The sequence below is a fragment of the Malaya genurostris genome, chromosome 2 (assembly GCF_030247185.1).
Source record: "Malaya genurostris strain Urasoe2022 chromosome 2, Malgen_1.1, whole genome shotgun sequence".
NCBI lineage: Eukaryota > Metazoa > Arthropoda > Insecta > Diptera > Culicidae > Malaya > Malaya genurostris.
In genome coordinates this window covers 128179865-128303274 of record NC_080571.1, presented here as the reverse complement: position 1 = coordinate 128303274, position 123410 = coordinate 128179865, and the positions used below count along the sequence as shown (strand labels likewise).

The 123410-nt window shown below is 37.4% G+C and overlaps 3 protein-coding genes across 5 annotated transcripts; 2 read left to right on the top strand and 1 right to left on the bottom strand.

The window, feature by feature from the left end:
* Nucleotides 1–8791: 8791 nt before the first annotated feature.
* LOC131428821 (uncharacterized) lies at nt 8792–11197 on the bottom strand. The gene has a single exon (XM_058592862.1). It carries the CDS (start codon nt 11195–11197, stop codon nt 8792–8794), a length of 2406 nt encoding a protein of 801 aa, XP_058448845.1.
* Nucleotides 11198–36458: 25261 nt separating this feature from the next.
* On the top strand, nt 36459–37685 carry LOC131427923 (uncharacterized). Its single transcript, XM_058591506.1, has 3 exons — nt 36459–36603; nt 36675–37029; nt 37083–37685. The coding sequence occupies exons 2-3, from the start codon at nt 36715–36717 to the stop codon at nt 37641–37643; spliced, it is 876 nt and encodes a 291-aa protein (XP_058447489.1). The 5' UTR covers nt 36459–36603; nt 36675–36714; the 3' UTR covers nt 37644–37685.
* Nucleotides 37686–46127: 8442 nt separating this feature from the next.
* Nucleotides 46128–119403, top strand: LOC131427921 (ATP-dependent DNA helicase 2 subunit 1). Of its 3 annotated transcripts, none has more exons than XR_009229324.1 (10): nt 46128–46424; nt 46483–46684; nt 46737–46966; nt 47027–47211; nt 61299–61439; nt 61500–61775; nt 77070–77164; nt 77223–77497; nt 115910–116041; nt 119029–119121. XR_009229324.1 is itself a non-coding variant. In XM_058591505.1 (10 exons), coding segments are annotated over exons 1-10 (1641 nt in total). In that variant the 5' UTR covers nt 46128–46226; the 3' UTR covers nt 119031–119154. The 3 variants fall into 3 exon arrangements, 2 of the variants coding, with proteins under 2 accessions (XP_058447488.1, XP_058447487.1); XM_058591505.1 differs by lacking the exon at nt 115910–116041 and adding an exon at nt 116434–116470 and having other exon boundaries at nt 119029–119154; XM_058591504.1 differs by lacking the exon at nt 115910–116041 and adding an exon at nt 119222–119403 and having other exon boundaries at nt 46130–46424; nt 119029–119154.
* The last annotated feature ends 4007 nt before the right edge of the window (nt 119404–123410 follow it).

The window sequence follows — 123410 nt, the reverse complement described above, 5'->3', positions numbered from 1 at the left end:
ATCTTTACTCAAAAGTAGGTAAATATAACTTTACTCACTATAGAGTAGTTCCACCGACGACACGACTAGGCACTCCGAAGAAAAATCAGTATTAAAAGTGTCCGTTAACAATTCACCTTCAGTTACCATAAATTGAGCCACCCCTTGGTAATGATAAAAATAATCTTCTGGAGCAACACTGCCATGGTTGCTACGAGCTTGTTACCAAGGCGCTTCAAAAGTTCAAATAAACATAAACAAGTATCGAGAAGAAATGTTCAATTTTCTTCTTTAACATAAATCATTCAAATTCAACTGACTGTTTCCTCGATTGCGGAAGATGGTTCAAATTCGGTAGGGATCGTCATCCAGCCGGATACATCAACAAATTAGCAGTTTCGATCCTATCGAAGACTACCCGAATAAATCGGAACCATACCTTTAAGTCTACAGGAATGGTATTTCGAGGATAAAACATTGTTCCGTTTCCTTTTCTCTTATGGTTTAGAAAACGATAAATCGACGTTTCGGATAATCTTATTTACTTTTTCCCTTGTGGTCACGCCCGATCTTACAATATACCGAATATGCTGTTAAGTAACGTTACCATACAAAAATGCCAATTTTCTCGAACAATTTTCAGGAAAAACGATAAAAGAAATGGTTTGTTTATAATCCATTTTAGTATAACTCCCGCTCAGTGAAACATTCCCCACAGTTTCAATACCACAGTATATATACAAGTTTGCATACACTCTGATTTACAATTACCACTCGAACCGTTTGAAGTATTGTTCTGTTATAGTTTTGCAGCAAAATACTGTTTAAAAATATTTGAGCGTGCTCATCCAACTGTTTTATCGACAGTGTCAAAAGGAATAGAAAAAAAACATTATAAATGTTTTGCGTTGCTCTCGTTTCATTCGTTCAACGTTGATTTCAAGTCTATCGATGAATGTAAATCTAATGGATTTGATTCTATCCTAGAGAAGACCTGCCGCTCTATCCAATTGAGCTACAGCTGTATTCGAATTAGTCATGCATTTTTCCTCATAATATATTCCACATTTGTGCCACTTTGCAGAAATTACAAACTTTAGAAGTTTATTCTAACGGTTTGTAGCAAGTAAAAAATTATCTTCGAGTATGATGTACAGTTGAGACAAAATAATATATTTTATATATTTGACGAACTAATAATTATTAAACCGAAGGTGTAGCTGTAATCCTAAAATCTGAATTGGTCAGATCAATATACAAATGAAGCAATGAGTGTAATATTTACATTTACAAACGTCTATTTATGATAGGTCACCATGTATTACTGTTATATTTGGTATAAAAAGAAATTGATGTTATGTTCCATAGAAGATAGAGCTACTCTAAATGTGGTTTAGAATAATCCAGTTGGACTGACGCGTAATAAAACTTTTGAATTCGCTTATTTATTAGAGCCGGTGGTTGGAGCATTTTTAAAAAAGCCATATAAAACTATACTACAACGATAATAGCTATAGTGAATTCTTTATCATTATTTTAATCACCTGCCATTTTTGTTATTACAGCATATTATAAAATAACCATATATTATATTGTAACAACAAACCATATCAGCTGTGTACAATAATTTGTAGTTGAACAAAACCCGTGTTTATCGTTGAATCAAACACATACAATAACAAATGAGGTTACCACAACAGAAAACATTTTTATATAATTTGAACTATACCAGTTGCTATTTTTATTTATACGGGTATTGCATCAGTAATATTCCATTGACGGATCTTTTGGGAACAAGCCTTCCATCCATTGGATTGATAACATGCTATGTAAATAATTTTTTTTAGCAGTGACCGACAATTTAACACTATCTCTCAGATTTCCAAGCCACGATCCAAGTTTCCTTACGAAAAGAGGTCAATTGTATGGTGTATTTGCATACTGTTCTAAAAGAAGAAATCAGAATCCGGTACTTAAATTACCCGTAGGTAATCAATGTGATAGAAACAGGTGGGGCAGAGCATGAGGTATGCTGCTGTGGGTGACCGAAAAAACAAAAAACAATCTAGTCGTCGAAAGGAATGACGTCATACATAAAAAACAGATTTGTGCTTGACGAATATAGTACAATATATTGCGTGAGTTCGTGGCTTTCCCGTACAGGAATCTGATGAAATACAATTAATACAAAATAAATACAACTTGCATTTCCTTATGAGGTCCTACTATATCATCGTTCCTTCTGTCTCGCTCAATCGTTCCGTTTACCGACATTTCGTCAAAGCCCAACACGACAACTTTTTCACGACTACTCATATTCAGCCCAGCTATCTTAAGCACCTTAAAAACATCGTATAAAATTCCCTTAAGCATTTCAAAACGGGATGACCATTCGCATAAGCTACGTAAACTTGGTAGTGGTGTTTTCATTTCTGATCGAACTATGGTATAGGCTAGCTTACTGTAATATCTAGAAAATTGAAAATGGCATTCAGGTATTTTTTTTATGTCATTTCTATGAGATTGTATATAATATTGTGTTGCCTAAATGCCATTGCTTTTGCAATATCTTCAGTTGTCCAGCAAACTTTTTTCTTCTTCCTCAAGATCAGATCTACTTGATTATCTGAGAATATTCGTAGCAGAGCTGAACGAATCCGGTTGTTGACATATGCTTCAAGCTCATTGCACGTTTTTCTTAAAAAACTTATTTTGTGGGTCATTTCTTCCATTTTTTTTTCTCTTGCTTTTCAGCTACTCCTAACTGTTTTTGCAGATATGAAATTTTAACATCTTTTTGGCGAAGCTAGAGAAAATTACATTATTAACATTTTTTTCATCATAAATTATTTTTCAAAATTACTTTTTGCTTCAAAGTTCGTACAATACGCTTCTGAACATTGATTTCCTCTCTTAGCTCTCCTAATTTTTGTTGTTTCAAGGAAAGCTTCTCTAGTTTTTCAGTTGAATCAGTAGCACATTGATTTGCAACCTTCTGAACAGAATCAAAAACATCTGCTTGAAGTAATGAAAACGTAACGTTTCCCTCACCTCTCAGATCGATAGCTTCGCATAGGATATTCAATCCATTTATCTCGTTTACAGAAATCGTTTCAGATTTTTCATCCTTGCCTTGAGATATGCTGCTAGTCGTATACCCAGCACTCTGTAGAGATACAAGATCAGTTTGTTCACTGTATTCTTGAATTCATTGGGATACAAGTTCCGATCGTTGGAATCGCTGAAAAATCATTAAACATTATGTTTTGTTCAGTATAAGTGCGTAAAACAAAAATCAATTTCATTTACCAGTTGATTTCAGCTTTTTTCGAGCTCCTTCCATGAATATATTTTCATAATCAAAACGGGTGAAATGCCTGGAGCAAATAAATAAATTCTTGTCTTTCTTGATTCCGCTGAATAGCAACCATTTCTTCCTAATCTCCTTTTTTGCTGGCAATTGGTGGAAACTAACTGGTAAATTATTTTTTCGTGCTTCATAAAAGCTTAAACCACAGCCTTTAACAGCACAAGACGGCATTTTTTATAATTTTCCTGACGAACAACAAACGGTATGACGTATCGAATCAGAGTCTACTTTGATTTCTCGAATTCGTTGAGTGTTAGATTCGTTTTACAAATACTAAAGGGTCGTCATCTCCCCACCTTTTTCTATCACATTGGTAGGTAATAGCATCAAACATCAACATTATTCAAACGTATATGTTGTGACGGCCGAGAAGAAAGTGCTCACAACAGCTAATTTGGTTTTAATACTCTTTATTTAACACGTTTGATTAATTTCTTCCGCGCCTTGTGCGCGTGGTTTGATAGCAACATTTCAAGAATATCTTACAGTATGGTGGACACATTTCAAGTATATAAGGCAAGTAATAGTATGATGATATATGTAAAGGTAGCAAGGTTATATAATATTAGGCAGGATGTAACACCTCTCCCCTTCGTAAAAAGAAATTCTACATCGCACGAAAAAAAAATTACAAATTCAATCTCTGGGGAGGTTTAATTATACGACCGGAACGTCGAGGTAACGGCAACTTCTCTATCGCTGTAGATCGTCTGATCCCCGTAGTGGAAGAACGCTCCGGACATGGAGCATCTAAGTTCGTCTCTGCAGTATCATCGCAAGCAACCACCGGTGTCGTACCAGTAGTCTCGTTTGAGCACGCAGTCGCCGGAGCAACCGCAGCAGTTGGATCGTAGCGTTCATTGAACTCCTCCGCATCTGGAGTGTCCACCGAATCTCCTTGTAGATTAGCGCCCACACCTACTATGTGATCAATGTGACGCTCCCAGATTCGCCCATCATCCAAACGAACTGCATATCGGAGCTTCCCGACTTTTTCAGCAATCTTACCAAATTTCCACTTGCTATTTGATAAGAAATCACGTACACGAACTATCACCGTCGCAGAACTGACGCACAGCAATGTCAACCTTCCTTGAAGTTCCGTCCTTCGGTAGTAATACCAAATACAGATTATAATACGGAGTACTCCGACAAATTTTCAAGGACACATTTTGCATCGTGCGGTACATTGTCATGATACACTGTCAGAGTGACAATGTACTTTAACGAATTTCCTATAAAACTAGCAACACTGTAGGGTAGAAACAAGTTCACTATGGTTACTGTTTATTATAGTGAAAAATATGTAAACACAAGCGAAGTCAGAAGCAGAGATGTCCATCTCTTCTGTGTGACGAAGAGCAAGAAAAATTTCTCCCCTCGCACTGACAAATTCAACGAGAGCTCTTCTCTTTCACATATATACACCACTGTTGTATAAAGTGTGCATGCATCATGAGTGCGTTTGTTTATATCCTTTCACCTCCTCCACTGAATCGCACCAAAGTGCTAGAGCAGAGCTAATAAATTATCTGAGGTGGATGCAGATACTTTCACAGAGGTGTACACGCCGGTGAGCACTCTGGTGTATGGTTTGCGTAGAAGAAGCGTGGGCACGCAAAATCAGCAAAATAAAACAATTTATCGTTAAATTTTCGGTTTTCTTTGCAAATTTTTCATAGCAAGGCCAGATCTACTCTCTATTAATTGAAGTTCACAGAAGTGTTCGCTCACCATCACCTTAATAATTCAAAAAGTAAGCTCGAAATTCTTCATAGATCAGTAATACCGAAAACTCTATTTCCGATTATCTTGGAAGCTATATATATATATATATATATATATATATATATATATATATATATATATATATATATATATATATATATATATATATATATATATATATATATATATATATATATATATATATATATATATATATATATATATATATATATATATATATATATATATATATATATATATATATATATATATATATATATGTAGGGTCTCAAGCTCAACCCTACTGATATTCTGCGGTTGCCCTGAAAGGCTATGTATATTATTTGCCCTGAAAGGCCACTCTTGCCCTGAAAGGCAATCTGAATTTTTCTCAAAATTGATGTACACTTAAGTCCAATCCTTAATTCATTTATTCTTTGAACCTTACATTAATTTTAATTTAATTCACACGCGGTTATAAATAGGTCTGCACTCTGCGATATCTAAACTCACTCTGCTCTCTCATCGGCGTCACTCTTGGCGTCATCACTTTTGCGCGCTCTTTTGTAGTGAATTTGGCGCGATCTCGTTGTCACTGGAAAACGTCACCACCTTAGTTGCCAGAATATTTGCGAATCACAGCAACCCAATTTCCTGTGATGGTGAAAAGTTTTCAATTTTCAACTGAAGCTGTCGTGAGCGGGCGAACATTCTCCCCGCCGGAAGAGGTTTCTTCATTCTCACGATTTTGAAGATCCGTTGATTCCTCTGCGTTGTCCTCAATCGGAAGCGGACAAACCTTGGAGATGGGACGACGGAAAAGTCCTTTTGAAGTCTGAATGTCCATCACTCTAACCTTTCCTTCTCTTCCTGGGTAAGTTTTCACTATCCTGCCGATCGGCCAAGATTGCGTTGGCTGGTTATCTTCTCTTAAGATGACCATCATTCCTTCACGTAGATTCGGCTGGTTGTATTTCCATTTTTGTCGCACTTGCAGCTGATGCAAATACTCTGAAGACCATCTTCTCCAGAAATGCTGTTGAAGTGATTGTATGTACTTCCATCGTGTCAATCGATTGATCTTAACGTCTTCGTATGTTGGTTCTGGTATAGCGGTTAATTCACGTGTGATGAGGAAGTGTCCCGGAGTAATCACTGGAGGATCACTCGGATCGCTGGATTGACCAAATAGTGGGCGAGAATTGAGTATCGCTTCAATTTGAGCCAATACTGTGGCAAATTCTTCGAAATTCAAAGACGTTGTTCTTAATGTTTTTTTTTTCAGATGCGACTTCACACACTTCACATTGGATTCCCAAAGGCCTCCGAAGTTTGGCGCGTGAGGCGGAATAAAATTCCATTCGATTTCTCGTGGCTGACAAAATCCGTTGATGAGCCCTTTGGTTTGCTGATCTCTAAAAAGCTTGAACAATTCATGAAGCTCGTTGTTGGCCCCTACAAAGTTCAAACCATTGTCAGAAGATATTTGCTCGGGAACACCTCGGCGGCTTACAAATCTCTGCAGTGCTGCGATGAATGCTGAAGCTGACAAATCAGATACCAACTCCAAATGAATGGCCTTGGTCGTCATACAAATGAAGACCGATATGTAAGCCTTAACTAACACTGGTTTACGGATTCCATGCTTCACATAAACGGGTCCTGCAAAATCGACTCCAGTTCGAATAAATGGAGCAGCTGGTATGACACGATTCGCGGGAAGGTTTCCCATCAATTGTTCAACTCCTCGAGGTTTGGCTCGGAAGCACCGCATGCAACTCCTGACGATATGTCGTGCAATGGAACGTAGATTGGACATCCAATAACGCTGTAAGAAAGCTGCTATTAAACCTGAAGGTCCAATATGAAGATTCTCCTCATGGATTGCTCGCAGCAAAAGTTTTACGACTTTATTTTTCCCTGGTAAGAGCAACTGATGTTTTGCGGGATACGGTAGCAATGAATTTTGAATTCTGCCACCTACTCTCAGCAGTCCATTCACGTAGATAGGATTTACGTTTGCGATTGTTTTACGCGGTTGTCCCGATCGAATTTTATAAATTTCATCTGCGAACTCACGCTGTTGGATAACACGTACGATGGTGTCCATTGAAGCTCTCATCTCTGCAACACTGATGTCAAGATTTCCCAATCGATCGGCCTTGTTCTTCAGTCTAGCATTGTGGATGAATCGAAGAACATATCCCATTACGCGTTGTAACTTGCGGAATGAACTGAATTTAGTGAATACTGGAAGCATCTCAATCACGGCTGGTACTGCAGCTGCAGTTGAGACTATTCGAAGTTCTGGAATCTCAGCGTCGGTTAACGGGTCTGCTTGATCTGGTTCATAATCACATTTTTTTAAGAAAGCTGGACCGTGCCACCACTTATCGTTCACCTGTAATGCACCAGGAAGTTGTCCTCTGGAAATTATATCTGCTGGATTATTTGAAGTATGCACGTAGCTCCAGGTAGCATTCCACTGACTACAAGATTCATTTATCTCGACTACACGGTTACTCACAAAGACTGGAAGTAGACTGGGCGGTTTTTGAATCCACGCCAATGTAATTTGGCTATCACTCCACAACTTAACCTTCCCGAAATTAAACTTCAAAGCTTGAAGTACCTTCACGATAAGACGTGTTAACAATAAAGCTGCACATAATTCCTTTTTTGGGATCGTTAAAGCTCGAAGCGGCGCAACCTTGGATTTACTGCATAATAGATGATTACTTACGTTTTTACCAAACTGGATACACCTCAAGTACACACACGCTCCATATGCTAATTCTGACGCGTCTGCAAATCCATGCAATTCAACAAGAGACGAATTTGGGAGCATGGTGTATCGAGGAATTCGCATCTTAGGAATATCAGATAACGAGTCTCTAAATATAATCCAAGCATTAATTAACGGCTCCGGCAGTTGGTCATCCCAACCAAGTTTGATAGCCCACATCTTTTGCATAAGTAACTTTGCTATCACTATGACTGGCGATAACAGACCCAATGGATCGAACAACCTAGCAATCTGAGATAGAACATACCTTTTTGTCAATATTTCTGGATTAATCGAATCTGATGTGGGTACAGTAAATAAAAATTCATCAGACGTAGGGTTCCATAAAAGTCCTAGTGTTTTGATGATATCATTGGCACTGATACTCTCGATTTCTATTAATTTCTCTCTCTCATTTTCAGGAACATTCTCAATGACTTCTAACGAATTCGATGACCATTTGTGGATGGAAAAACCTCCACTACTCAAAAGCTCCTTCAACTGCATTTGCTTACAGATAACTTCTGCCTTGGTGTCGGCTCCTGACAAGACGTCATCCACGTAGAAGTCGTTTTCCACAATATCTGCTGCATCTGGATATCGATCTCGTTCATCGATGGCTAACTGCTTCAATGCTCTTGTTGCTAAGTATGGGGCTGATGCGGTACCGTACGTTACCGTCGTCAGTTCCAAAGTTTTCAGTGGCTCCGTTGGACTACTCCTCCAAAACACTCGTTGATATCTGGTGTCTTCGTCGCGTACTCGAACCTGCCGATACATCTTGATGATGTCGGCTGTAAAAACAAACTGATGACTACGAAACCTTAATATGATACTAAACAGATCACTCTGCACCACTGCACCGACTTGCAGAACATCGTTAAGAGATTTTCCAGATGATGATTTTGCGGAAGCGTCGAAAACTACCCTTAGTTTGGTCTCAAAACTGCATGATGTGGCAGGTAGTATGTCTGCAAATCATTTGAATATTTTGACTCGTCAATCTCTTTGCAGTGTCCCAGTCTCTGATATTCCTCCATAAACTCAACGTATTGCTTGCGTAGGTCTTGACATCTATTTAGCCGTTTCTCTAACATAAAAAATCGTTTGATCGCCATACCTCTCGAATTCCCCAACTCATTTATATTTTCCTTGAATGGGAGTGAAACTACGTACCGTCCGTTGACATCTCGTCGGTGGGTCATCTGGAAATGATCCTCACAAAACTGCTCTGCTTTAGTGGCAGAGGACTCGCCAGTAATCTCTTCTATCTCCCAAAAACGTCTAACTAAAGCATCAAGAGATGATACAACTGCTGCATTAGAATGCACTACTGCTGTTTCCGAATATTTATCCCTTTCGAGATATTCACCGGTCACGATCCACCCAAGCTTCGAGTTGTGAAGCTCTGGTAACTCGTCTGCAAGCTTCAACATTCCTGGTAGAAGAAGCTGCCAAAACATTCCGCAACCAATTAGTAGATCAACTTCGTTCGTACGATGAAATTCTGGATCCGCAAGCTCGAAATTCGGTGGTATTCCCCAAGATGATATGTTAATGTTGGTTAATGGAAGCGGACTTGTCACTTTCGGGAGCACTAGACAGTTGATTTTTGTATGGAATTCAGACACTCTTGACTTGAATTCAACGGTCATTCGCTTGTTTGCTGTAGACCGTTGTCCATTGATTCCGGTTACTGTGACAAAGCTAGGCTTCGTTGGAAGATCTAATAACTTTGCCATTCGCTGTGACACCATGTGTGACATCGATCCGGGATCGATGAACGCTCGACATGGATGTACCCTTTGATGTTTATCGACCACAAGCACTACTGAAGTCATCAACAGGACTTGACTCGCACTCTGTGGCATGCTGGAGGAGCACACAGTGGATTCTCTCGGGTTGGAACTACCTGTTGCAGTCGTTTCTTTTGATGACTGCATCTCCTTTGCTTTTCTATCCAAAGAAACTTCTGGGTGCGATAGGCTTCCCGTCAGATTTTGATTTGCTTTATCATCAGGATGAAGCAATGTATTGTGTCTTGATTTGCAGATCATGCAGCTCTTCTTTGATTTGCATTCTGTTAGCCGATGGCCCTTGCGAAGGCAGTTGAAGCAGACCCTCAACTCCTTTACCTTTGCTAAGCGTTCGTCTATTGTTAAAGCACGAAACTCTTCACATCTGAATGTCGGATGTGTTTTGTTGCACAGATGACACGAATATCCTTCTGTTTCTGGTTGCGTGGCGGCCGCATGTACCTTTGCCAAGTTTTTATCGAAAGAACCCTTGCTATTGCTTGACTGTTTGACGCTTTTTTGTTGCGATAATCCTGCTGTTTCGGACGAAACACACCGTTCGAGAATCTGACATCGCTTTTTCAGAAACTCGACTGTTCCCTTGTACGTAGGGAGCTCACCATACTCCAATGTAGCCTCCCATTGTTTTTTCGTCTCAGTATCCAATGCATCAGACAACAGATTGACAATCATTAGCTCTGAAATTCCCTCTACCTTTTGCTCCATGAAATCTAGATTGTCAACATGACGACAGCACTCTTCTATTAAGTCACGTAGTTGAATGTGGGACTCTTTATTCATTTTCTTCAGCTTGAAGAGCCCACGAATGTGAGTATCGATAATACTCCGCTTGTTCTCGAACCGATCCTCGAGTAACTTCCACGCTCGTTGGTAGTTGTTATCATTTATCGTCTTGACGTCGATTACCCCTGCTGCTGACCCTACAAGCGACTTCTCCAAATGATACAATTTCATAGCATCAGAATCATTGGAGTGCTTCATGAGGTCAGTAAACATGGACTTGAACTTGGGCCAGTTTTCATAACGTCCGTCAAAGACTGGGAGGGGCGCTTTTAGAGACTGCTGCTGGATAATGACTCTCTCTGACCCACGATTAAGCAAAGGAATTGAGTCAGGGGCTGTAGGGATAGTCTTCAAAGTTTGTATACTAACTAACGTCTCGGTATAGAGATCTTCAAACTCCTGGTATTTAATTTCATGAGCTTTCCTACCTCTTCTGTCGACGTAGTCCAAAATCTCGTTGTGATACCTTGAATACTCGTCATAATACGTGAGCAGATTCCGTTCCATCACTTGCAGTCGTGGTAGCGTCAACTGGCTCCTATCCACACGGAGGGAGCTGCGAACGCGGGTCAATTTCGCCTTCACTTGTCCTCGCTTGTAAATTAGCAAACTTAGCGGATTGCTTTCAGCATCTTCATCATCACTGTCTATTTCTGTTTGAAGGTGTTCATCTTCTTCTTTATTCTTTTTGCAGTCTTCTAGCACCTGCACTAGCGGTGTGCGCACGAGCGCCATTTTGTTTTTTCATACGAGTTTTTACACTACACTTATTTGTTAGTTCTTTTTTGTTTTACACTCGCGATTCCGAAAGTTCCGAATTTACCCGGCACTATCCGGCTCGAAGGACCAAATGTAGGGTCTCAAGCTCAACCCTACTGATATTCTGCGGTTGCCCTGAAAGGCTATGTATATTATTTGCCCTGAAAGGCCACTCTTGCCCTGAAAGGCAATCTGAATTTTTCTCAAAATTGATGTACACTTAAGTCCAATCCTTAATTCATTTATTCTTTGAACCTTACATTAATTTTAATTTAATTCACACGCGGTTATAAATAGGTCTGCACTCTGCGATATCTAAACTCACTCTGCTCTCTCATCGGCGTCACTCTTGGCGTCATCACTTTTGTGCGCTCTTTTGTAGTGAATTTGGCGCGATCTCGTTGTCACTGGAAAACGTCACCACCTTAGTTGCCAGAATATTTGCGAATCACAGCAACCCAATTTCCTGTGATGGTGAAAAGTTTTCAATTTTCAACTGAAGCTGTCGTGAGCGGGCGAACAATATATATATATATATATATATATATATATATATATATATATATATATATATATATATATATATATATATATATATATATATATATATATATATATATATATATATATATATATATATATATATATATATATATATATATATATATATATATATATATATATATATATATATATATATATATATATACATATATATATATATATATATATATATATATATATATATATATATATATATATATATATATATATATATATATATATGTTCTTATGATGGAATTTGAGCTGGTCCATGAAAATACAAAGAGCCCACTCCCCTAATAGAACAGCATCTATAAATTGTGTATACTGAAATACATAATACTAAATTTAAGCAGAATTAGCAGAATATGAATATCATTACCATTCCAAGCTCTTCTTGGGAACATAATTTTTGCTCTAAGAAGCGTGCCATTTCATACATTTGTTCGTCAGTCATAATCATGACCACATCTGACCAGAGCACAAATTTCTCGTTTTGTAATTTGGCACATTGCCTTTCGTTAAATTTTTTATACTTGTTGAAAATGTTCTTCAGCTCTGTTTCGTATCTATAATACTTTTGCAAATTTTATTTTATTGGTATATGCTTCAAATCTCTATAACGGTATGTACGATCAGGATAATACAATGTGGTTTAATCACATTAGATTACTTTAAAACAATTTGCGTATCGTCAGGTTTTGTAATATCTGCACGTTAACGGGAACTAGTTTATTTCCCGATACGTTCATTCTTCTGGCCTCGGTTTATTAGCCGGCGATATTTAGACTGATTGTTGCAGTTTAATACAACAACGATAAACAAACAACCCTCTCAGCAGGCCGTTCAATTTTGTTGATTTTTGAGCGCTTGTTGAACGACATATTGCACGAAATATTCGTTCAACTTGCTGGAACGGTTTGTTGTTGTTTTTTCTCTTGCAAAAATAGTGTGAAAATTAAGTGTTACCTTTACATAGAAAGAAAATTTGTTGTTATTCTACGTGAAGTAGAAGTATTGTGGAGGTATGTATTGTTAGTTTAAACAAATAAGTGGAGAAAACTTCAGAAATTCTGCAGTAAAACTAGTCCAACGGGGCTCCAACTCCTCATGTTAAAAATGGCTCAACAATGGACCTCTGTCTGCCGGGTTTGTTGAACGAAAAAAATGGCATTCGGTTCAACGGTCTGTTTCAAAATCGGCAAACGAAGGACCCGTGTTGGCCTCCCGTTGAACGATTGGTTGGACTTTCATTGGACCAATGATCCAACGTATTGGACCAATGAAGGACCACCGTTGAACGTTTTTTTCTAAGTGGGAAGTTTGTTTTGCACCGTAGCAACTAGCATAAAGCATTGCCAGAAACGATCTCCTTTCACATTTTCACACTATCGCAACGAAAGGGAGATCCCAAGTAACAATTCGAATGCCTAATGGTTTTGATGGTAATTTATAGGAGTTTTGTAATTGATTTTTCAATCACTACCTGTTTTATGACGACTATAATAAATGTCTCTTTTGACAAGTAATATCATAGTTTTGAAAGCTTCTATAAAACTTTTTACCCAGACTAACAACTGGACTAAAAATAAAACAATGTGTACTAGAATAAAACCAAGCAAACACTTTTAATGTTACTTTCAAACATTTTCTTTAAAACATTTTGTCAGTTAAATTTTTTCATAAATCTAGTTTTGCGTGTGTGCGTGTTCATTGGATGACAGTTTCACTCAGAGCAAATTTTAGGGTTCTAAAGTACATTTATGACACATTTCTTGTGGGCTGTGTGATTTATTGCTTCTTGGTTTAAGCGTAATTTGCATTAAAGAAAATTTCATGGCCGCCATTATGATCACAGACTAACAGACAGGACACTCAAATTAGATTCTTCAATCATTTTAACGGTCATTTCGAATATTCCTTTATTTGGGACAGTACTCACATGTGTCATGATGGCGCCACGTTACCCTATCAAAAACATCCTGTCTGTCATCTAGACTGTGTTTATTTTTTTTCATTTACCAACAGAGTTGCCATTCATACAGAATTACCTGTAATGTATTGATTTGTATACGTCCATGCGAATTTCTTGCAGGATACAGATTTAATACATATTGCCAAAACTATATACAGAATTGTGCCTATTTCTCATCCTCCAACGCAAGACAAAATCGAACCCGTTTTTTTACAATATTTACTTGCTTCTGGTCTGCCGCCATTTCTGGTGAAAACTACCAACACAGTAAAAAATAGTCTAGATGAACAACGTTGAGTCAAATAAATGATTACCTTTCAACATCGCGAATAAGTTAAATATATTATCAACGTAATCCAATAATTTATTGTGACGATTCATTTTCAAATATTTTGATGAAATCAGGCATCCCTGCAAGCAGCTGATCGGTGTTGACAAACGAGGGGAAACCAACTAGTAAAAAAACTTTTACATAACACAAGGGGTGTGCAGATAGTAAATAGTTCGCGCAGTACAATATAGGTGGAGCTAGTGCATCACGAAAAATTATTTTTTATAAGAATTTACTCATACTGTCATGTCTGTTAGTCTGTGTTATGATGTCCTACCCGTAGCATTTATTGACATCAAATATACTTCGAAATGCAAAAACGAAAAAAAATGATGCTCTCTAATGATTCATTTTCAGAACGTATACACAAGTTATAATGCCACGAAATAGTTTTAAACAAAAATAACGAAGAATCACAAAAAATAATTTTCACAAATCATGAAGATTTTCGCAAAAACTGCATTTATTTCAAGGCGATTAGTTATAATTCTTATTTTTATCCAAACATTCACGATAAAAATAAAAGCGCATGAAGTTTTCACGTTCGGAAAAAACCTCAAACTTGTAAATAAAATCTAATATATTCTTACTGGTTGCATTCAAAGCAGACATGACACACACATAGCCATGAAAAATATTATCAAAACGACAATTTAGTCATAGCGGAATTCATTCCTTCCGAATAATTTAAATGTTGATCGTAAAGCTGGTTTCAAAATTTTCTTGAATTTGGAGTTTTAACGCAGGTTTATGCTAATTCTTCACTTTGCTTTATAAACCTTATGAAGAATGGTCCACTTGGCAGAAACATGCTCTTATACCCAGTAAATCCGAACATCGGACGCATCGTGCACGAAAGCTTTTGATTGCGTTTCGAGCTTACATAGTGCATCGGTAGAACAAAAGAATGAAGATATACCAAAGCAGAGAGCGGATGTCTGATACTCGGGGGATGGAATATATCGGGGTTGGATTTCAAACCCGGAATTTAGGGCCAGAGTTTTTCTGGGCCTAACAGGCAAATTACCTTAAGGTTAAAGCCTCTATGATCGATACAAATGTTTAACAATCTTTCTCACCCTATCGGGAAGACGTCGGCTCGAAAATGCCTTGTTTGATATTCCTTCGCTCTGTTTCTCTAGCGATGCATAATGTAAACATAAAGCTTTTTTTATATCGACGCGGTTGATGCAAATGGTGCAGAATTGTCCGATGACGGGCCGATTGAAGCGCTACGATCGGCCCTATATCGTGCTCAATCGGTCCGATAATCGGACCGATGATCGGACTTATGCGGGTCTACAAATTTCACTGGGTAGAGGTTTTCAGTAGGCTTTCGTTGAGTTTAAAGTTTGAATGCAAGATTTATTATGTAGCATTGAAGACAGCTACAAGTATTTATTAATATTAAAATTGTTACTTGGGATATTTGCTAGGCTTACTTGTTCATGCTGTGAACCAAACATTGGCGATTCGTTTATATGGGACTTAGGGGTATTATTATTTGTATCCGGTAATAAGTCGAGTCTCGATCGAATCTGTCGACCGAACACGAGCATTGACGGTGATTTTCCCGTTGTTGGATGAATCATTTTTCGGTATGTAAGAAGAATGTTACACAATTCCAAGTTTAGTTGAGACCTAGAGCACTTTAATGTCTTCAACACTCGCAACGAAAGGGAGATATTTGCTACACTGATAAAAATTTGCACGATCAATTCATATGTAAACACCACTTCAATTTAATATGCTTTTTCATTTCAATACATAACCAAGGCGATTTGTTTCAAGATTGAATGTGCAAATTCACTAAGATGGGAGATTAGATTATTTTTCATTTAGCTTTGATGTGTTTTTCCTTTGGATGTGATGTGTTTTGCTATTGAATCGAACTACATGTGTTAAACACTTCATTTTCTAGTGGGAATGAGTACAGTACAAATGTATGTGCAAAACACTTGAATCGGTCAACTCTGTTTCAATTGAAATCTGTGTGGAAAACTATGTGACATTCACATGAAATGCATATAGAATCTAGAAGTAACGATATATCTGATCGTTTTTAAGTGCATTTCATATAAACGTAGCATGATTTCCACTAAATATCAACAGTTTTTACACTCATTTTGTGAGTTAAGTGTTTATTTTTATGAATTTCATGTGTTCTACAAGCAGTGATAGATCGAATGCTTTGCACGTGATACCAGCGTGCAAATTATTTTCAGTGTAGGCTTACTTGTTCATGCTGTGAACCAAACATTGGCGATTCGTTTATATGGGACTTAGGGGTATTATTATTTGTATTCGGTAATAAGTCGAGTCTCGATCGAATCTGTCGACCGAACACGAGCATTGACGGTGATTTTCCCGTTGTTGGATGAATCATTTTTCGGTATGTAAGAAGAATGTTACACAATTCCAAGTTTAGTTGAGACCTAGAGCACTTTAATGTCTTCAACTTCTGCTTGATGGTTTGAACGTAACGCTCGGCTTGGCCGTTCGTGGCCGGATGGTATGGTGCACCCATTTTGTGAACTATACCATTCATCTTGAGGAATCGCTGAAAAACCTCCGACGTAAATTGGGCACCATGGTAGCTCACCAGCACTGACGGAATACCGAATTTACTGAAGATCTCGCGACACATATTGACGGTGTTTTCAGCTGTAATGGATCTGCACGTTTGGACTTCCGGCCACTTACTGAACGCGTCGACGTAAATAAATAAATAAGAATCCATGAACGGACCAGCAAAGTCGATATGAACTCTTTGAAACGGTTTACTATGTGTTTCCCAGCAATGCAAGTTCATTTTAGCAGGTTCAGGACGTACCGACTGACAGTCGGTGCAGTTTGCAACAATTTCCTCTATATCTCGGGCTAACCCCGGCCACCAGCAGTATCCTCGTGCTAGTGACTTAGTACGGGTTGCCCCGAAACGAGTAGAATGTAATTCTTCCAGAACACGTTTCCGAAGACTAGCAGGCACGTACACTCGAATTCCCCGTATCAAGCATCCTTTTTGCAGGGAGAACTCGTTCTGCTCTAATCCAAAACGATCCTTGGATTCCACCAGTTGGCCGTGTTTGATTCCTTGAATCAATTTTCGAACTAGTTGGTCCTCAACAGTGGCTTGATCCAACTCAGCAGCAGTTAAGGGTAAGGTCTCAATTTGGCTCAACTCAATCGCATCTGATTCTTCAATCTTGACATGGCATCGGCATTCGCATGATTGGTTGACTTACGAAATCGAATTTCGTAATCAAAACTTTGCAAGTACGTAGCATAATGTTGCATTCTTAGTGCAGACATGACCGGCAATCCTTTATGCTCTCCGAAGATTTTTGAAGTCGCTTGATTATCGGTAAGCAATGTAAACTTCCGTCCGTAAATGTATTGGAAGAATTTCTTCACCCCGAAGATAACAGCATACGCCTCTTTGTCCACTTGCATGTAGTTCTGTTGTACACGATTAAGAGTCTGTGACGCAAATTGAATTGGTCGTTCCGAACCATCAGGATACACATGATTTAGTACAGCTCCTACTCCGTAGGGCGAAGCATCCGTGGCGAGCAACAGTGGTAACTCAGGTGTGTAATGAACAAGGCAACTGTCAGATCGCATCTGATCTTTCACCTTCTTGAAGGAATCTTCGCATTGTTTCGTCCACTTGAAGGGCACATCGTTTTTAAGCAGATTATTCAGCGGATATAGAACCGTACTCATAATTCACAAATCCCACGAACGATCGAACTTCATCTCTGTTCTTCGGTCTGGGCATCTGTTGAATCGCCTCCACCTTTTTCCGTATTTTGTGGATACCGTCTTTATCGATCAAGCAAACAACTCATCCGCAGTAGGTAAGGGATGTTTGTCTATTACAAGGTTTGGGTTAACGGTTTGTTTATAGTCGCCACAAATTCTCACTCTATTGTGCAACTTTTTCACCGGAACGATAGGTGTCCCAATTACTAGAATTGACTTTAGTTAGCACACCTTCGGCAATCAGTTTGTCTAATTCATCCTCAACTGATTTAATCACATTGAACGGTATCTTCCGTGCCTTAAGAAACACTGGTCGAGCGTTTTTCTTCAAGGGTAGGTTAGCTTGAATATTTGAAATCTTCCCTATAGAGGCATCAAATACTTCCGGGTACTTGTCCAGTAACACCTTCAAAGCAGCATCGCGACACGGAGGGACAGTAGCAGCAATCGTATCAATCACGTTCGAGTTCTGGAAAACTTTGTTCCAGTCCTCCGGCATCTCTTTCAGCCATTCCCAGCCGAGCAAGGGAAGCTTTTCAGAATGCACAACATACAATGGCAAATTCATTGTTTTTCCTCCGTAATTAATACTCGCGTCGAAAATACCGAGTACATTAATACTGGTATTGCAATAGCTAACTAAATTCGTATCAAATTTACGCAACCGCACTCTTGGAAACAATCTTTTCAGATTTTCCGAATTGATAATAGCAACCGGCGAACCCGTATCAACTTCGAATCGAATATTCTTTCCGTTCACCGATACGTCCAGTAAAAACTTTTTGAAACGCGACTACGAATCGACCGTACAACTTCCCGAGTTTTTTTTTCTCCCGGAACTTTGGCTTTCGCCGCAGTTGTCAACATAGTTCGTTTATTTGACTTATTCGTCGAATTCGAATTAGTTTTCACAGTGGCGCACTTCTTTAAACAAACTTTCGCGAGATGTCCTTTAATTTTGCAATAGGAACACACAGTTTGTTTGTGTTTACACGTATTCGCGAGGTGAGATTTATCCCCACAACGAAAACAATTCGCAGCAATCGGGCATTGCTTACCCGCATTTTCATTCGTCCAGTCCAGTGAAGGGTCCAGTCGGTCTTATTGAACAGATAGCCAACGTGAATGGTCGTTAGTCAACCGACCTGGTGTCTTCAACATAAAAGTTCAAATAAGTCTTATATAAAAGTTCAAATAAGTATAAAAAGCAAGACAGTTTGGAATCACCTGAAAGTGAAAACCTCAGTTCTAGTGAATTGATAGACGAAAGTCAGGACCCATTATAATACTATTAAATTATCGGCTTGGTACGCACTACCGCGGTTCACTTCAACCTTCGAGCACAGACTAACAGACATGACAGTATGAGTAAATTCTAATAAAAATTATTTTTCGTGATGCACCAGTTCCACCTATATTGTACTGCGCGAACTATTTACTATCTGTACACCCCTTGTGTTATGTAAAAGTTTTTTTACTAGTTGGTTTCCCCTCGTTTGTCAACACCGATCAGCTGCTTGCAGGGATGCCTGATTTCATCAAAATATTTGAAAATGAATCGTCACAATGTTTTATTGGATTACGTTGATAATATATTTAACTTTTTCTTGATGTTGGAGGGTAACCATTTATTCGACTCAAATTTGTTCATCTAGACTATTTTTTATTGTGTTGGTAGTTTTCACCCGAAATTAAGTGGCGGCAGACCAGAAGCAAGTAAATATTGTAACAAAACGGGTTCGATTTTTTATTGAGTTGCAGGATGAGAAGTAGGCGCAATTATGTATATAGTTTAGGCAATATCAAAGATAAACTCAAGATAGAGTAGTCTGCGATTTCTTAGGTATCATTTGAATAGGACCCCTCGATGAGCTCGGTTCACTGTCAATTTGAGTATTTTGAAGCAAAACAACAAGTGTCTGATCACTAGATGCGTCGTAACTATGACAATGATTGTTTATGTTTGGAAAAATATCAAGTTACAGTATGAACGATATTGAGAAATTTCGCTTTATATCAGTGATTCTTAGAATAAGAAAGTGAAAACTACTTAGAACCATTGTCTAGAATTTATTTAGTTTGTTATAGCCTCATCCCATGAAGCATCAGTTGTGGCAAGAAATCATTATATGCTGAATGTAAACATATGTGTGCTTCCTTTCTAACTTGTATTGTTTCCATGGCATTTTGTCGGAACTAGTCGACGCTTGTTAACGGAGGGTCAATAAAATTACATTATTACTGAACCAACTGGTTCACGATTACTGACCCAACATTTTTCAATGAAACGTATGGAACATTGTAAGCTTCAGTTTATCTTTGGCAATATGTATTAAATCTGTATCCTGCATGAAATTCGCATGGACGTATACAAATCAATACATTACAGGTAATTCTGTATGAATGGCAACTCTGTTGGTAAATGAAAAAAATAAAGACAGTCTAGATGACAGACATGATGTTTTTGATAGGGTAACTTGGCGCCATCATGACACATGTGAGTACTGTCCCAAATAATGGAATATTCGAAATGACTGTTAAAATGATTGAAGAATCAAATTTGAGTGTCCTGTCTGTTAGTCTGTGCTTCGAGGTCGTATGCGTTCACTGGGGAAGCTACGACGGGTTACAGATTATTCCCAAGCCCGATATCCCCACATCTGAACACCCTGCTAAAGCGGTCCACTGAAGCTGTCCGTCTACCATCTTTGAGGTCGTACGCGCTCGAGAGAGAGACTACGTCAAGCTGGACAATAAAGTAACATCGCATTCGAGATCCCGGAAAGCATAGTAGCAAAGCAGCAGAGCAGAAGGTCGGCCGAGCACGAGCACAACCAGGATACATCATCAAGCACACACACACCCACACACCTTAGTGAGTAGAATATATGTTTAAAAAAAACAAGATACGTGAGTGTTTAAACTAAATATATCCGAACTCTTGATTTCTAAGTAGACTCGGAGCCGAGCTCTTGATTTCTAAGTAGACCTTGAGAGCCTTCGAGTTTCTCCAGATCGAGCTGGTGCAAGAAAAGAGACCGTGAGAGTCCACCCCAGACGGTCCCCGTGGCTTGACCAGGGACTAGGGGTAAACTTTACTCTGGCCGTCTGCCACAGTAACATCCTCCAACGTCGAAACAATTTGCTGGTACGTTTTCGCTCTTGGGGATTCCGGAGCAACCTTGTCGCAAATGACATCGTAAATATCGGACCCCATTTGATGTAGCAGAAAGTTTTTTCTCATTTGCTCTTCCGCAATTCCGTAGATGTGGAAAGCGGGTTCGAGCCGCTCCACCCACCGCATCCACTTCAACTTGCGTTTGTCGAATGGATCAATAGCAAAAGATGGTGGTGGAACTACCGCAACTGTACCAGCATTTCGACTGCTGCCCTCGCCAAGAGCTTGATCCGAAACCTGCATCCTCGTCGCCAGAACTATTGTGACGGCCGAGAAGAAAGTGCTCACAACAGCTAATTTGATTTTAATACTCTGTATTTAACACATTTGATTAATTTCTTCCACGCCTTGTGCGCGTGGTTTGATAACAACATTTCAAGAATATCTTACAGTATGGTGGACACATTTCAAGTATACAAGGCAAGTAATAGCAAATACAAATTATAATACGGAGTACTCCGACAAATTTTCAAGGACACATTTTGCATCGTGCGGTACATTGTCATGATACACTGTCAGAGTGACAATGTACTTTAACGAATTTCCTATAAAACTAGCAACACTGTAGGGTAAGAACAAGTTCACTACACTGAGCTAAATTTTCTTTTTCACATTATATGATATTCTAATGATTTTGCACTATTAGCATTTCCAATAATAGTTACAAGATGTGTTCAACATCATGTCAAATATATGAGATAATCTTATGAAACATGAAACTCTTCTTAACGTTATTTTTACAGGATTTCCATATAACGAATGAAATTTCCAGTCTGAGTCAAATTGATTGGCGCGTCTTATAACCATTACTAGATATCCGCATAACATACATTGGAACAATTTATGAAGCGCATATAATATTCACTTCGATTTTATTTAGATAGGTTCATATATACCATATGACTAGTTTTAAAAAAATTTATATATATATATATATATATATATATATATATATATATATATATATATATATATATATATATATATATATATATATATATAACTTTCAATAGAGCTCATACGAATAGCAGATAATCGCCAACTACTACTTTTCTTTGAGGATTCAAGCTTTACTAGTATTCCGTTCGGTAAGGGAGCACCTCATGATATTTGCGAAAAAGAAGTGAGATCCCGAGACTGAAAATAAAAATGAATCTTACTAGACAGATAGAGTAATGAAATGTACCGGATATATATTTCATGGTCCGTTAACGCATATCCTTGAACGAAGTTGGTTGAGCTGTCTTGTCAGCGATTTAAAATTACATTGAGATGCGGAACTTCCTGAAAAAAAAATGGTATGGAGCAGTTGATGAATATCGGAGACACAACCACAGACTAACAGACATGACAGTATGAGTAAATTCTTATAAAAATTATTTTTCGTGATGCACTAGTTCCACCTATATTGTACTGCGCGAACTATTTACTATCGGTACACCCCTTGTGTTATGTAAAAGTTAATTTACTAGTTGGTTGTCCCTCGTTTGTCAACACCGATCAGCTGCTTGCAGGGATGCCTGATTTCATCATAATATTTGGAAATGTATCGTCACAGTAAATTATTATATTACGTTAATAATATATTAAACTTTTTAGCGATGTTGGAAGGTAACCATTTATTTTTCTCAACATTGTTCATCTAGACTATTTTTTATTGTGTTGGTAATTTTCACCCGAAATTAAGTGGCGGCAGATCAGAAGCAAGTAAATATTGCCACTAGACGGGTTCGATTTTGTATTGCGTTGAAGGATGAGAGGTAGGCACAATTTTGTATATAGTTTTGGCAATATGTATTAAATCTGTATCCTGTAAGGTTAATGCGTTTTTAATTAACTAAAACCAGTTTAGTTCAAGTTACAAACGTTTATTGCGTCTTTACTGTTCGCTGCTCACTTTAACAATGCCTGCAACTGAGTACCTATTATCTCATAAGGAGTTCATACCAGTGTTGCCTACTATGCTAAAATGTCTACTCTTTACACGCATTCGTTTTATAGAAGCAAAGAAATTTATATATAACTTATACTAATCAAACTCATACCTGGCAGGTGGTCGGACAACACGCCCACTTCGAGTTGTATAAGGAACATAGGTATCATTATTACTTGGTAGGCTACTACGGCTATCATTAAGATCAGTCACTTCAGGCATTACAATTTGTTCCGGTCCAGTACTATCTTGTTTGGCATCAAAATAAATAGATGAATTCGGAGATCCCGAATCCGACCCACCTACTTCAGTGGGTTCCGTTTTGTTTACATGAATAGGTTGATTTGGAAGTGATATATTAGTTGTAAGTTTTTTTGGTTTGGTGAAGTAGTTTTCTAGTTGATTCTCATATAAATTTTCACTTGTATCAAACCCACTGTTTTGACTTTTTGATATAAATCGTCTATTCCTACGGAAATGATTACCTAAATGATCTTTTATTATATATGATCTACCATTCACATTTCTAACAACAAGCCCGTAGTGCCATTCTTTATTATTTTTCTTAAATATAACTCTTTCTCCTGTATTCAAAACTGGCCGGTTTTTTGTAGATCGGTCATAGTATTGTTTCTGAATAAACCGTTTGTTATAAATTTTTTGTTTGACTTCCATTTCGCTCAAGTTATTACGCTTTAGGAGCTTGCCTACAATGGGAAGGCGTACTTTTAGTTGACGACCGAAAAACAATTGTGACCAGGGTTGCCACATTTAAATCTGCATTTTTCAGAAGAAAAATCTGTAAATCTGTATCGGGAGCTCAAAAACCTGCATTGAAAATCTGTATATAGAAGTGATAAGAAATCGAAACACAACGGAATGAAAAAGTCTTTAGAACCCAAATTTGAAGAAACCAAAACTTTTCTTAATCTGAATTTTATGATTTTGTAATTGAAAAAACGCTGGAAATTGTTTTTTTGCGTTGGAGCCTCTCGAAATAATGATTTGACGAAAAACTTTCGAAATCCAATCTGAAAGTGAAACTTAATCTGATTGATCAATTGGCAATCTTTACGTTATGGCCGAGGCCATCATCTTTTCATCTTATCGGAAGCAATTTTTGAAAGCATAAGCAATTACGCTACACTAGTTGTAAATAAAAGTAAGCAATAACAAATTTTTATTAGCAGATAGAACATCTGTGTTTACTGTCTTTACTCTTTTATATTTAGTTTTATCCTCTTCTTAGAATTAACACACAATCAGGATAATGTTTTCACTTTGAAAAAATAATCAATACCATTATTTAATATATTTTAACTTGATCTTTATTCAATTTTTAATCCACGCTATCAAAAATCTGTACAAATCTGTATTTTTTGCCAAAAATCTGCAAATCTGCATATACAGAATCTTGGTCACAAATTTATCTGAAAAATCTGTAAAATGCAGATTAATCTGTATATGTGGCAACCATGATTGTGACGGTGTTAAGCCCATGCTGCACACTGGAGTTGTGTTGTATTCCAAAATACGATATTGGAAGGAATCACGTTGGCCTAGTTCATAACATCGCTTGAGGAGATTTTTAGCAATAGAAACACCCTTTTCAGCGAGACCATTACTTTGTGGATATCTTGGACTTGAGAAAACGAATTCCACATTACATTCATTGGCATATGCATCAAACGCGGAAGAATTGAAGGGAACGTTATCACATCTTATTTTGGTTGGATAGCCATACCGACAGAATATACGATCAAGAGTCTCAATCACGTATCGAGCCGTTTTTTCTCGCAAAGGTTCTGAAACGATGAAGCTCGAATATGAATCAATTAGTGCCAAATAGTCTTGGCCCCCATACTCATACAAGTCAATACCAACGATATCAAATGGGTATTCTGGCATATGGTCCTGTACTAGAGGTTCTTTCTGAGCATTTCGAGTGAATTTTTCACAAATATCGCATTTTTTAACTAATTCAGTGATGTCGCTCGTCATACCTGGCCAAAAGAACTGTGAACGTGAACGGGCTAATGTTTTTTCTATGCCGAAATGTGGACCATGTAACCACTTAGCAATTTGGGATTGCAATTTAGTTGGTATTACTAGACGATGATCTTTAAAAAGTAAACCCTGTTCATAATGTAAATTATCTCGATGTTTGTAAAATAATTGACTAAGGTCATCTAATTGATTGTATTGTGGCCATCCTTGTTCGACGAATTTAATTATCTTTTGGTAAGACTTGTCGTTTTCAAGGGCATCTCTATACAATCGATGATTATCAGGAGATAAACATACGCGTTCTGAAATATAATGAATAATGCCCGATAACTCAGCACTAAAATCAGCATCATCTTGTGAGGCGGCCCGCGATAAACAATCCGCGATCAACAGCTCCTTACCAGGTGTGTATTTAATTACCATACCGGGATATTTTAATAAATGTAGAAACATTCGCTGTAAACGTGGGGTTACGTCATCGATATCTTTTTTTATTAAAGATTCTAAAGGTTTGTGATCGGACTGTACCACAAAATCTCGACCGTAAAGAAAATGGTGAAACTTTTCACAAGCAAATACAATGGCTAAAAGTTCTTTTTCAATCTGCGCCCATTTTTGCTCACTTTTCGACAAGGTACGAGACGCATAAGCAACCGGCAAGCCTTTCTGTATTATCACACTACCCAATCCATCTTTCGAGCTATCAGTCTGAATGGTAATTGAGGTATCGGGATCGAAAATGGCTAGGATTGGAGTTTTTGTTATAGATGCCAAGATATCATTGTATTCCTTTTCATGTGCTTCATTCCAATTCCATTGAACATTATTGCGGGTTAACTCCCGTAGTGCTGCAGTTCGCTGAGATAAATTCGGTATGAATTTACACAGGTATTTAAAGAGGCCCAGCAACCTCAACACTGCTGATTTATCGCATGGTTTTGGCATATCAGTGATGGCTTGTATGTATGAGTTATTAGGCTTGATGCATCCTTCTGTTATCATGTGTCCCATGAATTTAATCATCTTTGTACGATATTGAATTTTGGCAGGGTTAAATTTAATGTTATTTTTCCGCGCGCGTTCAAGAACGGTTGCCAAAATTTGATCGTGTTCTTTGAAATCTTTTCCTGAGATTGACAAATCATCAAAATAAATTTCGACCCCTGGAATATCACCAAATAATTGAACCATTCGTTTTTGAAACATTTCAGGTGCACTACAAATACCAAATGGTACACGATTCCATCGGAAGCGACCAAAGGGAGACATAAAAGTTGTTAGATCAGAGCTGGTCCTATCAAGTTCCATTTGCCAGAATCCATTTCTAAGGTCTAACACAGTGAATACACGTTTACCACCTAAACGACTGAGTATGTCTTCAGGTTTTGGAATCAAATAATGTTCTCGTTTGATGCAATCATTGAGTGGCTTAGGATCAAGACATATACGCAGTGTGCCATCCGGTTTTTCAACGATTTGCATATTATTGACCCAGTCGGTGGGATAATCGACCGGACTGATTATATTTTGTTCCACCATTGCAGAAAGTTCAACCTTCAAGCGATCATGAAGACTAAAGGGAATACGCTTTTTATAGTGCAGTTTTGGCACTGAATCCTTTTTTAGAACGATTGTGCAAGTACCAGGAAACTTGCCGAGGCCATCAAAAACATCTTTATTTTGATCCATAAACAACACCTGATCAGCTGGAAAAGAGGATTCAGCTTGTATTGAATTTAATCGTTTAATTAGACCAAACGCAATGCAAGAGCTTAACCCGATCAACGGCTCAAACGAGTTGTCAACAACTAAAAATGTGGCTATGTAAGCTGTGTTTTTTTCTTTATCAAAACATGAAAGTCGTACCTGCCCATGAATTTTAATTTTATTAGAACTGTAATCAATAACATTAAGGGAGCTTGATGGAATGATAGGAATATTCAGTCGATTAACATATTTTAACGGAATGCAATTAACATCGGCACCAGTATCCAATTTAAAATCAACCGGGCAGTTTTGAATGAGGTATTGTTTTGTCCACTTGGCGCGTGTTGTCTCATCTTGAATTTTCGAGTTTATTCTATAATGTACGTTTGAACTATCAATGAATTTAATGCTATCCCTATCTACTAATTTACCTGCATCTGCCCAATTTATGCTGTGTATTGCAGTTTTTGAAGATTTCTTGTCATGTCTTGTATTTCCTCCTGTGATGTGATTGGCGATGATTTGATTATTTTTTCCGCTGGCTCGATTTTGATCACCAACGTTTGATGATCTGCAATACTTTTTGAAGTGTCCCCGTCTTCCACACGCATCACATGTTATGTTGTTTGCTGGACAGTACCGCTGGTGTCGTCCATTGTAAGGTTGACCACAATTGTAGCACATTACTACTCGCTTAACTACCGAAATTCCATCTTCATCCTTCAACACTTTCTCGGCGACTGTGTGCACTTCTGCATGTGTGACTTTTCCATCCAGTAACTGTTTATTTTCAGCCGCTGTCTCGTAAATTTTACACGTTTCCACGATTTTCATAAGGGGTTCATCCTTTCCATCCAGAAGCTTGAGCTGGAGTTTCTTGTCCTGAACGCCAATAACAATGCGGTCTCGCAACATACGGTCAGCATACGATGAATGACATGTCAAACAATTGAACTCACAATAAGCAAGCTGCGTACGGAGAGCTGTTTCGAAATCCGCGAATGATTGTTTTTCTTTTTGCACTATCATATTGAACTTAAAAGCCTCCATGGCCACGTTTTTGCGTGGCAAACAATATGTATCGAAAGCTTCAATAACTTGTGCGAGAGTACGCAACTGTTGAACCGGCCCCAAAACAATTTGCTCAAGTACTGCTTCTTCTGCTTCGTCGCCTTCCGCGACATCTGCGTCCTCGTCTCTCACATTGGGAACTCCAAACATGGTATCCACGTCACCATTATTCGGGAAGAGAGTGTTGTAAATCTCAACACCACGATCACCAATGAGCCATAAAAATGTCGCCATTTTGTTTTGCTCTGACTCCGCAGCTTTATTGCTCGCAATCATATATATATGAAATTGCTGCTTCCATTTTGGCCATTCTTTTGCCAAATTCGAACAATCCAATGGTTGGGGTAAACGATGCTCCAGAATATTTGCCATTTTAATACGATTCCAATCGACGAACTTTTCTCTTTTTTTTTTTTTTTGAACAATTCAATAGACGCTTTCGTTTTTAGCGACGCAAAGGGGGATTATCTCCGATTGTTTCGTTGTCACGCTAACTGCGACGATTTTCAGAAATTGGATAAATCACAACGTACAGCTTTAACTTCTGACACCATGTAAGGTTAATGCGTTTTTAATTAACTAAAACCAGTTTAGTTCAAGTTACAAACGTTTATTGCGTCTTTACTGTTCGCTGCTCACTTTAACAATGCCTGCAACTGAGTACCTATTATCTCATAAGGAGTTCATACCAGTGTTGCCTACTATGCTAAAATGTCTACTCTTTACATATCCTGCATGAAATTCGCATACAAATGCAAATACATATCAATACATTACAGGTAATTCTGTATAAATGGCAACTCTGTTGGTAAATGAAAAAAATAAACACAGTCTAGATGACAGACAGGATGTTTTTGATAGGGTAACGTGGCGCCATCATGACACATGTGAGTACTGTCCCAAATAAAGGAATATTCGAAATGACAGTTAAAATGATTGAAGAATCTAATTTGAGTGTCCTGTCTGTTAGTCTGTGACACAACTATTTCTTCAGCTTCAAGCAGTACGATTCACGACTTCCATCGGATTTCCATATAAATTATATGGGATATTTTTATAACTTTCATTATGATAACGTCCATTTAGATTTGACGTACACATTAAATAAAGATTATAAGTTTCCATATGATTTCTATGAATTATATTCTGCATATGATTCATATGACAAATCTAATGAATATAAATAAGATTTTCATTTCAGTGTAACCTCCCATATGGTAGCTGTTACCATCTTATTTTTCTGAGTGTAGGCAGGATGTAACTGTTGATGGAGCAGCCCCTTGAACTCACCGTCTCTATTAACCTTGTGAGCCCCTACTTTAATGTAACACCACTGTCGAGTATGTTGCTGTATACAACGCTTCCGTTCCCTAGTTAATAATAATTTCCTTTCTTACGAAATACATGCGTTCGTTTTGTTCTACAAGTTTCGTCGGGTTTTTCGTTGTTGGGCATCCGAAATACCACTTTAGGTTATGGGCCCAGGATTCGTTCTATCGGTTCCGTCGCGTAAATAAGTAAAAGTGTAAACGATGGAGGAGGAAAAACAAGATCGAGTTTTTCTACCGGTATTCGATGGCTCTAACTTTTCCGCATGGAAGTTCAGAATGCTCGTTCTTTTAGAAGAGCATGAACTAGTGGATTGTGTTCAGCGCTACGCTGCTGATATCGACGAGCTAAGAGATCATCCAGATGATAACCAGGAAACGAAAAATAGAAAAACTAGAGAACGCGAGATAAGAGCTAAAAAGGATCGTAAATGCAAATCTCTTTTAATTAGCAGAATTCATGATTCGCATTTGGAATACGTACGGGATAAACAGCACCCGAAGGATGTATGGGATGCATTACATCGGATTTTTGAAAGGCATAGCATAGCGACTAGAATGCATCTAAAGCGACAGATGCTTACTCTCCGTTATGATACAGGTAGCTTGCAGCAACATTTTCTTCTATTTGACAAACTAGTTCGGGAGTACCGAGGAACCGGCGCAGTGCTAGATGAACTTGACGTTGTGTGTCATCTTCTTTTGACTCTCGGTTCGTCTTATTCGGCGGTCGTTACTGCACTCGAAACTATGCAGGAGGAGGTCCTTACGCTAGAATTCGTTAAGTGTCGACTTTTGGATGAAGAGACGAAGAGAAAAGGCACTGAAGTATACTCAGACACTCATGAACAGGCAGCTTTTTCTGGCATGAAGCAGCATCATAAACGTAGGAAAATGAAATGTTTCGGATGCAAACAGGAGGGCCATAAGCTGGCAGAATGTCCTGTGCAGAAAAAGGGAAACGAGAAGAAGAAGGATGTAAACAAATCAAAGGCCAATGTAGCAGAACATGATGAATTATGTTTTGCTGGATTCAGCAGGGGCACTGTTCGTTCTGGTGCTACGAACAAAGTAAATTGGTACATCGACTCTGGATGCTCCGACCATTTAGTCAATGACAAATCGTTGTTCGTTGATTTGGAAGATCTCAAGCAACCAGTGGAGATCGCGATTGCTAAAGACGGTGAAACGATCGTAGCAAAACAAGCAGGAACGGTAAAAGTGATTTCTGTTGTAAACAAAAGAGAAATAAAGTGCTCAGTTAAGAATGTCCTGTACGTACCAGAGCTTCGATGTAACCTATTTTCGGTGATGAGATGTGATGAAGCTGGTATGAAAATAGTATTTGAAAAGGATTCTGTTGGCATATTTCATGATTCGAAGTTGATTGCCACGGGTGCTCGCGTCGGGAAGTTATATCGTTTAAATATGTTCGTTGACCGTGAAAATATCGATAATTCATTGTTATCATTCGGGCGTGTGCCGGAAAATCTTAAACTGTGGCATCGGCGTTTCGGCCACTTGAATGCACGAAGTTTGGAAAAGTTAATAAATGATGGCATGTGTGTTGGTTTTAAGCCTGAAGGTGAAACATCGAATAAAAATGTAATTGTTTGCGAACCGTGTGTATTAGCAAAACAGACTCGAAAGCCGTTTCGAATGCTTAATAATCCGAGATCGTCGCGTGTTTTAGAACTCGTACATTCCGATGTTTGCGGGCCGATTAAACCGCTTGGAATTGATAGTATGAGATATTTTGTCACCTTCATTGACGATTGGAGCCACTTTGTGATAGTGTTTTTGATTAAATCGAAGGATGAAGTGCTCGATTGCTTCAAACGATATGCTGCGTTGGTATCGGCTAAATTTGGGCAAAAGATTTCGCGTTTGCGGTGCGATAACGGTGGTGAATATAAAAACCGTTCGTTTCAACAATTTTGTAATCAAATCGGTGTTCAGATCGAGTGGACAGTAGCACACACTCCGGAACAGAATGGTGTATCCGAGCGAATGAACCGCTCTCTCGTTGAACGAGCACGAGCGATGTTGGAGGACTCTGGTATAAACAAGTGTTTTTGGACCTGTGCGGTGCAGACTGCGGCTTATCTGTTGAATCGTAGTCCCTCTAGCGCTATTATGTCTGATATGACTCCGTATCAGCTGTGGGAAGGATGTACATGTACCAAAAGAGCAACGCAGCAAATTAGAATCCAAATCGTGGAAAGGTTTATTCTTGGGCTACGCTAATAATGGCTATCGAGTGTGGCACCCAGCGAAGAGGCAAATATTACACGTCCGTGATGTTGATTTTGTTGAATCTGAGTACGGTGAAAGTTTTCTGAAATATAATGATGACAGAGCTTCTGACGTGATTTCGATTGTCGAAAGAGATAATGAAAAATCGGAGTCTATCAAAGAAGAAATGGATAATGAAAATATTTTGGAAGAATCCTTGAGAACGGGGACAAGCGATGAAAATACGAATAATTCATTTGAACCACGTATTACAGGCAGACCAGTGCGCGAACGGAACCCTCCCGTATGGCAAACAGATTATGAAATGGAGTATGCTGCATATGCGTTGAATGCAATGTAATATGTCGAAGATTTGCCGAGAACTTTAGCTGAAGCAAAAACACGTAAGGATTGGCCGAAATGGGAAGCAGCTGTTAATGAAGAGATTGCAGCCTTGAAGAGAAACAGGACGTGGACTGTTACAGAGCTGCCAAAAGATCGAAAGCCGATTACAAGTAAGTGGGTTTTTAAAATAAAACATGGCATGAATGGAGAGCCGGATCGCTATAGAGCTCGCTTAGTGGCGAGAGGTTTCAGCCAAAAGTTTGGTTTCGACTATAGCGAAACTTACTCTCCTGTTGCTAAGCTCGACACGTTACGTACGGTTTTAGCAGTTGCTTGTCGGAATAAATTGGTGGTGCATCAAATGGATGTCCGTGCTGCCTTTTTGAATGGGACACTTACAGAAGAAATTTTTATGGTACCGCCGGAAGGATTTGTTGTCGAGAATAATCAAGTATGTCGGTTGGAAAAATCTTTATACGGGCTTAAACAAGCTTCTCGTGCGTGGAACAGTCGATTTCATAGTTTTATGAAAGACTGTTTAGGCTTTTTGCAGAGCGCCAATGATCGATGTCTTTATGTTCGTGGATCTGGAGAGACTCGAGTGATTATAGTTCTTTACGTAGACGACATCGTGATTGTCGGAGCGACACTGAAAGTTGTGCAACTTGTAAAGAGTTGTTTATCTAATGAATTCGAGATGGCAGATATGGGAGAAATTAAACATTTCCTTGGAATGCGCGTGGAATACAATCGTGTTGGTGGTGTGATGAAGATAAATCAGCGCCATTATCTGGAGAACGTTCTGAAGCGATTTAAAATGGAAGATTGCAAACCTTGTTCAACGCCTATTGAAAACCGATTAAAGTTAAAAGTAAACGACCATAATCGTACCACGCAGCCATTTAAGGAACTCGTTGGTTGTTTGTCATATGCATCATTAACTACTAGACCGGACTTAGCAGCTTCAGTTAATTTCTTCAGTCAGTTTCAGAGTTGCCCCAGTGATGAACATTGGACTCATCTAAAAAGGATACTACGGTATATAAAAGGATCGTTGGACTTCGGTCTTGTTTTCCGGGCGAATGAATCGGCACCGTTGTTGGAAGTCTTTTCGGATGCTGACTGGGCAAACGATTCATCTGATAGACGTTCTATCAGTGGAGGTATTTTTAAAGTTTTTGGATGTACAGTTGGCTGGATCACCAGGAAACAACAGACAGTTGCTCTTTCGTCAACAGAGGCAGAGATATCAGCACTTTGTACTGTGGTTTGCCATGAAATATGGCTAAATCGTTTGTTGCTTGATTTGGGATATAACAGTAAGCAACCGATCTCCGTTTATGAATATAATCAATCTGCAATGCGAATCGCCGAGGAGTCTCGAGATTTTGGACGTGTTAAACATGTTGATGTGAAGTTTCATTTTCTGCGAGATTTAATCAAATGTGGCAGCATTGTACTCAAATTTCTTCCGTCGACCGATCAGACTGCGGATATGATGACCAAAGGGTTACCAGTTGCAGCATTTCGACGACACTGCACCGGGATCGGACTGGTGAATTGCAGTGGCTGAGCAGGAGTGTTGATGGAGCAGCCCCTTGAACTCACCGTCTCTATTAACCTTGTGAGCCCCTACTTTAATGTAACACCACTGTCGAGTATGTTGCTGTATACAACGCTTCCGTTTCCTAGTTAATAATAATTTCCTTTCTTACGAAATACATGCGTTCGTTTTGTTCTACAAGTTTCGTCGGGTTTTTCGTTGTTGGGCATCCGAAATACCACTTTAGTAACAGTATAATTTCTTTTTAAAACTTTCTAGTCAACTTCTGATAAAATCTCGAATTTTAAAGTAATCCAAATTATGTGCTTTGCGTAATTTCTTTTAGCAAAATAAGCTTTAAAGCATATCAGTTCGAAATGGATATCCGCATAATACCGATTTTTCATCTGAGACTGAAATACGAGAACTTTTCTCTTGTTAACATGATATTACATTTTAATAATATTGGATGAAAGAGATTAATGATAAAAGTTAAGAAATTGAATTAAAATATTATTATTACTGGTAGTATTATAAATGTTTCATACAAAATTGTTCATGATAAAACCAACAAATATGTGCAGTAATTGAGATATGGACACAAACTTCTTAACAATAAATTTTCTGGGAGGGTTCTTTGATAAACGGGAGATGATTACCAGACATACAATAAAGACCTGTCAATTATTTTTCACGCAATATGGAATTTTTAAATACATACATTTACTCCGACTCTGCATTTCGATCGAATGTGAGGTTCAATTCATATATTTCAATCGAGTGTTATTTTTATATGAAAAACTCGAACTCGATCGAAAGTCTAAATGAAAATTTCTGATTCGATCGAATTACAGATTCGCTGTGAATGTATGTATTAAAAGAATTCCAAATTACAATAAAAATGATGTGCAGATCGATATTTACACAATCTTCAAATTCTATCCGTTGTCATATCGGTGGTTTTTTCTCACAAATTGTATTCAACAAATTTAGACGAAATTTATTTGTTTTTATTACCGAAACCGGTAGCCACGATGAAGGTAACTGTTATTCGAAAACAACAATTGTTTAGTCTTGGTGGCCAGTTACATATATTATTCGAACGATTTCATTTTGACATTACGAGTTACTGAGGGGTAGTTAAATTTGTGATATATACAGTTTTAATATACGACCCAGTAAATTCGCCCGTCGTGCAAATCGGGAGGGCGAGTTGCATTTGCGTTTCGAAAAGTTTGACGTTTATATTGTGCCTCATTAGAGCAAAAGAGAAAGGGTAATTTGTTTTTGCGTTGCTCTATATTCGAAATTTTGTTTCTCTTTCGCGCTTGACAAAATTTTTCATATCATCTGTTATTTTCATCATTACCATACCAGCGCCTAGGAAGCATTCGCTTTTATTGATTGTGAAGAAGTAAAAAAATATGCAGTTTTTTGTGTGACGATTCTGCTGCCTGCTGCATCCGATTGACTCATTTGAGACTCGTCGTTACTATTAGGTATATATGGATATCGTTTGTAGATTTATAATTGGTTAATTTAAAAAAAATGCTCAAACGTGTATACTCATTCCAACACATGAAATAATTTCATTATTATGTACATTTCCCTCATTACGGTTTTGAGGAATCTGATCCAGGGCTACCATATTCACAGATTTTTCTCCAAAACCACAGATCTTTTCATCTATTTTGCACACAGATTCTGTGACACAGATTGTTAAATATTCACTGGTTTATAGAAATATTTCATTAAAATTCATGATTTTTTAAATATTTTTCACAGATTTTTATCTAAAATATGCATCACAGATGATAAACAGAATTTTTATGCTGAATCACAGATTCTAATTTGGCCGCTCTGATCCCCAGTTAACTTGTCTGGAATTTGATTTGGAATTCATTATGAATTCCAAATCAGGTACAAGTCGGAAACGCCACATCGCCACAACGAGCTAGTTCCGAAGTTGTTCCCAGAAAATTGGACGCCACCAAAGGGAATGCTCGATAAATCACAAGCAACGAGAAAAATGAATCAATCTCTCTACGCTAACGAAAATTGAGCGTAGTGAAACCGATATACAATTCCTTCCACAGTTGATGAGTGAATTAAATCCGAATATTATAATAGTGGACTCGTCTTGGGTAAGAAAACGTCTAGTGAATTGATTACTACATGAGAGCGTTGTTTTAAAAATAAATTTTTTATTTACAACCGTTTTGACGTCGCATCGATGCCATCTAGCCAAACGATTGGTTTCAAACTTTTATATCCGTTCATCCACTTGCAAAACCTGGCAGTCACCGGAGGAATGCTTGTCATTTCCATTTTCATGTCTGATTATTAGTATCATCGGAATCAGCATTGACCAAAAATATTTAACAATTAGAAATATTATTAAAATATTTAATTAAAATGTCTCATGGAAAGATTATTAAAAAGTAGCTAAATGGTATCAAAACATATTTTAATTAACTTTATTCTAAATGTAAAAGAAAAATCAAAAGCAATAAAAAGAAAAGCCGAAATAAGGAGCACGACGATTGGCCGAAGCTCAATAGTGCTTAATCGGTCTTACGTCAGCCCAATGCGTAGATGCGTTTCGCTTGTTCGAAGGTTAACGCGGTTGATGCAAATGGTGCAAAATTGTCCGATGACGACCCGATAGAAGCGCACCGATCGGACCCATATCGTGCACAATCGGTCCGATAATCAGGCCAATGATCGGACCGACGCGGGTCGACAAAATTCACTGGGTATGTCGTGTCGTTGGTTCCCCTTCCCAGTGAAATTTGTAGACCCGCATAAGTCCGATCATCGGTCCGATTATCGGACCGATTGAGCACGATATAGGGCCGATCGTAGCGCTTCAATCGGCCCGTCATCGGACAATTCTGCACCATTTACATCAACCGCGTCGACATAAAAAAAGCTTTATGTTTACATTATGCATCGCTAGAGAAACAGAGCGAAGGAATATCAAACAAGGCATTTTCGAGCCGACATCTTCCCGATAGGGTGAGAAAGATTGTTAAACATTTGTATCGATCATAGAGGCTTTAACCTTTCGGTCATTCGCCTCTTAGGGCCAGAAAAACTCTGACCCTATGTTCGAGGTTGGAAATCCAACCCCGATATATCTCATCACCTGAGTAATCAGACATCCGCTCTCTGCTTTGGTATATCTTCACTCTGTTGTTCTACCGATACACTATGCAAGCTCGAAACGCAATCAACAGCTTTCTTGCACGATGCGTCCGATGTTCGGATTTACTGGGTTTTAGCAAAAGTGAGTGAAACTCTACTCACTTTTGAGTAACATTGAGCGAGCGTGTATATGAATTTTTATTTCAGTGTAAAACAATGTAATTCTCCCGTGTATGTATTGTTCTTCAGTTTGACTTTCATTTCTAATAAAACGGTAATTATATAGTTTATATTGAATGTATTAAGAATCTATGTACAAATGCTCAAAACTTTGATCATATTTAGCTCATGTTTGTAATGTGAAAGTTATTATATTATTAACATCATGGAATCCAGCACGGAGACGTTGAACGATAGCATGGTAGATGTAATAGAACGTGCTGAAGCTTTCTTATCCGCCTTTTCAAACATTCTGACTCAAAGTGAAAGATCACAAAATAATTCAACACATGATTTATTTGAGTCCTCTGTGGAGGGTGAATCATTCATTGCAGCTGCCAATACGTCTGATACGAACTCTAGCTCTCTTTCTAATGATATAAGTCTAAGCAGCGAACGATTAATTTCCGAGCAACCTGGAACTAATGATCTGGCTATATATGTATCAAATCCAAATACTGCTCTTTCAGAAGAAATCGAAGTAATTATATATTGTTACAAAAAACGCAAATCTTGAATTCAACTATTTTTTAGGTTCTGAGTGATATCTCTGAAAATTCAGATGGAACCATCTCGTATGAAATAGAGTTACCAGAAGCTCGTTTTATATCATCACAAATAAGTTTAGAAACCGACGATTGTATTATTGTACCGCAAGAGATTCCTACTATTGACTTGTGTACATCTTCCTATGGGATGGATGTAGATGTTTTTTCGAGACGAAATCGGAGAAGATTGGGCTCTTCAGTTCCTGTTGTTGAATCAATCACACTAGATGATACAGTTATTGACACACAAGTTCCACTAGGAGCAGCTGGCTCTAACCTGTTTTCAAATGGTAATGAAATTGCTACAAAACAGATTTCTTCAGAAATTGACTTAAATTCGACACGTTCGTCGGATGCTGGATTGCCGTGCGCTGTCAATTGCCCGATATGCTTCGATCCAATATATAAGAAAGGTGCTTCATCAACAATTTGCGGCCATTTGTTTTGTCATACCTGTATTAATCACGAAATCAAGCTACGCAAAATGTGTCCCCTTTGCAAACGTAAATTAATGCGGTCTCAAGTCCATCGTATATACTTCAATTGATCATTAGATTTGTGATATTTTAAATATAGGTTTTATAAAATATGTGACTGTTATTACTTTGAGCACGATTTTTTTTAATTTTAAGCAACATGAACGTTTAGCAAGAGTATTATCATAAATAAGATAAACCTAGATTCCCCAGTGTAATAGTACTGTAGATGAGCAACCTGTGACACCAAAAGCGCCGTCTGGTGTAGAATGGGTACGTAAATGCTCCTAAAGTGCATGTTCAAAGTTGCCTGTGCATTTAACACAACCACAGTAGCATAAATCAAATAAACATAGATTTCCCATTCTACGGAGACACTAACAGCCCTTCTAGTGATAAACGGTTGTACTTTTTTCCATTAGCTACTGTCATAAATCAAATAAACATAGATTTCCCAGTGTAATAGTAATGTAGGTGAGCAACCTGTGATACCAAGAGCGGAGAATGGGTGCGTAAATGCTCCTGAAATTCATGCAAAATGTTGCCTGCGCATTTAACTTAACCACAGTAGCTAATGGAAAAAAGTACACCCGTTTCTCACTAGAGGTGCTGTTAGTGTCACCGTACAATGGGAAATCTATGTTTATTTGATTTATGCTACTGTGGTTGTGTTAAATGCGCAGGCAACTATGTACATGCACTTTAGGAGCATTTACGCACCCATTTTACACCAGACGGTGCTCTTGGTGTCACGGGTTGCTCAACCACATTACTATTACCATAAATCAAATAAACATAGATTTCCGACTGTACGGTGACACTAACAGTACCTCTAGTGAGAAACGGGTGAACTTTTTTCCATTAGCTACTGTGGTTTTGTTAAATGCGCAGGCAACTTTATGCATGCATTTTAGGAGCATTTACGCACCCATTCTCCACCAGACGGTGCTTTTGCTGTCACGGGTTGCTCAACTACATTAGTATTGCATTGGGAAATCTATGTTTATTTGATTTATGCTATTACACTGGGGAATCTAGGTTTATTTTATTCATGACAGTAGCGAATGGAGAAAAGTACAACCGTTTCTCACTAGAAGCGCTGTTACTGTCATTGTACAATGTTAAATCTATGTTTATTTGATTTATGGTATTACACACTTGAAAAATTTCGCAGTATTCGATAATTTTTTACCGAATTTTCAACAGCTGAACGTTCGGTAATCAGTTCGGTAATTGAATTGATTACCGATCGTTCGGTAATTGCGGAACTGTCACATAACTACCGTAAACTGTAAACCAAATGGATCTAACAGATTGTTCGGTAATTTTTGTTTGTTTGTTTGCCTTTTGTTAAAATTCTGGATTTTCGGATTTCAAAAAACAACACATATTCACAAAAACAATGAATGAAGAAAATGGTTTTATTCCACGAGAAATTTAAAAAGTGTCAGATGTTCCGACTGACCGGAATTATGAGCGACTTCCAAAACACTGCACAACCCGTCGAGTCCAACAAAAATTACCCTTGAACGATTTGTTTTGGCAGCAAGTGGACAAGTGAAACAAAATTATTTTCTGCCTATAAGTAAACAAAAAGCTGTTAGTGGTTCTATTGTCTTAAAAACATTTATCACCTGTACCTCAATCCATTCGATGAACCCTTCAACATTTTTTTGCCACTCACTGAATATTTTAATAACTGTTTGACAGTTAGTTTCACACTTATTTTCGGATTTTCAGTTCGGTAATATTTTTACTGAAAAATTCGTTATTTTTATCAAAATTACCGATTAGTCTGCTGTTCTTATAAAAATTTACGTATTCAGCATATTTTGTTACCGAGATTCAGCTCTTCAAAAACATGTACTGAAAATTTGGCAATTATCTACCGAACTGTCTAAACTTTGAAATTTTTCGGTAAATTTGATATAAATAGTGCTGATCGATCAGTAATTTATCGTTTTTAGCGAATTGTTCGGTAAAGAGTACCGAATCAATTTGTAAAACGCAAGTACATAGCACGCCATATTGGTTTTAGTATACTGTGTTCGAAGTGAGTTAAAATGAAATAATGAAATATATATAAATCCAATCTTTGGATGTATCGTTATTCGAACTATTCAGTAAGTAATATGATTTACCTTCTAACATTTCAGTTTTACAATAAATGGATGCAATCAGTTGTTTTTTTCTGTCGAAAGGCAGTTTCCGGTTATGTAGAAGACCTTGGACGCCATGTCTCTTTACATATCCGAAATCGCGATTTTCTTCCTGACGCTGTACATTACGACTGTAAATTTTCGAAATGTAATATGCGTTATAGTCGCTTCTGGTCTTTAAAAAGACATATTTTGGATGAACATCCCCGAGAACCGCAATTTCTCGTGAATTCTCCGTCATTTCAATCTGCATTTGAATATGCGGAACTAGCGGATAATGAGTCAGTAGATTCAATTGATGAAGACACTAAACATACCGAAACGGATGAAATTAAAAATTCTCGTGGCGCTAAAAGAACAAAGGATGCAGATACAGAAAAATTAAACCCGTTAAACGGTATAATTCAGTGGTTAAAGGTAAATAACTGTAGTTTTTGTTTTTTAAATTCCGTCTTGTCGTAATACCATCACAAAGAACGAATATAATATTAGTATTAATTAATTACTCTGTTATATCTGTGAATTTATATGTGTTATTCCAGGTTGAAGTATTCAACTGTAAAAGCCATCCTGCAGATAAACTGTTTCATTTGTTCATTATAAACACTTTATATGGTATTGGAACTCTTACTACAACGGGTGAAAACTTGTCGCCGAAGCTATGAAATGAAAGAAAATTAATGTTTTTCAAATCAAAAATAAAACGGACGTAGAGCAATCAGTTGTTCAAGATAATGTTTTCCGAAATTTCAAATGAAATAATTTAATAATTAACTTTCTGCTGCACTGAACTGTAAAAATTACTGATTCAATCAGTTTGTTTAACCGCTGGTTCGGTAACTTTTCAACGTAAAACAAATGCTGACTAAACAGCAATATTTACTGAATCCTCATCAACATGTGCTGACCAGTACAGTTAAAAATGACAATTCGAACAAATTTCAGTTTTACTGAACGTTCGTCAATTAATAAATTACTGAACAGATTACGGTACGTTCAGCTGTGTAAAAGTCGGTATAATATTGCTGAAGTCGGTAAAGAAAACTAAGTGTGTTCATGACAATTAGTTTTCACATAAGTTCGGTTATTGGAATATAACTTTACCAAACGGACAGTATGATTTTTACCGTATTCGGCCACTGTTCAGGTTTACCGTATCAATTGTATATCTAATAACGAATTCTGTAATGAAAATTAACGTTAAACTGATCGTTCGGTGAAAATTTGCATAAATGTTGTAAAATAAAACCCATGTACCGAAACATCGGTTATTTCTATAGATTACCGAAAGCTCTCGTCAAAAATATTACCGAACAAAGGAATTAAATCTTATTGTGTATGCTTGTCATTTTTTCGCGGATATACACAGATAAGAGTGGGCTAATAATATTGTTCAATTTCATATTTTCATTAATTCATCATACAGAATAGTTTACCCACGTGAATTTCTCATGTGGTGCGCGATTGCTTAGTCGATACCTTTCATCATAAATCAAATAAACATTGATTTCCCATTGTACGGTGACACTAACAGCACCCGACGACAGCACCTCTAGTGAGAAACGGGTGTACTTTTTTCCATTAGCTACTGTGGTTGTGTTAAATGCGCAGGCAACTTTTTGCATGCATTTTAGGAGCATTTACGCACCCATTCTCCACCAGACGGCGCTTTTGTTGTCACGGGTTCAGGAATCAGAACAAATTGGCTCAAATGGCACGTTCCCCTTGATATTTGGAGATTTGTGCCTTATTATATTGTCAAGGGTTGCTCAACTACATTACTATTACACTGGGAAATCTATGTTTATTTGATTTATGCTTTCATGCAGCCCACCTGGTTTCGATTCCCAATCACGCAACAAAGGTCAGAAAGTTTTTCTGACCCGAAGAGGCGAATACCCTTGAAGTTAAAGCCTCTATAATCGAAACAAAAAAAAATCTATCGTTTCATGATTGAAATTGTTCGATATTCAAAGTTGTATTAACCAAAAATTGTTAGACACTCGTGGTGATGGGTAATACGGCTCATTTCAATGAGTGGCTCTGAAACGATCGCTCTTTCGTAACGGCTGGTTCAATGGAACGGCTTATTGGCTCTTTCTCTATAAACGTCAATGCGGAGAAGCGATTCGAGAGAGTGCCCGCTTGTGAGGAATTCTGGCAACCGTCAGAAGACTGGCTGCATTCCGGCTGCTGTCAAATTGTTCAGGCGAAATTGCGTCATTATCTCGCCGTATGTGTTATGTTTATTTCTCTCTTGCTTCTTTTTTCTTTTTTTTTATTCGACTTCATTTGATGTTTGTCAATCCCGCATGTTCATACAAAAAACGAATCTTGAGACGAGTTAAATGAGATTGAAATATGTGTATGTTTAATAGTGAGAAAGCACTGTTATTGGTAATAACATTTTCCATAATTAGTATGTATGAAGGGCAATAATTTGTTGCCTTTCATGTGTACTTTTTAATGAAAAAATGAAACCAGGACGCTAAAAATGTAGAACCGATTCAAAACAGTTCTGCCAATCTTGTATGGCAAAAATCTGATAGAAACAGAACCGTTAATAACAGCTAGGCGAAATTCTCTGCCGGAAACGGTTGTTGCATTGTTGCCAGACTTTTGCCGGAATTCTGGCAGAATTCCGGCAAAAATGGCTGGCAGACATAGTCAACCGTCTGGGGGGAAATCTGCCCGCCGAGTACAAGTGGGTGCCACGGAAATACAGGTGGTATGGGGGATCCAACCGACGACACGACCAGGCACTCCGAAGAAAAACTGACAAGGAAATTGTCCGTTAACGATTCACCGCCAGTTACCGCAAATATAGCGACCCCTTGATAATAATGAAAATAACCTTCTCGAGCAACACTGTTTAAGTTTTCCAGGATCTAGTTACCAAGGATCCCCAGAGTAAATAAACAAACAATTTCTAAACGCAAAAGATACGAGAAAGCATTTTCACAGATTTTGTTAAAATATAATAGAAAATATCTGCGTGTATTTCAAGAATAGAATCAGTGACTTCTACATGAAAATTTAATGAAGGGTAACTTTCCATTGTATGCAATTCAAATGCTAACCAGTCAACATGTTCTAGTTTCAGGCGTCTCAAAGACGGGAGTTGCAAATGGTTTTGTAAGAAACACAATTCATGGCCAAGCAATAAAAACCAATATGTTTACATATTTTTCACTATAATATGTTTACATATTTTTCACTATAATTAACAGTGGCCCTTATTCTGCGAGTCGAGTGAGGTGAGATAAGTCGAGTCACCCGAGTCACGCGATTCTGACAGTCGAATGAAGTGACAAAAGTCACCAGAATGAGCTTCGATGAACTCTCACCGTATTCTTGCAGTCGAATCTGGGTGACAAGAGTCACTACGCAGTGAGTTTCAAAGTCGGTACCGGTAAAGCAAGTGACAGGAGGAATATTAATCGAAAAATCTTAGATATTTTCAAACCTATTGAATTTTTTTAACATGGTTTGATGTTGTTATTAAACAACAAAATTAATTGTACCAATTATGTTGTTACTTTTCAGATTTCCTATGAAAAATTCAATTTTCATACATTTGGATAAATGTATACTTCCAGAGAATTAGAAGAGAGATTGAGCTGTAAAATTATTGGATAAAACTTTATGAGCACGATGGACTAGGCTCATAATACTTTGGGATGAAAGGACTAATACTCACGAAATGCGCGAAAGCACAGATTATTGTAAAAAAAAACAACACCCACATAATGTGGTGTAATGATGCTGCTCATATAACTTTTTCATAAATGTTACTAAGGAAAAAAAAGCTTTGAATTTTGAACAAGGAAAGTTGTTAAAGCATATAGCACAACCTATATAATTTATAAAATGCTTTAATGCAGAAGTTTGTCTTTTCTTGTTTTTGCATTTTGCTCTACATGGCGAAATACATTTTAAACACACTTGCCCTGTTGTTCTGGAACCCGAAGTGACATAAAAAAAAAAGTCAACGGCAGACCATAAAACCTTTTATAATGGTCTAAATTTGCAAAAATGTACTCAGCTGTTTCTTAGGAAGTGTTTTCAGTTCAAAATTCAATGACAAAATATTCCATGCTGAATATTAATCATTATGTATTTATTTTTCATCCAGACTGTTGATTTAGTCTAATGCACTATTTCGATTAAACCCAACTAAAAGTTATTTAGCAGGAATTTGATTTTGTAGAAGTAGTGCAGGAGTTGGTTTCTCTCGAGTAGCCTGCAGACAAAGTGCTAGTTTGTTTGCAGTATTTTCTGAGATCGCCAAATCGCCATCGCTAATTCTGTGCTCCTGCTACTGTATATAATATTTAAGTGTAACTTTACATGTTTATGTGGCCCAAAAGTCATTCGAAACTCTCAGAAACATTTGACCGTTTAAAGCCAATCAGCTAAGTCAGTCGAAAACTGAATATTCAATCTTCAGCACAGTGGCTTGGTATGAATTATTTTGTGAGAGGAAGGATGTTCAGATAACGAGATAGAAAATTATACTCGGGGCATATGTGCCTCATGAAGACTCGAATACCAGCACACTGTACCATAATCAAACCAACACTTTAATTGGACTCGTCCTTGCCTAAACCGCAACCATTATTAACTACTCGATATTGTTGAGAGATTAGCTGGGAAGAATACAATTAGGAATCCTGTACCTTCCTTTCAACTTGAACAATAATGTTACAACGGGTCTTTGTCCACTGGTAAGCATTTTATTCGAATGAGTGACAGTGGTCTGGACTGCAATGTAGGTAAACTTAATACCTAATTTAAATCAAATAAACAAATCTTACAGTTGATATTTCGCTCCTCAGAAGCGTACTTTGCAAATAAGACCGATCGTTGCAAACGATTCAGAAATATATTAAGGTCAGTAACTTGTAGCGATTTCCAGGATTATCGACATTAATTATTCATACCAACTAACGGCAACTCATAATAACTAACGGCAACGGAACTCGTCATTCGAAAAAAAAACAAACCGGAATCCGAAAACAAATTCAACACTAAAGATTTATATCGAGAAAATTTAAATCTCACAACCGGCAACATTTCCAAAATTAACCTCACAACCGGCAACATTTCCCACTCGTTTTGACGTTTGGGAAAATGAATCGTTCGTCACTTGAGGTTCACCATAGAATGAACCTGTCACGTCACCCGAGTCGACTCCTAGAATAGGGTGACTACAGTCATGTGACAGTGAGGTGAGATTTGTCGAGTCACGTCACTCGACTCGCAGAATTAGGTTTTGCACGAACATGACATAACCTCACAAAAATGAACAAAATGAATTAATTTTGACAGCTATCAGTGGTTTGTTTACAGTGGATAAGTTCATCGTTTTATTTCGAATTTTGCACGCTGCCTTACATGAAACGAAGGATCATCAAATTTAGCGATATGGATGCAGTTGAAAGCAAGTAAAATCACAAACTATCCGCATACGCACACGGATTGTCCCCCGCTGACAGAGCGAACGGAAACCTGCACTCAGTCTGAGGGCTTCAATCCACTTCTCTCTCCTTTTTTCATTTAACCTATTCATAAAGAAATTTCAGCTTGGTAGTGGAAACGCAAACAGAGCAATTTTTTTAGTCCCTTTTGCCGAGGAACACGATTTCAACAAACACTTTTTGATCATTTCCGAACATTGAATCTTCATCTGAAAATCAAAACAAACCACTGATAGCTGTCAAAAGGTGAACTTGATTCATCGGCAGTTCATTGGTAGTTCATTCGAGTGGTCATCGTGCAAAACCTAATAAGGGCCAGTAACTATAGTGAATTTGTTCTTACTCTTCAGTGTTGCTAGTTTTATAAGAAAATCCTTTAAGGTACATTGTCACTCTGACAGTGTATCATGACAATGTACCGCACGATGCAAAATGTGTCCTTGAAAATTTGCCGGAGTACTCCGTATTATAATTTGTATTTGATAACGCTATCTCGTGGTGACCACGCTGATTGGATTGTTCAATAGAAAACTCGTCATTACTGGATCATACACGTTCATTAAAATGATATTATTTTTTAGTAATGACACTTTTAATGATCGTGTAAGGTCGGCTAATGATTTCGATAGTCCCACGACAAAAGGGCCTAACTGCAAATGAGAGCCTCTCTTTGTTTACTTTCGCTTTTGATTATTACGGAGCCATTATTGCAAATTCTCTAAAGTTTATAATATAAATCGAAAAATTTTAGTTTTACCTTGAAAGTTTTGCGAAGAGTAAAGCGTCAAATATAAAATCAGTTTGGTAAATCGCGAAAGAAAAAGTGAACAAAGAGAAACTGTCATTTGCAGTTAGGCCCTTTTGTCGTGGGACGGTCGATTTGTTCGAGAAATGTGAGAACTGGATATCTTGTTAATATGATGTCTTTGGTTTAATTCTGTAACTTAACTGTTGTTCATGCTAGTTTCAGTCCACGATTCGTTTAATGTTTTAATAACTAAATTTGCATTACAAAATGTATTGGAATCCCGATTATTTGGATGATGAAGACCAAGAAGTGTCTTTTGGAGGCAGAGAAGGAATCTTGGCACTGATCGACTGTGCCGGTTATATGTTTTGCGAAAATTCAGCTGGAATTAGTCCTTTCAAGGAATCGTTGGAATTAGTTGAAGCTATGATGAGAAACAAAATCGTTAGTAGCGAGAAGGATTTGGTACGCTTTTTTTCATTAGTATTCTGTGTCTATTAATAATCACAATTAATTTATCTAGATGGGAATCGTGTTTTACAATACAAAACATAGTCCGCTTCCACCTAGCGATACAAACTTCGAAACTGGACTTGTTGTGCCGAAGCAAACCGCTGTTTTTATGCCGCTTTCTGTTCTATCAGCTAACTCTATTCGAATGGTTTCAAATTTACGAGAATCAGATGATTGTTTTGATTTCAATTGTAAATTTGGACATTCGCAGGGTAAACTCATTAATAGTATTAGTGTTTTTACGTGTAACATTCTAATCCTTAGACAGCAATCTGGCAGATGTATTATGGATTTGCTCTAGAATGTTTACCAGATGCGGCTACAAACTAGAACAAGCAAGCGTCGTACTATTCACAACTAACGACGAACCACATCCCGCTGGAAGCTACGAATATCAGCAAAGTTTTGTCAAAGCGAAGGATTTGCAACAACTTGACGTTAATGTAATTCTAGTTCCGTTGTCTGACAGATTCGATGGGACTAAGTTTTATCAAGTAGGTAAAATAAAATTAAAACATACAATTTTTGAAAAGTGCTGTTTTTTATGAATTTAGGAATTCCTTTGCACAATTGGAAATGAAAATCTCGATAATTTTAAATTTCCGCAATATCAACAGTCCCGCGAACGCTTATTAACGAGAATTTTTCGAAGAGATTTCAAGAAAAAATCACTTTCACATTTGAATTTTTTTCTTGCCGAGGACGTTGCAATAGGAGTGAATATTTATTCTCTTACAAGGTTTGTTATTTTTTAACTAGAAATTTGTATTCATAATATGTTTCAAAACTTGGTGTTTGTTGCTAGACAATGGTCGTTCGACATGGTTGTAATTGTACAACACATTTCTGTAACAATCATAAGACATTCTATCTTTTTTGTGGGTTTATCGGTCGGGTAGCTGAATAGCTCAAATTCTAAACTGGGCCCATTTATGGATCCTGGATATACAATTTCAATTCCTCGCCGGATGAACTAGTCTATGTTGACCAACTGAACACTTACATTGGCCAGGAATACATATATACACATCCATACATTTACTTGTTCATGCACAGAAGTATCTACATCCATCCTAGGGGGGTCTATGGGTTCGAAACCACAATTTGCTATAGAATGAGTTAGATTACACTAAGCGCATAATAATAAGTGGCAATTACATCAATGTTCAAGATGATTACCATAATGGATTGAGACTGGCATTTCATATTTCATTTTCTGTAAAGAATTGGTGAGATCAATACCAAATTAAAATTAAGGCGTCGTCTCTTCAAGCAACCAAAAGTTCCACAGTATCTGAAAAATATCCACCTCACAAGAGCTCTAAAGTACGCGTGGCACTTTTTGGCAATTTGAACGTACAGAAAAGATTGTTAGGAAACTTCCTCGCTGCTTAAAAGCTGTACAAGGAACTTCTTCAAAGTTTGTTCTGTTGCGTCGGGCGAACATTCAAGTATGAGTATTTTTTTAAAAACGGACTGTTCAGAATACTTTGTATGCTGCTTAAGTCAAATCTTTTTTTACGAACTTTTTGTTACTTTGGTTAAATACAAATTGTAATATATCCTACCGAATGAACAACTCTAGAAGAGAAATTCTGCAGCATTGTGTTAAGTTTATCAATACAAAATTCTGGTTAGTGAGCTTTTTTATCGATTATCAGAAGCAAGGATCACATCTAGAACAGAAAACGTGACACCTTATATCCATTATGTCGAAGACATTAGAGAGAGATCTCCGTTCAGTGCATTGATTCAAAGGATGAGAGTCGGTGAGTCTGTTCATTTGCTCTATTTTTACTCAGCAGAGGTTTTTCACATTTTCACATTGCTTTGTGTTGACGTTTCTTTTGGCATTAAAAATGCTTCAATCTTCACTATACGGGGCCGGGGGTCAATTAAAAATTTCATAAATGGCCGCGTAGCCTTTTTGCGTCATAATTTTGAACGTTAATTTTTCAGTCATTTGTTGATGGATTGATATAATTTCAGTTTCAGTATTTCAATAGTATACTATTGAAAAAATGGTTAGAATTGACCTATGTTTTCATCCACCAATCCCAGCTGACCAAATTGACGTCATTTTCTTGATCGGCATAGGAGGCTTTGCGTCATGCATAAAAAATCTATAAATGCAAATCATTTCTTGATTTCAGTTGATGCTTGACTGTGAATGAAACAAGTAGCTCGTCCAGTGAGGTGATGACTAGATTGTATATGCGTTCGCTCGTTGGATTGTCGCTTTTGCTAAATCTTAACTGTAAAATTTAATTCAAAAATAACCGCATAACCTTTTTCTGTCATAATTTTGAACGCCTAGTACTCAGTCAGAATATTGGATTGAATTGACCTATGTTTTCATGAGCCAATGACAGTCTCAGTGAATGATGTCAAACTCTCGTCCGATTTGCGCAGTATGAACTATAGCACAAAAGGGAATCTATAAATATATGCCCGAATAAATTTCTGCTTAAGTTTACCCATGGCTTATCTTGATTCTCCGGTAACTAGCTGGCCAACTTAGAATTATCGGCGATAGATTTTTCGAACCTAATTTGAAGCGCTTGTATCTCTGTGATGACTTGATTCGAAAAAGTTTAAAAATGTTTTAATTTGTCAACGGGTAGTTTGCATACTGAAATCTCCATTTACATACGAACAACACGGTGGCGCGCAAATAAATTCAGTATAAAGTTGTGTTATGATGATAATCATAGATAATTCTTTTTCATTGAATGTGGTAAAATACAAAAAAAACTATCTCTCAGCATAATCCCTCAGACCCTATTATTTAACCAAACAAAGTTCGTGTAACCTAATTGAATAGTTAGAAATTGATTTAGTCGTATAAAGCATAATATTTCTAATCCTGCTTCCAGCAATCTTATTGAAGGGATCCAGACTAAGTGTAACAAAAAAATTGCAATACAAATCGTTATGCAGTATCGATTTGAAAAGCTGTTGTCCCACCATGAATAAAACGCTTCAAAAGATTCGGAGCTTAGTAGAAATAAGTTGCACAGACTCACATATATAGAGATATCAGATGCAATAAAATACAGTATTAGAGATAAACTCAAGACAAGCTGATCTGCGATTTTACATGTATCATTGAAATCCTCACTAAACTCGGGTTACCGCCAGTTTCAGTTAAATTATTTACATCAAAACAAAAAGTGTCTTGACACTACATGCGTTACAATGATATATTCGTTCATGTATTAATAAAATCAAGTTACAATATGAACAAAATTAAGGAATTTAATTGCGTATGCATTGGTTCCTTAATATGCAAAAGTGAAAATCAATTAAAGTAACAAAATATGTTCTGCGGAATGTGTCACATATTTTCTTCCTTGTATTGCTGCCATTCTATTTTCAGACACTTTCCGCAGATTATCGACGCTTTTTAACGAAGGATCATTAAAATTACACTATTACTGAGTTTATTGGTTGACGGTTATTCAAATTTTTCACATTCACATTTTTGGGTCAAAATATTTAAAATCTTCTCTAATCGCTGTTTATGAAATGATTGAGTTTGTACGTTCTCTGTCTTAAAAATTATTATGATATAAAATCGTTTCATTTGTCCAGATTTATATCGAGATTGTTCGTATCCAAAATCGTTCTTTTAAGTAACTTTGAAATCATCATAATTGACTTTCATTTAAGGGATATTTTCCAAAAAAAAATTAATTTGTAGTAGTCTTTTGTATTGAACTTTAAATAATGATGCAAAACAGATAAATCTGGCCGCACTGAACCTACCGACGTAACACCATTACGCTATTCTGAGATTCTAGTTCCGGTCGAGAGAGTGTGTGGGAGAGCTTGGAAACAAGCACTAAGAAGACAGACCGGCATTCTATTGTTAACCGGCAACGCGTACAGGAGAATAAAAACACGCTCGAATAATAAAAAACGTTTTAAATCAGAAAACAGCGTCGTGTTTAATTCGTTTTATAAAATGTAAATATTTATTGAAGGCATCAAAATAGAGTAGAATCAATTGTTCTGAAAGAATCTAATTGTCATTTTGATCATTCGCCAAAAATGTAAACACTAAAAGTAGAGCAAGTTTGTAATTTGTGACTTTTAGTGCATCCACCATCATCTTTATTTTTGTATTTATTATGGATACCTAAGAATTATTTCATTTTTAATGTAATCGTGATCGGTCGTGTCTTGCATACAACCCTCTAATTTTTTTTAACTAAAGCGAATGTGTGTCGAATTCCATTGATTGTTGGTTAATTATTCAGAAAAATATTGGAGAGAAACGTTAACTATTCGTTGAACAATTCTGCTCTGCGAAAACATGATTTCGAACAAATACTTTTTGGGCGAGATGAAGTTCGACGGGTCAGCTAGTATCTTATAAACCTGCTATTATTTCGATTCATAGATTGACTTTGTTAACGCCCTTGGAAATGACGCGGCAGAGGTGATTTGGGTAAAAACCAGAGATGCCAGGTAAAAATTTTAAATATCTTCAGACAGAGTTGCAAATGTCTTTATTTCTCTATAAAGTATGATAAGTTAAACTGACTTGGCGACCAAAAAAAAACGGTCGCGGCAATTTCAAAAGTATGTGAATTTTGGCGAAAGTCTGCGATAAAGTAGATTTTCAAAAGTCTACACAACAAAAAAATATCTAAAACGTGTCCGATTTTGCCCCGGTCTCCTCTATATTATAAAAACACCCCCCGAATTTATTTCTGGGTACGCGCCTGACTAGAATGAACCAGTTCAACAAACATAATTTTCCATAAAATTTTGGGAATGCTCATTAACAGTAATTTCTAAGGCAACTATGCTTATTTCAAGCTTTGTTAGTCTGAAAAAAGAGTTTTAAGAATAACGAGTTTATTAAAAAATAATCGAAGTATATGAACGGCTGAAAGCAAAAGTCGGATAAGTGCAACTTAGTTTGGAAAACCCGTTTAAGTATTTTTGAATGCAAAAACCGGATAAAAACATTGAGCGCAAAAGTCGGACACGGACTTTGAAATGCAAAAGCCGTTTAAAAACATTTTTATTGCAAGAACCGGACAAAAATACTTTGAATGCAAAAACCGGACAAAAACTTAACCGGTTCTTCCAAAACAAATGTATTTATCCGGTTTTTGCATTCAAAGTTATTTTCGGCCAACTGTCGCTGCGGGATAAAGCATGGGTCGATAGTTTGCTACGGGTGGCGTGATATGGAAGGACATTTTCATTGAGTCTCGTCTTGTTCCGCAGGGAAAATCGAATGTGATTTGATAATTATGTCAACTCTACTTTATAAATTTTAATGGAAACTCTTTGCAATAAGTTATTAGAGATGAATCATTAATGTATAAAACTCTTGGTACGAAGATGAAACATGAAATATAGTTTGGTAAACTTAGTTCGTATCTGTTTTCATCACGACGGAACTGTATTTTCCATAATGGATGGAGCTAATATACTTTATTAATGACTCGTAGCTACGATGCATTCATGTTCACTAAATTTATAATGTTTTCGCCAATTAACAAACAATCATGTATTAGCCAATTAACAAACAATCATGTATTATTACTGAAAAAAATGAGAACATAATTGTGTTTCTTTTGATAAGGTCAATACTCCTGCTAATCTTCTGTGCAGTCAAGTATGCATATTAGTGGTTTCAATTTGAGGAACATCATAGTTGTATTAGTTATATTGTGAATATTACAACAGATTTGAAATTTTTATTCAAACGATATTAGAGTGAAATGTTCAACATCTTCTATTCATTCAATTCATTCAAACCATCAGTTGGAGTAGGATTCATTATCTCTGCACAAAAAAAGAAACTTATACGATATGTAAGTCAATAGTAATATGAAATGGACATCAATTTGATTGACAAACATAATCGATATAAAACTAAATACGAATGCATTGATTTTAAATGAATGAAACTTTGTTTTTCAATTAACACTCAGGTTTGCTTCTTGGGTAAAAAGAAAAATAAAACCTGTTTTAATCCACCTAGTGGTGTAATGATGCCTTTCTCATGTACATATAATATTGTGGTATTTTATTTGTATTTCCGGAACCGGATACCGGGAACCAGGATAGCCGGAATCGGTTTGTTTAGTTGCCTACTGATAATGACTATCGATTTGTGTAGTTTTGAGACCAGTTTAGGACATTTTTTACGTTTTTTGTTTCGCCGGTTTAAGTGACGGTGTACAATATTGAACACACTTTAATTCAGGAATTCCTTGAATCTAAGTTTGTGGAAATCGGTCAAACCATCGCTGAGGAAAGTGAGTGAGATTCATTTTGGTATATATGACCACTATTTCCGGAACTTCCGGAACCGGATACCGGGAACCAGGATAGCCGGAGTCGGTTTGTTTAGTTGCCTACTGATAATGACTATCGATGTGTGTAGTTTTGAGATCAGTTTAGGAAATTTTTTACGTATTTTGTTTCGCCGGTTTAAGGGACGGTGTACAATATTGAACACACTTTACCCTATAACTCCGGAACCGGAAGTTAGATCCGGATGAAATTCAGGAATTCCGTATGGGACCGGAAGACCTTTCATTTGAATCTAAGTTTGCGGAAATCGGTCAAACCATCGCTGAGAAAAGTGAGTGAGATCCATTTCGGTATATATGACCACTATTTCCGGAACTTCCGGAACCGGATACCGGGAACCAGGATAGTCGGAATCGGTTTGTTTAGTTGCCTATTGATAATGACTATCGATTTGTGTAGTTTTGAGACCAGTTTAGGAAATTTTTTACGTTTTTTGTTTCGCCGGTTTAAGGGACGGTGTACACTATTGAACACACTTTACCCTATAACTCCGGAACCGGAAGTCGGATCCGGATGAAATTCAGGAATTCCGTATGGGACCACGAGACCTTTCATTTGAATCTAAGTTTGTCAAAATCGGTTCAGCCATCTCCGAGAAAACCTAGTGAGATTATTTGACACATACACACACATACATACACACAGACATTGCTCAGCTCGACGAACTGAGTCGAATGGTATATGACACTTGGCCCTCCGGGCCAATTTTCACTAGTCGGTTTTTCAAGTGATTGCATAACCTTTCTATATGAGAAAGGCAAAAAAGTGTAAAGTAATTTTGAATTTAATATCCTTTTTTGTGCATGAAAATAGGCGTAATTATACAAAATATGTATATTTATGTGTGCATGGCATTAACTCAGAGGATAGAGTAAAAATCGGAAGGATTGATTCGAATATTATCTTTACTAAAACACATGTATTTCGAATATATTTTTTTTGTTTGTCTCAAATTCTGTAAAATTATTATCCTTGGCCCATTATCCTTGTAAAATTTGCATTATTAGCTCGTAATATTCAGTTAAAAACGGAGGGAGAGCTTGAACTTCATTAGATTAATCCGAACACAAAAACTGCTTTTCGAAAAGTACATTCAATTGTTAAATTTAATAAATTTGGAAAGAAATGCGAACACAAGCTGGAATCATATTCATTCATGTGAGGAAGCGAAAAGATTTTTTTTAATATTATTTTATAGGGCCATTTGCATTCTTGCAAATACAGGGTGGGCCATTTAAAGTGGAAGCATCGGGCAACCCGGTACGACGCTTCCAACGCAATATGTCATCAGTCGAAGTGACAATTCTGTCGATCTGACGGCTGATGACCTACCGCGTTGGTAGAGTCATTCCAAGATAATTTTACCATTGAGCAATACACATCAAAAGAACGCGCTGAAATTGGTCAGCTTTGCATGCAAAACGAGACCAACTTTTGGAAAAATCATCATGTCAGAGGCACATTTCACTTTTAATATATGCTTTAATAAGCAAAATTGTCGGTTCTATGCAACTGAGAACCCTGAATTAATTGAGGAACAGTCTCTATACGATCAAAACGTTACAGTTTGGTGTGATATTTTTTTTATAGACGCTGATAGAGCAACGTAAAATGTCAATGGTGATCGTTATTGTGCCATGATAAATGATTTTGTGATACCCACTGTTCGTCAAAATGGTTTGAATGGCTACTGGTTTCAACAGGATGGTGCAACATGCCATACAGTTTGACTAACAATCGATTGTTAGTTATGAACATTGTTTCCCGTACGAGTCATATCGCAAAACGATGATTTTGACTGGCCTCGATTTGAAGCCACAAGACTTTTTTGTGGGGTCTTTTTGAAATCCAAGGTATACGCTGATAAGTCATGAAGCATAGCAAAACTCAAAGTCGACATACGACGTGAAATCGCCGCCATATCGACCGATACATTGGTAAAAACGATGGAAAACGCCGAAAAAAAGGGTACATTTTGTACTCAAGAAATTGAGGCTTGAGAATTTAGCAATACTGCTGTTCTAGCAACGCGAAAACTCGTTGCGAATGATCCTATTTCCATTCAATCCCTTTGAGCCAGTGGCTCGAACAAAGACAGCAAATCTTTCTTTAAGCAATGATTTTGGTATATGAGAAGAGTACTGGAGCTAAGTTGAACAGGGGTACCGTTACCCTATATTGACCTTATTATTCGAAACAGAAAACACAAACACTCGATTCACAATCAAAGGATTGCATGTTATAAATACATTAAATGAATAAAAAAGCCGACATGAATATAGCATTGTTATCATATATCTATGAAAAGGTTTAAAATATGTTGAACATTTCACTCTAATATCGTTTGAATAAAAATTTCAAATCTGTTGTAATATTCACAATAGAACTAATACAACTATGATGTTCCTCAAATTGAAACCACTAATATGCATACTTGACTGCACAGAAGATTAACAGGAGTATTACCCTATCAAAAGAAACACAACTATGTTCTCATTTTTTTTTTCAGTAATCCCTAATACATGTTTGTTTGTTAATTGGCGAAAACATTATAAATTTAGTGAACATGAATGCATCGTAGCTACGAGTCATTAATAAAGTATATTAGCTCCATCCATTATGGAAAATACAGTTCCGTCGTGATGAAAACAGATACGAACTAAGTTTACCAAACTATATTTCATGTTTCATCTTCGTACCAAGAGTTTTATACATTAATGATTCATCTCTAATAACTTATTGCAAAGAGTTTCCATTAAAATTTATAAAGTAGAGTTGACATAATTATCAAATCACATTCGATTTTCCCTGCGGAACAAGACGAGACTCAATGAAAATATCCTTCCATATCACGCCACCCGTAGCAAACTATCGACCCATGCTTTATCCCGCAGCGACAGTTGGCCGAAAATAACTTTGAATGCAAAAACCGGATAAATACATTTGTTTTGGAAGAACCGGTTAAGTTTTAATCCGGTTTTTGCATTCAAAGTATTTTTGTCCGGTTCTTGCAATAAAAATGTTTTTAAACGGCTTTTGCATTTCAAAGTCCGTGTCCGACTTTTGCGCTCAATGTTTTTATCCGGTTTTTGCATTCAAAAATACTTAAACGGGTTTTCCAAACTAAGTTGCACTTATCCGACTTTTGCTTTCAGCCGTTCATATAACGGAAATGAAAATGAAATGATGAAATCGTTTAGCTACATTTATTTAAATTCAAACATAGCTTTATTCAATTGGGTATTTTTTCGCATATAGTATATAGTAACAAGCTAACCTTTCGTCGTTACTTCGATCTATTGTACGTGTACTAACAAAAGATTGTTTGGATACATTGTTTAATTTACTTATCGTCTTACTTTGAATCTTCTAGTGATAAAAGGTAGTGAATAGCACAATGTAATTTTATATAAGTATCTTATTTAATACTAACACAATATTCTGTTCGTCATAGATGATTCAGGTCGAGATGGCCGAAGGCCGCGAGTGCACCGGTGACCCGCCGTCGGAAGCGCAGGGCACTGCGGGGGAGCAGCGCCCCCGCAGAAAGAACTCTGTCTAGTTGCGGGCGTTTGCCCGGATTACCCAAAGCTAGGGGCTATCCCTCAGTTAAGTCATCATCACAACACAGCGAACAGCAGGTCATTGAAAACGATGAGGCGTAGCCGCATTAGACCTTTCAAAATCGCAGTAAATTAGAACAAATTCTATTTAGTGGCATGTTGATCTGTTATGCCAAATGATCATTATGCCATATAACCATTATGCCAAACGGTATTATACCAATAATATTCTAGCGACAAATCATTCGGATGTATGGTTTTCTTGGTACATTCTGGGAATTATTACTGGATTTTTTTACTTTCTAGAGTTTGTAATTTTGGAGATTAATACCGCAATGAATATGTGCGGAAAAAGCTTCGTTTTTTTATGTTCTGGAGAATGGTTTCCTGGGAAATGATATAGAATCATAATAACATAGTAATGATTAAGTTCACGTTTCGTCTTCGACTCATCAGTGCGTCAGCAGATTATGCTGACGCAAACCCCCGGATCAACATAATCCGCTGAGCAGACGTAAAGTTAATGCTATTTGCAAGACACTTTTTGTCGTGAATACGACTTACTTTACTATGGGATGCCTTTTCAAAATTAGCCATGTGGAAGAATGGGCAGAACTTAATCGTGAATATCTCGACTTGTATTAACGGTAGTAACATAATTCTTTCACCATTTCATCAAAAATATGATCAGGAATTGAGGATAATATTTTGAACAGTGTGAGATAACCACAAACAACTCAAAAATTAAGTTTTTTCAAACTTTGAAAACAACGCGGAAAACTCTTTACTTTTGTTTGGCTTTTTCGCGCAAGGACGACGATTTTGAGGTAGTCAGGCACATATCTTCAACTGACTGCGTATAAAAGGGGAACCGTGGTCAAAAATCGATCATTTCTTCTTGTGCGTTGGACGGAAGCAGACGTCGTGGGACCAGCAGCTTCGAAGAGTGCACCTTCTGCGTGGTTAAAAACCTCAAACGCTCAGGTCGCAACTCTCATTTGGACTTCAGCTGTCAGGTGGAGCAGTCGTCAATGAAAGCAGACCTTTTGCGTGGTATAAAGCCTCAAACGCTTAGGTTGTGCTTTCATTTGGACTTCAATCGTCAGGTGGAACAGTCGTCAATGAAAGCAGACCTTTTGCGTGGTACCAAACTTCAAACGCTCAGGTCGTTCTCTCATTTGGACTTCAGCCGTCAGGTGGAGCAGTCGTCAACGAAAGCAAACCTTTTGCGTTGTACAAAACCTCAAACGCTCAGGTCGCAGAGCCAGTTTCCCATCGAAGAAGATCGATTACATCATCCTGTTGGTGGTCGTTTGCATGCAACGGGAAATGGACAACAATGTGGAACATTATGCAAAATCAGCCTTTCTAATGGCTTTAAATGTTACCTAAAGAACTATAAAGATTGCTTCTTTGTAAATCAAAAATTAAAATCAGCAGTGCAGTGCTAATCTAAGATAATATGATCAGTTTTTTTGCAATTTTCACAGTTCTAAATTCGCAACAGTGTTCAAAATCGTTTATATCCAATCAGTGTTTAATATCTTAGAAAATTATACAATTTGGCCCTTCACGCACGCCTTCATAAGAGGTTCTTTCCAAAACCATGTAACTAATCTGTACTGTAGTTTGGGTATATCGTTTCAAATTCTAGTAGTGTAAAAGGGCAAAACTTGCACAATTAACACAATCGATCAACTAATTGATATTCCAAAGTATAAAGAAAGAGTGCAAGTTTTATTCGTATTCACGATATCCAGTTATGTCTCTGACATTACACACCTGTACTTTTTTTGTACACAAGAAGTGTAACGTCTAAACTGACGTCTCGAACGAAACAAGTTTCGGCTTACTGGCCGTACAGATTGTGATAATTTGAAGGGGAAAAAGCTTGCTTTTACCCCCAAATTTATGCTAGGTGCACATAACCATTTTAAATTAAGTTTACGTTTCGTCTTCGACTCATCAGTGCGTCAGCAGATTATGCTGACGCAAACCCCCGGATCAACATAATCCGCTGAGCAAACGTAAAGTTAATGCTATTTGCAAGACACTTTTTTTGTACACAAGAAGTGTAACGTCTAAACTGACGTCTCGAACGAAACAAGTTTCGGCTTACTGGCCGTACAGATTGTGATAATTTGAAGGGGAAAAAGCTTGCTTTTACCCCCAAATTTATGCTAGGTGCACATAACCATTTTAAATTAAGTTTACGTTTCGTCTTCGACTCATCAGTGCGTCAGCAGATTATGCTGACGCAAATCCCCGGATCAACATAATCCGCTGAGCAGACGTAAAGTTAATGCTATTTGCAAGACACTTTTATTGTACACAAGAAGTGTAACGTCTAAACTGACGTCTCGAACGAAACAAGTTTCGGCTTACTGGCCGTACAGATTGTGATAATTTGATGCACCTAGCATGAATTTGGGGGTAAAAGCAAGCTTTTTCCCCTTCAAATTATCACAATCTGTACGGCCAGTAAGCCGAAACTTGTTTCGTTCGAGACGTCAGTTTAGACGTTACACTTCTTGTGTACAAAAAAAGGTTCTTGCAAATAGCATTAACTTTACGTCTGCTCAGCGGATTATGTTGATCCGGGGGTTTGCGTCAGCATAATCTGCTGACGCACTGATGAGTCGAAGACGAAACGTAAACTTAATTTGAAATGGTTATGTGCACCTAGCATGAATTTGGGGGTAAAAGCAAGCTTTTTCCCCTTCAAATTATCACAATCTGTACGGCCAGTAAGCCGAAACTTATTTCGTTCGAGACGTCAGTTTAGACGTTACACTTCTTGTGTACAAAAAAAGTGTCTTGCAAATAGCATTAACTTTACGTCTGCTCAGCGGATTATGTTGATCCGGGGGTTTGCGTCAGCATAATCTGCTGACGCACTGATGAGTCGAAGACGAAACCTAAACTTAATTTAAAATGGTTATGTGCACCTAGCATAAATTTGGGGGTAAAAGCAAGCTTTTTCCCCTTCAAATTATCACAATCTGTACGGCCAGTAAGCCGAAACTTGTTTCGTTCGAGACGTCAGTTTAGACGTTACACTTCTTGTGTACAAAAAAGTGTCTTGCAAATAGCATTAACTTTACGTCTGCTCAGCGGATTATGTTGATCCGGGGGTTTGCGTCAGCATAATCTGCTGACGCACTGATGAGTCGAAGACGAAACGTAAACTTAATTTAAAATAGTTATGTGCACCTAGCATAAATTTGGGGGTAAAAGCAAGCTTTTTCCCCTTCAAATTATCACAATCTGTACGGCCAGTAAGCCGAAACTTGTTTCGTTCGAGACGTCAGTTTAGACGTTACACTTCTTGTATACAAAAAAAGTGTCTTGCAAATAGCATTAACTTTACGTCTGCTCAGCGGATTATGTTGATCCGGGGGTTTGCGTCAGCATAATCTGCTGACGCACTGAAGAGTCGAAGACGAAACGTAAACTTAATTTAAAATGGTTATGTGCACCTAGCATAAATTTGGGGGTAAAAGCAAGCTTTTTCCCCTTCAAATTATCACAATCTGTACGGCCAGTAAGCCGAAACTTGTTTCGTTCGAGACGTCAGTTTAGACGTTACACTTCTTGTGTACAAAAAAAGGTTCTTGCAAATAGCATTAACTTTACGTCTGCTCAGCGGATTATGTTGATCCGGGGGTTTGCGTCAGCATAATCTGCTGACGCACTGATGAGTCGAAGACGAAACGTAAACTTAATTTGAAATGGTTATGTGCACCTAGCATAAATTTGGGGGTAAAAGCAAGCTTTTTCCCCTTCAAATTATCACAATCTGTACGGCCAGTAAGCCGAAACTTGTTTCGTTCGAGACGTCAGTTTAGACGTTACACTTCTTGTGTACAAAAAAAGTGTCTTGCAAATAGCATTAACTTTACGTCTGCTCAGCGGGTTATGTTGATCCGGGGGTTTGCGTCAGCATAATCTGCTGACGCACTGATGAGTCGAAGACGAAACCTAAACTTAATTTAAAATGGTTATGTGCACCTAGCATAAATTTGGGGGTAAAAGCAAGCTTTTTCCCCTTCAAATTATCACAATCTGTACGGCCAGTAAGCCGAAACTTGTTTCGTTCGAGACGTCAGTTTAGACGTTACACTTCTTGTGTACAAAAAAAGTGTCTTGCAAATAGCATTAACTTTACGTCTGCTCAGCGGATTATGTTGATCCGGGGGTTTGCGTCAGCATAATCTGCTGACGCACTGATGAGTCGAAGACGAAACGTAAACTTAATTTAAAATAGTTATGTGCACCTAGCATAAATTTGGGGGTAAAAGCAAGCTTTTTCCCCTTCAAATTATCACAATCTGTACAGCCAGTAAGCCGAAACTTGTTTCGTTCGAGACGTCAGTTTAGACGTTACACTTCTTGTATACAAAAAAAGTGTCTTGCAAATAGCATTAACTTTACGTCTGCTCAGCGGATTATGTTGATCCGGGGGTTTGCGTCAGCATAATCTGCTGACGCACTGATGAGTCGAAGACGAAACGTAAACTTAATTTAAAATGGTTATGTGCACCTAGCATAAATTTGGGGGTAAAAGCAAGCTTTTTCCCCTTCAAATTATCACAATCTGTACGGCCAGTAAGCCGAAACTTGTTTCGTTCGAGACGTCAGTTTAGACGTTACACTTCTTGTGTACAAAAAAAGTGTCTTGCAAATAGCATTAACTTTACGTCTGCTCAGCGGATTATGTTGATCCGGGGGTTTGCGTCAGCATAATCTGCTGACGCACTGATGAGTCGAAGACGAAACGTAAACTTAATTTAAAATGGTTATGTGCACCTAGCATAAATTTGGGGGTAAAAGCAAGCTTTTTCCCCTTCAAATTATCATAGTAATGATTCCAAATGCGTTTCAAAATATATGGTTGAATTCTATTTTTCTTTTTTTGCAGAAAGCAACATTTACCCAAAAAAGTCACGCTTTTGAGAGATTCAAATGATGTTGTTATATCCAAACGATCGTATCAAGTTGTATCAGTGGAAGAGAACAGTGAGAATACTATTTGTACACCTTTACTACCAGGCGACCAGAGGTTATACCTTATATTTTTATCATTGAAAACTAGGTACCACCAATTGAGTATTTGTTATAGAAAAGTTCAAACAATAGGAGGCGAAAAAATAACGTTTACCGTTAACGAGATTGCAAATATGAAACAATTGATACAACCTGGTTTACAATTGTTAGGCTTCAAACCACTTTCGAAATTATGTCTCGCTAATCATATACGAAGTTCTCTATTTTTGTATCCGGATGAAAACGGTGTTTCTGGTTCAACTCTGCTTTTTCGAGCACTTTATGAAAAGTGTATAGAAAAACAAAAGGCTATTTATTGCATTCTGACCATGAGACGAAAACAACCCTCAAAGTAAGTATAGTACCTTTTTTCAAAATAAGCACTATTTTTTTCTTCGTGATACGTTTATTTTTTCGATCTATGCATTAGTTTTTCTTCGCCGTAGTATCCATTCTACATGGAAATTTCATCCTAATAATAATGTCTATAGTCAAAATAAATTATATTTTGTAATACATATTTCATCACGTTATTTTAGAACAACATTCTAATATTTCAGTACTTTTTTGATTCCAACAGTAAAACGATATGTATGCCAAAAAGAACTCGATGCGTTGCGAAGCGACTAGTGACTGATCGCATCGCACTAACTCTGACATAGGGCAACTGCTCCCTTAATCATCTCAGCTCCACCATGTGTCTTATATAGTAAAACCATCAAATAGAGTGAGGGGAGCGGGTAATTTTGTTTACATCACATAATAAATTAGAAAATTATCTATTTATTTTTATGTCTCTTGGATAATTGATGTGGCGCAGCCACATAACCGAAGCTAAGATGGCTCTGCGGCACTAAGCCGCCGAGGCGAAGCCAGCTCTTGCATACAAATCACTATATGAAGACTATTGAAGAATTCGGCGAAGTGATCCTTTCGGCGAAACGGCATTCAACGAAATGACATTCTGTGAAATGACCCTTTCGGCGAAATGGATTTCGACAAAACGGCTTTTGGTGAAATGACCCTGATCTTAGAGTGAGATACGCCATCTCTGTTCAATACATTGATTAAAAAAATTAAAATGAAAATAGGTGCAATCGCATCGAAATTTCGTGTCATTTATTCATTCAGTAATATTGCTTCTTAGGACTGAAGCATATATACAGCGACCAATTACAACGCAGTCCGTTACTTGTAGACTGAGTAATAAGCAAAATAGTATGCTGACTAGACTGATGAGATGACTAGTGGCACAATTTTGCTACATGTTATTTTTCTTCAGAATTTAAATGAACCGAGCTCTGTCGCGCGATTTCACTCGTTCTCGTCCCGTGTAGCATTCACTCTGTCTATGCCAACATGTTTCCGTCTTTGTTTCACCAATACTTTTACATTTACTTTCCCTGACTTTTATCCACGGTCACCTTAAAAGCATTATATATTGCCCTTGTTTGTTCTGTACTTCAGAATCAATCTGGGTGCACGCTCAGCCGACGACAGATTCCCAGCCCCTGATCTGTCGAAGATAAGTGAGGAGATCGGCAAGCTGAGGAACAACAAAGCAGCGGGCAATGACCAGTTGCCAGGCGAGCTGCTCAAACATGGAGGAGAGGCACTGGCTGGACCGGTGCATTAGATGATTTCTAGGATTTGGGAGGAGGAGATTCTACCGCAGGAATGGATGGATGGAATGGAATGTCCCGTCTACAAAAAGGACGATAAGCTAGACTGTTGCAATTACCGCCCAATCACATTGCTGAACGCCGGCTACAAGGTACTCTCCCAAATCCTTTGCTGTCGTCTATCACCAATAGCTACGTAAAGGTGATGGACTTTCTTGTATCTTGTTCAATATTGCCCTGGAAGGTGTGATTCGAAGAGGATCGACACGAGTGGCACGATCTTCCGAAAGTCCGTAAAACTTTTTGGCTTCGCTGACGATATTGATATTGTGACAAGTAACCTTGAGAAGATGACGGAAACCTACATCGGACTGAAAGCTGAAGCTAGGCGTATCGGACTGGCCATAAATGCGTCGAAAACCAAATACAAGAGAGGAAGATGCTCTAGAGAAGAAACACTACGCCTCCCACCACGAATATTGATAGACGGTGACGATATCGAGGTGGTTGACGAGTTCGTGTATTTAGGCTAACTGGTGACCGCCGATAATGACACCAGCAGAGAAATTCATAGACGTATTTTGGCAGGGAATCGTGCGTACTTTGGACTCAGCAAAACCCTCCGATCGAGAAAAGTACGCCACCGCACAAAATTGACCATCTACAAAACGTTCATTAGACCGGTTGCTCTCTATGGCCACGAGACCTGGACTATTCTGGCAGAGGACCAACGCGCCCTCAGTGTTTTCGAAAGAAAGGTACTGAGAACCATCTATGTCCTCTGGCGGAGTGCAGATGGAAGACGGAACGTGGAGACGGCGTATGAATTACGAATTGCAACAGCTGCTAGGAGAACCACCTATCGTACGGACAGCTAAAATCGGACGCCTACGGTGGGCTGGGCATGTCATAAGGATGTCGGACGACAGCCCAGTGAAAATGGTTATTGAATCTAATCCGACTGGTACAAGAAGAAGAGGAGCGCAGCGAGCAAGGTGGATCGATCAAGTGGATCTCAGAAGCATCCTTGAGACGTGCGACGAGCAGCCATGGACCGAGTTATGTGGAGACGTATGCTTGATACAGCAAAGGACACCCCAGGCCTATAGCTGTTAGGTAAGCTAAATTATGCACGCGCGCTCTTCAAATGCGCTGAGACAAATTTATTCTCATTCTCGTAAGCCAACCACGCGCATGCGCTCTTTGTTTTGCGCTGAGACAAATTTATTCTTGTTTTTTTAATAACTTTTTATTGGAATATGAGTTTAAATTAAATTATTGAGATTTAATTTGGGTGTTCAGCCACAAGTGGAGCCCTATTATATACATGATTTGGTTATTACCATGAAGACATCATTTGCTTCCGCAATTCTGTGATTTTGTGTAGGGAAAATTGTGAACCTACTTGTATTGTGTAATGGGGAAAAGGAACTTATATACCAACTTACTAACTAATACAGAGAGCGAATCACTTCAATTGAAGATTGCATCGATTTTTATCGGAATTTGCTTATAATATTATATGACATTACATCTAATGGTTCTATATTTGTGAGTCTGTGTAACTCATTTGTGCTAAACCGGGAAGGACGCTTAAAAATCATTTTCAGAATTTTGTTCTGAATCCTTTGAAGCGTTTTCTTTCTGGTGGAACAACAACTTGACCAAATTGGTACTGCATAATGCTGGTCTGAAAATTTGTTTATGAATTAATATTTTTTTAGACAGAGCTTACACTTTATGTTTATAAGAGGATTACAACATTTAATATATTTATTACACTTTGCCTGGATCCCTTCAATGTGATCCTTGAAAGTGAGTTTTTTTGTCATACATTAAACCTAAGTATTTAGCTTGATCAGACCATGTCAATTCCAAGCCATTCAATTTGAGAATGTGATTATTGTTTGGTTTAAGAAAAGAAGCTCTTGGCTTATGAGGAAAGATAATTAATTGCGTTTTTGCTGCATTTGGTTTAATTTTCCATTTTGACAGATAATCACTGAAAATATTTAAGCTTCTTTGTAGGCGACTGCAGATCACTCTTAGATTTCTACCTGTGACTAACAGACTTGTGTCGTCACAGAATAGCGATTTCTGACAACCAACGGGTAGATTTGGAAGATCAAAAGTGAAAATATTATACAAGATTGGAGCTACGCTCGAACCCTGCGGAACACCGGCTCGTACGAGTAGCAATTCAGATTTACAATTCTGATAGCTAACCTGAAGAGTGCGATCAGTTAAATAATTTTGAATCATTTTGATCAAATAAATAGGAAACTGGAAATCAGACATTTTTGCTATTAAGCCTTTGTGCCAAACCCTGTCGAATGCTTTTTCTATGTCTAAAAGAGCACCTCCAGTGGATAACCCAGAAGATTTATTTGCTTTCATCATGTTCGTTACTCTTACAAGTTGATGAGTAGTTGAATGTTCATGACGAAATCCAAACTGCCCTGGTAAAAAAATTGAATTCTCATATATATGAGACATCATTCTCAACAAGATAATTTTTTCAAAAAGTTTACTGATAGAAGAAAGTAAGCTAATTGGTCGATAACTTGATGTTTCTGCTGGGTTTTTATCAAGTTTGAGGAGAGGAATTACTTTAGCGTTTTTCCATCTTTTTGGGAAGTAAGCTAATGAAAAACACTTATTGAAAATTTTAACCAAGAGTCTCAAGGCAACATCGGGAAGATTTTTAATAAGAATATTAAAAATTCCATCATTACCAGGAGCTTTCATGTTTCCTAATGATTGACGTAATTTCATCAAAATTCGTCTCAATAATGTCATCTTGTAATAACACTTCAGTTGAAATATGATCATATTTCAGTGAGACTTCATTTTCAATAGGACTCACAACGTTCAAATTAAAATTGTGGACACTCTCGAACTGCTGAGCAAGTTTTTGAGCTTTTTCGCCATTTGTAAGAAGTATTTGTTTTCCTTCCTTGAGAGCAGGAATTAGTTTCTGAGGTTTCTTAAGAACCATAGAAAGTTTCCAGAAAGGTTTAGAATATGGTTTAATTTGTTCAACTTCTTTAGCGAAATTTTCATTTCGCAAAAGAGTAACTCTATGTTTAATTTCTTTTTGTAAATCCTTAACTATGTTTTTCATAGCAGGATCACGAGAACGTTGATATTGTCGTCGACGAACTTTCTTCAACCGAATGAGCAGTTGAAGATTGTCATCGATGATAGGAGAGTTTAATTTAGTTTGAGCTTTGGTAACTAAAAGATTTCTAGCTTATTATCGATTGCTGTGTCGATATCCGCAGAATTTTCTAAAATTGTTTCATGATCCACATGATTTTCAATGTGAGATCTGTATTCCAACCAATTAGCTCTATGATAGTTGAATATAGAACTAATAGGATTAATTATAGCTTCGTTGGAAAGTCTGAATGTTACAGGAAGATGATCTGAGTCAAAGTTAGCATGTGTAATCGGTTCACTACAAATGTGACTTTGATCCGTTAGAATCAGATCAATTGTAGACGGGTTTTTCACGAAGAAGAAACAAGTAGGATTACTGGGATGAAGAACTGTGAAGTAACCAGCTGAGAGTTGATTATGAAGTATTTTACCATTATTGTTATTTTGCCTACAATTCCACTGGACATGCTTAGCATTTAAGTCCCCTATTACGAAAAATTTCGGTCGATATCTTGTGGGTTTTTGCATAGCGCCTTTAAAGAAATTTTATTGTTGGCCGGTGCATTGGAATGGCAAATATGCCTCAGCGATGAAATAAATTCCATGAATGGTTTCAACTTCGATTCCCAAGCTTTCAATAACTTCAGTATTCGATGTTTAATTTGCCGTTGGACAAAAATGGCAACTCCACCACCCATTCCAGTGAACCTGTCAAATCGATGAACCACATAATGTGGATTGCTTTTCGATTTGACATTTGGTTTAAGAAAAGTTTCTGTCACAATGGCAATATGAATTTTGTGAACTTTGAGAAAATTATAAAATTAATCTTCTTTCGATTTTAAAGATCGAGCATTCCAATTTAAAATATTCAAATTAATATTTAACATCACTGTTAAATTTTAAATTCATTATAATATTATTTGCAAATTGCCATCCGATTTGAAATGCTTCAAAAAGTTATGAAGTCGAATTCATTCGGATGATCATTTGAAAAAGTTGATCTTGTAGGTAGATCATTTTATTTTCAGTTATATCGCCTAAATCGATTTCATTTAAAGAAGCGAATGGCATTGAAGGAATATTGCTAGGTAGACTGCCATTAGAAGAAGATGATTTGGCCGATTAACCTATTAATAAATAGTTTTCGTTAGAAGATGAACTGCAAGGCGTTCCTGTGTTTTGATTATTTACATTAGAAGAATTAAGTGGAAGATTTCTACCTGTTACACTAGCGTAACTGACATTAGAAGTAGATGATGACGAGGTCGATCTACCTGTCAATAAATTGTTTTCGTTAGAAGACGATTTGGAAGGCGTACCTGTTGTTTGTTTTAAATTCGAAGAAAAAAGCCTTGGTATTACATTCCTATAGTGGAATTTGACCTTCTGTTTCAACAGACTTCGCAGCCGATTCAGAGTGTACAGAACCATTGCATGGCTGGTGATACGATTCTACTGACACTACGAATCCTTCCAGGTCGGAGCTCGAACATACGACAACTGGTTTGTAAGACCGGTGTCTTATGCACTGAACCGCCAACCCGGGACGAAATTCGAAGAAATAAGTGCCTTAAAAGAATTAGGCGTGCAATTTGTAACGGTTTTTTGATTTTCAGGTATGTTCTTCAAATATAAGGTCGTTGATTTGACTTGTTGTCTAAACGAACGAGCGTTCAAAAATTTTTCCCTGACAGGACATTTCAAATAATTGGATTTATGATTTCCATCGCAATTTGAACATGAAAATTTATCAGTGGTTTCATTCATTGGACAAACGTCTTTCGAATGCGATTTACCACAATTCAAGCACCGTATATCCATATGACAATGGACACGATGGCAACGACGACATTGCGTTAAGTTTGCAATACGATTATGCCGTTTATAATGTTCCTAATGAATTTTAATGTGGGAAATGAAACGTACTTTATCTAAAGTTTTCAAATTGTTTACGTCACTTCGATTGAAGTGTATTATGTAAAGTTCATGGGAATTTCCAGAGCGTGGTTTAGAAGTACCATTCGCTCTTTTTTTCATAAGTATTACTTGGGAAGGGGCAAAACCAAGCAATTCTTTTAGTTCATTTTTACTTTCATCAGTACTTTGATCATTTGATAAGCCTTTCAAAACAGGGTCTGTCTGATTTTATATCATATGAATAAAATTTATGAAGTTTCTCGGACAAATATCGGATAAGACGTTCATAATCTTCCAATCCATCAACCAAGACTCGACATTCTCCTCTTCGTCCGATTTGAAATGAGACTTTTACTTCCGGGAGAAAAGTAGAAAACTCAGTACGGAATGCTTTGAAGTCGGAAATCATCACCTTCACTGGTGGCATAGATTGTTGTTTCTTCCCAGAACGACAAGCGTCCATTTAGGGAATTTTTGAAGAATTTTCTTCTATGTCGCTACAATCGGATTCAGGAAGAATCTCGTAAATATTGTTAGACGGCATAGAATCAACGGAAAGGAAATCCGTCCGTTGTCTTTTATTTTTACATTCAGATTCTAGAAGATCGTGAATGTTATTAGAAAAATGTTGAATAACGGATTGTGATTTATTCCGTATTGAATTATTTTTAGCCTTAGGCTTGTTGCCTTTCCGGCTGGACGCAGGCATTTTTGAAATGAATGAAATTTGAAATGAAATTAACTAGGCTAAACTAGTCTTCGATTAGACTCCTAGTTTGGAAAAGTCTTGATAAAGACTGATTTTGTGGTAGTCTTAATAAAGATTGATTAGTTCGAAAACTAGTTCTTTGAATAGCTAGCCTTAAAAAAGGCTGAATAATTTCTTAATCTTGAAAAAGACTGATTATATTAGAATATCACTCTTAGTATAGCCTTGATAAAGGCTGACTAATTGTTAGTCTTTAAAAAGACTGTTAGTGATTCAGGTAGCGTTGAAAAAAACTGAAGCCTCGAATCAATGAAACTCTAGGTAGCCAGAAAAAAAAAGCTATACGCGTGCGGTGCGAACGACTGTTCAACACCGACTGATTTATTTTGAATTCGTGACATGTGACATAGGAGCGATGGGGGGTCTTTGTTGCAGTGACAATTTGTGACAAAGGAAGGGTGGGGAGTCAAAAATGCGTGACGTCTTTTATGGACAGCCCCTCAGTTATCTTTGAACATCTTTTAGAGTTTGTTAAAAACAAGTTTTTAATGACTGGCGCATTCAGGTAGCGTTTTCTGAACCGAAGTTATGAGCAAAACTAGTTCAAAAACAGGTTATTTTTTAACTGCTATATCTAACATTGAGGCAAACGAAAAAAAGTACGGGTGTGTAATGTCAGAGACATAACTGGATGTCGTGAATGCGACTAAAACTGACGATTTCTTTATACTTCCGAATATAAATTACAGAATTTTGATGTCAATTATTTAATTTTATATTTGAATATTACAGTGAAAGAAACTATCAAAGGGCCCTGCCGGATTAATTTCTGGCGTTCAGAAGGACCAAATTATGTAATCCTCTAAGATATTGACACACTGTTTTGATAAAAACGATATTAAACACTGTTGCGAATTTTGCAGTGCAAAAATTTCACATAGGTAATCAAATTATCCCAGATTTGCACTACACGGATGGTTTTACTGAAACACTAGAAGAAATTAACGATTTTCGATAATAGTTTACCTTTCATACTCGTTCAGTAGATAATCGGAACTGATATGTACTTAACTACCTCAAAACCGTCGTCCGGGTGCGAAAAAGGCAAGCAAGCGAAATGAATTGTTCTCATTATTTCCAAAAGTTTTAGTTAACGTTGTTTTGATGTGGAATTAAATATCTCCGACATACCGGATTACCCTGCCATAGGCGACGGTTTTGAAGTTGTAAGCGATATATCAAAGGGAAATCGAATCTATAAATAGAAGCAAAATTATAGCTAACGTTTCAGTCCTACGCGTAGCATGCCAGAGGAAGGTTGTTGCTAGACAGCAAGATAAAAAGTGCCATAAAACGATTTGAAGCTTTAATTGCTATGCTCTGATCTTGTGTCATGCAAGCTCGGATGAAATTCCATGTTATGTCGTTTCGCCTGAGAAATTTTCAACTACCCCAGGGTAAATGTTGAGTGCGTAAGATTAATTTCTAATTTATATAAGATGAACTCGATTGATAATGAGAATGGTAGAGAAACTTAACGCTATAAAAATCATACTTGCATACAAAACTTGAACACAAGATTGACGGAAGAAAAGCTTTAATGTTAAAATCCGTATCGCACGTATGTACAAAGATATAATTGCATACATTTGGGATATTGGTGTAATTTCGTCGGCTATAAAACAAACAATGTTCGGTGTTGGTTTCTAATCAAGAAAAATCTATGCAGACTCTCGTGCAATGGCGGATTCAAGAGTGTAACGATTGATTGAACTGTTTGATTGTAGATCATTAGAAATTTTGGTTACCTTGTTCCACATCAATGGCTCGAACAACCACATGGGGCTGATCCTTGTAGTCTTCAATTATTTATGGTTATCTCACGCTGTTGGAAATTTTATGACATATTCCTGATCACATTTCCGAAAGCGTGTAGCAAAAATTATGCCATTGGGTTAAGTACGTCAAGAGATATTCGCGATAAAGTTCTGCCCATTATTGTACAGGGTATATTTTGAAAAGGGGCCCCCTAGTTAAGTAAGTCGTATTCACGATAAAAATATTGGAATATGTACATAACATAAGAAAAAAAATCCAAGCTACAACAACCGTTCTGGAAGGACGTACGGAAGAAAGAAGAAAAATAAAAGAACAAATCGATGAATTATAGAAGCAATTAGATAAGTCGGTGAAAGAAGATGACGCATACAAACGAAAAGTTGATAAATACAACAATGAGCTACAAAATTAATTCCGGAGTACGAAACTGTCGTACAATGATCAAACTGTATTCTCCTGTAAATAAAAGAAATTAGTAATCTGATAATTAGTTTTTCAAATTTTTCCTAGTTAATTCGCATAGGAATGCGGAAAGTTTTTTACATTTTTATGCAGTTTTTTACATAAAGTTTTCTAGGAGTGTTAAATATAAACTTTTTTGAGTGAGAATCGCATTGTCAAAAAATCAGTACTGAACTTTTCTGCAGTTTTCTGATCGATGATTTTTCGTCTAAAAATCACTTCCATGTCTATTTTCAAATCCAGCATGGCAGGCGAGGAACAGTTTTATGAGAAAGCCGCTGAATTGAAGGAATGTGATAAAAAAATATTGGAATATGAAATGATCGATTTTCGACCACGGTTCCCCTTTTATACGCAGTCAGTTGAAGATATGTGCCTGACTACCTCAAAATCGTCGTCCTTGCGCGAAAAAGCCAAGCAAAAGTAAAGAGTTTTCAGCGTTGTTCTCAAAGTTTAAGAAAACTTTATTTTTAATTGTTTGTGGTTATCTCACACTGTTCAAAATATTATCCTAAATTCATGATTATATTTTTGATAAAATGGTGAAAGAATTATGTTGCTCCCCTTATACTAGTCGAGATATTCACGAATAAGTTCTGCCCATTCTTCCATATGGCTAATTTTGAAAAGGCATCCCATAGTAAAGTAAGTCGTATTCACGACAAAAAAACCGTTTCTTGTATTTGACAGAAAATATTTTCGAGCATGTTTATAAAAAAAAAAGACGGAGGAGATATTTTTTTAATTTTTTTAAAATTGGGGTTTTTCATTGAAAAATTGAAAAATACTCGCCGGGAGCCATGGCACTGATTCAATCATGTGAAGAGTTGCCAGTGAGCGTTCTTTGATACGATAAAAGCCATCCTTGAAGTCATTTATCAGCTAAATATGAAAATAAGGTATTTCTGCCTTCAAAAGTGTTAAACTAATTCAAGTGCATATTCGGGAAGAAATCGTTCTGCATTCTTCTGGGAATGCAGAATGATGTCGCTTTTGTGAAATCTCTAAGGCCTCTCGGTGGTTGGAAGTTTTATCAACCGTGCATTTTGGCATCTGGCCTTTCGGGGATGCAAGACGATTTTTGTCGTGAATACGACTTACTTTACTATGGGGTGCCTTTTCAAAATTTACCCTCTGAGAGAGTGATAAGTTTTTGATCGTGAATATCTCTTGTTGTATCTAACGAATCAACATAATTTTTGATACATGCCATCGGAAATATGATCACAATTTTATGATAAAATTTTCAGTTGTCTGACATAATCTCAAATAGTTCAAAATTAAACTTTTCTGAAATGTTTGGTATAAACGAGTATGAAGGAGGATAATTCATATGGCGCGTTTGCCTTTCTCGTATTTTGAAAGCTCATAGCTCAGTGATCTGTGGAAGGATTTATATAATCTAACTACCAATAGAATCGAAATTATTCAACTTAAACGTGTATAGCAAAAGCATTGAAGTATTTCAATAGTACACTATTGAAAAACCTATTTCATTTGACCCATGTCAACACCAGCCAATCAGAACGCGTTCTGAGGAAGAGAAGAAAATAGCTGCTGCTGTACAACAAATCGATCAAGAAAAATGTTCCTCAATTTGGTCCTTCTGAATGCTAGAAACGAATCCCTACAGCATATTGATAGCTACAAACGAAATCACATAAAAGGATATCTCTTAACAAAAATTGAATCAATTTAGATTCTATCGCCACTGCGAGCAGATGTGTTTTGTGTCGTCTGCACAGCTAGTTTCGCTTTCGACAAGAGCGATTACGTCACAGCTGCCAGTCATTAGCATTGGGAAAAAACAACGGTGGAGAGCATTACACAATATCAGCCGTTCTAATGGCTCTAAAATTTTTCCAAAGAACTATTAGGATTTGTTTTTCGCAAATCGCAGGTAATTATCCTCAGTTTAGTGCAAATCAAGAACAATTTGGTTAGATTTGTACACTTTTCGCTGTGTGAAATTCACAGTAATCGAGATCAAGTGAAGCCTTCTTTGTTTTTGCGAAAAATGTGGAAAAGGGGAATGCTTGCATAATTCATACAATTGATCAACTAATTGATATTCGGAAGTGTTAAGGAACATGTCATTTGTTTTCGTATTCACGACATCCAGTTATGTCTCTGACATTACCCACCCGCCTTTTTTTTTCTTTATGTTTTGTGCTGTTTTCCTACCTCACCCAATTCCCAATTCCCTTCCATGTTCCTTTTATCCTTCCTTTCCCATCAGGAAGTTGATGAGAAGCTACGGCAAGGCACAAATCTTCAAATAACTAGGGAACATGCCACTTGAGCCAATTAGATCTGATAACATAGGTGTAGGGTTTCATTCAGTAAAAAGCATTCAAGCGGAGAGGATGTTTTTTGAGACGAAGACAACTGTAAGCTGCTTAAAGATTGGTTGGTTGGTGCTAATCGCAAAACCTGCTGCAAAGCCAATATTCGGGGCGATTCTTGTTTCATAAGTACCTGAAATAGAGGAACTCACTTCACTGAGAAAGATGGCCTAACCGATTTGAGAACTGTTTCATTTTGTAGGTTACACAAGTTCATGCACTAGCTTTCATGTTTTTCAAAAATCAAACAAAACTGTTTGAAGAATATATTTTTTATATGAGAATAAGAGAGATATGAGAAAGGCATCATTACACCACTAGGTGAATAAAAACAGGTTTTACTTAGTCATTTGGGGGTTTGGAACCTCTTGGGTTCCAGTTTGTGCTAAAGTGAACATGACTAAATTGAATTATTTACGTTTCGCATTCAGCTCATCAGTGCATTAGCAGATTATGTTGATCTATTAATGCCACCTCGCGGATCAACATAATCCGCTAAGCAGACGTAAAGTCGTTGCTACTTACAACGCACTTATTTTACACTAATTGTGCAATGTCTATTCTGACGTGCCGAAAGTAACGAAACCAATTGACGGCAATGCTATATATATATATATATATATATATATATATATATATATATATATATATATATATATATATATATATATATATATATATATATATATATATATATATATATATATATATATATATATATATATATATATATATATATATATATATATATATATATATATATATATATATATATATATATATATATATATATATATATATATATATATATATATATATATGTATATATATAAGAAAAAAACAAAAAAAAAATAATTTTAGTAGTTATCAATTGCGTTTGGGTTGTGCATAAAAATTCTTTAGATCTTTTGTCCAATACAAAAACATAATTATTTTTAGAAATTAGGTATATTTATCAAAATTTTTAAGATTTTCAGTGAAATCCAAGCTTCAGTTTTTTTTGTAAATTTTGTTCATAATAAATTTCCAACTAAAATAATAAAAAAATATATGTCGTAGAATATCAAAGTTTTGATTTGTTTTTTTGGCAAAATTTTCCCAATAATAAAAATTCTCTGTATGTGTACCAAATTTCTTGAGATTCTTAGAACGGATATACACTTTTGATCATCAATACATTGTTTCTGGTAATGATTCCAATATTTTGAATCATAAAAATGTACATCGCTTTAATTTTTGAGTTATATACAAACATGTTAAAAAAATTAAAAATTCATATTCATTTATAAATTCATCGATTTTTGCCTTTCTCATATAGAAAGGTTATGCAATCACTGTGAAAACCGACTTTTGAACCGAGGCCCGGTGGGCCGAGTGTCATATACCATTCGACTCAGTTCGTCGAGTACGCAAAATGTCTGTGTGTGTGTATGTGTGTGTATGTGCGTATGTGTGTATGTAACGTTTTTTTGCACTAACCTTTCTCGGAGATGGCTGAACCGATTTTCACAAACTTCGGTTCAAATGAAAGGTCTTGTGGTCCCATAAAAAATTCCTGAATATTATTTGAATCCGCCTTCCGGTTTCGGAATTATGGGGTAAAATGTGCAAAAAATTGTGAAAATAAGTGCACTAACTTTTCTCAGAGATGGCTGATCCGATTTTAACAAACTTAGATTCAAATGAAAGGTCTTGAGGTCCCATACAAAATTCCTGAATATTATTTGGATCCGACTTCCGGTTCGGGAGTTATGGGGTAAAATGTGCAAAAAAAAGAAAATATGTGTTTTAACTTTTCTCATAGATGGCGCGACCGATTTTCACAAACTTAGGTTCAAATGAAAGGTCCTGTAGTCCCATGCGTTATTCCTGAATTTCATGCGGATCCGACTTCCGGATACGGAAATATAGGGTAAAGTGTGTTAAAAATTGTACACTATCACTGAAAATAAAGAAAAACCTTGAAAAATTTTCTAAATCGACCTCAAATCTTTTCCAATTTGATGGTTTTTATCAGTAGACGGTCAACCAAACCAATTTCGGTTATTCTTTTAAGAATCGAAGAAAATTTTTTTTTTGCCTTTCTCATATAGAAAGGTTATGCAATCACTGTGAAAACCGATGTTTGAACCGTGGCCCGGAGGGCCGAGTGTCATATACCATTCGACTCAGTTCGTCGTGTACGCAAAATGTCTGTGTGTGTATGTGTGTGTATGTGCGTATTTGTGTATGTAACGTTTTTTGCACTAACTTTATGGGGTAAAATGTGCAACAAAATGAAAATATGTGTTCTAACTTTTCTCATGGATGGCGCGACCGATTTTCACAAACTTAGGTTCAAATGAAAGGTCCTGTGGTCTCATACGTAATTCCTGAATTTCATCCGGATCCGGAAATATAGGGTAAAATGTGTTAAAAATTGTACACTATCACTGAAAATGGGGAAAAACCTTAAAAATTTTTCTAAATCGACCTCAAATCTTTTCCAATTGATAGTTTTTATCAGTAGACGGTCGAACAAATCTATTTCGATTATTCTTTTAAGAATCGAAGAAAAATAATTTTGAAGAATACCACAGTTTTATATATGATAGTTTGATTGCTATGAGAAAGGCATCATTACACCACTAGGTGGATTAAAACAGGTTTTTAATGTTTTCTTTTGATTGTGCAGGAATGGTAGTTGAGCGAAAATTGTAGCTGGTATCACTAGCAATCGAAAGATGTGTGAAAATATATAGGTCATCGCTTTGAATTTCGAGATATTTCCGATCATTGTAAAAAGTCTCACCTTTTCTTAGGTCATCTATCTACAGTTTTCATTATAACTTTCTGTAGGCAACCCCTTTTTTTCAGTGCATTTTATTTCTGGAAGTAGTACCTTTCCAATGGTGAACAAATTTTGAAGATCGGTTGGCTAACAACGAAGTTATGATTCGGTAAAGTTGAAGTATTCAATATTTTCTATGCGACGTTTATGCCAAAGGAAAGAAAATAGGAAAGCAGATAGAGGGCATATTTGGCGCATGAAAAAAACCTGGAACGGGAAAAATCAAATTTTTTATTGGTTTTACTTTACCAGTCATCTCCTACAAAGTTTTTTAAACAATTTACGTACTCCACAAAATTCGAGGGTGAGATTCGTTGAAGAACAGCTGAGCTATGACAGCTCAAAGTTACCGTTCCCACTTTTTTTGAGGCTTGGTATTTGGAGTGTTAAGCACTGAGTCCAAGACGAAACGCTAAGAAATAAAAACGCAAAGAAATCTTTCTGTCTGTTCGTCAAAGGTCTATCTGTTCATCTTATAAATAAAAAGCAAAGTTATGGCATTACATTCCTTTTGTGAAATTTGGCCTTTCTGTTTCAACAGATTTCGCAGCCGATTCTTAGTGTACAGAATCATTGCATGGCTAGTACTATGGATCCTACTGACACTAAGAATCCTTCCAGGTCGGGGCTCGAACATACGACAACTGGCTTGTAAGACCAGCGTCCTATGCATTGAACCGCCAACCCGGGACGATCTTATAAATAAAGTACATTGTTTATTAGCTGTATAATAACGCCGATATTCGATATTTTTTAGATTGGTTGCATTGGTTCCCCAAGATTGTTGTTACGACGATGATGGTGAGCCATACAGGCACAATGGATTCAGGATTCAGTTTATCCCATATGCTGGTGATGATATTCAAAATGGAAAATGTAACGACATCAATAATCTTCCTACGAATTTTAGCTGATGTTAGAAATTTGAAAGTATTTGAGCGAACTTCGCCACTGCTGTCCCACGATCAAATCAATGTTTTCAAATCAGTATCAAAGAAGATCAGGTTCAAATACCATCCTTCACAATTCGAAAATCCAGTCTTGACGACGATCTACACCAACATAGAAGCACTGCTGATTGGAAAACATGATCTGGAGGTCTATGACGCAACTAAACCGGATAATGACCGGATTGATGCGAAGGTTAATCAGTTCGTTAGTTCAATCAATGACATGTTCGGAGAGGTAAGTGATTTTGGAATTATCATGTCAGACGAGGCACATTTCACGTTAAATGAATGCGTTAAGGTGCGGGTAGGGTCTAACACTTTTGAAAAATCATTTATTTTTTTCTTCATATTTTCTTATAGTAAAACATTTCAAGAATGCTCTGTGAATTTTCAACCCTATCGGAACAAAACTCTGGAAGTAGAGATCTTTACCTTCACTTATATCATACTGTGAAGAAGCAAGAACTTGAAGCACAGGACCAAGAGTTCTGCTTCGATTGATTTAAAAATTTGACAAAACATTCTTGACTTGTTTTATTTTATTTTTTCCCCTTTATGGGCTACTCTGGCCGAGGGGGGTGGTTACAACGATCCGCACTTTCCATACCGGACGAACTAGGCTATGGTGCCCAAATGAACACTAGTAACGAAGGAGGAAATCCTCCAGCATGTAACCCAAGCGACAGATTCCTTTACGGCTATCAATTTACAACGAAAGATACGAATATCTTCTATTGCAAGTTCCCAGAGAATTTGTCACTTGGGCAGGAAGTGTGTGCTTCACTCTGTAACCAGTCAATCATTGATTCGGGCGTCTGTAGCGTATTGGTAATTTGTCATCATACCAACTGCTTCTGTGTCTTAAATGTCCTCGTCGATGAAACTTTGCAAAATTTCGCATTGTATCCGCTTCGGTCTTGGCCCTGCTTTTCTATATAGTCTTTTATGTCTGAAGCGGCACTTACGATTATTACTTTAAAGTTCCTAAATCAATGTGTATATGTTTGTTCTACTAACACTATCCAATCTAATCTATTCTGATTGTTTCTATCCTTGTCGATGTTACGTTACGTTTCCTTTTGCCCCATTGCATTGCTTTTTACTATACCGGAGAAACCTGTTAATATCACAAGCTAATATATTATCAAGAATAAAGGAATAATAATAAGATTAATAATAATAATAATAATAATAAAAGTGATAGTAAAAATCGCAGGTATTTTATGTAATTACCTAACTTTTAAATCAAACAAAAATGTTGGGGTCTAGAAAAGCATCTACTATAACTATGCTGCTTTGATTTGTTGACTTCTGATTAGTCTGCGCTGAGACACAGTGGGTACAGCAAAAAATACTGCTTCACCTATTTGTTTATCACAATTTTTCCACGAAAAAATTACGAATTATTGTTCAAATGATGCTTTGTAAGCAAAATTGTAGGTTCTATGCCACTGAAACCCTCAATTAATTGAGGAACAGCCTTTATGTTATACGACTAACATTTTACAGTTTGGTGTGGTGTTTGTGCGGATATGGTGATTGGTCCCTAAACAACCCCCTTGGTCCCCTTCGACTGCAATACCGCAGAAAAATAGAGATATAACCACTGGGGCCGTTATCCTACTTACTATACTGCTACGTCGTTCAGTAAAAACCATTCAAGCGATGAGGTTGTGTTTCGATTGTACTGGCTCGTGAGTTAACGGCTGCTACCGAGACAATTCTAAGCTTCAGGTAGTTAAACTGCTCATAGCAAACGCAATATTCGGGGCGTTTTCCGACTTGAAAGCTAGCAACGAAGGCCATCCCGTTCATACGCACAGAGGTGTAGAGACACAGAGGTGCGAGAGCATAGAAGTGACGAGTCACAGAGGTGCCATCGCATAAAGGTGCGAAGACGAAGGAGTGCAAAGGCACAGAGGTGCTAAAGCAACCCAGTGCTGATCTAACAGGTACCAGAATTTGTACGCTGCGTAGGATCGAAAGAGACGACATATATCGCGAGGTGCTACACTGCAAGCATCACATTTGATCGCCACCAAGAGCAAAAGCACTGTACCTGGGGTCAGGTACAGGCAGCACACCAAGTTCAGTGGTGTCCACAACGACGGCAGAGCAACTGAGATAGCAGAAAACGACAGAAGACTGCCAATTGGAAACAGCAGAAGACTGCCAATTGGAAATCGTTGGATGAGCTTCACGTCGTTCTTTACGATAAAGGAACAGAAACATCAGCTACAAGGTAGATTTAATTTAATTTATTTTATTTTTTTTTATTTCTCTTATATCCGAAATTTTACTAAACAGAAGTTTTCATTTTGGTATTAATTTACAAAAAAAAAAAAATGTAATGTATGATCTCATGGAAGATCATCCGAATCCGATTACGGATACTAGTAAGAGCTTAAATACTCCGAGGGCTAAACATTATCCACAGGGTTCCACTGGGCCATGGATAGTCTATCTTCGAAAAAAAGAAAAGATTTTAAATTTGATGCAAATTACAAAGGATTTGACATCACATTTCTCTGAAGTTAAAGAAATATGTAAAGTTAATAGAGATAAAATTCGAGTTGTTGTCAACGACTTGAAACAGGCAAACGATATTGTAACCTGTGAATTATTTGCTGTTGAATGTAGAGTTTACATTCCATCGAAGGAGGTGGAAATTGACGGTGTTGTGATTGAAGCAAGTCTGACAGCCGATGATTTACTTAAAATGGAGTTGGTCGTTTTAAAAACTCCGTGCTTGAGGGAGTTAAGATACTCGAGTGCAAGCAATTGTACTCAGCATCTATTGTCGATGGAAAAAAATCTTATCGTCCCTCAGATTCGTTTCGAGTAACATTTGCCGGATCTGCGTTCCCTAGCCATGTCTATATCGATAAAATTCGTCTTTCCTTCTTCGGCTTTTCGTACCGCATGTTATGAATTGCACGAACTGTAAAAAATTCGGGCATACAGCTACTTACTGTAGTAATAAGTCCAAATGTATCAAATGTCAAGGACCTCATAAGGATAATCTTTGCGATAAAGATGTTGAAAAATGTGTTTATTGTGGGAAGAGTCCTCATGATGATCTTTCAGTATACGCTGCATTTAGGTAGCGTAAAGACAAAATGAAGCTTTCTTCAAAAGCACGGTCTAAGCGCACATATGCAGAAATGCTTAAAACGGTCATACATGTCTCCCCTTTGGAAACCGAAAACGGTTTTTCAAATCTTGCAGAGCCAGAGGAATCTGACTCTGACGGAAATAGTGATGATACCTCGTTTGTCACTCCTCAATGTTCTGTTAAGAGGAGATTACCAAACCACAAAATACCAAAAAGACACCTAAAATTACACCTCCAAAAAAAGATCCCCGTGTTAAAGCTAAAAAGCCAAATTTAAAACCTAAAACTGTGCCTCCTTGTTTGTCAAATTCACATACCAATCCAGGAACTAGCTCAAGAAAAGACAATAATCCAGTGGGCTCCGTTTCACATTCACCATCAGGATTACTGAAGTTTGCAGCATTCAATATTTCTGAACGTCTAAATACCATCATAACGGCATTCCTTACAATAGCTAGAACTTTTTTGAAACAGTTATCAGCTCAATGGCCAGCTCTGTCAGGTTTTGTATCAATTGATGGATAATTCATCATCCACCGCAAATGATTCAATCACTGTCCTGCAGTGGAATTGTCGAAGCATCATGCCAAAACTTGAATCATTTAAAGTTTTGTTGCATAGTCAAAAATGTGATGTATTTGCTTTGTGCGAAACATTTAACATTTAGCCTTAAATTTTAATGACTTTAACATTATACGTCTCGATAGAGACTCCCCGTATGGTGGAGTGCTTTTAGGAATTAAGAAATGTTATTCCTTTTATAGATTAAACATTCCTTCGACTTCTAGTACAGAAATTGTTGCTTGTCAAATAAACATTAAAGAAAAGGACATTTGCATTGCTTCGGTATATATTCTTCCAAGAGCTCAAGTTGGACAACGACAGCTTAATGAAATTGTCGAAGCCCTTCCTGCTCCACGTTTGATTTTAGGAGATTTCAATTCGCACGGAATGATGTGGGGTTCCGTTTACTTACTTACCTTACCTTACCTTACCTAACAGCTATAGGCCTGGGGTGTCCTTTGCTGTATCAAGCATACGTCTCCACATAACTCGGTCCATGGTTGCTCGTCGCCAGCCACTCAAGGCACGGATGCTTCTGAGATCACCCTTCACTTGATCGATCCACGTTGCTCGCTGCGCTCCTCTTCTTCTTGTACCAGTCGGATTAGATTCAATAACCATTTTCACTGGGCTGTCGTCCGACATCCTTATGACATGCCCAGCCCATCGTAGACATCCGATTTTAGCTGTCCGTACGATGGGTGGTTCTCCTAGCAGCTGTTGCAATTCGTGATTCATACGCCGTCTCCACGTTCCGTCTTCCATCTGCACTCCGCCATAGATGGTCCTCAGTACCTTTCTTTCGAAAACACTGAGGGCGCGTTGGTCCTCTGCCAGCATAGTCCAGGTCTCGTGGCCATAGAGAACAACCGGTCTAATCAGCATTTTGTAGATGGTCAATTTCGTGCGGTTGCGTACTTTTCTCGATCGGAGGGTTTTGCTGAGTCCAAAGTACGCACGATTCCCTGCCAAAATACGTCTCTGTATTTCTCTGCTGGTGTCATTATCGGCGGTCATCAGTGAGCCCAAATACACGAACTCGTCAACCACCTCAATATCGTCACCGTCTATCAATATTCGTGGTGGGAGGCGCAGTGTTTCTTCTCTAGAGCATCTTCCTCTCTTGTATTTGGTTTTCGACGCATTTATGGCCAGTCCGATACGCCTAGCTTCAGCTTTCAGTCCGATGTAGGTTTCCATCATCTTCTCAAGGTTACGTGTCACAATATCAATATCGTCAGCAAAGCCAAAAAGCTGTACGGACTTTCGGAAGATCGTGCCACTCGTGTCGATCCTCGCTTACGGGGTTCCGTTTACAATGATAGCAAATCATCTCTAATATATAATATTTGCGACAATTTTAGCATGACGGTAATAAATATGGGTAGCATGACACGGATCCCAAGACCTCCTGCACGTCCAAGTGCATTAGATTTATCTCTTTGCTCGACTTCAATTCGACTAGATTGCACCTGGGAAGTATTTCCTAATTTACACAGTAGCGATCATTTACCAATCATCATCTCAATTAGCATTAACAAAGGCATTGCTAATTCAGTTAATATTCCATATGATTTGACAAAAAATATTGACTGAATTTAATACCAAAATAATATTTCAAGTGTCTCAACTTCAATGTAAGAGCTCCCCCAACTTGAAGAATATGACTTCCTCGTTTGTTCGATTCTGGAGGCCGCAGAACAAGCCCAAACCAAACGATTTATTGGTCCATCGTCTAACAGAAGGCCTCCAAACCCTTGGTGGGACAAAGAGTGCTCAGATGCTAAGCACGCGAAACAAAATGCTTTCAAGACGTTTTTAAAACGAAGAGGCGGAACTCCTCAGAATTTTGAAAAACTCTTGACTTTAGAAACCAAGTACAAGAGCATACATCGGGCCAAGAAATGTAGCTATTGGAGACACTTTGTCGAAGGTTTGTCAAAAGAAACCTCAATGAGCACTCTTTGGAATAAGGCCAGATGAATGAGGAATCGTAACGTAGGAAATGAGAGTGAGGAATACTCGAACCGATGGATATTTGATTTTGCGAGGAAAGTTTGTCCAGATTCTGTTCCTACGCATAGCATTATTAGAGAATCTTTTCCAAATAATGTTTCCATTGATAGCCCCTTTTCAATGATGGAATATTCCATAGCACTCATGTCTTGTAACAATAACGCTCCTGGGTTGGACAGAATTAAATTCAACTTGGTGAAGAATCTGCCCGACCTCGCAAAAAGACGTTTGTTGGAATTGTTCAACAAGTTTCTTGAGCAAAATATTGTTCCACCTGACTGGAGGAAAGTGAAAGTTATCGCCATTCAAAAGCCGGGGAAACCAGCTTCCAATCACAACTCATATATACCCATTGCGATGTTGTCCTGCATCAGAAAATTGTTCGAAAAAATTATTCTACGACGTCTCAACACTTGGGTCGAGACGAACGGTTTGTTGTCTGATACTCAGTTTGGCTTCCATAGAAATAAAGGGACGAATGATTGCCTTGCATTACTTCCGTCTGACATCCAAATTGCCTTTGCTCAAAAGCAACGAATGGCATCTGTATTTTTGACATTTAAGGAGCATTTGATTCAGTTTCCATTGATGTTCTTTCAAACAAGCTCCACCAACATGGACTCCCAGCGGTTATAAATAATTATTTGCACAACCTTTTATCAGAGAAACGCATGCATTTTTCACATGGCGATTTGGCAACATTCAGAATTAGCTACATGGGTCTCCCGCAAGGCTCATGCCTCAGTCCGCTCCTTTATAATTTTTACGTGAATGACATTGACAACTGTCTAGTAACCCCATGTACACTAAGACAATTGGCAGATGATGGCGTAGTTTCAGTTACTGGACCCAAAGCTATTGATCTGCAAAAACCATTGCAAGATACCTTAGATAACTTGTCCGTTTGGGCTGTTCATCTGGGTATCGAATTCTTTGCGGAGAAAACAGGGCTGGTCGTCTTTTCAAGAAAACATGACCCCGCGCAGCTTCAGCTTTATATGATGGGAAGAATGATCGAACAGGTTTTGACTTTCAAATACCTTGGGGTGTGGTTTGATTCCAAATGCACCTAGGGAGGACACATTAGGTTTCTGATAACAAAATGCCAACAAAGAGCAAATTTTCTTCGAACAATAACAGGATCTTGGTGGGGTGCTCATCCGGAAGATCTAATAAAATTGTATCAGACAACGATACTTTCAGTAATGGAATGTGGATGCGATTGCTTTCGTTCCGCTGCAAACTCTCATATTATCAAATTAGAGCGAATTCAATATCGTTGTTTGCGAATTGCTTTAGGCTGCATGCATTCGACACATTCAATGAGTCTTGAGTTCTGGCGGGAGTTCTACCATTGAAAGATCGTTTTTGGGAGCTTTCATCGCGACTGCTAATAAGATTTGAGTTACTGAATCCCCTGGTTATTAATAACTTCGAAAGGTTAGTTGAACTTCAATCTCAAACAAGATTCATGACAGTATATTTTAACCATATGTCACAGGAACCCTACAAGATATATTCCTATCCGTGTCAGCCTCCTAAATGTCCCTGACTCAATTTTATTTTTCGACACATCTATGCAGCGCGAAGTGCGTAGAATCCCGGAACACCTACGCTCGTTGGAAATCCCAAAAATATTTAATAAGTAAGTAAGTTGACTGAGAAAATATTATACACGGACGGATCACGAATTGAAGAGGCTACTGGGTTTGGTATATTCAACAATAATGTTACGGTCTCATTTAAGCTTCAAGAACCTGCATCTGTTTACATAGCAGAGTTAGTAGCAGTTCATTATAGTTTGAGTGTAATCGTCACATTATCTCCAAACCATTATTTACTTTTCACAGATAGTCTGAGTGCAATTGAAGCCATTCGCACAAACGTTGCTGGCAAAAATGAACCTTTTTTCTTGGGCAAAATAAAACAGTGCCTGAACGTTAGTTTGGGTCCCGGCTCATTGCTTCATTCAAGGCAATGAAAGAGCCGATATTTTAGCCAAACGTGGTGCTATTGAGGGTGAAATTTATGAGAGACCGGTTGCTTTAAACGAATTTTATAGCGCGTCTCGCCAAAGAACCCTTGCCAGCTGGCAAGCTTCTTGGGATAAAGATGATCTGGATCGGTGAATGCACTCAATTATTCCTAAAATATCGACAAAGACATGGTTCAGAGGACTGGATGGGAGTAGGGATTTCATTCGTGTGATGTCCAGACTCATGTCCAATCACTACACGTTAGATGCACATCTCCTTCGAATTGGACTTTCCGAGACTAATCATTGTGCTTGTGGCGAAGGTTACCGCGATATTGACCATGTTGTTTGGACATGCGTGGAGTATCGTGATGTCAGATTTCAACTAATAAATTCCTTGCGTACCCAAGGTAGACTATCCAATGTCCCAGTTCTCGACATTCTTGCTTGTCGTGACGTTCCTTACATGAAACTTCTTTATTATTTCATTAAGTCCATTGGAGTTCCAATTTAAATTTCATTTTATGTTAGACTGTTTTCTCTTCCATGAGTTAAACCAATAGCCAGCTATCTTATATTAAATAAAAGTGATGAACTGATACAAACAAACCTGAAATAGTTATAAGATCACGTACAAAATAAATATATTTCATTTAATGTAATTTATAATAGCGACTCGCTTGATAAAAACAGTGTTTAGATTATCTAATGAATACCAACATACTAATATGATATTCGAAATGTATTAGGTTTAAAGTACTATGTATTGTAGATGCCACGGCCAAGAAAAACTTATGTATATTGCCTATAAAACAAACGTATTTATGAGAAAAAAATACGGCTACGTATTTTACACTCCTTTCCAGGTAATGCCAGCAAACTTATAAAACGGATAAAATGATGAAGACTACAAAAAGTAGTTCGAATCTAGAATCTGTATTGTAATTATTACTCCCTTATGAAAGTGTATTGACGTGACAGTGGTCAGTAGAACTCAAACGAAACGAGAAATTAGCGAGACAAAACTATTTTCGTTAATATATAAAATTTTTCAGTGGTTGGTTTGTTATCAACTGGCGCATTTTTATGTGCGTCATTAGGGTGGTCCATGTTTGAATTGAAATCTCAATTCTAACTGTCTTAATTGAATCTAAAAATTATTGCTTTTAACAGGAAAGTTGTATAACATTTTATTTTGAGCAACTTTGCTAAAAAAGCCACCTTTGAACAATTTGATTTTTAAGAGCCGCCCTACTTTAATTTATCATCGTTTGAGTTCTATCATTTTTGTTAGTAATTTTACGAAAAAATCGTGTTCCACAAAGCTGTTAATCAAATTAAAGTTTTTCCATATTAACTTCCATTCCAAAGTTATTATTATGTTTTCGCCGAATAATAGTCAACCTTTAATATAAAACAGATGCCAGATCTATTTCTGATAGGTCATACAATAAAGAAAGTTTGAAAAGAAATCTGAGATAGTGTTTTTTTTATTCAACTCATCTGAATTAGTGTTCAGTTTGCCTTACGAAAAAATCATGGTCATATGACTCTTAAACGGCAAACTAACTACAGCTAAATGATGGTTTTAAATGAGCTCTATAAATGTCTCTTACATCATTATTTCGAAAAATGATAAACAAGAAAACTACAGCTGAAAATAGATATTTCGCTCAACAATTTGAAATGATTTATTCCCAGAAAGACTGATTCGATTGATTTTGAACCCATTATTACAATTTTCGCTTCGTAAATACTCAAAATGAAACATGAGACTATAGTGGATGGCAGTTTTGAATATATTTGGTCTAAGTTATTCGAATGTCATCTATCATCCCATTCAGCTCGACGAGCTGGGCGAATGTCTGGTGTGTGTCTGGCTGTGTGTATGTATGTAACAAAAATATGCAGTCACTTTTCTCGGAGATGGTTGAACCAATTTTCCCAAACTAAGATTCAAATGAAAGATCTTATAGTTCTTAAAAACATGCTGGAAAATTTTAAATTTCAGGAGTATGATTTTACAAACGATGGTAAAACAGGTACAAAACTTCTAAAATTTACTGATAAATTCTTCTACTTTGCAGAACATGTTGATTTGTGGGCATATAAACTTAATTCGACACTACTGGTCCCCTATTTCCTGTTCCGGAAGTATCAAAAGGTTCAAATGAAAGGCCTTATGGTCCCACAGCTTGCTATTGAATTTCATTTGGATCCAACTTTCGGTTCCGGAGTTACAGGGTAATATGTGAGCATTTAAGAAAAATATGCACTCAATTTTCTCGGAAATGGCTTAACTAATTTCACAAACTAAGATTCAAATGAAAGATCTTATAGTTGCTGGAAAATTTTCAATTTCAGGAGTATGTTTTTACACAAACGATGGTAAAAACAGGTACAAAACCGCTAAAGCTGATTGTTAAATTCTTCTATTTAGCAGAACATGTTAGTTTATGGGCATATAAACTTAATTTGACACACGGAACGACCGAAATCAGCATTTTGGCGAAAAAATTAGTTGTTTTTCTAATTTTAGTTAGTTATTTTTTGAGACAACTAAAAAAATCTTACTTATGCTAATTTAGATTTTGTATTTCTAGTTCCCTTAATAATATTAAAATATTTGTTGAAATGGCTATTTTTTTAGTTGAATTCGCCAATTAAACGTGCTGTTATTTCTTAGCTAAGGCACACTTCATATCCATTCAACTAATTTTTAGTTGAATTTGAGAAATAGAACGTTGTTTTCAACCAACATAAATGGTTGAATTGGTTTCTGCAATCTGCAGCTATATGGCGCTCTGTCACCGAAAAAACGTTAACACCGTAATGACTACTAGCCACTAGATGGCACACTACAACCGAAAAAAAATTCAGTCGCGATTATCTTTTCTATATTGGCAGGTATAAATACGATGTTGTATTGGAGAAAAAGACATAAGCGAAACATAAACTTCTTTTTAAAAATTTTACATCTAAATCGCTGTATTCTTCATTCGACTTCGCGAAATCGACTCTCTCACTGAAAACTTTGAGCACTCGCAAAACAAAAACCGAATACAAGTAGTACACCGGACGGCGTAGCCCGGAATGTTAGAAGATACAAAAAACATCATTTGACGTGTACAATTACCCACAATCGCTTCAAATGCGGACAAATTCTGAATACTTACACTTTCCACTAACAGTTTACGTCATTTTTACATATCGGTTTAGAAATTTATATATGGATATATCGTAACACATGCGGAAAACATCTAAACAATTTGCAAGCAGTTTCAACAAGACTGTCCCTTTTAGCTTTTTAATGGATTGTTTTGCTTTGACACTTCTCATGAGTTTTAGGCTAATAAACTTGTTAATAAAACCAATTTCAATACGGTGGTAGATAAATAGAAACAAATTTTCTGATTTTATCAACGAAATTAGTTGTCAATGAGAATTTCGTGTTGGATTGAAATATTGCTGGTTTGTGTCCAGAATATTCGCCAACTAAACACATTCTCTAAAAATAAGAGTTTTTTTCAGAAAAGTAAATTCTCAATTTTAGATAATTTTATAGTTATTTTAGAAGTTTTGTTGTTAAAATCAACTAATTCAAAAACAGTAATACGAATTAGGCGCAGAGCTAATTTCGGTCGTTCCGTGCACTACTGGTCAATTATTTCCTGTTCCGGAAGTACCGAAAGTAGTGAAGAAAAATTCTAGAAGTAGAACTCACTCGATTTCTCAGTGATGCTTGAACCGATTTTCACAAATCTTGGTTCAAATTAAAGCTCACATTGTCTCAAAAGCTACTGTGAAATTTCATCCGAATCCGACTTCTGGTCTGCAATTACAGGGCGATGAGTGTCAAAGCATTCAAACCGCCATATGGAATGTTGATACTAAACCGGTACGCAATGGTACGTGCTGGCAAGGAAAAAGAAAACACAACACGCCTTTGTTCAATTTCGTACACGCTTTAATGAAAACGGAACGGTTACGGATGTCTGCCTTTGGTATGATTTTGGTAAAACAAGGTACTGCGGTTAAGGAAAATCTTAGCTATTTTGTAATAAGTGCGACCGAAAGAATAAAAGTGAATGAATTAAAATTTATATGAAAAAATAAACATATATTGGAATTTCATGCTTATCGATGTTTAAGCAAAATTTAACAAGTAATATTGGGCCGGTGGTGTACTGATGTCAATGGAAACAGCAAATAATATTAACATACATACTGTTATGAAAATGAGTTACAATAATAATACTTATAACAATAATGATAATCAAACTGTTTTATACTACTGATTCATACTGTTTAGCTTGAGTTACATATAAAAAAGTAGCAAAAATGCAGGTTTGCTTGATACGATAGATTTTGTTCAATTGGTTTAATCCATATAGAGCATGAGTGATAAGTCAACCAATTGGAATATAGGCAAAATCTTTAACTCTATCATCAATATTCAGAATAAAATATTGTTTCGCGGAATTTTTACTATTCTCCCGAATCTTTACAACGAGGCCCGAAGGGCCGAGTGTCATATTCTATTCGAATCAGTTTGTTAAATACGCAAAATGTATGTGTGTATGTAGCATTTTTGTACCCTCACTTTTCTTGGAGATGGTTAAATCGATTTTAACAAACTTAGATTGAAATAAAAAGTCTTAAGATGCCAGAGAAAATTTTAAATTCATTCCGGTTCCGGTATGTGGCTTCCGAGTGTATTTGGCTTTTGTATTTCAATTTCGGGTTATATGATTTCCTCAGATATAGCGTAACCGATTTTCCTAAGTTTCGCAAAAAACCATTAAAAAAATTTCAACTGGGCTCGAAGCTATTCCAATCGTTAGTCATTGTAAGTAGACGGCCTATCAAAATAATTTCGGCTATCCTGGTTCCCGATTTCCGATTCCGGAAGCACCGAAAATAGTGTTCAATTGCTTCAAAATGAAAGCAAGTCTATTTCTCAGAGATAGTTTGACTGATTTTCACAAATTTAAAGTCCTAGGGTTTCATACGGAATATCTGAATTTGATACTAGTTCTGGTTCCGGAACTATATGGTGTTTTGATTTGTAGATTTTGCTAGATTCCGTTCAAAAAACATTCCTGTTTCTTTTCAATGAACAGTTGTTTTGTGAATTCCACAGCAATATTTATGGTGTTATGAGTAATATGAGAAAGGCATCTGCACAGTATCCTCATTGAGTACGTGGAATAGTAAAATCGTATGCCATATTATCGTGACACCGACTACTAATAACTTGTTAGCAGTTAGTGACCGTGAATACCAACCAAACAATAATACATTCAACGCTCATATTTTCTTAGTGTATGTTTGAAATTTGTGGACATTCATAAAAGCATAACTCATTGTGTGCAGTTTTGCTTTTGTATACCAAAAGTTGAGAAAGATATAAAGGTTAAGCAATCACTGTGAAACCCGTCTTTTGAACCGAGGGCCGAGTGTCATATACCATTTGACTCAGTTCGTTGAGTCCTTGAATTTTGTTTGAATCTGACTTCCGGTTTCTGAGTTATAGAGTTAAATGTGAAAAATATTAAAATATTTTTCTCAGAGATGGCGTGACCGATCTCAAAAAACTTTGATTCAAATGAATGATCTTATGGTTCTATTCAAAACTTCTGAATTTTATTTGGATCCGACTTCCGGATTAAGTTTGACACTTGAACCATTGCTTAGAGGGGCGAAACAAAAAACAAACAAAAAATCTAAACTGACCCCAAAACTACTCCATTTGATAGTTATTATCAGTAGGCGACCAAACAAACTGATTTCGACTATCCAGTTTCCGATTCCGGAGATACAGGAAATAGTGGTCATATTTACTCAAATGGATCAATTTTCACAAACTTAGGTTTTAATGGAAGGTCCTGTGGTCTTTTATGGAATTCCTGAATGAAAGATCTTTAGGTCCCATACTAAATTCCTGAATTTCTTTTTAATTTGACTTCCGGCTCCGGAGCTATGGGGTAAAATGTGCAAAAAATGAAAAGATGTGTTCTAGCTTTTTTAACCCATTATAACCCAGGAGTACCCAAATTTGAACCAAATTAGCTGATATCATCAATACCGTCATATTTTGTACTGAAGATGTTGGGAAATGCCAAAACAGTATTAAAAAGCACAGTCGGTGTTGAACAGTCGTTCGCACCGCACGCGTATAGCTCTTGGCTCCTGGAAATTTTTTCTGGCTACCTAAAGTTTCATTGATTCAAGGCTTCAGTCTTTTTCAAGGCTACCTGAATCACTAACAGTCTTTTTAAAGACTAACAATTAGTCAGCCTTTCTCAAGGCTATACAAAGAGTGATATTCTAATATAATCAGTCTTTTTCAAGACTAAGAAATTAATCAGCCATTTTTAGGGCTAGTCATCCAAAGAATTATTCTTCAAACAAAATCAGTCTTTATCAAGACTCAACCAAACTCGAAGTCTATTCGAAGACTAATTTAGCCTAGTTAATTTAATTTCAAATTTCATTCATTTCAAAAATGCCTGCGTCCAACCGGAAAGGCTAAAAATAATTCAATACGAAATGAATCACAATCCGTTATTCAACATTTTTCTAATAACATTCACGATCTTATAGAATCTGAATGTAAAAATAAAAGACAACGGACGGAAATTCCTTCCGCTGATCCTACGCCGTCTAACAATATTTACGAGATTCTTCCTGAATCCGATTGTAGCGACATAGAAGAAAATTCTTCAAAAATTCCCAAAATGGACGCTTGTCGTTCTGGGAAGAAACATCAATCTATGCCACCAGTTACGGTGATGATTTCCGACTTCAAAGCATTCCGTACTGAGCTTTCTATTTTTCTTCCGGAAGTAAAAGTCTCATTTCAAATCGGACGAAGAGGAGAATGTCGAGTCTTGGTTGATGGATTGGAAGATTACGAACCTCTTATTCGATATTTGTCCGATAAACTTCATAAATTTTATTCATATGATATAAAATCAGACAGACCCTTCAAGGCTGTCTTGAAAGGCTTATCAAATGATCAAAATATTGATGAAATTAAAAATGAAATAAAAGAATTGTTTGGTTTTGCCCCTTCCCAAGTAATACTTATGAAAAAAAGAGCGAATGGTACTTCTAAACCACGCTCTGGAATTTCCCATGAACTTTACTTAATACACTTCAATCGAAGTGATGTAAAAAATTTGAAATCTTTAGAAAAAGTACGTTTCATTTCCCACATTAAAATTCATTGGAGCCATTATAAACGGCATAATCGTATTGCAAACTTAACGCAATGTCGTCGTTGCGAAGGCTTCGGCCATGGAACCAAAAATTGTCATATGGATATATGGTGTTTGAATTGATATAACTAAAATGATCTACCTACAAGATCAACTTTTTCAAATGATCATCCGAATGAATTCGACTTCATCACTTTTTGAAGCATTTAAAATCGAATGGCAATTTGCAAATAATATTATAATGAATTTAAAATTTAACAGTGATGTTAAATAATTATTTGAATATTTTAAATAAGAATGCTCGATCATTAAAATCGAGTGAAGACGAATTTTATAATTTTCTCAAAGTTCACAAAATTCATATTGCGATTGTGGCAGCAACTTTTCTTAAACCAAATGTCAAATTGAAAAGCAATCCACATTATGTGGTTAATCGATTTGACAGGTTTACTGGAATGGGTGGTGGAGTTGCCATTTTTGTTCAACGGCAAATTAAACATCGAATTTTACCTTCTTTCAATACCAAAGTTATTGAAAGCTTGGGAATCGAAGTTGAAACCATTCATGGGATTCATTTCATCGCTGGAGCATATTTGCCATTCCAATGCACCGGCGAAAATTTAAATTTCTTTAAAGGCGATTTGCCAAAACTCACAAGATATCGACCGAAATTTTTCGTAATAGGGGACTTAAATACTAAGCATGTCCAGTGGAATTGTAGGCAAAATAACAGTAATGGTAAGATACTTCATAGTCAACTCTCAGCTGGTTACTTCACTGTTCTTCATCCTAGTAATCCTACTTGTTTCTCTTCCGTGAAAAACCCGTCTACAATTGATCTGGTTCTAACAGATCAAAGTCACATTTGTAGTGAACCGATTACACATGCTGACTTTGACTCAGATCATCTTCCTGTAACATTCAGACTTTCCAACGAAATTTTAATTAATCCAATTAGTTCTATATTCAACTATCATAGAGCTAATTGGTTGGATTATAGATCCTACATTGAAAATCATGTGGATCATGAAACTATTCTAGAAAATTCTGCGGACATCGACACAGCAATAGATAATTTGAATCATTACATTATCGAAGCTAGAAATCTTTCAGTTCCCAAAGCTCAAACTAAATTAAATTCTCCTGTCATCGATGACAATCTTCAACTGCTCATTCGGTTGAAGAATGTTCGTCGACGACAATATCAACGTTCTCGTGATCCTACTGTGAAAAACATAGTTAAGGATTTACAAAAAGAAATTAAACATAGATTTACTCTTTTGCGAAATGAAAATTTCGCTAAAGAAGTTGAACAAATTAACCCATATTCTAAACCTTTCTGGAAACTTTCTAAGGCTCGTAAAAAAACCTCAGAAATCAATTCCTACTCTCAAGGAAGGAAATCAAATACTTCTTACAAATGGCGAAAAAGCTCAAAAACTTGCTCAGCAGTTCGAGAGTGTCATTTTAATTTGAACGTTGTGTGTCCTATTGAAAATGAAGTCTCACTGAAATATGATCATATTTCAATTCAAGTGTTATTACAAGATGACATTATTGAGACGAATTTTGATGAAATTACGTCAATCATTAGGAAACTTAAAAACATGAAAGCTCCTGGTAATGAAGGAATTTTTAATATCCAACAAGTGTTTTTCATTAGCTTACTTCCCAAAAAGATGGAAAAACGCTAAAGTAATTTCTATCCTTAAACCTGATAAAAACCCAGCAAAAACATCAAGTTATCGACCAATTAGTTTACTTTCCTCTATCAGTAAACTCTTTGAAAAAAATATCTTGTTGAGAATGATGTCTCATACAAATGAGAATTCAATTTTTTACCAGAGCAGTTTGGATTTCGTCATGAACATTCAACTACTCATCAACTTGTAAGAGTTACGAACATGATAAAAGCAAATAAATCTTCTGGGTTATCTACTGGAGTTTTTTTTCTAGACATAGAAAAAAGCATTCGACAGTGTTTGGCAATAGCAAAAAGGTCTGATTTCCAGTTTCCTATCTATTTGATCAAAATGATTCGAAATTATTTAACTGATCGCACTCTTCAGGTTAGCTATCAGAATTGTAAATCTGAATTGCTACCCGTACGAGCTGGTGTTTCGCAGGGCTCGAGCGTAGCTCCAAGCTTGTATAATATTTTCTCTTCTGATGTTCCAAATCTACTCGTTGGTTGTCAGAAATCGCTATTCTGTGACGACACAAGTCTGTTTGCCACAGGTAGAAATCTAAGAGTGATCTGCAGTCGCCTACAAAGAAGTTTAAATATTTTCAGTGATTATCTGGCAAAATTGAAAATTAAACCAAATGCAGCAAAAACGCACTTAATTATCTTTCCTCATAAGCCAAGAGCTTCTTTTCTTAAACCAAACAATAATCACATTCTCAAATTCAATGGCTTGGAATTGACATGGTCTGATCAAACAAAATACTTTCAAGGATCACATTGAAGGAATCCAGGCAAAGTGTAATAAATATATTAAATGTTGTAATCCTCTCATAAACAGAAATTCTAAGCGCTGTCCAAAAAAAAAAAAACAAATATTAATTTATATAAAAAAATTAGACCAGCCATGCTTTATGCAGTACCAATTTGATCAAGTTGTTGTTCCATCAGGAAGAAAACGCTTCAAAGGACTCAGAATAAAATTCTAAAAATGATTTTGAAGCGTCCTCCCTGGTCTAGAACAAATTAGTTACACAGACTCACAAATATAGAACCATTAGATGTAATGTCACATAATATTATAAAAAAAATTCCGACAAAAATCGATGCAATCTTCAATTGAATCGATTCGCTCTCTGTATTAGTTAGTAAGTTAGTATATAAGTTCCTTTTCCCCATTACACAATACAAGTAGGTTTACAATTTTCCCTACACAAAATCACAGAATTGCGGAAGCAAATGATGTCTTAATGGTAATAACCAAATCATGTATATAATAGGGCAAAAAAGTCACCCAATTCAAATCTTTATCATTTAATTTTAACTCATATTCCAATAAATAGTTATTAAAAAAAGAATGTCAGCGTAATAAACTATTTCATATATGATCCAAATTATATTATCGAAACCTTTGACGATATCTAGTATAACATAGTGGCCCTTATCTCCGTTCTCATTTTTACTTTCACTTCACTCACATATTACTTCATTTGATTTTACCTAGATCGCCTATAACCAGGGTGACTGCCATCATTTCGGATTGAGACGGATGAGACGTCGTCACTCTGGTTATAGGCGCTCTAATTATACCTATTTCCAGTATCACAAAAAATATTTTCTCAATAAAATGTTTGTGACGTGATGTTCATAATTAACATCAAGCACACATCCAAGTACACTGAAGTATTTTTTATGCGAATTTACGTACCGCATAAAAAACCGCACAACTCTGAAAATTCGCATAAAAAAGCGCATAACTCTGAAACTTGCAACGTTTAAGTTATTGTGAGGTTTGAAGATAAGCACGCACTGGATAAAATACATCTAAATTAAAACAATAGTTGGAAAACGTTCATTTAAATACAATTCAGCAATACTGGCCTCACTGCATAGGCACGAATCGCTACTTCGTCAAAAAAGAAAAAACGCAAGCGGATACGAACTATCGCACAGTTGTCAAACAGAAGAAAGCGGTAAAGCGAAAAAGAAGAACCTGAAGCTGGGTAGAATCATTTTCAGTCAGCAGCCATTGGAAGCGGATGCTTTTTCTGCTCCGCAGAAGAAAAAGCGATTTCTTGCGGTTTACTATTGCTCGTTGCGGCGAAACGTGCTAAGGGGCTGTGCATAAAAGACGTCACGCCGCAAGGGGGAGGGGGGTGTTTCATAAAACGTGACCTTTTGTGACTGGGGGGAGGGGGGGAGAGTTTTTGGAATGTGACGTCCAATATTTTCAATGAGCGCATTTTGAAATACCTAATTATATTACTGCTTTGCCCTATTTCCTGAAAAAATCTCTACAATAAACGTTTACATTATATAGGAAAACGTGGATTTGTTGATGTAAAAGCTTCTTGTAAATTCGGGAATGAGTGATGCAGGAAATCATTTCTGTTGTGATCAGCAAAAGTGCACGGAGGAGCGAGTAAATTAGCGAAATTAAAAATTTTTGCCAAAAATGAGTAAAAAAGAAAAAGATGCCTTCAAACGGTTTAACTTAAGTTATGCACTGACAATTTTCTCAGTAATTTGATTTTCTAGCATTGATAATAGAATATCATAAGAATATCTCTTATCTGATTCTGATGCACTTTATTCAATTGTACTCCATTTGAAAAAGGGCGGGAGATCAACGATTTCAGACGTAGATCATGTCATGTCTTATCTTGATAATATGTGATTTTCCTCCACCAACACCAAAGCTTATCGAATCATCCAATGATTGAACTTACATAAATCAAGAATCATTTTAGCTCAAAATCACTACCCATTGTGTGACGGAAGATCAGTACCGATATTGATTGATGTGATTTAAATTTCATTGATCAACTGATAATGAAAAGATTCTCCGGCAGTGATCTCGTTTTGATGAGGTTTTGGTCTTTATTTTCTCAGCCCTGTATGCTACACTAAGGAAATATTATTCTTTACCTAAAACAATAATATATCTATATCGATTTTTCCCTCATATTTGTATGGTTTGTCATACATATTGAATGTATTGAGATGAATTTTATTTATTTTGAATTCGTGACATGTGACATAGGGGGGGTGGGGGTTCTTTGCTTCTGTGACAAAGGGGGGAGGGGGAGTAAAAAATCGTCAAAAAAGTGTGACGTCTTTTATGGACAGCCCCTAGCGAGAGTGGACCCGACTCGGAAAAGCGATCACAGCCGAAGGAATAAACATTCCGGAGAATATTCAAGGGTAGCGTGTCGAAGCGAAGCCGATTTCAGGTAGGCAACAATAATTTGACCACATGGCAAGACTAACCTTGCAATTCAGGTAAAGACATAACCGCAGGATAGGAAACCTGTGTTCATAAGTACAGCAATCACGAATTTCAATAATCGAGATAGAGCACATGCAATAGATTTCCCTAAAAAGGGTAATAAAAACAAATAACGCGAAATTACACGCGTGCAAAGTGCAATGGATCCAATGTTTCAGGGTTTTAATGCACATCGGCAGATCACGATCCAAGAGCCAAACGAAACACTTCAGGTTAAGCTGCAACGGCCAGAGAAGAACGGCGTGGACAACAATCAAGTGGCGCTGGACGACAATGCATACGGTCCGACAGCTGTGGGCACGTGACGCGATCGCCAACCGAGTGCTTTAGGAAAGGTTTGAACGTCGTCGACAAACGTATCGGACACGCATGAGTTCGAGGATCTGCGCTAGTAAGCTGACGCCTTTGGCTGTCATGACGTCATCAAGTGTTGAACGGAGAAATTGCTGAATGAATGGCTCTACTAGTCGAGTTAGTTCCTGCTCCGTGCAGTCTGGGGTTATGTGTGAAAGCAGTAATCATTCGGGTAGGCCAAGCGCTTGTGTCTACCTTACTGTGAGTAGAACGTTTTTTTTGTAAGATGACGATGTGTGAAAACGTAGGAAAATGATGGTCAGACTTAAGGAAATGTGTAGAGCTGGATAGCGAAAGAAGTGCTTTAGGTTTAGAGAAAGAAAGTGAGGAGGCAGAAAAGTAGATTGGAGTACATGGTCGAAAATATAAAAGCAATATGAAACGATACACAAAATAATTTTATTTGGGCTAGTTGGCTTTCCGTCGCCTTAGGAACAGGTGGACTGTAACGAACAGTACGGGTTCCGCAAAGTCAGGTCTACGGCGGGTGCCATAAAATCGGTGGTAGCCATCGCAAAGGTCACTATTCAAATCCAAGCGGCGTGGAATTCTTTACTGCGCGGTAGTAACGCTTGACGTCAAAAACAGTGCTGGTTGGGCGGATATCGCTGACCCTCTTCTTCGACTGGGAGTACCAGAAGGGCTGTACAAGATTATGGACAGCTACTTTCAAAACCGGATATTGCTCTACGAGACCGAGGAAGGCTTACGCAGCAATTCTATCACGGCCGGAGTACCACAGGGATCCATCCTGGCCCCTCTCCTGTGGAATATAATGTACGATGGCGTCCTGAGGTTGAGCAATTCGATGTTATGCTCGACGACAAGCTCAGTTTCGGCAAGCACGTGGAATATGCCTCTAAACGTGCTTGCAGCGCTCTCGCGAATGATGACCAATAGCTCAGTTATCAGCAAACTTTCGTGGCGGTCGGAAATCAAAATTTGTTCACGAACTTTAGTACAGTGTTATTTGCCGCTTTACTTCGGTATCAAGTATCGAAACTGTTCTTTCCGCGATGCGGGAGAATACATTTCGGACGATTCGCAGTTCCCGAAAACCCTTTCTCACCACGCGATTCTTAAAGTTGATAGAAAACCCTGAAAACAGTTTTGCATAGTGATAAGGAAACAATTCTCTAAATGTGGCTGATAGAAAAACATGAAAGTAGTTTTTGAATAGTGATAAATAAAAGTAAATATTGGATTTGTCAAAACACAATAATATATCTATATAGCCTAATGGAGGCAAGTGGAAGAAGAAACAGTCACTGAGGGATAATAGCTATTTTCCGTGAACAAAACATACAGCACAGGAAGCGTAGATCTACTTTAGTGTTACCGAGAAAAGCTAACAAGTGATAACAGGTTTCTGCGACGATTCTTCTGCCATTATGCAGTCTGCTACCACTGTGTGAAAGTCTTAATTGCGAATTAAGAAAAATAAATAAAAGTTCAAGGAAGAATAGAAGAAAAAAATCTATTATTTTCTAATTGTGAAAAAGAAAAACACCCCATAATCCTCAACACACGCCGCGCGGACTGCGCGGCAAATAGGCTACTCGGGTATATAGGCTATTCACCAGCAAACGACAACTATGGCTCCCCCCGCTGCACCAAACCAACTTACTACTCAAGCAGACGTGGCATCACCAGCTCCTAATAAAACTGAAGGAAACGAAACAGACTGCTCACAAAAATCGTCGGGATCTGCCGACGCTCACACAGACATATACAATCTTCGATTTCGTGAGCTGTAATATTGCAACCATCAACATCAACACGATCACCAACACAACAAAACTGAACGCACCTCGCACGATTATCCGCACGGTTTCATTTTGACATTACGATTGACTGAGGGGTACTTAAATTTGCGATACAGTGTTGATAGACGAGTGGCAGGTCGTGTCGTCGACATAACTATATGCAATGTGTATGCCCCATCTGGTAGTGACCGTCGCGCAGAGCGAGAACAATTCTTTAACACAACGCTAGCTTAATATCTCCGTCATAGCAATGCCCACACTATTCTCGGGGGTGATTTCAACTGTGTGACAAGATTAGCTGATGCCACTGGCCACTGGTCGTACGCCAAGCCCAAAATCGAATCGTTTTACAAATAAAAATCGAAAATTGCCTGCGTCTCTACGGATTATTATGACAGGCGGTCGACAACTATCATAACAACTGCACGATATGAATGAAATGAAATCACGACATCGGATATCTTAAATGCAATTAGCACTAGTGCATCCAGAAAATCACCTGGCCCAGATGGATTACCGAAGGAATTTTACTTGCGCGCCTTCGATATTATACATCGTAAACTAAACCTAGTGTTGAAAAAAATTGCAAAATTGCACAGTTAATAGCCAGCAAACGAAGAGGCAAGTTGGTATCGTTTGATCACGATCACGCAGTGAATCACGATTTTTTGTTTCGCACCATGCATTCATTGGGCGCGATCGATTCGGCGATCGGTGAGGCAAGGCGACCCTGTATCGATGCTATTGTTCACCATACAACTAAATCCACTAATGCGGGGGCTAGAACAAGTGTGAGGAACCGACCTGATCGTCGCATATGCAGATGATATTGCCGTCATTGTTAACAGTGCGGACCAATTAGATGAAATGCGGGTTCTATTCAGGCGATTTGAGTGTGTGGCAGGAGCCCGTTTAAATGAAGCCAAAACAATAGCGATTGACGTAAGTAATACGTCAAATCCAATTCCGTTTTACTCCTCCTATATCGACCAAAGCAATACCCTTAGAAAAATTTTCCTCAGAAACTTTCCCTGTCTTAAACTAATTCTTAATCTCACCCAAACCCTTCCCTTCCAAATCCGCCTTCACCCCGCCATTGATCTAATTCATCGTCACTTAATTGAGCAAACTGATCGCATCCGAATCGAAACTGCTAACCCTCATCATGATTGGAAATGTATATGGAGAAATGTTTCGTCCCGTGAACTACTACCTATACAACGTAGCTCACTCTTCATGTTGGTGAATAAAAAAGTTAAACACAGACGCTTACTGCACATCAAGGAAGCTGCGGATGGAGCTAACTGCACTCACTGCGCCGAACCCATCGAAACAATACAGCACAAGTTTTTCGGTTGCCGTAGAGTGAGGGATGCCAATGCACTACTACAACAACGGCTGGCAGTGGTGACAAGTAGACAACGAATCATGGATGATGAATTGATGAGGCCTGCACTTGAACGAATAAATGAAACAATGGGAACGAAGAAACTTAAAATACTAAAGTGTTACATTACATTCATTGAAAACATTGTCGAGAGTAGGATAGATTCAGAAATTTTGGATTTGAATTTTAAAGTTGAAGTTTGACCAATTTTATTATAAATATTTAATATGACAAATAAACGTACAGATTTATAAAAAAAGAATAGCTCGTCGGTGCGTTCTAGCAAACGCTGGTTACTGGCAAGAGTGGCAGTTTCGATCATCAGGTACGGCAGTCCGGGCGTTGGCTCTCCGGGTGAAACGCAACGCAAAATTGCTGGAGAGCACGCACAGACTGATGTGTCTTCGTGTGATCAGTGCGTACCGTACGGTATCTCGAGACGCAGCTTGCGTGGTGGCGTGCATGATGCCTATTGCACTACTCATCAAGGAGGATGCGGAGTGCCACGATATGCGGAGGGACAGGAATCCTTCGCCGGAGATTAGACGAGTAGATTGCGACGTATATCCGGTATGGATCGTCGGGGCGTCAGTGAACCGGAAGCCATCCTCCTACCGAAATCATTGGAGCAACCTAGGCATCCTGCCGATCGATCCGTTCATGGATTTCGAGAACGTCGGTCCTGGGGAAACTTACATCGCCGGGAACTTTTCCGTCGGTGTAGGTGTTGGTATGGATCGTCGGGGAGACAGTGAACCGAAAGTCACGCTCCAACCGGAATCACAGAATCGACCTCGGCACTCTCTCGAATGTTCCGTGTGGCAAAACACGAGATTCGGTGTCGGGAGAAACTCTTTCGTCGGGGAGCTCTCCGTCGGCGTAGTCTAGATCCTTCGACGCGGATTAGATGAGTAGATTGCGACGTAACTCCAGTATGGATCATCGGGGCGCCAGGGAACCGGAAGTCATACTCCAACCGAAATCACTGGACCAATCTAGGCTTCCTGCCGTTCGAACCATTCACGGATTTCGGGAGTGTCGGTCCCGGGGAAACTTCCATCGTCGGGGAACTTTTCCGTGTTTTAGTGGGTAGTTCCAATTATACAGTGATGGTCCTGTGGAGAGTCTCACACTTTGTGCGTAATTGCATTTTACCTTGTTAAAAAAAGGCAGCACATAAAGCTCAGCAAAGACCACGAGGTATAGCAACGGAGATAGCAAAAGGCTTACTAGGTAGATCATTGTTTTTATTTTTTTTTTTCAAATCTAAGTATAGCATATTTATGTAATGGATGATCTCATGGATGAGGAATTAGGAGATCCATCTTTGCAACCAGGTGAAAATTTGACGATTCCTAATTCGCATAGAACGAAGTTGTACAATAAAACATCTGCGGGCTCATGGATAGTCTATTTTCTGGGCAAATTAAAGCCATTAAATTCATTCCAGATATCTAGAGACTAGACATTACGATTCTCCGCTACCAATGAGATAGTAAAAGTCGATAAAGCCAAGATCCGCATTGTAGTCGATTTTTTGAAGGACGTTAACAAGATTGTTGTATGTGATTTATTTAGTCGCGAATATTGCGTATACATTCCTTCGAAAGACGTTGAAATAGACGGTGTTATCACCGAAGCGGGTCTTTCGATTAAAGAGTTGCTTGAGCATGGAGTTGGTCGTTTCAAAAACTCTATGTTTATAAAAGTAAAGATACTCGAGTGCAAACAATTGTACTCAGTACCTTTTGAAGGAGGAAACAAGACCTATCGACCTTCAGATTCGTTTCGAGTCGCGTTTACCTGATCTGTGTTGCCTAGCTATGCCCACATCGTCTGCCTGGTCGGCTTTTCATACCAAAAAAGTTGGCCACACAGCTACTAACTGTAGCAATAAGCCGAAATACCGAGACAAATATTACTAGCTCAAATATGAGTAACAGGTCTTAGCATCATGATTTGTTTTCAACAAATGAAAAGTAGAAGATAATACCCAATTTTGCATTGGAGCGAGATGTTCAGTAAAAGTGTTGAAACAACTTATTGTCCCTTACAGGTTCTATGTTGAACATTCCATTGGAAATTGGGCCAACACCCCATGTCTCGTTCGATTAATTTAAAAGGTTTAACAGCATCAATATATATATATAATTGATGTAAACATTGGTTAGTTTGAAACCCTGAATGTTGTTCAGATCAAATCAATTGTAGAAGATTTGTTTAGCTATTGGAAAAACTGGCTAAAACCTAGCGGAGAGTTCCTCAGTTGAATCAGAAGACATCGTACTTTCTAATTATTTTTCTAATTACTCCACGAGAGATGCCTAACATTTAGAATACTATGAGGAAAAACAAGATGCTTATCATCGCATTAAAATCGTAAACATGCTGTAATTCAAAAATGTGATGACATGACGGATGTACCTATTGTTTATTGACTAACAAATACATTTTTTTTTGATTATAGAGGTTTTAACATTGTTGTCATTCACCTCTTCGGGCCAGAAAAGTTTTCGGACCCTATGTGCGGGGTTGGGAATCGAACCCAGGTGGGCAGCGTGAAAGGCATAGACATACCCATCACGCTATACCCGTTCCCCAAACAAATACATTAGAAAAAACCTGTTTTAATCTACCTAGTGGTGTAATGATGCCTTTCTCATATATAATATTGTGGTATTCTATTCAAAATTTTTCTTTTCGATTTTTGAAAGAAACCAAGAGATTGTTTGTGCATTAACTAGTATAACATGCAGAATAAAACAGTGCTTCAGAAAAAATTGGCTCAAATGGCACGTTCCCTTGATATTTGGAGATTTGTGGGTTCACTATTATATGCACTTCCGGCACCGGAACCCGAGAACCGGTATAATCGAAGTCGATTCGTACGGCCAAAACTAACATGACGTACAACCTCTACTAGATTTAAATCAAATTTTGAAGATTTCATACAATTTTGCCATTGTACTCTAAACGACCATTTAAATTTTTGTTGTATCAGAAAATATGCAGTAATTTGTGGTAGGACCATAAGTCCTTTCATTTGACCCTAAAATTGGGAATAACTGTTTTGTATTCAGTTTACAACAATTTTTACCATTTTTGTTTCGCCAGTTTAAGTGACGGTGTACAATATTTAACACACTTTACCCTATAACATCTGAACCGGAAGCCGGATTCAAATGAAATTCGGGAATTTCGAATGGAATCGTGGGACCTTTCATTTTAATCAAAGTTTGTGAAAATCGGTCATATCATCGCTGAGAAAAGTGAGTGAGATCCATTTTGGAATATATAACCACTATTTCCGGTACTTCCGAAACCGGAGACCAGGAACCAGGATAGCCGGAATCGGTTTGTTTAGTTGTCTACTGATAATGACTATCGATTTGTGTAGTTTTGAGACCAGTTCAGGAAATGTTGTAGTTTTTGTTTCGCCGGTTTAAGGTGAAATGTAGCGTAATAAAATGCGCGCAAAATTTCATCCGCTTCAGTGGAACGAACCGTCGCACAAAGCATAACAAGAAAAACCTGTTTTAATCCACCTAGTGGTGTAATGATGCCTTTCTCATGTACATATAATATTGTGGTATTCTATTTGTACTTCCGAAACCGGATACCGGGAACCAGGATAGCCGGAATCGGTTTGTTTAGTTGCCTACTGATAATGACTATCGATTTGTGTAGTTTTGAGACCAGTTCAGATTTTTTTTTACGTTTTTTGTTTCGCCGGTGTAAGTGACGGTGTACAATATTGAACACACTTTACCCTATAACTCCGGAACCGGAAGTCGCATCCGGATGAAATTAAGGAATTCCGTATGGGACCGGAAGACCTTTCATTTGAATCTAAGTTTGTGGAAATCGGTCAAACCATCGCTGAGAAAAGTGAGTGAGATCCATTTTGGTATATATGACCACTACTTCCGGTACTTCCGGAACCGGATACCGGGAACCAGGATAGCCGGAATCGATTTGTTTAGTTGCCTACTGATAATGACTATCGATTTGTGTAGTTTTGAGACCAGTTTAGAAAATTTTTTACGTTTTTTGTTTCGCCGGTTTAAGTGACGGTGTACAATATTGAACACACTTTACCCTATAACTCCGGAACCGGAAGTCGGATCCGGATGAAATTCAGGAATTCCGTATGGGACCACGAGACCTTTCATTTGAATCTAAGTTTATCAAAATCGGTTCAGCCATCTCCGAGCAAACCTAGTGAGATTATTTGACACATACACACACAGACATTGCTCAGCTCGATGAACTGAGTTGAGTGGTATATGACACTTGGCCCTCCGGGACAATTTTCACTAGTCGGTTTTTCAAGTGATTGCATAACCTTTCTATATGAGAAAGGCAAAACCATAACTTTTTTCAGTCATTGAGCGCACACTCTTACACTAGAGCTATGACTCATGAGTAATTATGAATGATTAACATGAGGTTATATGTATATGTTTTGACTAACTTGCTAACCATGTATATGCCTGAGTTTAGTAGCAAGCATGGATTCTTCTTCAAAAGAACTATTGAAGACAAGAGAACATTCAAGTGTTTTCGATACCATTGCCAGTAGTTTTCCAGGCCACATTGTTTGTATCACAGGTTAAATAAAAGTTATATTCTCAAATATTCTACACGAACGATAATATTTGGCTTGTATTCATTTCATGCAGTAGCCTGTCAAGGTTGAAGTTTTAGTTTTACTATAAAAATTGCTACAATCTAAAATTATGCCTATTATATGATATTACACAGCCAAGCATTATTGCTTCAGCAACATCAATGCATTGAGCTCAACAGCGTTGGACATTTTTAGCATTATAAATGACAGTTACTTAGAAAATAAACGATTTCTTACAATATTCGTTTTCATTTCAACACAAAACCCAATGCTGCATAAATTCGCGTCATTTTTTGATATGTAATGTTTACTCACGATGAAATGCCGTATTATATAAACTTTTTCAAATTTTGGTTAAAATTTTATAATTTTGAGTTGCATTTTCAGATTTTTTGTGAAATTCTGCTACAAACACTACTTTTCAGTTACAAAGCCATCCCCGTGGAACGGAACAGTAACCGTTTATACTTTTCAAAAACCAATTACGGCTCGGCAAATCAAAATTCAAAGATTCTAAGAATACTTAGTTGTGATAAATTTGATTTCGAAAACTTAAGTGTTTTTGGTTTTTCGAATATCGGTCTAGTTTTTGAATAATTGATCAAAAACCCGATTCGCGCATTCCACTACATTTCACTTTAAGTGACGGTGTACAATATTTAACACACTTTACCCTATAACTCCGGAACCGGAAGTCGGATCTGGATGAAATTGAGGGATTCCGTATGGACCGTGAGACCTTTCATTTGTATCTAAGTTTGTGAAAATCAGTCAAATCATCGCTGAGAACTTCGGAACCGGAATTTGGATCCGAATGAAATTCAGGAATTTCGTATGGGACCGTGAGACCTTTCATTTGAATCTCAGTTTGTGAAAACCGGTCGAACCATCGCCGAGAAAAGTGAGAGATCCATTTTGGAATATACGACCACTATTTCCGGTACTTCTGGAACCGGAAACCGGGAGCGGATAGCCGGAATAAGTTTGATTAGTTGCCTACTGATAGTGGCTATCGATTTGTGTAGTTTTGAGACCAGTTTAGAAATTTTTTACGGTTTTTGTTTCGCCGGTAGTTTTGAGACCAATTTAGAACATTTTTTTCCGGTTTTCGTATCGCCGGTTTAAGTGACGGTGTATAATATTGAACACACTCTACCCTATAAATCCGGAAGTCGGATCCGGATGAAATTCAGGAATTGCGTATGGGACCGTAAGACCTTTCATTTGAATCTAAGTTTGTCAAAATCGGTTCAGCCATCTCCGAGAAAACATTGTGAGATTATTTGACACATACACACACAGACATTGTTCAGCTCGATGAACTGAGTCGAATGGTATATGACACTTGGCCCTCCGGGCCTATTTTTTCTAGTCGGTTTTCCAAGTGATTGCATAACCTTTCTATATGAGAAAGGCAAAAATAATAAAAACAGTCATGTGCGCTCGGAAGAAATCGGTTACGTGTAACCAAAACCCTTAGATGAATAGAAAAAGGTTGTACGCTTTTCTTATATGCACTAGTAATAATGAATATTTACTATTTATACATCGAGATATCCGCAAAGTACTTAAATCCTCAATTAGCGGGTATATTATAATATTATTTTTTGAACATGAGATATTCAGAATCTATCTCTCGTCAGAAAACTTTTAAAAGCTCATGGATCAATGGCGAACTGGGACGATGGCTGCACTCTATTATCCCTAGAGTATCGACGAAACCTTGGTTCGGGGGGATGAACGTGAGTAGCGATTTCATTCGTGTTATGTCACGGCTCATGTCAAATCACTACACTTTCAACGCAGATTTCCGGCGTGTTGGGCTCGCGGAGAGCTGTCTCTGCACCTGTGGCGACGGTTATCAGGACATCGATAACTAATTCATAATTTCATGTTTAGTTTCATGGATAGAGTTAGAGGGTGGATTTAATGGATTAATGGATATACTTACCGTAAAATATTTCTAAGATAAAGAACCTGATCCAATTTCCCTAAGTTTCATTGACGAGGACATTTAAGATCCAGAAGCAGTTGGTAGGATGACAAAATACCAATATAAGATATTCGTATCTTTCGTTGCAAATTGATAACCGTAAAGAAATCTGTCGCTTGGTTACATGCTGGAGGGAACCTATCAATCATAGGCCGGTTTCCTCCTTCGTTACTAGTGTTCATTTGGGCACCATAGCCTAGTTCGTCCGGTATGGAAAGTGTAGAGCGTTGTAACCCCCACCCTCGGCCAGAGTAGCCCATAAAGGGGAAAAAGATAAAAAACCAGATCCAATCAATATCACAAAGATTCGTGCATCAGTCTCACGAAGATTCTTGCAGACTTTTTTATCATATGCTTGACACTTAGTAATGCCACAATTGTCAGGGAATATAAGAATTATTGAGAAAACATATGGGGCATTCCACGCTAAATCAGCCACCCAAATTTTTTTTTCATCTAACTATATTTTTTTCGGTAAAGAGCTCGAAAATATTCGACATGTATTTTTTTATTTCAATATGGTACGTGGAATTTTTGAGATATGATTTTATATCATGAACAAATTTTTGTATCTTTATTAGATTTTACAGTATAGGCTGTTGAAAAAAGGCTTTTTTTTGTAAACGTGAAACTTCAAACAATCATATCTCAAAAATTCCACGTACCATATTGAAATGAAGAAAAATGCCTGTCGAATATTTTCAAGTTATTTGCCGAAGATAAATTGTTAGATGAAAATAAGTTTAGGTGGCTGATTTTGCGTGGAGTTCCCCATACATCAATACAGCGACACTTCAAACTGACATGCTGTGACATTGATCTCTGTCATAAAGTTACACGCTATAGTCATATGTACAAAACATTATATATCAACAGGTCTTCACTTATGATTAAAATGTGAAGATATTTGATTGAGTCATATGACGACATACTTAACTTTTATGCGCTAAAATTTTGAAGCATAAATGAAACGTACTTGATATGATAGTGATTCTTCAACTGGAGATGTATTTAGAGAAACAAATGTTAAAAAAGTATCGATATTTAGCAGTGTAGGAATGTGGGAAACATATTTTTGTTCATATTGCCCACCCTACGTGCATCGAAAATATAGCAGTCATTATTTATCAGTTGCGAATTTATTCCGTAGTTATTTTCTTATTGATGAAAATACAATCATTAAATCTTACACGAATAACTTCGGTGTCGAACTGAAGCGTAGGGGATTTATATTTAAAGCCGGGGTTAAATAAATGATATAAAAAAAAGCATTTATATATTACCGGAGAACCTTCTCAATTCCGATAATTCCTTTAACGATGTTTATGTGGGTGAAAATTCGTCATCAACTTTCTCTGTTACAAAAAAATTATTGTGAACTTCCTTTTGCCTTTCTCATATAGATAGGCTATGCAATCCGTATAGTCTTGAATTTATACCGGTCCCAAGTTTTTGAATTTCATTTGGATCCGACTTCCCGTTCCGTAATTACAGGGTGATATGCACCAAAAATGTAAAAATTGTCTAATTTAGTGGAAAAATGTCAGTTTTGAGAATATTTTTTAAGAATATTTTTTCATAAGTTATCAATTTTTTAAATTGGCCAGTGAATTTCTCTACTTTGCAGACCATAGTCATAGACAATCATAAAAATTGTATAGGTCATCATATTAGTTTATGGTTGAATGAACCGATTGTCAATATGCCGATATCCAGTTTCCGGTTCCGGAAGTACCAACAAAAGTAATCCAATGTGATAAAATGGAGCTCTTTTCACTTTCTCACATATGATTGAATAGATTTTCTTTAACTTAAATAGAAATTTAGTGGATGCAACATAATTTTGCGGAACTCTTTTCTAATCTCAGGCATTCTGGAATCGAATTTGGAACTTTGAACTATATTTTGGATCTGAATTCAGTTGCTTAACTCAGGTTCGGAATTCAAATTGTGAATTTAGTTCTAGAATTTAATTCGGAACCGGAATTTTCAAATTTTTTGTTCTAGATATCTAGAACTAAATTTTTGATCTGGATTCCTAATCTGAAACATTCATTAAACTATTCCCAAAGAACTATGCGATGTTTTCTTCCACTGAATATGCGAATTTACAAGAAAAACCATGTATTGCTTTGCACTCATTTCTTCTGCGTTATTTGTATGATAGAATATGTTTGTCGTCAATAAGACATACTTTAGTATAAATGCACCATTACTATTCCGGAAACAAAGCAGTAAAAACTGGCATCACTGTTGACATTTTTTTTTTTTTTTAATAAAATTTTTATTAGGCTCATTTGCTTTAGCTTAACGTGGCCGATTGTCTTGTTGTTAGGGAGAGAGAAAGGGATGCCGTATTACGGGGCGGCATACTCCCCAGTTAGTAAGGGGACATAGGGAGGGTGGGACCTACAGTATTGAATTGAAATTTGAATACATCATTGGTTTGTGGCATACATCTTTTAGACACATTTTGCGTTCGATGAATCTTCATGTTTTTCAGCTTGTAGTAATGAAGAGATTATTCTGGATTGGGATGCTTCGTTGGTGTGTTCTGACGTTGATGTGACGTTTTTGGGTAGCTTCCAGCAACTCAGTCAGTTCAAGGCAGGTGCATGCTCCGAAGCATTGTTTACACAGGCCATACTTCCAGCAACGTAAAGAAGAGTGCGGTAGAGCTGTAGACGAGAAAGAGATAGGGAGAGCACTAAATTTGAGCATTGATAGTTTTCAAGAAGTTATAGATGAGAGTCATATAAGGAAGATTTCGAGTTGCCAAGACGTCGCGGACTGGTACGAAGGGTGGTATACCTCGGGCCCGAAGGGAACCTATGAGTTGGGACCTGGCATCACTATACTCGACACACATCCAAACAACATGCTCGATGTCATGATAACCCTCACCGCAAACGCAGACACCACTCTCAGCGAGCCCCACACGACGGAGATGCGCGCTGAACATATAATGATTAGACATGAGCCTTGACATTACACGAATAAAGTCTCGGCTCACGTCTAACCCTCGGAACCAAGCTTTCGTCGATACCTGTGGGATTATTGAGTGTAACCATCGTCCCAGAGTTCCACTATTCCATGTATTCTGCCAGCTAGCTAGAGTTTTCTGACGACAGCAACTGAAAAATTCATTGAAGCAGATTGGTCTTTCATAGATATCACCTTCTAGTGCGCCCACCTTGGCTAACAAGTCCGCCCTCTCATTGCCCCGTATGGAACAATGTGAGGGGACCCAAACCAAGGTAATCTGGTATGATTTTGCAGATAAAGCACTCAATTGTTCCCGTATTTTCCCCAGGAAATACGGTGAGTGCTTTCCAGGCTTCACTGAACGGAGAGCCTCAATGGAACTGAGACTGTCCGATACAATGAAGTAGTGATCTGTGGGCAGAGTGTCAATGATCTCAAGGGTATACTGAATTGCAGCTAGTTCTGCGACGTAAACTGAAGCTGGATCACTGAGTTTATAGGAAGCGGTGAAATTTACATTGAATATACCGAAGCCAGTGGACCCGTCTAGATATGATCCGTCAGTGTAAAACATTTTATTACAGTCGACTTCTTTAAATTTATTATTAAAAATTTTTGGGATCTCTTGAGGGCGTACAGGATCCGGGATTCCACGAATTTCTTTTTTCATGGATGTGTCGAAAAACACAGTAGAATTAGAAGTATCCACAAAATGAACACGATTGGGAACAAACGAAGAAGGATTTATATTCTAAGCCATGTAGTCAAAATACAAGGACATAAAACGGGTTTGTGAATTAAGCTCGACGAGCTTTTCAAAGTTTTCTATCACCATCGGATTCAAAATGTCGCATCGGATTAGCAGTCGATATGAGAGATCCCAGAACCTGTTTTTCAACGGTAAGACGCCCGCCAGCACTTCAAGACTCATCGTATGGGTTGATTGCATGCAACCCAAGGCAATACGTAAACAACGATACTGAATTCTTTCCAGTTTAATGAAATGAATATTCGTAGCAGAGCGGAAACAGAGTCATCCATATTCCATTACTGACAATATCGTCGTTTTGTACAACCTGATCAGGTCTCCTGGGTGAGAGCCCCACCAAGTTCCGGTTATTGTACGAAGGAAATTGATTCTCTGTAGGCATTTTCGTTTCAAATACCTAATGTGACATCCCCAGGTACCTTTGGAATCGAACCAGACCCCGAGATATTTAAATGTGAAAACCTGAGCTATGATTTCACCCCCTAGTTGAAGCTGTAATTGCGCAGGTTCTCGCTTCCTTGAAAATACAACCAGCTCAGTTTTCTCCGTAGAGAACTCGATACCCATTTGAAAAGCCCATGTCGACAAGTTGTCGAGGGTATCTTGCAATGGTCCTTGGGGATCGGCAGCTTTGGGTCCTATAATAGACACAACACTGTCGTCGGCAAGTTGTCTTAGCGTGCAAGATGTGTTGATACATTCATCAATGTTATTTACGTAAAAGTTGTATAAAAGGGGGCTTAAGCATGAGCCCTGAGGAAGACCCATGTAACTGAATCGCTTTGTCGTCAAATCTCCATGCTCAAAATGCATGTGTTTCTCGGACAATAGATTATATAAAAAGTTGTTCAAAACTGGTGAAAGACCATGCTGATGCAACTTCTCAGATAGAACGTTAATGGAAACTGAATCGAATGCCCCCTTGATGTCGAGGAAAACTGATGCCATTTGTTCTTTACGAGCAAATGCCATTTGAATTTCTGTTGAGAGCAACGCTAGACAATCGTTCGTTCCTTTGCCCCTGCGGAACCCAAATTGTGTACCTGAAAGCAATCCATTTGTTTCGACCCAATTGTCTAGACGGAAGAGAATCATTTTCTCCAACAATTTCCGGATACAGGAAAGCATAGCAATCGGCCGATACGAATTGTGATCGGAGGCTGGTTTTCCAGGTTTTTGAATAGTAGTAACTCTCACTTCTTTCCATTCGTGTGGGACAATATTACCCTCGAGGAACTTGTTGAATAAATTCAACAAGCGCCTTTTGGCAGAGTCGGGCAGATTTTTCAACAAGTTGAATTTAATTCTGTCTAACCCCGGGGCTCTATTGTTACACGACAAGAGCGCAAGTGAGAACTCTACCATCGAAAACGGTGTTTCGTTTGTATTCAATGTCGCGACGCGGGATATCTTCTGTTCCGGAACAGAATCAGGACATACTTTCTTAGCGAAATCAAATATCCAGCGGTTAGAATATTCCTCGCTTTCGTTCGCGTGATTTCGATTGCGCATGCGACGGGCCGTATTCCAAAGAGTGCTCATTGCTGTTTCTCTCGTTAATCCGTCAACAAACCTTCGCCAGTAACCGCGTTTCTTAGCTTTAATCAGACTTTTCATTTGAAATTCTAACGCCGCGTATTTCCGATAATTATCTGGAGTTCCGTTCCTTCTAAACGAGATGAAGGCTGAAGCTTTTTTCGTTTTCAGCTCTGAGCACTCTTTGTCCCACCATGGGTTGGAAGAACGCATACTAGTTTGCGCGCTAGGTACTCGTTTCGTCTGAGCTTGAATTGCGGTGTCAAGAATCAAGCCAGCCAAAAATGTATACTCTTCCTCCGGAGGAAGCTCCTGTGATGTTTCTAGTTTCTCAGATATCGAGCTCGCGTAACGTTTCCAATCAATGTTTCGTGTGAAATCGTACGAAACATTGATTGTTTCCGATGGTCTTCCACGGTTGGTGATAGAAACTATGATCGGCAAGTGATCGCTACCGTGAGGATCACAGATTACCTTCCACTTGCAATCTAACTGTAGCGAAGTCGAGCAAAGGGATAAATCCAGCGCACTTGGTTGTGCTGGCGGTCTAGGGTTCCGTGTCATTTCTCCCGTGTTTAGAATTGTCAAATTGAAGTTGTCACACAGATCTTGGATTAACGAAGAACGATTATCATCATATAAGCAGCCCCATCCTGTACCATGCGAGTTAAAGTCCCCTAAAACCAGCCGCGCTGAAGGAAGAAGTTCTATGATGTCTGCAAGCCGACGATGCCCTATCGAGACTCTGGGAGGAATGTAGATAGAAGCTATACATAGATCTTTGCCTTTAATATTAATTTGGCAAGCAACAACTTCAATTCCCGGTGTCGAGGGGAGGTTAATACGATAAAATGAATACAACTTTTTAATCCCTAAAAGTACCCCTCCATAAGAGTCTTCTCGGTCCAGGCGGATTATGTTAAAATTATGGAAGTCTAGGTTGATGTTAGAAGTAAGCCAAGTTTCACTCAAGGAGAATACATCGCAATTATGAGTATGTATTAAGTGTTTGAAAGAATCAAGTTTTGGGATGATACTTCTGCAATTCCACTGAAGCACAATGATCATATCTTCGATTCTCAGTGGTAAATTATCCATCAAAAGATACGATCGCTGCAAGGAGGGGCCATTGTTCAGTCAACTGTTTTAAAAATGTCCTTACTGTTGGCAGTAGAGCAGTTAGGAAGCTTTTCAGAGGATCAGTAATATTGAAGGCTGTTAATATCCAGTCCACGATATCAGAAAATTTCAATAATCCAGCGTTTGTTGGATTTTCTGGTTGTGCTTTGGGGTCATTCGGGTTTTTTGATGCCCCAGGAAGTGCTGGGTACTCCTTATCATCCCTAAGTTTTTTGAACCCAGGAGGTGTTTGCTTCGGTTTTGAGTCAGCACTTTTTGTTTCCGTTTGGTTCTTTTGTGACGAAGAGGACAGTCTGAGGCCTTTACGAGGAAGCTTGGGAGAAGCCAGATTTTGTCTTTTCCTGCTTCCTTCAACCTGTGTGTAGGAAGGTCCTTCGCCTGGGTCGTCAGAGGTATCCTCTTCAACTGGCAAGATTGCAAACGGGTTCTCAGGGGTCGATGGAGTGGTTCTTTTTTAGATTTCCGCATAAGAACGTTTGGAACGTTCTTTCACGGATCGCTTCAATTTCTCCGCACGCTGTATGTACGTAGGGCACACCGAAAGATCATGAGGATTCTCCCCGCAGTAGCAACACTTTTCCACTGCTCTTCTGCAGAGATCGTCCTCATGGGCCTCTCCGCATTTGCCGCATCGCAGTTTGTTGCAACAATAGGTTGCCGTATGACCTAGCTGTTTGCAGCTTGTACAATGCATTACCCGCGGTACATACAGCCGAACAGGTAGACGAACTCCACTCACCACCAAATAATTTTGAAGTGCAGATCCGGCAAAAGTCACGCGAAATGAGTCCGATTGGTAAAATTTACCATCTATCGATTTGGAGTGAAATTGCTTGCACTCCAAAATTTTCACTGGTTGAAGGTCGGGGTTTTTGAAACGGCCTACCCCGTCCTTCATCAGATCTTCGATTGTCAGACTTTCGTCACGGACCACACCGTCGATCTCCACCACATGAGACGGGACGTACACGCGGTACTCCTTCGTGAACAACTCGTTGGTAGCAATCCCGTTTGCTTGCTTCAGGTCGGACACAACAACGCGTAACTTGTTTGGCGAAACCTTATCTATTGTTTTTATTGCCGAGTAATGTTTTTCCAGGTTCCGAGCAATATTTAAAACTCTGAGAGACTTTAATTTGGGCCGGAAGTATACCACCCACGGACCCCCCGAGCCATCGTCTTGGTAAACTTTTTGGCGAGTAGGCAATATCTTAGAGGGAGATGGAGGCATCGGAGAGGGAGATGGCATCGGAGAGGGAGATGGTATCGGAGGGGGAGATGGTGTCGGAGGAGGAGATGGTATAGGAGGAGTAGATGGCATCTCGGAAGCAAACTCAGCCTCTAAATGTTCTTCGTTCATTCGTTCAGCTTCGCCCTCCTCCGAGACACCCCCACTGTCATCAATATTCATATTTAAAGTGCGGGAGTAAAGAAGTCTCCCGCACTTGAAATGAGAAAGAAAGAAATAAAATGAAAAGAAAATATATGAATAGTAAAAGTTGAAAGAAAAAGTTTGAGAAAATACTTAACAGTATGTCACGGTAAGCTGTTAGGTGAGTTGCTCCTTCACTCCTTCGTTGTGCTTCAGCGTGACCTTGACTCAGGATTTGGCTGCTGCGATGCGGGTAGCAAACAATAGAAATAACTGCTGCCCGAGGATAGCACAATAGCGTCTACTGTCGATACCGATACAAAACCGGTGCACAGACAGAACTCACTTGCGGGGATGCTACTTTTTATCACTTTTATTTAATGCCTATACTACAGCCTCTGCTGTGATAGACACCTTCGTCTTACCGTGTGCTCACTTCGAACATTCGGTTACGAATGTCTGTTGACATTAATAGTTGCTCCTTTCTATAGCTAATTTTGGAACCTAATTAAAAGTGTTCATTTATAATTTTCAAACGAAAACTTATATTCAACTTGTTATTTAGTGAATTTTTGTTCAGAGCTAGTTGTAGGATTGTGAATTGGTGCCTGATAATCGGTGTGCTGACCAAATTTAATTCTATGGATTTTTCTTAGGAATCATTTTCGATTGACCATTTGTGATCGGAAGTGTGGTAGTGCCGGGTTACTCTAATCTGCCGTTGTGTTTGTTATTGATATTGCCAATTTTAAAACTCCTATAGCTGTTATAGTAATCTAAAACATGATTGAAAAATGAAAATTGTTCTCTCTATGAAATACCGCATTATAAAGCCTTTTTTGCTTGTAGATAACATTCTAGTGGAGGCCTAGCAATATATGTCGAACAAGATATTGAACATAGACTGATTAAGAACGTCCGATGGATTTCACCATATAAACATCGAACTTTGTTTCAAAGGACACTTTTATAATATTCATGGTGTGTATCGTCCTCCTAGCTTTGATTTTAATGAATTTTCCGTTTACCTAGAAGGCTTGATGTGTTCAATCCAACCGAAGCATACGTGATTTATTATAGGTGATATAAATGTTCCTATAAATCTCATTCATAACAACATTGTGACAAGGCTCTGCTTGAATCCTATGACTTTCGTGTACAAATTGTTTTACTACAAGACTAATTAGCGAAAATATACTAGACCATATTATTTGTAAACTTGACGACGTTGATCGGATTCGCAACGACACAATATTTAATGATCCTAGCTATCTCTCACACATTAACTGTCAATCTCGCCTCCGATTTCGCTGTCTGTCTCACTCTAATTTTTGCTCTACTGTCCTTCATATTCGCTGCTTGCAATATTTTAGTGCTCAATCGAAGTCGATGTGCGTGGGAAGTGCTTGTGTAAGTTCTTGGCAAAACAAATAATTCGAATTGTTTCGTTTTTTGTGTTTTAGTGTAGAGTAGCCGTCTTCCAACCAACTATTATAAATGTTACACCATACTTGACGAAAAATATTTGTAGTCGTTGTGAGTACATTTTGTAAAATTATTGTATTTTGTGAAAAAAGATTTTGTGACTAAATAATACATAAAATTACAGTTGCCCTGAAGATGAAGGTATAACCTTCGAAACGTTGGCCTTTAACGAAAAATAAATGTTTTAACGAGAAACCAATTGACCAAAAAGTCATCTCTTTATTTGAAATTTTGGACAATACTTAAATCCACGTTTAAACTGACAATAGAAAAGGATAAGATACGCTTGATCGATAGGGGCAACAACATTAATGACAACAAGAAATTTTGTGATATTTTCAACATATTCTTTTCAAATATGAGTTACGAATTAGCGAAATCTTTTCCTGTAAACTCATCTTTTTGTCCCATAAGTAACGTTCGTCGTGTTTGTGATTCTATTTGTTTACGTCCTTCATCTATAAATGAAGTAATACTGTTAATACAAGGTTTGAATAATAAGAAGAGTAACGGCCCTGATAACGTCTCTGTCAGTGTACTAGAACATAATTCATATGCATTCGCTAAAATACTCTCTCAGTGCTTTAACGTAATTATTCAGACCGGTTACTACCCTGATTGCCTCAAGGTAGCTAAAGTCATTTCTGTGTTCAAATTGGGTGACCGTTGTGATTGTAATAATTACCGTCTCATATCTACATTATCCGTATTTAACAAAATATTTGAAAAACTTCTAGTCACTAGACTTATCGAATTCCTAAGTAAGCATAATATCCTACTTAAATTCCAATATGGCTTCAGATAAGGTTCTAGCACACATACCGCTATAATTGAAATAGTTGACGAAATTATAAGCGAGATCGATAGTAAAAATATAGTTGGTGTATTATTTTTAGATTTTGAAAAAGCTTTTGACACATTAGATAATACTAATACTTAATTAGATACTTTTGGACAAACTCGATTGATATGGTATCAGGGGTATTGCTAATTCAATTATCTGTAGTTACTTGACTATTAGAAAACAATTTGTATCCATCGAAAGTGACAGCAGCAATCTTGCTCCAATAAACATTGATGTTACACAAGGAAGTAATATTGTGTCACTATTGTTTCTTTCATATATTAATGACATATGTAATTTACAGCTTTAAGGAACTCCACGACTATTCGCCGACGACACAGCTTTGTTCTATCCTGACAATATTTTAATGCTGACAATCTTTTAATGCGAACTTATTATCATTAAATGCCACAAAGACTAAGTATATGATTTTCCGTTCCATAAGGAAAACCATACCAACGCATAATCATCCCCAGCTCGTACACAATATTATTGAAAAATTGATTTTTTCAAGTATCTGGGCATATATTTCGACCCCACATTAACCTGGGTTCACCAAATAAAGTTTGTTGCCAAGCAAGTGGCGTCGTACTGCGGTATTTTATAGAGAGTCAAGTCCTTTGTTTCCCAGCCTGCTCTGTTTAATTTTTATTTTGCTTACATCCATTCACAGCTCAACTACTTTGTATCGGTGTGGGGGCGAGCCACTAGTTCTTATCTGAAGAAACTCCAAATTCTACAAAACAGACGCTTAAAAATCATTTTCAATAAACCCGTACTATTTTCGAGCCTATTGTTATACTATGACATAAACCATAATGTTTTACCAATAACATACTTATATAATGTCCAAACGTTGGATGAATGATAATCTCCATAATCTACAGTTCCCAACTATATCCCATTTTCGAACTACACACCGTAGTAACAATTTGTTTCGTGTTCGAGCAGTTACAAGCATTGGTCAAATACGGATCTTTTTTGTTGGTCCAACTAAATATAATGCACTGTCACCTGATATACAAGGAATACACAACCGTGCCACATTTGCGGCTAGACTAAAGTACCATTTAAAGCACAGACTGAACGAGATATTAAGCTATGTAGTTTTTTGTTTTATAATGTATTTATCGTCAACAGTATTTTATATTATTAACTAATTTCCTAATATATCTGTACTTTCTTTCCAACATAGCGTAGTAATTAAATTGTCGAATCTCAGCGGACTTTGTATCAATATTAAATTTGTATTTCTAGTATTATTATTGTCAGTATCTATTTGTTTCTTGTTTCCCGCTGAGACTAGTTGCGTCCACTACCAGGGGGCTGTAAATTGAAGCTTTTTGGTGTGGGGGAGTGTGTGGCGAGCAAAAAACAAATTAAAAAAAAAGTGTAAAATTCTCACAAATCAATCAACTAATACGAGCGGTTATTGATTTTTGGAAGTATAAAAGAAGCATGAGTCCTTCATTCATGTCTCCGACATTACCCACCCACCCACCTTTTTTAGTTTACTTAAACAGAATTCATGCATTTTGGAACATGCTCATGACTTTAGATTATAACGAAAAAATGGCATTTTTGTTGTTATATGGAATCTAGACTAAAAATATACATTAACATTTTTTTCATTTCACAGGATGGAGATAGTGCATCGAAGAAACGTGCTAAGGCATCTAGCGAAGCTGGATCAAATTCCAAGATTCCCCGATTGATGTCAGATGTTAACCCTGAATTAATTATTGAATCGATAAGATGCGGAAAGGTGATGAAAAATCGTGCTTTCATCGAGTTTTTTATGAAAAATGTGCAAAAATTTATTATTTTTTTAGACTGGACCTCTTCATGTAGGTACCTTGCGGGATTATTCACGGATGCTAGGCATTGAAGGATCGTCAAAACTATCGAAAGCATCTTTAATTGAAAGTTTGAAAAAGCATCATGGTCTATAAAACTTGCATAATTTGTATTTCTCATTTACATATATAAAATACTTTACATACATTGAACTCAATACATGATTATTAAATTTTCGAGTATGAAAAGTGGTCAGGTTTCAAACATCTATAGTCCAGTCAATACGGATCAAATGAAGGATATCATTACACCAACTGCTTGACAATATTTCCCCTCCCATTGGTTGGTGGGCTTGACGGTATTGCAAACATCATCACATACAATCAATTAGCGTTACAATTTGATAAAGATAAGCGTTATAGCTTTTATCTTCATAATTGAAATAAAAAAATAAAATATGGAACGACTTGAATAAGATGTTGATTGCATTACGCTCCAACATCCGGGGTTGGAGAGGCCGGTAGGGCTTAACTGAGCTCTTTTTTATGTTTCTCTTTCATACTACCGGTCCTTATGTGAAGTGGAAATTAAGCGAAATGAACGTACCCCAGTCAGGTTTCACTCGATAACGGAATAGTTGAATGGTGAATTAAGTTCATCTTTGACGTTTATTCTGTGAGGTTGTATTGTGCTCGTGTGGGATCTGATGGATGAGGTGATATGTGAGTGAAGTATAAGTGAAGTGGAATGCAAGAACGGTAATAAAGGCCACCGTTTCAACTCAGGACTAACGACCGACCAATAAAAGAGATAGAAATTGGGTGACGGCACCTCCATTCATCTCAAATCCATTAGTCATTTCATATATGAAAACTATTGGTTAGAGCGAGATCTGTTATGTCTGTTCGATAGATTGACTTCGAGAGTGAGATGAGGTTAGGAGTATTTCGCGTCGCTATAACAGCGATATCGTACATTTTCTGAACTACTTTTATGCGGTATTGCTTATCAGAGATGAAGCAAAGGTTTTGTATTTGATTCCATCACAATTCATTTATTGGAAGTAATCGGTAGAATAATATGGTGACTCTATTAATGAAATGACTATTGGCCAGTGTTGGTGATTGCCGAAAATTTGACAGAAGCTGCTATATTGCTATCTATATTGTATACAACATTTTAAATCCGGTAGAAGATGCTACAAGAACTCGAGTTTCTCAATGCATGAACCGCGAGAGATTTTTTCTACATTCCTTCGCTCCACTTTATACTCTGAGTATTTCTCGGCCCTTAAAAAAATTACAGTCTGATAATGATCGTTGCTGTGTGGAATTTCCCAAGAGAGAATCGCAAGTTGACAATTATCGCAGAAAATCGAGTCGATGATTCAACTTGATGATTCTCATACTAGGTTGCAATATTTCAAAACCCTTGTGTGGAGCATTCACATACATTTTCATAGACACAACTTATACAAAGATTATATGCACATAGTTTCAATATAGAATAAGCGGCAATAGTAAAATGATTCTATCGCAATTATCAACTGCCTGTATAGAATCGGATCGCGAAACGAGAATAAGCGACCGTGTGTTGCTTCAGAGAAGATCCCCACATCAGTGTGCCAACCTTTGATTCTCAGAAATGTCATCGAAAGGAATTCGCTCTCGCACTGGTGTCGATTCTATGTTAAATGAGCCATGCCGGGTTTTTGTTGTTGCGATGATTTCCAACTCTCTTTGATGGCACTGATTCAATCGTTGGAGAGTTGCCAGTGAACGTTCTTTGATACGATAAAAGCCATCCTTGCTATTGGCACAATGAATTTAGTTAAAATCTATTAGAATAGAATTAGTGAATCAATGTTACAATGTTTGCGTGTGAAATACATATTTGTATATATGTATATGTATGTACACATATGTAATTATGTATGTATGTGTGTATGTTAGTATGCCTTGGTGCCTGTATATATGTATACACAGGGTTGCGAACGGTACCGGAGAATGACACGAAACAGCAGACAGTCAAACCGCACAAATGGTAGCTGTCGCCGAATGAACTTTGCCGTGACTGCAGCGGATAAAAATGTCATAGCTCTCATGACATTTTCTCTCGTGGATGTACCCGTATGCTCGCATCGGTAGCTGTTCTCCTCTCTTCAATTAGAGAATAGCTTACCACAAAGAACAGTTTCTCCTTTCAAATTCTACAGCTTTCGAGAGACATCCACCAACAAGGCTCAACGTTGAAATTCGTTTTATGCCTGTTCTCACGGGGTGTATGGAGACACACATGGAAGTTTTGGTCCGCTATGCTGACGGTTTTTTCTGCATTCGTTTTTGTTGCTCCGCACTCTCGTTGGAAGGAAGCGGTTCGGTGAGCAAAGCTGAAAAGCAGTGTTAACTAATGCTTTGATTTCCAGCCGGGATGGTGGCACGAATTTGTAGAGGTTTGGTGCATAATATATAATATATATATATATATATATATATATATATATATATATATATATATATATATATATATATATATATATATATATATATATATATATATATATATATATATATATATATATATATATATATATATATATATATATATATATATATATATATATATATATATATATATATATATATATATATATATATATATATATATATATATATATATATATATATATATATATATATATATATATATATATATATATATATATATATATATATATATATATATATATATATATATATATATATATATATATATTGCTCCGGTTGTCGATAAGGATTCTTAGTGTCAGTAGGATCGTAGTACTAGCCATGCAATGATTCTGTACACCAAGAATCAGCTGCGAAGTCTGTTGAAACAGAAAGGAAAAATTCCACAAAAGGAATGTAATGCCAAGACTTTGCTTTGCCGTAGCAATACATTTCGAATATCATATATGTATGTCGGAATTCATAAGTTAATCTAAATACTGTTTTTATCAAGCGATTTGCTATTATAAATTACATTAAATAAAAAACATTCATTTTGTACATGATCTTATAATTATTCCAGAATTCCAGGTTGCTATCGTGTCATTGTGTGTTGGCTACTGTTAAACGTAGCAGCTGAGCGGATCGTTGGTAGTGGCTGTCTTGTGCTTAGCGACAGTTAAAAAAAATGTCAAATTTTCGCACCCCTGTGTATACATATATGTATGTATGCGTTGTATCAAACCTTATATGGTGATACATTTCGATTGTGAGTGAATAAGATGTTGATTGCATTACGCTCCAACATCCGGGGTTGGAGAGGCCGGTAGGGCTTAACTGAGCTCTTTTTATGTTTTATGTTCATACTACCGGTCCCTATTACCAGTGTGAAGTGGAAGTTAAGTGAAGTGAACGTATCCCAATTGGGTTTCACACGATGACAACAGGTGAACGGTGAATCGAGTCCATATTTGACGTTTATTGGTGGTTTATGTACAATGGATTATTGTGGAGTGAGATAGAATATTGTAGAATAGAACGAAATAATAATGACTTAACCAATAGACAAACCACTGATAGCTGTCAAACGATGTGCATCCAGTTTGTATTGTGAGGATGTATCGTTTGGGACCTGATGGGTGGGATGATGTGTGAGTGAAGTGTAAGAATAACTGCATGCAAGAATGGTAATAAAGGCCACCGTTTCAGCTCAGGACTAACGATCGGCCATTAGAAGAGATAGAAATTGGGTAACGGTACCCCCATTCATCTCAAACCCATTAGTCATTTAATATACGAGAACCATTTGTTATAGTGACATCTGTTATCTCTGTTTGATAGATTAACTTCAGAAGTAACATGAAATTTGGAACATTTTGCTTCGCTAAAACAGCAGTATTGAGCCATTTCCGAGCTACTACTACGTGTTATTGCTTCTTAGAGACGAGGCAAAGACTTTGTATTCGGTTTTATCACAATTCATTTATTAAACGTCGAGTGATCGCTAAAATAACATGGTGACTCTACTAATGAGATGATTATTGGCACACTAGTTTTAGTTAGGATCTATTAGAGTAGAAATAGTAACTCAATGTTGTAATGCTTGCGTGTGGAATACATGTGGGTATGTATGCATGTGTGTGACTGTGTGTGTATGTATGTGTTTTTGTGTGTATGTACAATATACATTTTACCGTGCCTTTGAGTGCGTTGTATCAAATTGGTAGTGATGCATTTC

Coding starts and splice junctions, on each gene's coding strand:
- LOC131428821 (XM_058592862.1), bottom strand. CDS start 11,197: ATGGCGCTCGTGCGCACACCGCTAGTGCAGGTGCTAGAAGACTGCAAA.
- LOC131427923 (XM_058591506.1), top strand. CDS start 36,715: ATGGAATCCAGCACGGAGACGTTGAACGATAGCATGGTAGATGTAATA. Junction 37,030..37,082: donor CTCTTTCAGAAGAAATCGAA/GTAATTATATAT, acceptor ACTATTTTTTAG/GTTCTGAGTGATATCTCTGA.
- LOC131427921 (XM_058591504.1), top strand. CDS start 46,227: ATGTATTGGAATCCCGATTATTTGGATGATGAAGACCAAGAAGTGTCT. Junction 61,776..77,069: donor AGACGAAAACAACCCTCAAA/GTAAGTATAGTA, acceptor GATATTTTTTAG/ATTGGTTGCATTGGTTCCCC. Junction 77,165..77,222: donor TCAGTTTATCCCATATGCTG/GTGATGATATTC, acceptor TACGAATTTTAG/CTGATGTTAGAAATTTGAAA.